The sequence below is a fragment of the Cornus florida genome, unplaced genomic scaffold (genome assembly GCF_030987335.1).
Source record: "Cornus florida cultivar Cherokee Brave unplaced genomic scaffold, ASM3098733v1 CherokeeBrave_3.0.0_Hap2_Chr08, whole genome shotgun sequence".
NCBI classification, from domain to species: domain Eukaryota; kingdom Viridiplantae; phylum Streptophyta; class Magnoliopsida; order Cornales; family Cornaceae; genus Cornus; species Cornus florida.
In genome coordinates this window covers 71538642-71682820 of record NW_026775578.1, presented here as the reverse complement: position 1 = coordinate 71682820, position 144179 = coordinate 71538642, and the positions used below count along the sequence as shown (strand labels likewise).

The window sequence follows — 144179 nt, the reverse complement described above, 5'->3', positions numbered from 1 at the left end:
GTACTGCATATCTACTCATTTATACCGAATCACTTTTCTATCTGAATCCAATGTAAGACAAATAAACACGTAGTGTAGTGCAGTACAATAGTATGAATCCAAAATCAAAAATAACAACAACAGTCTTGGTTACCACCACCACCGATAACAAGTCTCTTCTACAAGTACTCATTTAACACTTGAGTATGCAATAATGAAATAAATTTCTACTCATAGGTGATGTGACTATAATAAAGTGATCTTCAATCATATTAAACACGAAATTAAAACAAAGTTTCACTGAAAATTAATGTCTCATAAAAACATCATATAAGATGTACATTACATCAAAATTAAAAGCCAACTCAAACTAAGATTGGCATTTTAACTCTTTTAAACATTACAAAACCTTTAGACTAATCACAGAAAAACACAAGTGCCTTAGTACTTGGCAGCAAACTGGTTAATCAAAGCTAGTGCATTACTAGTGACCTGTGCAACATTAGTGACACGTGCCCTAATCGAGGTCTTAATCCTACCATCCATGGCCCGACCCGCGAACCCGTCCATGCAAGTGTTCCCATCAGTTATAGCAGCACTGACCCAAGTATCCACATTGCTCAAGTGCCACAAGAAGTCCGGACCCCGGGCTTTACCCACCCGTTTGAGCTCCAGAACCGATTTGCTAAGCCGGTCAACGGTGTCACCCATCTCCTCCAAACAGTCCTTGATTGCTTCATACTCTCTGGCCTTCAATCCCTTAAATTTTGTTAGCTTTGTCACAAATGACTTGGTGGACTGAGCCCGGGCTAGGCTCACGGACAATGCCGTCTGGGCCAATTGGCGCGGGCTTTTCTGGATGGTGGTGGCGAAGACCGAGAGAGACTGGACGCACACGGCCGGATAGGCGGTGGCACTGCAAGAGGCCTTGATGAAGTTCGCCGAGGCGGCGGTGCCGGAAATGTACAGGAGGCAGAGGATCAGTGGCAGCAATGACAGGGTGGTTTTTGCCATTGAATTTTGGATAAGAGTATAGAGTGGGGGGTGTGATTCTTTTATAGAGGGCGTGAGGGGCTTATCACGTGCTTTTTCGGGTCGCACTTGAAGTGGGTTTTAGTGCGAAGAGCGTGTCGATGGGTTTGGCGAATATGCAATTGTGAGAAATGCACCAATAGGCATAACTCTAAGGATAGGTTTGGCATGAATTTTTATGTATGTATATGTTACGATATTTGTGGGTTTCACACTATATTTGTGCGAATCTTTGAGGTTTTGCTACCGACATCTGTGAGTCAGATGGACCGTAATAACTTTTATAGGTGAACTTTGAGCACCTTTATTTCCAGATGACTCATTTCGTGGGACCCACTTGGACCAGAATAACTTTTATAGGTGAACTTTGAGCACCTTTATTTCCAGATGACTCATTTCGTGGGACCACTTAAAGTAAAACAATTAACAATTTAATATTGTAGAATTATTTTTACATAGATTATTTGGTCAATTTAATACTCCTTCGTCCACAAAAATGTTCCATTCATTTTGACGATATTATTAATGCATTACGTAGTATATTTTAAAACTTATCCTTTTCTTGAAGTAATAAAAATATGGGTAATTTATACTCACATCCCATATTTTTAATAAAGAAGGTAAATATAAATTAAAAAGAGTATGATTCAATTACTCTATCAAGTTTGTAAACTTGAACAACAATCATAATAAGATTACCTAATTACTCTTTAATTTTTGAATGGACCCATTTAAATTATTAAAGTACAATATTGACTTTTATAGATTTTTTAATTTGACCAAAATGACCCTTAACAAAAAAAAAAAAAAAAAAAGATCAGACTCCACCACTGTGGCTACCAATGCCATATGCATACAGACAGGGGTGGACCAGGAATTTTTAATTGGTCAGGCCAAACTAGAAATATAAAATTAAAATTTTAAAATAAAATAAAATCATTGTAAGAATTTTTCTTTTTTGCAAGTTTAATGTATATTGTTAAAATGTGTCTATAAATAATATGCAATAAAATTGAAGGGAAAAGTTGTCGATTGAATCATTATTGTTGTCAAGTGAATAAATTTTTTTTTTTCTTTTTTCTAATTCATAACAAATAATATGTATATATATGTGTGGAAATATAGTATGCTTTTATAAGGATTACCATAATAATTAATAATTTTTTTAACTAAATTTGATCTTTTATAACAAGAGGTTTGTTGGAATTTGAAGGGTTACAAGTAATTTCATTATTAAACTATATTTAATATCAGGGAACTATATAGTTTTTTTAAAATAGAAAGACCAACTTTAATTTTTATATAGAAAACAACTATTAGTATCTATGATTTAGTACCATAACTAAAGTATTACAAAAAATTTGAGGGGGCTAACTTTAATTTTTATGTAAAACATTACCATAAATAATTTTAATTTAATACTACAATAAGGTTTTGCTTTGGAAGTTAAAGCAATTAACACACACCCTACCTCCACTGAGGTTGGAACCCCGACCTCCACTTTTAGGGAAGAAAGGGTGATATCGCTGGGTCATTTGATCCTTTGGTGTTTTGCAAAAAATTTGCAAGGGCCATGGTGGAGTTTTTTTTATTTTTATTTTTTATTTTTAAGGGCCATTTTGGTCTAATCAAATAACTTATAAAAGGTTAATATTGTACTTTCATGATTTAAATGGGTCTATTCATAAGTGTAAATTGCTTGATGGCTTTATTGGAGATTTAGGCCTTTATTTATATGAAACAAGGTGGTAGAATTATGGTAGGACTCGCATTGCTTGTCCTCCAAATCATTCCTTATACATCATTCTTTACAGTTAGAGTTCTTTCCTTATTACAATTCTTTCTATGCAAAACTTTCCTTGCACAGAACTTGCCTTCTTTGTTGTAATACCCCCTAATTTCGGAACACGGGTTGATCAAGTCCGCGCACAAAATCAGGGGATATCAAACCAATTAAAGTATTTAAACAAGCACGGATTACAAAATGAAATAAAGAATAAAATAAAACGCTGAAGAAATCCAATTAATAGTAAATCCATTAATAACTTCCAAATGGTTACAACTCGGGAATCCCGTAACTCAAGGACCCCTTAACCAAAAGTTACTATTTAGAATTTCAACCAAATAAGTACTAATATCAACTGAAACAAAACTAATATCCTACTTTTAAGTAAATAGAAGGAATGGATAAGTCCTCCAGCTGCGGATCCTCAATCTTGAGACTTGACCTTCTACAACCTGAAAAATAAATCGCGGGTTAAACCCTACGAGCAAGTTCTCTCTACCAAGCCTTTGAAAACCAATAAACAGATCATCTTTACCAAAACCATCCCTAATTAAGCTTTAACTTTAATATACGATGCTACAAATATATATAAATTCTTATATATATAGTGCAAGAATCCTACCAGTTAATAGGGCATTAAATTGTCAAAACCACTCACCAATAATTAATTATTAGTCATACCTAGACCAAGCCCCCCCTTTTATAATTTTCTCATAAAGTAAACCACACTCACCTTAACTCCATCCTAAACAGTAATTTAGTCATCTACACATATAGCAATTTAAATATGCACCGGCAAATCAACCATACCATTTATAAATATATTTATTTATATACTAGCAATTCAACCATGCTTCCTTCAATATATTTACTTTTACAATTAATTAGCAATTCAACCATGCTTCCCATATATGAAATTTATTCATAACCAATAAGGCAGTATATCAAAGCCTTTGGCAACTCATCCATGCCTACAATTCAACCATGTATTAACTTTAAACTTAACTCTAGGTATAATTATACATAGACTTCACATGCATATAATAAGCATGTCCTTAATTTAATAACCGTGTATCTATTACGATTTTAAATCAACCATACCATACACGAATCAAGTCATACCAAACAAGATTTATAATATTTAATAATCTTAAATAATATATATATACACATATATTTTATAATATATATATATGTGTGTATCATACATTCCATACCAATCGTTGACTATTTAAAATCATATCTACATATATGTACACATATATACACCTCCTTTCATTGCAAAAATATTTAATTAATTATATTTATACCACTAAATGCTACTAGGTATCTTAGTAACACTCTGAGGCTCTCAAAATATCAAGAACACACCCTCTAATGATTAATTTTAACCCTAACAAGCTTAAGATAAATACTAGAACTTCACCGGAGTCTCAAGCAACTTTCCAGGACCTCACACGCATCCCCACGCGCCTTCACGCGCCGCCACATACCCCTAGACTACTCCCACGCGCCTCCACGCGCTTCCCCTTACCGGCAGGCGCGTCCACGCGCCTGCACGCGCCCTCACGCGCCTGAGCCACTCTCGGCGCGTGTTGGCAGCTCCTAATTGGTTGTTGTTTGGTGCTCTTGGTAAGCCGCGATGCACTGGATCCTCTCCCTTAATCAACTACATCTAACCATTGACGCCGCATGTGTATCAACTTACAATGGACCGCATCACACCAGATCAATCCAACTAAATTAAATTAATCCTATGGCCTAGATCAACGAGTGCACCCTTTTCCTACGTACGCGACCACACTGGATAAAAATCCTATTGATGCGCAAATACTAGCCGCCTTCAGTGTGTTTGTTAAACAATTTAATATATATATATATATATATATATATATATATATATATATATATAACAATTTCTAAATTAACATTAAAAATATAAATTAATTTCAGAAATTGTTCAGAAATCTCAGAAAAATCCCAAAAGCTCTATTTATTATTTTGGGCATAAATGAACATATACAATTAAATTAAAATCCATTTAATTTAATTAATCGTGCTACACAAGGTTAACGCAAAATATAAAAATTTTAGCAAAAATAAAATTTAATTAACCTAACCTCACATACAAGATCTAAATTATCAGAACAATGCATACATATATTCACATGTTTAATTCTATAATTTTGTAAAGAATAAATATGCTCCTCCAATCTGAATAATAATTTAATTTAATAAAATAAAATTATAATTTCGATAATCAAGGTGATAAGTTTATGAGTTCTAAGAGGAGAAGTAGAGAGGAACTCGCCTTTTCTTTTCCAAATCCGGTCTCCTCTTACGTTCTTTGATCCGGCCTCATCTTCGTTAGCCATTCTTCTTCTCTCTCTAATTCTCTTATTTTTCTAACGTGGAAAAACTCCTAACCCTAAAGTCTTATGTGTCTATTTATATACATACAAAAACTAAATCCTTTTCCCATTAGGATTATCATATAAAATAAATAATATTTATCTTTTAAATAATATATATACATACATATATTTTACTATAAACATATATATATTACCTTCCATATATAACCATTAGTTAAATAAATTATATATACCTATATATATCAATATATAATTATATTGACATATATACCCCTCCACATGATTTAATAATGAATTAATATACACATGTAATTATATAGGTATAATTATGCAAAGATAATTATTAAATATCCTCACAACCACGGGCTTTTACCAATTAACCCAACAAGGCTTCCTTCAAGCCCAATACCACATCCGTTGGTCCAACTTCCTTTAATCCCAACCCAAATAACTTAAATACCTAAAATAATGAAATTAAATAAAGTTACACCAACATAAAATCACGCAAATCAAATAAACAATTCACTGACTAGCATTCCACAAATCAAACACCGTATAAATTTAACAAATAAAATTACAAAATATATAATTTAATTAAAACAATACAATTTACCTACGCACTTAATTAAATAAAACAAATCACAACTATCAAGCACCTAATTAAATAAAACAAATCACTTAAAAATAATAATAATACTAATATAATATAAATTAATTTAATTAATAAATCCTTTTTACAATATCGGGGTATTACATTTGTTGAATCATTTGTCTAGCTGGATTGATCCATCTTTAATGAAACTGGGCTGAATGCAGCTTGGTCCAGACGACTCGACCAACGACCCGGAAGTTCAACAATAGTGACCATGGGCTCTCGACGTCTTTACTGGGCTTGAATAGGGCTGGATTCTTGCGGCCCATTAATGAAATAAAAACAAAGCTTCTATTGAGGCCACGTGGGTGACTTTCATTGGAGGGGGATTTTTCCTTCCACACTTTGCCCCCAATTCCCTCTTTAATTGGACTACGGCTCCTAATTAAAAGGGAATTGAATTTGCACGGCTGCCACTTTTGCAAGAGACGGTTTCCAGGAGTGTCTATTGTTATTCTGACTTACGAGCTTCCTCAAGACTTGTCTTTGCCTTTGCTGCGCTTATTTCGTTCACTGCATTCTTCATCTTGTCATATCACCAGGTTAGTTCCTCATCTTTTTTCTTATTTTGCATCATGAGCACTTCAATCACTCACGACATCGTAGAAGTTGTAGATTCTGAATCCACACCTTCATCCTCCCCTACTCTCATTAGGGTTCCTCCCCCTAGGGTTTCTAATCCTCTAGAGCCTGTAAATGATTCGTGGGTCGAATGACATCTTTTCTAAGGAAGAGAAAGAGACAATTTTGTCTGTTTGTCGTATTAAGTTCACCATTAATTCGGTAATGGAAGAATTTGAAATCCCTGAGGGAGCGGAGATTGTTAAATACCCGTGGACGGCTGACTTCAGTTCAGGTGAGGGTGCCGGAGGGAATGAGTTACTTCTTTCAGTTAGGCATCTTAACGCCCTTCGATTTTCTCTTCACCCCTTCTACCATTTGGTTTTCAATAAGTTAGGTCTAGCCTCCCTTCAAGTAAACCCTAACTTTTTCCGGATAATCTCGGCACTCTTGGTTCGCTGAAGGCTTGAGAGTCTTGATCTGACTCTTGCCGATCTATTAATTACTTACACCATATCTAGGCATAGGACCGAGCCTGATCATTTTTATTTTACTTCTAACGTTCAGTAAAGGATATGCACGAACCTCCCTTCCTCCAAGAAGAAATGGAAATAGAGGATGATTGTAGTTAAAGGGAAATGGTTTGTGCCTCAATCGAATGCACTCCCAATCCCTCACAAGTTCGGGAAATTAGGTATAGAATGCTTACCCTCCCTTCATACCAAGTGCTCTGGCTGCTTCCCTTGTCAAGTCTTAATGTTTCGTTATACTTATGAGTTTCTTGGTGTTTTTTCAGCAACATTTCCCTTTTCTGCAGCTAAGAATAGGCTCTCCTTTCTTAAGGAACAAGTGTGGAGCGAACCTCCATATGTTGAGGAATTGCTCACTTCGTCCAATCTCCAAGAAATTGCTTTCAGTGCTGTAGCTGCAGACCTGATGGATTTGGCGTTTCCATCCTTCGACAGCTTCCCATTGACTGAGGAAGAAAAACAGAGAGCTGAAGCTATAAAGAAAAGAGTTGTTGAAGCACAGCCTTTGGCAGTCATTAGATCCACTAAGCATGAGCAGGAGGTTGATGAACCTCCTCTAAAAAAGATAAGGTCGAATCCTTCTTTTACCAGTAAGGGCAAAAGTGTCCCCAAGGGCAGGGGGAAGAAGGTTGGGGAGAAAAGGTTCGAGCTTATGTCCAAGCTGAATCTGGAGAACCTTGAAGACCTATCTTCTCAAAGGTTGACAAGTCAATTCTCCATTCTGGGGATTCAATAGTCTCTGATCCCTCTACTGCTTTGGCGGTTGCCCGGGGGATGTGACTTCCTAAAGATGAAGAGATCATTGGGAACATGGGGTTGGATCAGTTACTACCGTCTACCCCAGTTGATGCTGTGAAGGTTTATTCTTTTTCCTTTTTCTGTTAATTCTTCTGATTTCTTTTCATTCAATATTCACTGATATTGTCATTGTTGACTATGCAGAGTTTGTACCAAACAATGGCGCTATGCGCCACTGCTGAGGCTCAGTCTCTATCTATTAAGAAACTAGAAAGAGACCTTAGCAATACTGAAAAGAAAGCCTCGGGTTTGCTTTAAATGCAAAGATTGCTTCTGAAGCGAGGGATATCTAGAAGAACTGTCTAGCCACTTTTGAAGCTAAAGTGAAGACGTTGGAAGCTGAGGTCCAGTGTTTGACAGATGTGATCGGCACCTATGTCATCGCTGGAAAATAGATGCAAGGACGTTACACCACTTTGGTGCACTTATCCAGTGCGAAGGCCTTCAAGTACGGCTTCAACCAAGGCTCTAGTGACAAAGCAAATGATCTTGATGCCTTTTGCTGATATGGAAGTGTCTTTTCCTATGCTGAGGGTCCACCATCCCAAGAAGCTGAGGTGCTATTTGCTGAGATAGTGAAATCTTATTAGAAGGACCTTCCAGCTCCAAGTTCTTCTCGTCTGCCAGCTCCAAAGCCTCTACTCCCTTCAAAAACTACTTCCAACCCGAATGTGTTTGATGCCTTCGACTCTACTCCTTTTAATCTGAAAAGGAAGTAGGGTCGCGTAATTTCTAATTTTGAACTGATGGCTGTTTAAAATAATATATTTTTGCTCCTGGTACTGTAATGATAAAATTTATTTTTGAAGTGATTTGTATGTCTGTGAATGCTTCTGAGTTTCACATTATCACTGAATAGTAATGTTTTCCTATCTTTGAGGAAGTTTTGTTGCCTGAGGGCTTCGTTCCCCTTGTGATCCGAAGCAAAAACAAGAAAGATGATAAGATGTCAACGAATACAGCAACATCTACTTAACTTGACTTAGTAATTGACTTAGTAATTGTCTTAGCTAGACTTGTTGATCCTGGGGATAAAATGTCAACGAATACAGCAACATCTACTTAGATTTTTGCTGATTCATTTGGGATTTTTCCCAATCCCTTGTACTCAGATTCTTTGTGTCTGAGACACGGAGTCTCTTGTCTTGGAAGAATATGCTCTGAGGGTTTCAACCTTTCAATTCAGTATTTGTATCATGTGATTTGAAGATTTTGAAAAGGATTGGCTCAAGAAAGAGGGTCCCTTGATATGTTGATTTTCTGATTTTCATTTGAAGATCTATTTATCAAGGGGCATCTTTCTTAGCGAACTATGAGTGCGGGATTGTACTATATATTGCACTCATGTTTTTTATTTACTTTCGATGTGGGATAAAAATTTTCAAGCGTAAGTTGTTATTGGGCCAAGTATAAGGGCCTAAAGGTGTGGCAGCCACATAGAATTTTTGCCTTCACCTAGGCTCAAAACCCTATCAATGTAGCCTCAGACTTGAGTCGTTCGAGGCGATACACTTTTTGGTTATGAATTTGAGAGAGTACTACGCCGGACTCTTGAGGTCCGAAGCAATGTGTTCCTCGACTATGAGCCCGAAAGGAACCGAATTATGTCAAACTCTTGAGGTCTGAAGCGATATGTTCCTCGGCTATGAGCTTGAGAGGAATTGGATTGTGTCGGAGTCTTAAGGTCCGAAGCGATACGTTCCTCGGCTATAAACCTGAGAGGAGCTGAATTATGTCGGACTTTTGGGGTCCGAAGCGATGTGTTCCTCAGATATGAACCCGAGAGGAACTGCATTGTGCCAGACTCTTGAGGTCTGAAGCGATATGTTCCTCAGCTATGAGCCCGAGAGGAACTGGATCGTGTCGGACTCTTAGGGTTTGAAGCGATGTGTTACTTGGCTATTAACCTAAGAGGAACTGGATTGTGTCGGACTTTTGAGGTCCCAAGTGATGTGTTCCTCGACTATTAACCCGAGAGGAACTGTATTGTGCCGGACTTTTGAGGTCCGAAGCGATATGTTCCTTAGCTATGAGCCCAAAAGGAACTATATTTTGCCGGACTCTTGAGGTTCGAGGCCGGATCTTGAAAACTTACCAAGTATACAAGACTGGCCAAAGATTCAAAAATAACATGAGGCCAAGAAAGAGAGTAACTATAACTGAGAAGTCTCTCGTACATTTGTTCAGGAAACTTTCTTCCACAGAGACTCTCTTTGTGGCAACCAAATGTGGTGTGCTAACTCTATATTATTTATACACCTCTTGTACTCCTATTCGATGTGGGACAAAGAATAGAACTTGATATGGGCCAAATACTTGGAGTGTTTGAAAAAAGAATTATTGTAAAGAATGCCCACCGGTACTAAGGCTTTGAACACAATTTGGGCTAGGCCGTTACTGTTACCAGTGGGCCCTCTTTGCAATGCACTCAAATACTTTAATATTTCCCTATATAAATGAATGTATAAAGGTATTTTCTTATCGATGTGGGACAACAGTAAAAGTAAGTTGTTATGTAAAAACTATGAACAGCTGTTGTGTCCTATTGAAGATGGTTTCTACAAACAAACACAAACAATCGTTGACTTTGTGCCCGTTTGTATCTTCTCATTTGCTGTGTGTTTTGCTTTTACTTTTCTTGTCGTAACATCAATTCATAGTAGGGTACTAGACTTGCCCCCTTTTACGAAAAGAAATAAAAACATGAACCGAATGACATCCCACACTGAATATTAATGATTTTGAAATTTACAGGATTGCTGATCACACGTGTATCCAACGTTATTAATTACGGAAAGTAACACACACTTAAAAGAGAGAAGACGTACTCAACAATATGAGAGTTTATTGTATGGGTCAAGAACAACCATATTTATAGAAAAACAAATATATTGTCTAACTGAAAAGAAACATAAGCAGACTATATCGCCTAATGATAGTACCTTTTTAAGTGTATTGCATTCCATGGATGTGCAATCGGACGCCCATCAGCTTTAGCCAACCAGTAAGCTCTTTTTCCTGCCACTTCTGTGACTCTGTAAGGTCCAGTCCAATTGGGTTGTAACTTTTTAACATGGGTTGTCTCTTGCTTCAGTACCCAATCACCTTCCACAAAACTTTTGAACATGACTCACTTATTGTAATTGTTAAGTAACTGTTGTTGGTATGAAGTGAGCCTAATTGCTGTAGCATCCCTTTTTTCTTCTAAGAGATCGAGGCTATGCTTGAGCTGCTGATCATTGTTCCTTTCGAGGACCAAATGGGTCCAAAGAGTAGGAACTGCTGACTCTGTAGGGATGATAGCTTCAGACCCGTAGGCCATAACAAAGGGGTTTTCGCCTGTCGGCCTTCGCAGGGTAGTTCAATATGCCCACAGTACCTGAGGCAGATTCTCATACCACTTTGACTTGAGCTTCTCCAACTTTTTCTTTAGGCAGCTGAAAATAGTTCGGTTAGTTATTTCAACCTGCCCGTTCCCCTACGGATGGCTAACTACGGCCAACTTCTGCCTGATTCCATGCTCGGGAAATAATTTTCTGGTGCTTCTGTTGTCCAAGTTCGGACCATTATCCATTATGATAACCTTTGGTACTCTAAATCGGCAGATTATGTTGTTCCATAGAAAACTCTTTACTTACTCGTGGGTCACACTTGAATAAGCCTCTACCTCCACCCATTTTGTGAAGTAATCCGTGGCTAGCAACACGTATTCTTTCTGCTCCACAGTTTTGGGTAATGGTCCAACCATGTCAATACCCCATTGTGCGAATGGCTATGGATTCTCCATTGCATACAAGTCTTGTGCAGGCTGGTGTTTCATTGGACTATGTCGCTGGCATTTGTCGCATCTCCGAGCGTATTCTTCGGCATTCCGAGCCAAGTACAGCCAGAAATAACCTTGAGTAAGGACCTTTTGTGCTAAGGATCTGCCCCCGGAATGGTTGCCACAATCCCCATCATAGATTTGCTTCAGAATCATGAGGGCCTAAGTGGGACTTAAACAATTGAGGTAAGGACCTGAGAATGACTTCCGATACAATTGATTATTGATGATAGAGTATTTGACTGCGATGAGCCTGAGTTTTCGCGCCTTAGCTTTCTGATTCGGGAGTGTTCTGTGCTTGAGGAAAGCTTCCAGCGGATCCATCCAGCATGATTCTCGTGGAATTTCTGGGATCACCATTATTTCCTACCGAGGGCTTATGCTAGGTTCCTCAAAGACGTCAATTAGTACTATCCGGACCAAATATTCATCTGAAGAAGATGCTACGGCAGCTAATTGATCTGCTTTAGAGTTCTCATCATGAGGCACTTGATGAAATTCAATTTGATCAAATCCTCGTGTAGCACCCTCCACAGCCTCCTTGTATCACCTGATTCACAACAAGTTGGGAATCACTAAAAACCTTAGACACCTTACCTAGAGCTGGTTTGCCAACCGAAGCCCAGCAAGCAAGGCCTTATATGCGACTTTGTTGTTAGTAGCTGGAAAAGTCAGACGGATTTACTGTTGCAGCTTGGTGCCTTCAGGAGTTATGATAACGACTTCGGTTGCGGCGCTAACTAGGTTTGAGGAACCATCTACCCGAAGCTCCTATTATGGTTCAGCGGGGTCTGGCTCTTCGGGCTTATCTTCATACTCAAGAAGGAAGTCGGCCAATACCTGTCCTTTGTGTGACACTTTCGGTTCATAAGATATATCGAATGAACTGAGTTTGATTGCCTATTTAGTTATTCTTCCAGACAAGTCTGGCTTGGGAAAAATAACTCGTATAGGGTAGTTGGTTAAGATTATGATGCTATGTGACTTAAAATAGTGTCAAAGCTTCCTTTTTGCATACACTAGTGCTAGTATAATCTTCTCAGCTCTGCTGTATCGTATTTCAGCATCTGACATTGTCTTACTTGTGTAGAAGACTGGATACTGATTCTTCCCCTCTTCTCTGATCAGTACTGCACTTGTGGCTTTGCAGGAGATTGCCAAATACATAATGAGAGTCTCGCCAGGCTTCGGAGCTGACAGAATTAGAGGTTCAGCCATGTAACATTTCAGTTGGTGAAGAGCAGCTTGTTGTTGAGGTCCCCATATATCTTTGTTCTTGAATCTTATTGCATCAAAGAACGGTTTGCATTTGTCTAATAACCGAGAAATGAAGCGACTAAGAGCTATGATTCGGCTAGTTAGAACCTGTACTTCCCTGCGAGTTTTTGGTTCCTGATTTTGTATTAGGGCCTGAGCCTGAGCCAGACTTACCTCGATTCCCCTTTTGTTGACAATATGGCCAAGGAACTGCCTTGAAGAAACTGCAAAAGAGCACTTCGAAGGGTTCAACTTCATGTTATACTTTCTCAAAGTGTCAAAGACTTCTTGAAGGTGCTTATGATGTTCCCCCTTCTTCAAACTTTTAACCACCATGTCATCAATGTAGGCCTCGACCGTCTTTTCCAACATCTCGTCGAAGATCTTGTTAACAATGCATTGGTAAGTTACACCAGCATTCTTGAGTCCGAAGGGCATGACTCTGTAGCAGTAGGTGCCTTTCTCTGTTATAAAGGCAGTTTTCTCTTCATCTTCTGGATTTATAGGGATTTGGTTATAGCCGGAATACGTTTTAAGGAATGTGAGTCGCTCAAAACCAGTGGTAGCATCAACCATCTGGTCTATTTTGGGTAGTGGAAAGCTATCTTTGGGGCAACCTTTGTTGAGATTGGTAAAATCTATACACACCCTCCATTTTCCATTCTTCTTCTGAACCACTACCACATTAGAGAGCCATAGTGGATAGTGCAACTGATTTACTTCTTTACGTTAGAGAGCCATTTCGGATGAAGCCTTCCTGAACCAACTTATTTACTTCTTCAGCAATAATTCGATTGCGCTCAAGCATGAACCTTCTGTGTCTTTGCTTAACTGTCTTAAACGCTGGATCTACCTTCAGGCTATGGCATGAGACTGAAGGATTGATACCTACCATATCCGAATGATCCCAAGCAAATGTATATGCGTTTCGTCGAATGACATCAATTAACACTTCATTTTATTCGGTTGTGGGGGAAGAGCCTATATAGGTAACTTTCTGGGGATCGCCAAGGATTACTTCAACAGCCTCGAGAGATTCCTCGGTAAGTTTTGTAACTTCAGCTTCATCCTACGCTTTCAAATATTTGGGCAGAGGACTCTGTAATTGCTATTTGGACATGCTTCCGAGAGTTGCAACTGGTTGGGACTACTTGACCATCTTCTTTGCCTCATTCTATGTCAACATATAACATTCTTTGGCAGCGAATTGATCTCCCCAAAGGTTAATAACTTCCTTACAGTCCGGAGACAAGCATCGCATCACTTGATAAAGGGTAGACGGGACGCAGTTCATTCGGTGGATCCAGCCTCTTCCCATAATGAGATTATAAGAAGGATGTATCTCTATTAGAACAAAATTCTTTTTCAACATTCTTTTCGCTGCAGTGACAGATAGATCAATAACCCCAAAGGGGTCTACCTTCGTTCCATCAAACCCCATCAAGGGACTGGAGGTGCACCAGATTGATAATGATGGGATCTCTAGCTGCTCAAAGACAACATTTGTAATAATATTGGCGCTACTACCTGGGTTTATTAGAACCCTTTTGATCATGCAGTTTGCCACTAGAAGGCTGATGACTAGTGGATCCTCATGAGGGAGTTTAACCCAGGATAAATCCGCATCGCCGAATCCAATACTGATGCTGCCCGAGGTGATAGTGTTCATCGAGGACAACTTTCTTAGTTTATGGGCTGTTCTCAGTCTGGATCTATATACTTCTTCTAATTCTTGGTCATCATTTGATCTCCCATGTATTGCATGTATGACTTTTACTTGATTACCTTCTATTCTCCGATGGTTGGCCTCCCGAGGCTTCATGTACTCCTTTGTTGTAAGGTAGTCTGTTAACTCACCTCTGATTATCATGTTCTCCACTTGCCGTCTAAGGGAGCTACAATCATTGGTTGTATGCCCGTAATCTCTATGGTAGGCGCAGTGCTTGTTTTTGTCCCTCTGCTCCAAAGGTTACTTCATAGGCTGAGGGGCTGTGAATTTCATCTTATTTTCTTGGAATAGTCGAGCCTAGGTGGTGCGGAAAGGTGTGAACCTTTCCTTTGTCTTTTGCCTCTTCTCTAGTACCTAAATGGCCGGTGCTGAAGTATGTTGGCTTCTTTGACTTTTTGAATTTGACGCCCTTTCCCGAGGCTTATTCTCCACTATGACGAGGGTGGCATGCTTCGCTCGGTGGGCTACATTCTCCTTAAGTCGGATGTAGATCTGTGCCCTAACATTGAGAGTTTGCATATCCGGAGGGGAATATTTGACTAAGGAGGTATGGAACTTGCTTCCCTGGATCATTGCAAGCTTGAATGTTTCTATTGCATTAGCAGGATGGCAATCCGCTATTTCCAAGGCCTTCATGTTAAATCTGGATAAGAAATCTTGCAGCGTTTCTCATTTCTTTTGCCTTATGGTAAAAAGGCTAGCAATACTTTTCTTTTACTTTTTTGTTTCCGCAGTACTGTGCTAGGAACATAGTGTAAAGAGTTTCGTAGTCTGGGATAGACTTGTGTGGCCTGTTTCTGAACCACTCCAATGCAGCTCCTGTCAGGCTGGTCGGAAAAACCTTACACATGAACGGATCGTTGTGATCGTCCAGAGCCATCTTTTGTGCGTAATGATCGAGATAACTAGAAGGATCCCCCGTGCCATCGAGCTGGGTGAAGGAAGGCATAGAGAACTTCTTCGGTCTTTCGACAATGTATATATCGTCGGTGAACGGAATCTTCATTAACTAGTTCTTATGTTCTCTGGCCATCTCGGCGAGCGTCTGAATCCTTAGGAGTCTTTTTTCGTCAAAGGCCTCCTGTATGCCTGCGCCATCTGGAATGCTATTGGACCATACCATAAGTTTACGGCTGGACTTGGCTTGTTCATCCTGCGTGGGACGAGGAAGATTGTTCGAAGCAACTGCCTCAGACCTTGTCCTCTGCTCTTGCGGAACTTCATTGGGCCAAGCCTCATTAGGCTGCGCCCCATTAACGTAAGGGTCGTTAACTAGAGGAGCCTTTTGGTTTGGGGGGGTTACGGTCACATCAACTAGTGGTGGCTGTGATTTCAACTGAGCCATCATTGTTTGAAGGGTGTCGTTTTGCTGTTGAAGCAATGCAATCTGAGCTACACTGGCTTCGTTCGCCTGACAAAGTGTTCCGAACTGATGCAAGAATTCATCTCGCATCTTTTGCATTAACTCCATCTGTTGATCAACCGCTATTGCAGATTCTCCGTTCGACATTCCAGATCGTAGTAATAAAAACAATTTGAAACAAAAGTGGGAGTATATTTTTATACGCTTCCGACAGACGGCGCCAAAGTGTAGGTGCAAAATTTCTCTCTATTTAAAAGAAATAAAAAGAAAAATATAACTCACTTAGAACAAGCAATTATAATACTCAAAGACAAGTGTAAATTGCTCGATGGCTTTATTGGAGGTCTAGGCCTCTATTTATATGAAACAAGGTGGTAGAATTATAGTAGGACTCGCCTTGCTTGTCCTCCAAATCATTCCTTATACAACATTCTTTACAATTAGACTTATTTCCTTATTATAATTCCTTTTATGCAAAACTTTCCTTGCACAAAACTTGCCTTCTTTGTTGAATCTTTTGCCTAACAAAATTGGTCCATCTTTAATGAAACTGGGTTGAATGCAGCTTGGTCCAAACGACTCGGCCAACGACCCGGAAGTTCAACAACAGTGACCATGGGCTCTTGACATCTGTACTAGGCTTGAACAGGGCTGGATTTTTGCGGCCCATTAATGAAATAAAAACAAAGCTTCTATTGTGGCTACGTGGGTGACTTTCATTAGAGGGGGATTTTTCCCTCCACACATATACCCTAAAGTTTTAATGGCCTTTATTTACATAATATAAAACGTACTCAAGTGGATTATGCTCCCTAACGTTTACTTTTCAAGGGGAAGCTAAGGCAACGTCCTAAACTATATTTGACACAATATTGAAAGCAGTCCACAATTGGTACATCAATCTAATACAATGGGATAATCCATGATATACAACAAGTTATAACCCTAAGTTATATCAACTTGTAAAATAAATGCGAAATCATACTGTACACACAAATTTTGATTCTGGAAAACCTAGGAAGGGAAATAAATGCCACAAATAATAATTTTATTAAATAATCAAGAAAAATGGAGTACAATCCTCTATGTTCAATTCTACTATAACTAGAATCTTCCTTTGATTAAATCTCCTTGAAAAAGTCGGTGCAAGGGATGTAATAGTTTGATCTTGAACTGATGGTTGAGTTTCTCTTGAATTCTTCAAGGTTGAAGAAGACAAACGGATTTCCGAATGAGGGCCAGCGAGGGCTTGATCTCGGACGGTGAGTTGAAGGCCTTTGATGAAGAACGGCGTAGATGTGACATGCTTGTTGTTGTTCTTCTTTAGAAACTTTGGAGTTTGTATTGAGTCAAAGCTTCGACAGAGCTTTGATGTTCTGTTCGTCTGTCTCTCAAGTATCTGTCTGTGTGTCTGTAGGTGTGTCCTCAAAATGTGAGGGGTGGTCTTGTATTTATAGGCTAAAGAGTGGGTTGTTCAATTTGGAAACTCCCCAATATTGTGCAATTTTTCCATAAATAAGGGATTTGTTTCCCTTTATATGAAAATCAAATAAATGATTTGTTTACTTTTATATTGAAATCAAATAAATGATTTGTTTCCTTTTATATTGAAATCAATTCAAATTCAAATTCAAATTAATTTGAATTTAACTGCACTTTTCTTCAAAAGTTTGAACCTTTAGGATTTTGACACGTATCCATTCATGGAACCCGTATTTGTGGGATTTAATTAATCAAGAAATATTTGACTTCTTAATCGATCCAACGGTGATTAGAGCATCACAAATTTTAAGCATCTACACATACTAAGTGAAAAACTTAAAGGCAGCGTCCGATGTGAGCTCACAACATATAACAAGGTTGTGAACTCACAACATAAGACATTACAAGTTGTTTTAGGGCATTACCACTCAAGGAACTACCTAAGTGCGCACTATATTGTAGGGAGAACTCGTACCTCCCGTACTAGAGCCAAACCCTAGCCATTTCATTTTTTTTTTCTTTGCCCCAAGTATTTCCAAAATCAACAAGTTGTCACAACAACTACAAGTGTTACAATGCAAGTTAAACACTTTCCATACCCAACCAACATTTGCTAATCACACACAACCATGCTCTAAGTCTCCAAGCTACAATGGCATGTGAAATATCAAGTTTACAATGCAATATCCACTATACTATCACAAGGTTGCTAAACAAGGAATTCCATTCACAACATAGTAAACTTAAAACCTTTATTTAGACAACAATATAGCATAGGTTTCTCAACAAAATTCAAGGCAGTAATTATACTAGAATTTCATAAGCATATCACAAGAAATCTCTAGATTCCATTCTTACACAAAATGAAACTACAACTATATAAAATTATAATCACGTACAAGTCTTATGCAAAAGTGAAACCCTAGGTTAGATAACATCAAGTTCCATCTATATACAACCTTAGAATATCACTAATCATGCATACAACTTATATTAACTACAAAGAGCACATAATACACATAGAATATAACTATAGTTCATCCCCTACCTTGCTAGAGTAAACAAGCTCTAGAATCCTCAAGAAAGTGAGCAATGGAAAATCCAAGAGTGAGGTCACCAAGATGAAGCTCCAAGGAAGATACAATCATTCTATGGTGAGGTGAGAAGATAAAGGGAAAGTGATCAAAATCAAGGTCTAAGGTTGGTTGATAATGGAGGTGGCTAGAGAGAAAAGTGAGGAAGAAGATGAGTTAGTAGAAAAGTTAGAGATTTTCCACTAACTCAAGGTTACACACACACTAACCCTAAGTTAACACTACCTATCTCTCTCACACACACACACACTTAATCTCACCCTTCCACTTATCACAATCTCACATACCCTCACAAAACTTCATCCAAAGTCTACACTTGTCACAATCTGAGGCTTCCTCACAAGACCAAATCCTAGCCCTACACTTGCCCTCATCCTAAGCCAACAAGTGCACTAATCCAATGCCACCAAATGGGTAAATCTTCACCCTACACATGTCACCATCCAATGCCCTCACACAAAGCTTAATCTCAAGCCCGCACTTGTCACCATTATAAACCTCCAAGTGGTTCTACAAAAAGGTGACAAGTGTCCCCAAGGAAAGTGTGACACTTGTCACATATTTCCAAAAATTGCAACTAAGTCCCTCTTCCAAAATATCTCAAATAATATCTGCAAAAAGGTCTTTAAGACAAAATATCTAAAAAAAGATAATTACGAAAAACACCCCGAGAAATGAAAATATTTCTGAAGAAACTATGCATCCATACCCCTACGTAAAAGTAAACAAGTAGCATGCTTTCTCACAAAAGTAAAGCTATGTTTTTCATGGAAATAAAGTGAAGTAAATGCATGTGATGTCGAAAAATGAAATCGGGCACAAAACCCTAACTCGGTTTCTTAAAACCCTAAGGTTCGAGAAAGGAAACGACAAACAAATGAAATGAACAAGCATACAATGTAATGCACAAGTATCAAACTAAAAAGGTAAAATGCATAATCATGAAAGCACGGAGTCTCAGGGGTTATTCCCGAGTACTCGACTGAACCTGACTGGACGAAAACTCGAACTCAGAAGAAAATAGTAACGAAAAAAGAAAACCAATAAAAACAGTAAAAAGAACCGGTCTCTAAATGGCCGAATAGTAAATTTCAAAATTCAAGTTATTTTTAGTTTTCAAAAAATAAAAAACTGCTATAAGCAGTGCAGAGCCAGCATATATGTGCCCAAGGGGCAACTAACCCCCCTGCCCCATGCTGGCTCACTAGATATATTTTTTTTTCTATACATAAATTTGTAGAAATTGATAAAATGTTCCCCCTAAAATTAATAAAATGGCCCCTCTGCTCCAAAATTCACTAAATTTTATTTTATTTTATGCGTATAATTTGTAAATATTTATAAAATACCACCATAAAATTATATATTGGTAAAAACGTCTTTAATTCTTTATTCTTTTTCCTTTGTATTCTTCAAATTTCTTTTTGTTATCTCCAAAATCTTTTGCATTATCTTTCTACAATTAAAACCTATTTTTTCTTTCAAAATTCTCCCATATTTTTTTCCTTTTTATTTCATTTTCTTCTTGAAAATTTACTTTTTTTTCTGAAAGATTTCCTTTTTCTTCTTAAATTTTATTTTATTTTATTTTTCTTTTCTTTTCTTTTCTTGAGCTTATGCATAATTTATATGCAATAACATTTTTTTTTTTTACTTTTTTTTTTTTTTTCTTCTTATTCATTTTTTATACACTTATTCTAATGTACTATTGTTACGCTGTTATATTTTTGGCCTGTTTTAAAATATATATATATATATATATATATATATATATATATATATATATATATATTGTCAGTGTTAACATGCCCCTGAACCAAATTCCCGCCCCTTATAAGAAATTTAAATCAACCATACACATTTTTTAAATTATTTCAGCACTTTCAATTTGCATTTTTATGTGAAAAATTAAAAAAATAATGTTAACCATTGACAAAAGAAATTCATCAGTTGGACTCATCAAGTAGCCAAGCGCAGTACAATAGTGTGAATCCAAAATCTTAAATAACAGCCATAGTCACTGTCGATAACAACTCTCTTCTACAACAACTACTCATTTGACAATCGAGTGCGCAATAATGAAATAAATTTGGATTCACCGGTGATGTGACAATAGTAAACTGAACTTCAATCATATTAAACACGAAATTAAAACAAAGATTCACTGAATATTAATGTCACATAAAAACATCATATAAGATGTACATTACATCAGAATTAAAAGCCAACTCAAACTAAGATTGGTATTTTAACTCTTCTAAACATTACAAATCTTTTATGTTATGTTTGGTTGGTGGGAAGGATTGACGGGGAATGGATGAGGAGAGGGATAGATAAATATTTTCGTGTTTGGTTGGGGGGAAGGGAAGAGAGGGAGGAAACAAGGAGGGATGCTTCATCCCTCCTTTCTTTATGTTTTTCTATCTGCCCACTTTTGGGGGGAAGGGAAGAGAGAAAGAAGGCATAACTACCTATGAATTGGTAATTTACAATTTTAACCTTTTCAAAAATTTTGAAATAAATATATACCTTTTATAATTTTATATAAAAGGGTATATTGGTAAAAATAATATATAAATTCTCCTTCCCTTCCTTCTAACCAAACAAGAAAAAAGTATCACTCCATTCATCCTTTCTACTATCTATTCCATTCAACCAAACATAAAATGGGAAAGACACCTTCCTTTCCCTAGGGATTTTTCATCCATCCCACCTCTTATCTTTTTCATCCTTCCAACCAAACGAAGCATAATGAGTAATCACATAAAAACAAAATACAAAAAACACAAGTGCCTTTGTACTTGGCAGCAAACTGGTTAATCAAAGCTAGTGCATTACTAGTGACCTGTGCAACATTAGTGACCCGTGCCCTAATCGAGGTCTTAATTCTACCATCCATGGCCCGACCCGCGAACCCGTCCATGCAAGTGTTCCCATTAGTTATAGCAGCACTGACCCAAGTATCCACATTGCTCAAGTGCCACAAAAAGTCCGGACCCCGGGCTTTGCCAACCCGCTTGAGCTCCAGAACCGATTTGCTAAGCCGGTCAACGGTGTCACCCATCTCCTCCAAACAGTCCTTGATTGCTTCATATTCTCTGGCCTTCAATCCCTTAAATTTTGTTAGCTTTGTCACAAATGACTTGGTGGACTAAGGCCGGGCTAGGCTCAAGGACAATGCAGTCTGGGCCAATTGGCGGGGGCTTTTCTGGATGGTGGTGGCGATGACCGAGAGAGACTGCATGAGGCCTTGATGAAGTTCGCCGAGGCGGCCGAGTCCACCGTGCCGGAAATGTACAGGAGGGAGAGGATCAGTGGCAGCAATGAGGGTGGTTTTTGCCATTGTTTGGATTGGTAGTTGAATAGAGATAGTTCAAGGTTGCATAAGAGTCTCGAGTGGGGTGTGTGATTCTTTTATAGAGGGCGTGAGGGGCTTATCTCGTGCTTTTTCGGGTCCCACTTGAAGTGGGTTTTAGTGTGAAGACTGGAGCCTGTCGATGGGTTTGGCGAATATGCAATAGTGAGAAATGCAATCAGGCGTAAATCAAAGGATAGGTTTGGCAAAAATGTATATGTTACAATATTTGTGGTTTTCACACACTATATTTGTGTGAATCTTTGACGTTTTGCTACCGACATCTGTGATTCGGATTGACCAGAATAACTTTTATATGTGAACTTTGAGTACCTTTATTTCCCGGTGACTCATTTCGTGGGACCCACTTAAAGTAAAACAATTAACAATTTAATATTGTAGAATTATTTTTACATGATTATTTGGTCAATTTAATACTACTTCGTCCACAAAAATGTTCTATTCATTTTGACTATCTTAATGTATTATTTTTAAAAACTTATCATTTCCTTGGAGTAATAAAAACAATTACATAAAAAAGATATATTTAAAATTCATTTCTTACCATTATAAAAAAAATGTGGGTAATGAGATTTACCATTATAATAAAAAGATAAGAAAGTAGAGGGTCCTATTTTTTATATTTGGCATGCATTGACTCATCAAATATAGTAAAATTAACAATTCTGCCTAAATGATCGATGTAAATATCATTGCTCAAAAAATAATAAAATTATCATATTAAAAAATTAGATTCCAAAAAAAAAACACCTTTTTGTAAAATAGATAGAGTAATTTAATATACGAATATCATTTCAGTGCATAATTTAATATACTAATATCATTTAACTGCTTTTTGTACCGACTGTTTTTAATGAATTATCAATTATCAAACTTATAAATCTAGTTTTAAACTTTTAATATTTTATGGCATATGAGACCTGTCTCAAAATGAATAAATTAGATACTTTCACAATTTTTGTGTTAGCTTAAAAATTTAATTTAGTCGAATGTTGAATAATGTCAAGATAATTGTTTCTTTTACTAAAAATAAAATATTAAATTAATTCTATTTTCATTCAACGACCTATTTTTACATTTTTGAAATTTTCTTAATAATTGTGTGTGTGTGTGTGTATATATATATATATATGAAATAATTTAAGTAAATTATAAAACTTTTCGTAATTTTAATTATTTGAAATACCAATTCACAAAAATATCAATCTATTCATGTTAAAATATTCTTGTTCTTTTATTTTATACTTAAAAAGAATTTTTTATTCACAAAGAGAGATTAAGTTAAAAAAAAGTACTATTACAGATTTTTCTGACTGGCTTAAGAAGTCTTCAATTATCTATCTCTCCTCGTTTCACATCTTAAAGATAGATTGAAAATATAAAATACATAAAGATAATTAACGTGGCCGGTACTTACTCAACTAAAAAAATAAATAACTAATGCGGAGGTGCCGACTTTATGAGAAAAAGATGAAAACTGTATGTACAAGAATTATCCCGTCTCTTATTAGAAAGTTTTTTTTTTTTTTCCGGTGCAACACACACCCTCCCTTTTGGAGCCTTTCCTCTTTCATATCTTCTTTCCTTTGCCCTAATTTTCTTTTCTCGTTCGTCAAGGTTGAAAGCTATGGGCCCTTGCTGTGGTGGGCCGATTCGGTCCTTGCTTGGTTTGGGCCCAATACCTCTCGATCAGTTCAATCCACGCTTCATCTGGGACGGTAATGTGGTATGCAGTGATTGTGGCCCAATGCATGTGGCCACAAGGGCGGAGACGGTGTATGCCCAATGAGGGTAGGTGCCCTTGGCCTGACCCCATCTACTATATATATACACTAAATTTAATTTTATTTTCATGTATATATATAAAAAATCATATAATGCCCCCTCCCCCCTAAAATTTTTATTTTTTAAAATTATCTCCTTAAGCTTTTATATCTTTTCTCTTTAGTCTTTAAATTCATTTAATTTTCTTAATTTTTTATTCTTTACCTCTTGATATGAGGAATTTATATTTGTTGTCATCTTTATTAAATTATTATTTTTTTATATTGCGCCCCCCCTGAATTTAATTTATGTGCCCCCCCACTTCGAGACTCTCGAAAATCGTGCCAACATATGACCCACCTCATCAATCGAGCCATGTAATCAACTCATCGAGAGTCAATCACCCGCAACACACTCCTATAGTTCCCCGAAATGGGAATCACACTCGACTAGCCAGTCTCTAAAACATACTCTTACAAGATCACAAAATGAACCACATCTAACAGTCGGTCACCCGGCACTATCATAACTCTAGTCAATGCTTACGCCATCCTAGACTTATAGAGTCCAACAAATCCCCTTAATAACCATAACCAACACGTTTCTTTAAACAGTACCAGAATACCCGAAATATACGTCTATAACCCATAGACTACACTCGTGACTCTAATAACCTCTATCACATCTATCACAAATCGGTTTAAAAAAATCTTATACTAAACCATAACCTAAGTCATAACCACTAACCTCCTAAAGTCATACCTTTTTTCCCATGAAACCCTCACTTCATACACCAGACCTTTCCGGTCACAAAACCCCTAGACTAACACATGAAACTCATATGTTTCACCCTAGACACCGCACTGTGCCACATGTAATTGTTCGAAAGTCGTGCCCCAAGTACTACACTATAAAAACAATGGAAGGACTAAAATAACCGCACACCGAATAGCTTAATCCATGAGCTAGAAATCCATGCCCTTCGTTCGATAAGAACTGACCCCAACAACCCTGGAGCAACTGAGCTCCTCGCCTACTCAAGTCATAACTCACACAATCATTTATACTATAACAAGTACTCTACCGTACTAGTAACTATCCCATACTCAACTGCATACTCCTATACACGTATACATATATAATAACCAGAACATAAACTTTGACACAACTGTGTCCTATCACATTAATTTAAATAACGTGTCCATCAAAGCATTATGTGAAAATAAACATCCTGTTCATCCTCATCATCTTTCCATACAATACACACTTACACAATCCGTATTAGATTGTCCATCACATTACCATACACAACATACTTGTCATAACTCATACTCACTACTTGTCATTTTATTCCATAAAACATACATTTCAAATTACATACATCTTTCATTTACATGGTTAGATCATATAATTATTTCGCATACATGGCTATGTAACACGTATTTTAGTATTTAAACACATAAGCATGCGAACACTTAGCAAGCAAGCATGTCTTTCAAAACCGTAAACATATAAGCAAGTAACTAAGTAAGCATGCTCTTAAAACGGTAAACACGTAAACACAAGGCATGCAATCAACGCAAGTGAACCCTTTATCCCATTTAGATAAGCCACTACCCATCATCCGAAAGGTATTCGAACCTTGGCACTGATATCAAATTTGTAACGACCCAAACCCGGGGGTCCGAATTGCTAACCAGGTCCTTACCAGAACTTGAGGTCATTTATGGGCACTACGGTCATCTCCAATATCAAGACACAAGTAATACATCATTCTAGGGTTTGTAGCATTACATGACATCATCAAATGGGTTGGAAATGTAGCCCAAAGGAAGAAGACAAGTAAACTGCACCACAACAGAAACCAGTCGTCTGAAGTGGCTATTTCGGTCATCCGAAATAGCCCAACCGGTTTGCCGATTGTGACTCACACACTAGGTTGGCTACTAGAATTTGGCTAAAAAGAAACCGATCAACCGAAATAGTCATTTCGGTCGTCCGAAATGACTCTGAGAATTCTTCAACATTTGCAGAACTGCTATAAATATATGGAAGAATGACGGCTTCAATTGGGGCCTTACAAATGGTTAAACCTGCCCCAAAACATACATGATTAATATATATACATCCATTAAACGATCATATTATACATCATTAATAATCAAATTATACAAATGGTATTTACATGATTTTCAATGAATTTAAATACATAAATGAGGCTGCCATGGCCGTAAATATAACGTTCAAACACTATAAAGAATCCTAGTGCTGTCTAAGTCCGTGAATGCGAGTAATACGCCCTTTTTTCCTCCGGTTTCATGAAAATGGTAAAATAAGGAAAAGGGGGGGGGGGGGGGGGGGGGAGGGGAGCTCAACAGCTCAGTAGGAAATGCCTAAAACATCGGTTTTGGACTCCCTTGAGCCAACAACCCAAAGAACGGGAAGAAGAAGTCGGGATCATACACAAGGAATTATCAAAATCACAATCCACGTCATTCAATTCAAAATGCTATCATCTAATAACCAATCATAATCATATGTGCCAATATGCCATGAAATTCAATGCCTTTCCGACTACAGTCCCAGCTCAACACAACGAATACCGAAAATCGCTAACTGACTTTACCGAGGCGAGATTGATAACTATATTGGGTTCCAAATCCAGCAACCATTTGGGGCCTAGTATCAACTTTTTCATACCCTACACCGAGCCGTGCTCCCTCTAAGTCGAATTAGCCCCGAGCTTGCGAAACCTGGTTTCATTTACAAAACCTTTTCTTACAACCCTTTCCAAACATATTTCTTAAAAATCATTTCAACCTCTTTTTCCCGAAACCATGCCACATGAATGGAATCATGCATGAATGAAATCGACATGTATATGCTTGTAACTTTATCAATTTAGCCATGCATACCCATCATCATCATGTATATATATATAACCTCAAGAAAATAATTTAACGCTAGGCATGCTCATTAAATAACTTTGCAACCAAGCATATATATTTATATATACATTCAACATCATCTTGAACATGCATCGTCACATAAACACATAAACAAATAACCAACATTTAAATTCCAATTTTTATTATTCTAAGCATGCTTGGCAAGAAATTAAGCAAAAGAACTCAACCAAAGTCAAAACATAATGGCTTAGACATCCTTACCTCAAGATGCAGCTAAAAGGCATCCCAGGCCGAAAAGTCAACGCCGGTCAATATTGGCCGAATGAAAAATTGTTTAGTGGAAATGTAGCTGACGAGAAGAGTAAACTGCCCCAAAGAAACGTCTCCCGAATTTGGCTCAAAAGTGACTCAAAACCCCCTCCGAAGTTTTAGATCTAAAATTTGCAAAAATTTGTAATATAATCATCGTTCCTCTAAAAATTAAACCCTTGAACAATGTGATAGATGATGGTGAGACGAACACTTTTTGTCAAGGAACCAAGGCTAGAAACCCATCCGATCAGTTGGAAAATGAAAGAGAAAGATTAAAGATTAAAAAGAAAATAATAAAAAAAAATAGGTAAGAGAGAGCTGCTTTTTGGAGAAGAAAAGAAATGGTAGCCAAAAATCTGATTTTTAGTGGCCTTAATCTTGTGGGGCCCATTCAAAACAAAATATTGGTGCATGTCTGTCGCGGTACACCCAAATTGCATACAAAGAGTGGCCAAGTTTAAATTTATAAAATGGCACTACTTCCTCTAACTACTAATATAGCTAGGGTGAGTAGGGATCGTCCCAAGGGAGTAGTTGCGTATTTGAAATGGAAACAAGGTTGGATTTGTAGGTTGAGTGATCAAAAGGTGGTTTGATTAGTTAATTAAACTATAATGTAAACAAATTTAATACAAAGCAACTAAAGTAAATAAAAGGTAGAGAACAGTAGAGAAGGGTCTTGGGATTTAGAGATCACCACTAAATATCACCATTCTAGATACTCAATGTGTAATGAATAAGGGAAAATATGTGTTGCAATACAAGGAGGTGTGATTGATTGAATTAACAAGTATGGATGACTAATTAAGTATACATTGTCTAAACAACCTAATGAATAGTATAATATATCAAACTTGGCCAATATTTCTTCCTTTAATCTCACAATCAACACACTAACAAGTTAGAGAATTATACTACTTGTATTCATAAGCATGGAACATCAAACAACAAGTATGAATTGTCCTCACATCTAAGAAAGTAAAGAAACTACACTACAACTAAGCTAAGGACATGAAAATTAAACTAATTAAACTAAGGTAGAGGCGTAATCCATCAAGAAATGAGTATGAACCATCAAACAAATCACAAGAGTATTCTATTAAAGCACTATGTCTTGATAATCTCTAGATTTATAGCATCAACATACATAGACATGCTTCAATAACACCAAACTTAGAGATAAACACATGAACATCTATTCTAGCATATATAGACATATGAGTAGAATAAAATAATCAATTAGAAGTATTAAACAATACAAATCGTTGTAGAAACAAAATTCATATATAAATCAAATGTCAAGATAAGATTACAACACAAATCCCCCAAAAATACAAAACATCAAGATCTAGAAGGCATGCTTAAGGCTAACCCTAGCCCCAAGAAGATGTTTAGCCACTCTTTGATGTAGTCATCCAACCCTCAAAGGCCATCTCCATGGTAGGAATGATCTTCTTCTTGATGGAAACCTTAGATGAATGGAAGAACTCCCAAATGGTGTATATCTCTTTAATCTCTTGCATCTTCTCCAAGATTGTGTGTCTCTATCTAAGATTGTATATAATTCCCCATGTATAAAATGGCTCAAAATCCTTATATAGGTAGCTCAAGTGTCACACCCAATGGTCAGGTCTTGTGCACTAGGGCCCTTTCAATGATTGCACTATGAACAATCTTTTAATGAGCTTGACTCTGTTTTTTTTCGAGCTTGAGGAGATGAGATCGATCGAATTCTGATGAGATCGATCGAACTATGGCCTGATCAATCAGTGTATGACCAGATCGATCAATTCTTGGTGGCGCCTTTTTGGAATAGGACAAATCTGAGATATTTTTGGGATATTTTAGGGAAAAAGACAAATATGGTAGGTGGGGATAAGATCAAAGAAGTTTGATCGATCTGAAGGAAAATTGGATCGATCAAAGATGGAAATATTTAAGGATAAGGACAAGGGGTTTGATCCATCCTGGTGAGGCTGGGTCGATCACTATGAGATCGATCTGGGCTTGGTTTGATCGATCGAAACTTGCAATTTTCTACCACTTTGCTCCTTTCTTCCATTTAGCTTGAGATTGCTTTTTTTATGCTTTAATTCAGCTGAATTGACTTATTTTGGGATAAACACCTGAAAAGTACAATAACATGAAATTAGTCTAAAACAGAAAATAAGATAGATAAAGGTTTTAGAATACTCGAGTTTAAGGGGTTTAAATACTCACTTTTTAGTGCTCATCACACTTCTAGACTTAAATATTGCTAGTCCCTAGGAATGAACTACAAAGTAAATGAATGAAATGAACAACTATATAACTATGAACTAGAAAGTAAGAAATGGATAACCCCACTTTCATAGGGAATACGATTGCATTTAACTTATGCAACAAACCTTTTAAACCTCTAGTAGACGAGTGAAGTCTCGTGAGGGCTTTCAGAAATGATACCCACAAACATTAAACTCATTCTCTCAAAAGAGGCACCAACATTGCAAACAAGCATTGGGAGAAAACTACCTCAAGTATGCAATTTTTCAACCATTTACAAGCAATCTCCCAAAATCTCAACATCAAACATACAAATATGGTCCTCCACACATCAAGAAAATGATCATGCAAATCAAAACAACTCTAGAATCCTTTTTGAGTGAACCAGCATCAAGTATGTTGCTATCTAAGTTAATTAAAGAATGATCACATCCTTATCCTCAAACTAGCACACAAATTTAGTACCGATTATCAAGACAAAGAGTAAACCTTTTATTAAAGGTTTATTGATTTGGGTGCGCTTATTCTTTTCACTCTTTATTTTTATTTTTATTTTTTTGTATCCCTAAGGATCAAAGATGGAAGCATAGTGCAATGTGTTGATCTATTAAGCTTTCTAGCGATCCATGAGGTCGAGCGTTAGGTCAATGACTCCAAAACCAGACGGCTTTTGGGCATTAGGTGTTCAAACACCCTTAAGGACTTACAAGCTCAAATCAACTAGGTTACAAATCAAAACAACCTGCATCTAATCATTTCCAACTTCTCACCTTTTGAGAGAAGTCATTACCTTTTCTTTTTCTTTTTTTTTTCTTTTTTTTTTTTTTTTTTTTTTAAAGTTATTATTAACCTAGAGTTTGGGCCCTCCACCTTTCGGCGCGAGAAATTAGTGCTTGATGAGGCTAGAATCCCGACTACTCAATCAAAATTGTTTGTTATCCACCTTTATCAAGAATGAAAGCTTTCAACGCACTACTAACTCAATTGGGATATAACCAAATCAATAATCAACAAAGCATGTACCCTACAAATGAATACTAGTGTGCGCCTGTGCTAATGTAGAATCCTAGAGTGAATCTTAAAACAATCACAAAATCAAGATGATGTGGACCATAAATGCAAGCATGAATTCAATTTTTCGAAAAATTTACCCATAAATGGCATCCACAAGGCATACAAGAAGTATTGGACTCTCAAGTCAAGCAAATTTTAAATTTTAAGCAATATAGTCTTCAAAAGATCAAAATCATAGCTAACATGGATCTCCATATCAATCATTCATTTAAAGCTCAAATCTAAGTAGAATGCAACAAAGACACCTTACCCCCAAACTTAAACCGCACATTGTTCTCAATGTGCAATGAGAATAATGGAAAAGATGGAAATAATATACCGTGGTGGCAAAGACATGAAACTCGGTAGTTATCTATTGGGAAAGAGTGCACCCCCAAACTTGGAATCAACAACCTACTTGAATAACCACACTAGCAAACTCACATCAAATATCAAATGGGATAAAGATAACCAAATCAAGCATTCTATGGCAATATAACACAAGATGCAAGAGAGATAAGAGAGCAAGCCCAATAGAAAATATGAAAGTAGCATGACTACACATAAGGGCACGATGGTGAAAAGTTTTTATAGTTTTCTTTTTATGAAAGTATGTATATACAAAATGTAAGGAAAATAAAGAAATAAAAATGAAAATGAACATGTATGATACAAGAGATAAAAGACACAATGTGTTATGTGGGTGTTAAGTTTAATGTCTCTAGCAAGATAGAATGCTACTTTGTTTTTTATTTTTGGTGTTTTTATTTATCTTTTTAATTTTTTTTTTTAGAAAAAACAAATATGTACACAAACAAAAATAAAAGGCAAGTAAATAAAAATGTAAGAAGTAAAAATATAAGGAAGTAAAGAATGCAAAGAAACAATAATAATTTTTTTTTTCTTTTTTTTTTGTGGAAAATGAAAAAGAAAAATAAAATAAAATAATGGCTTCCACACGGGCCGATGCTTGGACAAAAATTTAAGCAATATAATGAGCCTCAACAAGGGCTATCACAAGCATGTAAAGAAGTGAAATAATTAAAATACAAGAGTTCCAAAAATGCTCACAAAGGTCAATGCTAGCTTTAAGCTCCAATGATTGCTTCAAGTTCCAAAGTTTGCCTTTTTGTAGTCAAGCACCTAATTGAAAAGCTCAATAGGAAATGCCTAAAACATCGGTTTTGGACTCCCTTGAGCCAACAACCCAAAGAACGGGAAGAAGAAGTCGGGATCATACACAGGGAATTATCAAAATCACAATCCACGTCATTCAATTCAAAATACTATCATCTAATAACCAATCATAATCATATGTGCCACCTTTCGGCGCGAGAAATTAGTGCTTGATGAGGCTAGAATCCCGACTACTCAATCAAAATTGTTTGTTATCCACCTTTATCAAGAATGAAAGCTTTCAATGCACTACTAGCTCAATTGGGATATAACCAAATCAATAATCAACAAAGCATGTACCCTATAAATGAATACTAGTGTGCGCCTGTGCTAATGTAGAATCATAGAGTGAATCTTAAAGCAATCACAAAATCAAGATGATGTGGACCATAAATGCAAGCATGAATTTAATTTTTCGAAAAATTTACCCATAAATGGCATCCACAAGGCATACAAGAAGTATTGGACTCTCAAGTCAAGCAAATTTTAAATTTTAAGCAATATAGTCTTCAAAAGATCAAAATCATAGCTAACATGGATCTCCATATCAATCATTCATTTAAAGCTCAAATCTAAGTAGAATGCAACAAAGACACCTTACCCCCAAACTTAAACCGCACATTGTTCTCAATGTGCAATGAGAATAATGGAAAAGATGGAAATAATATACCGTGGTGGCAAAGACATGAAACTCGGTAGTGATCTATTGAGAAAGAGTGCACCCCCAAACTTGGAATCAACAACCTACTTGAATAACCACACTAGCAAACTCACATCAAATATCAAATGGGATAAAGATAACCAAATCAAGCATTCTATGGCAATATAACACAAGATGCAAGAGAGATGGTGAAAAGTTTTTATAGTTTTCTTTTTATGAAAGTATGTATATACAAAATGTAAGGAAAATAAAGAAATAAAAATGAAAATGAACATGTATGATACAAGAGATAAAAGACACAATGTGTTATGTGGGTGCTAAGTTTAATGTCTCTAACAAGATAGAATGCTACTTTGTTTTTTATTTTTGGTGTTTTTATTTATTTTTTTAATTTTTTTTTTTAGAAAAAACAAATATGTACACAAACAAAAATAAAAGGCAAGTAAATAAAAATGTAAGAAGTAAAAATATAAGGAAGTAAAGAATGCAAAGAAACAATAATAATTTTTTTTTTCTTTTTTTTTGTGGAAAATGAAAAAGAAAAATAAAATAAAATAATGGCTTCCACACGGGCCGATGCTTGGACAAAAATTTAAGCAATATAATGAGCCTCAACAAGGGCTATCACAAGCATGTAAAGAAGTGAAACAATTAAAATACAAGAGTTCCAAAAATGCTCACAAAGGTCAATGCTAGCTTTAAGCTCCAATGATTGCTTCAAGTTCCAAAGTTTGCCTTTTTGTAGTCAAGCACCTAATTGAACAAATAATGTCAAGAATGAGAAACGAATATACAATGGAAAAAAAAAAAAAATAGAAGCAATCTAATGAACACTATTGTCTAGTTTAATTCCAACAAAACCGTTAATCTCCGGCAATGGTGCCAAAACTTGGTGCGTGTCTGTCGCGGTACACCCAAATTGCATACAAAGTGTGGCCAAGTTTAAATTTATAAAATGCCACTACTACCTCTAACTACTAATATAGCTAGGGTGAGTAGGGATTGGCTCAAGGGATTAGTTGCGTATTTGAAATGGAAACAAGGTTGGATTAGTAGGTCGAGTGATCAAAAGGTGGTTTGATTAGTTAATTAAACTATAATGTAAAAAAAAAAAAAAAAAATACAAATCAACTAAAGTAAATAAAGGGTAGAGAACAATAGAGAAGGGTCTTGGGATTTAGAGATCGCCACTAAACATCACCATTCTAGATACTCAATGTGTAATGAATAAGGGGAAATATGTGTTACAATACAAGGAGGTGTGATTGATTGAATCAATAAGCATGGATGACTAATTAAGTATACATTATTTAGACAACCTAATGAATATCATAATATATCAAACTTGGCCAATATTTCTTCCTTTAAGCTCACAATCAACACACTAACAAGTTAGAGAATTATACTACTTGTATTCTTAAGCATAGAACATCAAACAACAAGCATGAATTGTCCACACATCTAAGAAAGTAAAGCAACTACACTACAACTAAGCTAATGACATGAAAATTAAACTAATTAAACTAAGGTAGAGGCACAATCCATCAAGAAATGAGTATGAACCATCAAACAAATCACAAGAGTATTCTATTAAAGCACTATGTCTTGACAATCTCTAGATTTATAGCATCAACACACATAGACATACTTTAATAACACAAAACCTAGAGATAAACACATGAACATCTATTCTAGCATATATAGACATATGAGTAGAATAAAATGATCAATTGGAAGTATTAAACAATATAAATCATTGTGAAAACAAAATTCATATATAAATCAAATGTCAAGACAAGATTATAACACAAATCCCCCCAAAATACAAAACATCAAGATCTAGATGGCATGCTTAGGGCTAACTTAAGCCCCAAGAAGATGTTTAGCTACTCATTGATGTAGTTATCCAACCCTCAAGGGCCATCTCCATGGTATGAATGATCTTCTTCTTGATGGAAACCCTAGATGAATGGAAGAACTCCCAAATGGTGTATATCTCTCTAATATCTAGCCTCCTTTCCATGATTGTGTGTCTCTATCTAAGATTGTATATAATTCCCCATGTGTAAAATGGCTCAAAATCCTTATATAGGTAGCTCAAGTGTTACATCCAATGGTCAGTTCTCGTGCACTAGGGCCCTTTCAATGATTGCACCATGAGCCATCTTTTAATGAGCTGGACTCTGTTTTTTTTTTTTTTTTGAGCTTGAGGAGATTTGATCGATCGAACTATGGCCAGATCAATCAGAGTATGACCAGATCGATCAATCCTTGGCAACACCTTTTTGGAATTGGAAAAATATGAGATATTTGGGGGAAAAAGACAAAAGTGGTAGGTGGGGATAAGATCAAAAAAGTTCGATCGATCTGAAGGAAAGTTGGATCGATCGAAGATGGAAATTTTTATGGATAAGGACAAGGGATTTGATCCATCCTGGTGAGGCTGGATCGATCACTATGAGATCGATCTGGGCTTGGTGAAATCGATCTGGGCTTGGTCTGATCGATCAAAACTTGCTATTTTCCACCACTTTGCTTCCACTTTGCTTATTTCTTCCATTTAGCTTGAGATTGCTTGTTTTATGCTCTAATTTGGCTGAATTGACTTATTTTGGGGATAAGCGCCTGAAAAGGGCAATAACATGAAGTTTGTTTAGAATAAAAAAATAAGATAGATAAAGGTTCTAGAATACTCGAGCTTAAGGGGTTTAAATACGCACTTTTTAGTGCTCATCAAATATCTCATTTTTAACCTTTATATAAAAATATACACATGTACGTACACTAAACATAACATAACATATGTCTAAACGCATAGTCACATAAATATGCAACAAATAATAATGTATGCTCGAAAAATAATTGCCGTGCACAACAATACCAGTTACAGGTCCTGCCCGGGACCTCCCAGCGAAAAACTAAAAAAATACCAAAATGGCCAACAATGCATTTCTAAGAGTCCTAAACTCAAAAAAATGTCCCAACCAACTCTCGAGATTTACCCGGCACACCCTACGGTGTCCAATACGCAAAACGAGGTATGAAAAAAAATCCCAAAAAATAAAAAAATCCTCAAAAATGGAAAATAGGAAAAATTAGAAACATTACAAACGTAGTGTGTGGCTCTCATATAAGAGTGCGTCACATCCAACTGTGACACTTTTACTTTACTTACGCAATCATCCCTGCTCTTGAGATTTTATTTTTACTTCTCCAGATTTGGTTAAATCTTCCTCTTCGGTGTTCTCTAGGCCGTTTCTTTGCAACTTTGAGGCCAGTTCTTCTCTACTTTGGCTTTCCTTTTCTTCTTATTTCCTTTCGGGTTGGGGTTTCTGGGTTTCTGTTTCCTTCTCCTTATTGTGGTGGTCAATCTAGAAGTTTTTCGTATTCGTTGGCAAATACCTTGTGACGTCTACCTTAGACATTATCCCATCAATGCAAACTTTGAAGTTGGGGAAGGTCTTGGCATCGACAAGATGGTTTTCTCCGTCGTGTACTTAGAGGCCTTTAGATTCCCTCTGTACCATCTGCACCACTCCGTACTAAACAAACTCAGGCTTGCCCCCTTGCAAGTCAACCCAAACGTTTTTAGAATCATATACGTGCTTCATGTCCTAAACCAGAAACAGGATCTAGATCTCACTTTACTTGACCTGTTATTTTATTATAAAGTTGCTAAGATTTGTCACACAGGTCGGTCGGGTCAAAAAAGCGTTTGGTACCATTTCTTTTCCATTCCCGATCGTACGATTTACACCGATAACCCTAACTAAGAAAATGGATGGGGGAATGATCGAGTTGTAGTTTAGGGAAATTGGAGAACTAGTGCTTCTAACCTATACCTAATCCTTATTCAATTTGGGGAATGCTCACTCCAAGCACATAAGCCTTACAAAAATCACAAGTATGAGTGTGTGTGTGACATTTATCTTCTTCGCTTTTACAGGTTTATTTGCCACTCTATTGGTATCTTTACAAATTCATTGAATTATCCTATCTGCAATAGGAGTTTATCTTATCTACAACACAGGGTGCGGTGGAGAGTCCATTTGTATCCTTTCATCCTCATTCTCGAGTTTCTTAGGAGCATTGCCTTTGAGGCCGTTTATATGGAGAACTACCAACTTCCTTCATTTGGTAGGAGAGCAACAACTTAGGGGGCTGTCAATCAGTGGCCCTAGACTAGCTTCTAACCACTCAAGTGCAATAAGCTGCTTAGGCTCAGTAGTCCATCCAGGGTAGGTCCCAGGAAAAGAGGCTTGTCGAGATGGGAGTTCTGATGATGAAGACCACATTCCCTTGGCTTAATAGTGGAGGGTTCGTTTTCCCAGCTCTGTTAATCATGTTTATAATTCCCAGGCGACTAGTTCTGGTTCTATAGCTAGAGGTCCACCATATCCAATCGCTCCCTGGCTCCCACAACCTTTGAAAGGTGATGGCTTATTTTTTACTCCCGAGGAGACCATGTTTAGGAATGGGGGAACAACCTTTGCCTATTACAAAAACATGTGGACTCCCATGAACTTTCAAGTTCAGAGAGGCTTGATAAACGAGATATATTCATTCACTTCCCAATCTACGCCATGGAAGTTTGTTCCTTAGTATATTTTTCTTTTATTGATTTTAGCTTGTTTATGTTGTTGCTTCTTATCTTAACACTTCAGATTCCTTTCTTATTTTATGCAGATGCTGTTTGGAATAGCCGCTATGTAGAGGGCCATTAAAAATGGCGATAGTAAGATCGCTAGTCTCACATCTCACAAGAATAAAATGGTGGATGAGCTCAAGAAAGTGAAGGCTCAGTGTAATGATGCTGAGCAAAGATGAGCTGAAGCTGAGCAAAAATGGGATGATTTGGAGTCATCCCCTTGAGGCAGAGAGAGCAGCTCGGGCTGTTATTGAGAACAAACTAGATTAAGCTATTGGTGAGCGGGCTTACCTACTTAGCTTGATTAGCAAAGTTAAAGGAGGAGCTGATGCCCTTCTTGTCTGTTTTACCCGTTCAATGGCCCTAAGGTACACGAGCGACTACAGGAATTGGTTTCCCCTTCTTGCAAGTCCTAAAAGGGTGTTCAATGGTCCGGACTCCTGTGGTACTGAGCTCGAGATTAGCCCTCCCAGCACTTACAAGGACCCTCTATTAGCTTCAACTGAGGAAGCAGTCATTAAGTAGTGTATGGATTCCCTTGCATCTGTTGGCATTCCTAATGATCGAACCAAGAGGGGAAGGGGGTGAATTGGTTCTTGTAACTTGTAGCAACACTTAGTTAAGTTATTGCCCTTTTATAAAATGTTATTATCACAATAACTATGAAGTTCTTTGAACCACAAGATTAATCACAAGGACACAAGATGTTACAAGGAAAACCCCTCTAAATAGGGATCAAAAACCTTGGTTCTTGGCCTCAGCCAATGTAAGTCCACTAGTTGTGTTACAAGCTGATACACACTCTGAACGTACCCTTGTACAAGTTAAAAAAGTAGCTCTTTCACTCACTACGCACACATCCTTGATCAATAATATGCTCAATAACACTCATCATCTCCTAAGTACCCCTATTTGGACCCTCAAAGCTCCCAATAGCTTCTCACAATACACTATGTGGTGTCAAATACACCAAACACATCTTATACTAGCTGTTATAACAAGAAAAGAGTTAATACAACTTTAAAGATGAAAACAGTTGAAACCTAGTTCAATGTAATACCCCTATATTTTGGAGGAATTATTTAATTAAATTAATTACCTTTAAATGGATTTATTTATTTTAAATTAATTAATTAATATATTTGATTTATTGGTATGATGATTATGTGTGCGTGCGCGCTTGATTGTTGATTGATTTGTTGGCGTGTTGACTTTGTTTGTATGGAATGACTTTGTTGCTATAATTCTTGTTATGTAGGTGCTATGTGTAATTAGTTGTTAAATTATTTTGTTTATTATTTATTTAAGTTTAATGGACGAGATTTGGAATGCTTGGACCAAAGGAATTGGTCGTGGACTAGAGAAGGAAGCCTTAAGGATTTGGGATGGTTAAAGGCCTGTGGATGTATGATTATATATATATATATATTATGTGAATTATATAGCTATAAATAGATATATAATTTATTTAAATATGTTAATTTGTATGACTAGTATAGTTAAACCCTACAAGGTTTAGGATTATGAGTTATGTATATATAGGTATATATATATATATATATATATAGGAATAACTTATGTATATATATATATATATATATATATATTATGGAATATATGTTTGTATATATATGTATATACTTATGTGGATTTGTTAAACTAGGGTTAGTATTCTTACATATATATATAGACTATATGAGGGCAAAAGAGGTTTTACGTGAGAATAGAAGAGAGGGTAAAGAGGCAGCAAAGAAACAGAGAATTACCGAGAGAAAGAGAGAGAAACCAAGAAGGAGAAAGAAGAAGGAGAGAAGAGAAAGGGAAGGCCGAACCAAAGGGGAAGCCAGACTAGAGAGGACGACGATGACGGCGAGGCGGTCGGAGTTACAGGACAAATCAGAATTGAGAAGTTTGGGGCGTCGGTTTTGTTTTGAAACTTCAAGCACGTTATTCTCTACCTCTCCTCTTAGAACCCATGAGTTCTGCACCTTGGTTATCATAATCTAGACTGTAATTGCATGCTAATCACCTAGACATATGGTTAAAAGGACAGAAGAAAATTGGTTATATGTATGTGTATATGTATATTTGTATATATTGTGTTTGAATGGATTGTTTTGAATGAAATCAAGCTACATCATGTTTATAATGGATATATAGATGTGTAAACATGTATTAAATCAGCCTAGAATTAATTAGAATTGTTCTTACACGAATTAGAGGCGAAACAGGCAAGTTATAGAGGCTAGAATCTGCAGTTATGAGGAAGAAGAAGATCCAGAGCAACTGAGCCGACTCAGTTTGTGACTGAGCCGGCTCAATTGGAGAAAGAGCCTGCTTAGTTGGCAACTAAACCGACTTTTTCTCTCTGCTACCTAGATTCGAGTTTTGTTGATTCTAGAACTGTTCCCAAGTGTTTTAATGGAGTTTTGGGGTTTTATTTTACCTATTTAAGTACTAGAATGCATATAAATAATAAGACCACTAAATAGATTGGCAAAGGAAATGATTAAATTAATTTAAAGGAAAATTTGGTATGTTTACATAGCTATTGGTTTGGAAGCATGTGTTAATCAACTAATAAGTTATTCTATGATATTTATCATTCGTTAACATGCTATATTTGGGATGGAAATCTTAATGGATTATTTTATAATTTTTGTGCATGTTTGTATTGTGCATATGTTGCTTATTGTATGCTTTATTGTGCTTTTAAATTATATTTATGGAATATGGTTGAATCAGAGGCATAGATGAATTGTCAAATGCATAAATAGATTGCCTAATTAGTGGTATGAATAAAATACATACAAATGATGCATGGATAAATTGTTAAGCTTTAGTATGGACAAAAACATACCTATGGAGGCATGGATTATTTGCTAAGATATAACTGGAAAGTCAATTGGTTAGTATAGATAAAATATACTCGTGGAGGCGTGGATGAGTTGCTAAAACATAAATTATTTGCTATGGGATTAGTATAAATAAAATATACTTGTGGAAGCATGGATGAATTGCCAAAGCAAGAATAAAATGCTTTGTGAATTAGATGGTTAGTTAAACATTTATAGTTATGGTCTTGTGTATGGGAGGAATTTTAATACTCCTAGGATTGAGAATAATATTATTAATGGTTAATTAACCATTTGGATTAGTTTTGGGTGAAGGGAGTTCTATGAGATGGGAACAGTTTATATTAGGGATGGTCATGTATATATATATATATATATATTTATTTATTTATTAATCCATGGTTTGGGATTATGGATGTATTAATTAATATTGGCGATGTCATGTATTATTATTTATCACTATATATTAAAGGCTAACATTGGTTAAGGATGGTTGTGGTTGGAGATGTACTATTTATTGGTTTTTAGGGGCTTGTTAGAGGGAATTTACACGTGGGTTTGACCCACTTTATTTATATCTTTCAGGTTATTAGAATTTCAAGTCTCGATGTTGAGGATCTGCTGCTTAGAGGTTTATCTATCATCTACTCTTGTTTATTTCAAAGTAGGATATTATTATGTCATTTGACTTTAGTATTTATGGATTTCTGCATAGTGGATTTTGGTTAAGGGGTCCTTGACTTACGAGATTCACGAATTGTAACTTTTGGAGAATTATTATTTATTAGTTTTCTATAGCAATTTATTTATTCTTTATTATTCATTTTTGTATTATGTGCTTACTAAATGTTAATTGTTTTGATATCCCCTAGTTTTATTAGCATTGACTTGATCATTCCATGTCTTTGAAATTAGGGGGTATCACTGTTGGTATCATAGCATTCCAGGTTCAAGTGTAATTATGAGTTTCTTTCGTTGTGTGATTTTCGCGTTACGTGTTTTTGTTTAGGGCCTCAGTAATATGATTCTTTGTATTCTATATTTGATCCATTAGTGCGTTCTAGTACTAAATCATTATTGTCTTATCTGAAAATGGTAGGACACCAATTTGGGAGGTATCAAAGGAGGCAAGAGCGTAGGCATCAGAATCGTCTGCGTGACCAAATGGTTGTTCAGGAGCATCAATATTGGGATGATGACCAAAGGAGAGATCAAGAGATTTCTCCTAATATAGTTCATGTCATCACTCAGCTTGTTATTGCAGCAATGGCAACTGCAATTCAGAATCACCAGTTTCTTCCACAAGCATATGTTTCTATACTAATGGGACATCTAAGTGCTTGGGAGAAAGCAAGGAGTTCTTTTACTAAAGTGAGTCTACCGGAGTTTTCAGGGTCCACAGATGTGAAGGCTGCACATCAGTGGAACAAGAATATCGAGAGCCATCTTCGTATGGTGGAGTGCACCGAAACTTAGAAACAGATGCTTGCCATATTCAAGCTTGTAGGAAATGCGCTACAATGGTGGGAATTTATCACCATTATAGAGGAGAGGACCGCACTGACATATGCTCAATTCTAGGCTCGTTTTGACGACAAATATTTTTCGTATGTGGTGAGAATAGCTAAGAAGAAGGAGTTCCTTAACCTATAGCAAGAGGAGAGAACAGCTGCAGAGTATGAGCAGGAATTCACAAACATGTCTTTATTTGCAATAGAGGAAGTGGATACCGAGAAGAAGAAGAGAGCTTGCTTTCTAAATGGGTTGATTTGGCCTATTAAATAGGTCATTTTGGGGAGTCTAACATACACCACATATTCATAGGTGGTAGATACAGCTTTGCAGCATTATGAAGTTAGGAAGGATTACAAGTGATCTAGGGATGAGAAGCAGAGTGATAAAGACTCTGCTAATCAATTTGTTAAGAAAAATGAGGGCAATGGAGCTAGAAATAAAGATAATGGTGGATTCCAGGGAAATTAGCCTTGGAAGAAGCACAAGGGGACTTCAAAGGTTCAGAGAGAAAGAGAGTTCTTACTCAAAGACAGCAGATTGGGGCACCTCAGACTGGACAGGGTCACGTACAGGGTAATCAACAACAGGGGCAGATCGACCTTTTTAGAGGTCATTGCTATAAGTGTGGAGAATATGGGCATTCGACCAAACGTTGTCCCATGATAGCCCAGATACAGCTTGGGTAACAGCCATTACCGGCTATATAGATTCCACGTGTGCAGGCTTAGGCTTATCCAGCTTTGCCAGCACCATCGCCACCACAGGGGCAACCTATACAGCAGGTGCATCAAGGCAGGGTGTACAATGTTGCACCATATGATGCATGGGCACCTCACACTAATTGAGGTAGGTGTTAGCGCAATCTATGCATTAATTGTAGGCACGTTACCATAGATATTTACAGACTGGATATCTAGCTTGGGTAAATGTTTTGATGAGGGATAAGGATTAGGACGTAATCATCAATTTAGTCTCAGGATTGGTGTATAGTTTATTATAGATAAGGAGTCCATAAAAAGGACAAATAATTAGGTACTAATGTTTCGTTAATTCTGAGAATTTTTTTTCTAAACTTTAGGGTTGCTATTGAGTCAAAGATGAATTTTGATACCGACCTTAAGGAAATTGTTGAAAGGGGTATTTTAATGGAAGGGAGCATGCAATTATCTCAAAGAGATTTGTATTTGCATGGGTCAGGTTATAATGTCACCATTAATGACATTAGTTATAACCTTAATAAAAGGGGAGTGTAGTTTCGAATTATCTAGCAAATAAGTTCCTAATAATGTGGGACTAGTCACTCTCATGATAAACAGGGTGTACGGTTGTATGAGAGGATTTTGTATAGATAATTTACAATGAATTAAAGGGTTGGTTAACACTTAGCATTGATGTAAATCGGTATTAACCGATAAATCTCTGTAAGGGTCAAGATATGAATGACAAAAGGAACGACTTTCCTTTTTGGTGGATCTTGGAAGTTTAATTACCATGACCATTTTGTACAAATCCGCGAAATGGAGTGGTAGTGGTGTATTTGCCTCATATAAATAGAGGTAATTACTGTGATATCATATTATAAGGGCCAAAATACAAAGTCCTACAGTATACGTCCACATATATGAAATAAATATGAGGAAGGATGGATAACAGAGATGTAAGAAGTTATAACTTCTGGTCTCATTATTATTTGTCGAGGAATTTTGGGGTCAACCTAGATTTAATGTTGACTCTCAGAGACATTTCATTTTATTTACTGAAATCTGATACGGAATGAGATACATGGGAGGACTAATGTGTCTTAGTAACAATTTTAAAGAAGGTGGCAATGACTGAAGTACTAACTGTCAGTTATTAACTATTGTGGAGGATGGAAGTTGTTCAAAGGGTAAAAGTATTACCACTTTATTAACATTAAAGTGGATAAAGGAAGGTACATCTGTAAATTACATTAGCAGATTACCGATATTTCATTAGGATTCTAATTCCATATTAGTCAAGGTCAAGAGTAGGACCAAGTCAGGGTATCCACGGCTACAAAAAGTGGATATGACAGGAATGAGTCATGAATGGCAGGGATAATGGAGAGCAATAAATAAGCTTCCATAGTTTGACTATAGCAATGGTCGTGAAAAGATTATTGTTATAGCAAAGTTTAAGGATTTGGATGATTAATCATTTACATGATTGGATAGTACTGAAGTTTTGGGTCCTATATATTTTAAGGACACATCGGTGAGAGATACTCTTATTAGAGGTCTTACATTCACTACTAGAATGAGCAGAATGGTTGTGTTTAGCGTAAACTCGTATATTAGAGTTCATGAATAGGAAGTGAGTTATTAGTTAAAATTGTCTCCCATAAATAGAGTATGGTGATTTGGTAAGGAGGGAGGATTGTTACCTCAGTCAGTGGGTATTTTGTGTTTTGATTTATTAGGCAATAACCTATTTTTGGCATTACTATATATTTCACGTTATATGTGTAAACGGGATTTTTATGTATTTTGCTGTAATAGAATACAACAATGGGGATATTTACCAATGCATATAAGATGGTAAGGTTAGGTTGCAAATAAATGCAACAAATATTATTTCCACACGGAAAAAGGGAAAAGGTGAAATGAAAATTTGGGATAAATAATCGAAGTTTTCATTTTAAGGATTCGTGAATTCCGAGGACGACATTCCTTTTATTAGGGGGAAAGAATGTAATAACCCTATATTTTGGAGGAATTATTTAATTAAATTAATGCCTTTAAATGAATTTATTTGTTTTAAATGAATTTATTTGTTTATTTGATTTATTGGTAAGATGATTGTGTGTGTGTATGTGCTTGATTATTGATTAATTTGTTGGCATGTTGACTTTGTTTGTATGGAATGACTTTGTTTTTGTGATTCTTGTTGTGTAGAAACTATGTGTAATTAGTTGTTGAATTATTTATTTAATTTTAATGGATTGGATTGGAATGCTTGGACTAAAGGATTTGGTCTTGGGTTAGAGAAGGAAGCCTTAAAGGATTTGAGATGGTTAACGGCTCATGGATGTATGATTATATATATATATATATATATATATATATATATATATATATATATATATATATATATATTATGTGATTTATATAGCTATAAATAGAGATATATAATTTACTTAAATATATTAATATGTATAACTAATATAGTCAAACCCTATAAGGTTTAGGATTGGCAGTTTTGTATATATAGGTAAACATATTGTTGTACTGTAATTGGTAGGAATAATTTATGTATATATATATTATGGAATATATGTTTATATATATATATATATATATATATATATATATAAATATATTACGTATATACTTATGTGGATTTGTCATATGTGGATTTGTCATACTAGGGTTAGTATTCCTGCTTATATATATATAAATATAGACTATATAAAGGCAAGAGAGGTTTTACGTGAGAATAAAAAAAGGGTAAAAAGGCAGCTGAGAAATAGAGAGTTGCAGAGAGAAATAGAGAGAAACCGAGAAGGAAAAAGAAGAAGGATAGAAGAGAAAGGGAAGGCCGAACCAGAGGGGAGGCCGAACTAGAGAGGACAATGACGGCGAGGCGGCCAGAGTTGCAGGACAGATCAAAATTGAGAAGTTTGCGGCGTTGGTTTCGTTTTGAAACTTCAGGCAAGTTATTCTCTACCTCTCCTCTTAGAACCCATGAGTTATACACCTTGGGTATCATAATCTAAACTGTAATTGCATGATAATCACCTAGACATAGGGTTAAAAGGATGGAAGAAAACTGGTTATATGTATGTGTATATAAATATTGGTATGTACTATGTTTCAATGGATTGTTTTGAATGAAATCATGCTACATCATGTTTATAATGGATATATAGATGTGTAATCATGTATTAGATCATCCTAGAATTAATTAGAATTGTTCTTACACGAATCGGAGGCGAAACGGGTGAGTTACTGTAATACCCCTAGTTTTCAAAATGATATAATTGGAATTTAATTTTTATTTCTTGTGCCTTTTACTGGATTATGTGGCTATGTTGTCATGTTGCTTGTTGGTATGTGTTTAATTGTTTAGTTGAATTTAATTTTTATTTCTTGTGCCTTTTACTGGATTATGTGGCTATGTTGTTATGTGGCTTGTTGGTATGTGTTTAATTATTTAATTGAATTAATTGTTTTAATTTTAGTTATATGCTTATGTGGAATTGTATTATATGTATAAAATGTTTTATTTGTTATTTGAACTTATATGCTTATGTGGATTTTTAATTATTTGTTTACATTAGACGTTTATTTTATATTAAGGAGTTGGGCTTGGATAGTGTGGATTAATTGGAAAGGATCAACGGACCATGGATGGATATACATATATATATGGGTATATATGTATCTTTGGTAAGGTTAATTATTAATAATTGTTAATAATTCAATTAGTCTCATTCTTTTTATATATGTAATATAAAGTTTTAGGGTTTTATTTATATTCATTAAAAATTGCCGACTTAGTTAGTTTTATTTTATTTTCTTTTTCCTTCTTTAAGTATAATTAAAATTAGGTTAATTAGCGTTGCCTGATAAGCGCTGAATATTGTATATTCAAGCGCCCTAAATTGCATTAGTAAAGTCCGTTGTATGTTAATTTATGTAGATTATCTTCATTTCTATGTTTTTATGCATTTTCAGGTTCATTGGCCAAAATGGAACAAGAATAAGGCCTTGTGGAATCTTGAGCAACAAAAGGTGCCAATGCTGAATTCTGGCAGCAGTAGAACCTGGACTTTACTCGCCATTTTGACCTTCCAAACTCGAGAACTGGACTTCCCTAATAACATGAAAGATTTATAGCTCTGAATTAGCTTTCCAAATCTTCAAACGGTTTGTCATTCGGAGCTCGGATCAGAGAGTTATGGCCTTGTTACCAGAGGCGCGCAGAACTGCCTGGCAGCAATGAAATTCTGCCTTGATCTTCATTTTCGACCAACCATCCTTGAGAATTGGATCACCACTAAAACATGAAATATTTAGAGCTCTGAATTAGCTTTCTAAATCTTCAAATGGTTCATCATTCGGAGTTCGGAGCGCAAAGTTATGGCTGTTTAACCAAAGTAGGTCTGGGCAGAGCAAGTGAAGCAAGGAGCTTTTTACACTAAATTCGAGTGCTCGAGGCCTTGCTTAGAGTGCTCGAATTTTGGGCAGAATGCCCTTCGAAAATGGCTCATTTCAGCCCACTTGCACCTTGGTTTCTTCATTTTGCTTTCCTCTTTAATGAAGTGGTTGGAGATGTTGGTTGGTGGCCTTTTGGTGGTAGATAAGAGGGATATGAGCCACACAATAGGAGAGGGCTTCATTCTACAAGATTAGAGGAGAGAGAAGAGAGCAAAGGGAGGAGAGTTCTTGGAGCAAGAAAGGGGAGCTCGAAAATGGAAGGAGGATCCATGGTTCTTCTTCATTCTAAGGCTCCCATGTGTAACTAACTCCTCCTCTAGGGAGGTAATGGAACCCCTCATTGTAAGCATGCTTAATTTTTTATTCTAGTTTGGGAAAAATAATGTATTTTTGTGGTGATTCCATAATCTAGATCTATTACTTGATGTAATGAATTGATTTTGATTTAATGATCATGTTGGACCTACTTTCTTGTCTTAGAATGTATGTTTTCATGGTTGTATGGTTTACATTTTCATGGTGACAATGAAGATGAGATTTTTGGAATGGTTTTAATGGCATGTTGTTGAGAGATTTGATAGGCCATAGCTTAGGTTCTTCCTTTGATGGCTTATTCTTAATTCTTAGCTTCATGTGCTCTTATCATGTGATTGATGGTTTGACAATTTCTAGCTTAGTGAACATGTCTTAAATTACACTTTAGTTTAGGTAATTGAGCATGTAAAATCTTTGATAAATTGTTCTTGCCTATTGATTCCATGAATCCTTTGCAGGTAATGTAGTAACCATGAGTAACTACTTATCATAGCCACATATTTATGTTGTTTTTCCCCGAATGAATCATATTCTAGCATGTTTATATTGTAGGTGGTGAAGTTACTTCCCTAGTCTCTTTTACCGACATTTTATCTCTTTTAAATTCTTGCAAGTTCTATTTTATGCATCTTAATTTCATAGCTTTAGTGACAAACCAAGCAAACACCCTATTCCCCCTTATCATTCTAAAACGATTCTAGACGCTTAGGTTGCCTTAAACTAGCGCAGTCCCAGTGGTTCGACTTACCCGACCAATAGCCCTATTTTACAATGATTCGTGCTATTGCGAAGGTTGATGTATAGTTGATCAACCGATCAATTTTTGGCGCCGTTGCCGGGGACTGCAAACGGTTTAGCGACCAAAGTTCTAGGGTTAATTTTAGTTTGATTGTGAATATTGTGTCTTGTGAATATTTCTTGTGTGTTTTGACCATCTCAATGTTTTAAGTGTTGTAAGTGAGATCCTAGGGACTTGAATCTCGCTGTGGGAATGCTAGCAAAGCGTAAGTCTAGAGGACCCCAGGTAAGTTTCTTGACCTTTTAGTTTCACATTGTAAGATATTGTGCATGTGTTAAGTTTAGAAGTAGTTAATTTATTTGCAAGCCCTTGTTGAGGCTATATTATTGTTTGAATTCTGTGTATAAGCATCGGTCCTTGTCGTGGCCATTTATTTTCTGTCTTGATAATTGAGGAGAAAGGGAACATCGTATGTGGAGTTATGGATAATGAATTGCTTTGTTGATTATATGCTGTGCTGTTGATGTTCGGTCGTAGGTCACTCTCTCTACCCACAATCGATTCGCCCATTGATATCAATTCTCTTGAAAGAACTCTTAGACGGAACCTTAGGGAACCCACTCTTACAAGGGACCTTGAAACTGAATTCAATATAATGGGGGATAACGTAGGAAATCCGGGGAATGAAAGGGCTGAAATTCCTAATGTAGAACCAATGACTCTTAGAGATCATTTCATTCCTACCACCTATGCTTCTCCTTCTTGTATAGTGATGCCAAACATCGATGCAGCTCAATATGAGATCAAGTCTAGTACCATTCAAATGCTTCCATCATTTCATGGCTTTGATAATGAAGATCCATATAAGCACCTTGATGAGTTCCTTGAAATCTGTTCGACCATCCGGTTGAGAGGTTTTCCGGACAATGCACTTCATCTCCATCTTTTCCCATTCTCCCTAAAGGATAGGGCAAAATATTGGTTGAACTCCCTCGCTCCCAACTCTATTACTTCTTGGGCTCAATTGCAACAAGAATTTCTTAAGAAGTACTATCCGGTGAGTAAAACCAACCAAATGAGGCGTTCCATTCTAAGCTTTTCTCAAGTTGATGGAGAACAACTCCACAAGACTTGGGAAAGGCTATAAGATCTTCTTCGAAAATGTCCTCATCATTTGATCCCAAAATGGCAATTAGTGCAAGCTTTCTATGCCGGTTTGACCGACTCCCATAGATTTATGGTTGACTCTTCTTGTGGTGGGATGTTCATGTCCAAGAATGCGGATGAGGCTTGGACCTTACTTGAGAATTTGAGTGAAAATTCACTTCAACACAATTCTCGTAAGGCTCTGACCTCAACCACTCCAAAGAACACCAATCCTTGTCAACAAAAATCAATAAGGGAGGAATCATCTCAAGTGGATGCTATAGCTCATAAATTCTACCAATTGATGGCACCACATCTTCCTCCTTCATTGTCTCAAAATCGGCAAGTTCGGTTTGTGCCTCATGTAATAGTCCATTTCATCTCTCGGAAGATTGCCCCACACCGGAGCAATTTCCCAATCCCAACCAAGAGCAAGCTAATGCCATGTTCTCACGGCCCGGGAACAATCCATATTCCAACACCTACAATCCGGGTTGGCGAGACCATCCGAATTTTTCGTGGAGGCAACAAGCCCCACAAAATTCCCAACTTCAAAATCAAGGGCCTCAAAATCAGCCCTCTTCTTAATATCAAGGTAGGCCTTTTTAAGCCTCTTCAAGCTACCAACCTCCATACAATCCAAATGTCTCCACTCAACCTTCTGTGAATCCAATTGATGAGATAGTGGCTGCAAACAAGCAAATGATGGAATCATTAAATGTGCAAATGATGGAATCATTAAACAAGCAAATCATAGATTCCAACAAGCATCTCTTGACATCCTTGCAACCTACTCTCCAAATGGTTCACTCCCATACTCAATCCATAGCTAGGCTCGAAAATCAAATGGGACAAATAGCTAACCAAGTGAACCAACTTCTTCAAAAAGACAAGGGTAAGCTTCCCGCTCAACCATTTGAAAATCCTAGAGGAATGCATGTGATTGATGAAACCCCTCCTCCGAGTGGGCCAACTCATGAACAAGTTCAAGCTATCACCACCCTTCGGAGTGGTAGAGTGGTTGACAACAAGGTTGATGGAGACACAAGTGAGAAAAACCCTCCGTTGAAAAATCCAAATTCAAGCTCTTCAAGTCCAAATCCAAGTTCTTCTTGTCCAAATACCATTCACGGAAGTCCCACGCATGTCACCCCAAATGTGGAAACTACTTATGAGCCAAAAGCTCCGTTCCCTCAACGTCTTCAAGAGTCGACACATTTTGGGAATAAGAATTGCAAAATTCAAGACATGTGGGAGGTCTTTAGGCAAGTAAAGATCAATCTTCCTCTCTTGGATGCTATCAAGCACATTCCTCCCTATGCAAAATTCCTTAAGGATTTGTGCACTCAAAAGCGCACTTCCAGAAGTCATTTACCAAAGAAAGTGAGGTTAACCGAAAATGTTAGTGCGATCATTCAGCACAGCACTCCTCCGAAGTATAAGGATCCGGGTGCCCCCACAATCTCTTGTGTCATTGGTGACAACAAAATCGAGAGGGCCCTCCTTGACTTAGGAGCTAGTGTGAATTTGATTCCATATTCGGTTTACCTACAACTTGGTTTGGGAGATCTAAAGCCAACTCCGATAGTGTTGCAATTTGCTGATCGATCTATTAAGCAACCACGGGGAATTATTGAAGATGTGATCATAAAAGTGGACAAATTCTACTTCCCGGTAGACTTCGTGGTTCTTGATACAGAACCAGTCCATGATCTAAGAAAACACATTCCCATAATTCTCGGACGTCCTTTTCTAGCTACAGCTAATGCTTCCATTAACTGTAGATCCGGATTGATGGATATCTCTTTTGGGAATATGAATGTTAAGCTCAATATCTTCAATGCTGTGCAACTTCCTTCAGATGACAATGAGTGTTTTGAAATCACTATTGCTGAGGAACACATTCAAAATCCAATCCCACCTCCTTCAACGGAGGATCCCCTACATGCTTGCTTGGTCCCTTTTGATTTTGAGGATTTTGGTGTGGACAAATCCATTCGGGAAGTCAACTCCTTGCTTGATATTCCATCACCATTTTCCTCTCCTTTATGGGAAGCACCAAATCCATCTCTATCGTGGGATTGTCCATCTCCTTCCATTTCTTCACCGGAGTTACCTCAACATTTTGAGGGTGAACCACCAGACAAAGGTAAGGAGAATGTTGACAAGTTGCTAAAAATTCTTCCAATCATTCCAGCCCAATCTAGAATCATTGTCCATGATACTCAACCTGTGAACAAACCATTTGCGTACAATGAGGTATATGACTTGGAGATTGCAAATATGAAAGGTCATGATCCTACCATTGTTAGTCAAAACAATGACATTCAACGAGCCTCCATAATCTCGAACAAGCAACACCTTTGCTTAAATCTGAAAAGAAAAGAAGTGAGATTAAAAGCGATGCTCAAATCCTCTAAGGCCAAACTTGTTTCTCTTCGGAAGGATCAATATCCCTCACCATTCATTGATCCAAGTTTGAGACCATATGAAGGAGGCAAGTTGCATACGGAGCGTTAAGGATCCATCTCTCCAATGGATCCTGATCCTGGTTCGTCTAGCTATCGACATTAAATTTAGCAAAGCAAGGGAAGAAATTCTTTCGATGTTCCAAGCTTCCCCCTACCTTCTCAAATTGCTCGTGCCTTGAAATTTTCTGGGAAATGGTTTAGAAAAGCCAAAAATTTGATTTTTCTGAAATGGTCTTCAGTTGCGTTCCGCAATTTTAGACCGGCCTCTTAGACCTTCTCAGCTCTAATTTTCATTCCCGGAAATTTCCATCGCTTTCGAGCAAGTTCATAGGATCTTTGGCATGCAACTCATGTGCACAACCTCTCATTTTCAACGCATTGTTGGATCATGGTTTCCCAAAATTTTCCATGCATTGGAGATGAAATGCAAAGTTTGACAATTTTTCATCTAGGCATTAGAAATGTTGAGCAATTTGACAATTTTTCCAAAAATTTTCCATCCATGCAGTGGAATGGACTGAATTTGCAAATTTTAAAATTTTTTCCATGCTTTAGAGATAAAGTGCTAAGTTTCAAAAATTTTCCATCCATGCATTGGATTGGAATTATCTTGCAAAGCTTCAAAAATTTTCCCTACATTAAAATTGGAATGATGTTGCGATGCAAAAGTTCAAAATTTTCTTCTATGCATGGGAATGCCATGCAAAGCTTCAAAATTTTTCTATGCATAGCTTGAATTTAGGTTGCCGCATGCAAAGTTTAAAACTTTCCCCATGCATTACATGGAATGACATGCAAAAATTTTCAAAATTTTTTCCATGCATGGGAAGGTTGCATTCATGGAAAAATGTTGCCACATTTTCAAAATGCATACCTTAATGGGAATGAAGTTGCCACTTTCTAATGCCATGCGAGGTTTACAATTTCCATCTCAATGTTGTAGTCCAGTTTAATGATTCCATAGCATGCATTCATGCAATGCATAAGAATATTGCTAGCACACCATGCATGAAAATGCATCCAATGCATGCAATAGTGCCCATTGTCAACCCACAATGAAGATGTCCAGTTGAGTGCTCGAAACCAAATATCCTGAGACTACTGCTATGATTTCGAGCAATCTACCTTCCCTGTCGAGTGCTCGCTGCTGCCTCCAATCTTGCTTGCACCACTGTCCTAATTTCGAGCACTCGAGGACCAAGCTTCGAGTGCTTGCAGTTGCCTACCTCAGTTCCGCGCCTACTGCTTCTAATTCGAGCAATCGAAGACCCCATGTCGAGTGCTCGAATTACACCCCACTCTCTCCTCACTCAACCCCAAGCCTACTGTCCCATCTTCGAGCACTTTACTTCAATGCTTAGAGTGCTCGAAAATCAACCCCAGCAGCAACCACCTTCCTCTATCCCTCATCCTCTCAAGCATGCAGCAGCAACCCACAACCCCATGCCTGCAACTCATCCACACTCCAAACCATCACCTACCCTCGGCATACCACCACATCAACACAAACCCACCAACCTTTCCCCATGCATGCAATCATGCCACCATCCCCACAACCCAACTCTCGGCATCTCTCTCTCCTTCCGCAGCCACTGCCAGTTTTTCGAGCACTCGAAGTCCAACTTCGAGTGCTCGAACCCCCTCTCAACCTCACCTAAGCTCTCTCACTCAACAGCCGAGCCCTCTGCCGATTTCTAGAGCACTCGAACCCAAGTTTCGAGTGCTCGCCATTGCCCGGGCTCTCTCATGCAAACCAACTGAGGCCACTGCCCCCATTTCGAGCACTCGAAAGCACCCTTCGAGTGCTCGAACCAAGCCTCTCTATCTCTCCCTTTTAAAACCACAGCCCACCACTCTCACTCAACCTCATCTCCTCTCCTCGGCTGCCAACCCCTCTCCTCTACCAACTCCACAACCCAAGCATGCAAACCATGCATGCTCCCCACCCTCAACCATGCATGTCTTCCACGGCCACCCTCCCAACATAATCCCAACCATTCACATCAACACCATGCATACACCAACCAAACCGACCACCACCCCAACCTTCACCCTTCTCTCATTCACCAACTAACCCTCACACCAGCCTTCTCCCTCTCGGCACATTAACCTCCCATCATGCACGCCAACCTTGCCAACCATGTAGCCACCCTACCCAAACCAACCAACCTTGGCTTCTATCCCCTTCACCCTCGGCATCCACTCTCACCCACCTCACCTTCTCACTCACCACAAACTCATGCATGCCATTCATTCCAAAAAAAAAAAAAAAAAAAAAAAAAAAAAACATAATACTATATATATATAATAATAATATTATAACAAAATATATATATATATCTATATAAAAGTAAATAAATAAGTCCTGTTTTTCTTATTATTTATGTTTTGAGTTTTACCTGTGTACATTAGTTGTGTTATGATAGGTCTTCATGTCCAAGTTTGGGGGACGCATTTGCACACTCACATGGCTGAACATCTACGCCGTCGTCACTCCACTTGGTATTATTGTTCTTTTCCCCCCTTTGCTCTTATTTTGTTTCACTTGTCTTCACACATTGAGGACAATGTGACATTCAAGTTTGGGGGTGCAATAGGACATTTTTGGTTTTGCATTTTTGCTAAGCAATGATAGTATAACTTGACACTAGTTGGAGATGAAACATATGTTTAATACTTTGTGCATAGAAGCAGCTGATATTTTTGAAAATAAAGAAAATTTGAGTTGAAATGATCATGTAGATTCAAATTAGTCTGTATAAATGTCTCAATTAAATTCTCGCTAGATTTGACACTCTTTTAAGCTTCACAATGCACAGATGCACATTGGAAACTTAACTGTGAGGCATGCAACTTGATTGACCTTGACTTTACCCTAGTTAATCTGATTTGATGAACCTAATGGATGAATACTTTTGGCATGGACCTAAAAAAAAAAAAAAAAAAAAAAAAAAAAAAAAAAAAAAAAAAAAAACTGAGAAAGAAAGAAAATAATGATCAGTTGACGTTCGTAGCCTTTCCAATTCGAGTTATTAAGTCCTAGGAGTGTCTCTACACTTAGCACCCTAAAACCGTCTGGTTTGGGAGTTGTTGGCCTAACGCTTGCTACAGGGGTTGGTTAGAAAGCTTAAGGGACTTAAACATTGCACGGTCATTCAAAAAAAAATAAACTGGTAATAAACATGGTTCGTTGGAGTTCGTAGCCTTTCCAACTTGAGCTATTAAGCCCTATGGAGTGTCTCTACACTTAACACCCTAAAGCCATCTGGTTTGGGAGTTGTTGGCCTAACGCTTGCTACATAGGTTGGTTAGAAAGCTTAAGGAACTTCAGCATTGCACAACCATTCTATGTTTCGCTTCTGAGTTACAATAAATTGTCAACAAGCAACAAAAGTTGTCTTGTAAATAAAATCATGCCTTAGGGACCTCATTTAAAGGGGAATTCAATGATTTGAAAACTTGTGCTTTGGAATTGGAAAAGAAAGTAAAAGCCGCATGTTGAGAATCTAATTCACTTTCACTGAAGCTAGAGTTGATTTCCATTCAAGAGATGATAATTGAGTTATTTATATAGACTTTGATGTTGATGCATGTATGTGGAAATGTATTTAGCCAATTTTTGTATCAATGCTTCATATATGCAAGGTAGTCTTCCCAATGACCCCATCTCCAGCTCTTTTTCTATTTCAAGTTATTTTTGAGCAATGTATATATCTTATTTTACCATGGATGATATTTTTGTAGTAGCAAGCCCATGGTTGTCTTTTCATAAAATTTTTCATTGTAATTTTGCTAAGGGACTAGCAAAATGTAAGTTTGGGGGTGTGATAAGCGCCGAATATTGTATATTCAAGCACCCTAAATTGCATTAGTAAAGTCCGTTGTATGTTAATTTATGTAGATTATCTTCATTTCTATGTTTTTATGCATTTTCAGGTTCATTGGCCAAAATGGAACAAGAATAAGGCCTTGTGGAATCTTGAGCAACAAAAGGTGCCAATGCTGAATTCTGGCAGCAGTAGAACCTGGACTTTGCTCGCCATTTTGACCTTCCAAACTCGAGAACTGGACTTCCCTCATAACGTAAAAGATTTAGAGCTCTGAATCAGCTTTCCAAATCTTCAAACGGTTTGTCATTCGGAGCTCGGAGCAGAGAGTTATGGCCTTGTTACCAGAGGCGCGCAGAACTGCCTGGCAGCAATGAAATTCTGCCTTGATCTTCATTTTCGACCAACTATCCTTGAGAATTGGATCTCCACTAAAACATGAAATATTTAGAGCTCGGAATTAGCTTTTTAAATCTTTAAACGGTTCATCATTCGGAGTTCAGAGCGCAAAGTTATGGCTGTTTAACCAAAGTAGGTCTGGGCGGAGCAAGTGAAGCATGGAGCTTTTTACACTAAATTCGAGTGCTCGAGGCCTTGCTTAGAGTGCTCGAATTTTAGGCAGAATGCCCTTCGGAAATGGCTCATTTCAGCCCACCTGCACCTTGGTTTCTTCATTTTGCTTTCCTCTTTAATGAAGTGGTTGGAGATGTTGGTTGGTGGCCTTTTGGTGGTAGATAAGAGGGATATGAGCCACACAATAGGAGAGGGCTTCATTCTACAAGATTAGAGGAGAGAGAAGAGAGCAAAGGGAGGAGAGTTCTTGGAGCAAGAAAGGGGAGCTCGAAAATGGAAGGAGGATCCATGGTTCTTCTTCATTCTAAGGCTCCCATGTGTAACTAACTCCTCCTCTAGGGAGGTAATGGAACCCCTCATTGTAAGCATGCTTTATTTTTTATTCTAGTTTGGGAAAAATAATGTATTTTTGTGGTGATTCCATAATCTAGAACTTTTACTTGATGTAATGAATTGATTTTGATTTAATGATCATGTTGGACCTACTTTCTTGTCTTAGAATGTATGTTTTCATGGTTGTATGGTTTACATTTTCATGGTGACAATGAAGATGAGATTTTTGGAATGGTTTTAATGGCATGTTGTTGAGAGATTTGATAGGCCATAGCTTAGGTTCTTCCTTTGATGGCTTATTCTTAATTCTTAGCTTCATGTGCTCTTATCATGTGATTGATGGTTTGACAATTTCTAGCTTAGTGAACATGTCTTAAATTACACTTTAGTTTAGGTAATTGAGCATGTAAAATCTTTGATAAATTGTTCTTGCCTATTGATTCCATGAATCCTTTGCAGGTAATGTAGTAACCATGAGTAACTACTTATCATAGCCACATATTTATGTTGTTTTTCCCCGAATGAATCATATTCTAGCATGTTTATATTGTAGGTGGTGAAGTTACTTCCCTAGTCTCTTTTACCGATATTTTATCTCTTTTAAATTCTTGCAAGTTCTATTTTATGCATCTTAATTTCATAGCTTTAGTGACAAACCAAGCAAACACCCTATTCCCCCTTATCATTCTAAAACGATTCTAGACGCTTAGGTTGCCTTAAACTAGCGCAGTCCCAGTGGTTCGACTTACCCGACCAATAGCCCTATTTTACAATGATTCGTGCTATTGCGAAGGTTGATGTATAGTTGATCAACCGATCATTGCCTATATATATCACTTTATACGTCTGCATAGGGTTTACAACCCTATTCACGTAGCAATAGAGGTAGAGAGAAAGAACAGATAGGTCTAAGAGAAAACAGAGAGAGGTAAACTTAGGGTTTGGCTAAGGCTAAGGCTAAGCCAAGGAGAGAACGAAGGGGTGTTGCTCGTGGGCTGAACCAAGGGGTAATAGGGGAGTTAGAGAAGTGAAGGATTGCTGGAAAAGTTAGGAAGACGACGTTAAGGTTTCAAAACTGAAATCAGAGGCAAGTTCTATTTCTTGCTCTTTTCCTTTGACCTATGTTCTATGTATGCCTAAATATTCTCCAGGATTAAATTGGACTTTAAAACTGTTGTTGTATGCATGTAATTTAGACTTTAAACTTTATATGATGTATTGAATAATTGAAATTTAAATGTTGATCAAAGTGTTTCGTATTCTGTTTACTTGTTGTCAAAGTTGCATACTATGTTTTAAAAAGTTTCTTGGATAGTTTTAGAACATGGACGGACCTCTGGGGATCTAAACAAAACCTTACAGAGGGTTTTAAACATTATTGGAGATGAAGACGATGACAGGAAACAGGACAGAGCTGGCTCCCTAAGTATTTTTGCCCACGGCTCCCTATAAGAGAGAGAGCCGGCTCTATGGGATTAGGGAGCCGGCTCTATGGGATTAGGGAGCCGGCTCCCTAGGTCACAGAGCCGGCTGCCTTGTGTGGGAGCTTGTTCTCTACTTTCTGAGAGCACGGTTTTGATTTTTTTTTTAGATTTCAGGACTGTCTTGGGTTGGTAAATGGGATTCTAAACTATTTTCATGACATATTAGGATCCTGTGATGCATAATCTTTATCTATATGTTATTGATTTGAACAGTATGAGAGTTTAAATAAGTTCGCATGCTGTTAACAGATATAAGGGATTTAAACTACTTCATTTATTTTATCAATTTAATGGACTGTAATATGATTTTTAAATCTGTATTAGATACATAATATGGTCATCTACTTATTAGATTTTATTATGCTTATTTTGGATTTTAATTGATGAACCATTAAATACTAATCTATCAGTTACATGGATGCTTATTCTGGATTTTTAATTGATGAACCATTAAATTCTATTCTGTCAATTATATGGATGTTATTCTGGATTTTAATTGATGAACCATTAAATTCTGTTCTGTCAATTACATGGATGTTGTTCTAGATTTTAATTCATGAACTACTTATTCTGTTTTGTCAATTACGTGGATGTTATGGATTGTACGCACCGGTATGGAACGGTGGCATTCTAGGGACGGATTAGTTTCAAATACTAAGTCCTACCTACTTTGGAATAAGGGAATGGATTATAAAAATTAAATCCTACTTATATTTAAGTCAGATTAGCTACACAAGCTGAATGACTAACTGGATTTCTTGTTATTTATGCAAAGTTAGATCAGCTGCACAAGCTGAATGACTAACTGGATTATTTGCTGTTTATGTTAAGTCAGATGAGCTGCGTAAGCTGAATGACTAACTGGATTACTTATTACTTAAGTCAAATCTGCTAAACAAGCTGAATGACTTATTGGATTTCTTATAGATTGGATTTCTTATGGATGGATAGGATAGGATTTTTAAATATATATTTATGGTACCGCGATATGAGCTTGAGTCTCATGATCGACGGTTAGGGAGCATATATGCATTGGGATGCATAACTGGCTATGATGGTAGAGGTATACCCTATTAGGTCTAGGTACTCATGCCCACCTGCATTTTGCATGATGCCTTCTATTCAGGTTGATACCCCCTTTGTAGTCCAGTGAGAGTCCCTTAGTGTGGATATATATATGTATGGACTAGATAAATATTGTTGAGATATCTAGGATGTATCTGCGTATCGGGTCTCTGTTTGGATTGTAGTTAGGATAGAACTTGTTCGTGGGCCTAACCCACTATTATTTTTTCAAGTAACAGATGGTTCCAGTCTTAGAGCTTGTTCGTGTTGAGTAGAGACGGTCACTCATTCTTCCGATGACGTAGGATTTCTCTTCATGGTTTAGCATTGGATTTTCTTCAGTTGTTCGTTTTTCAGTGTGGGATTTATTAGGGGTCCATCAGATGGATTCTCGAGTTGTATTAGTAATGGAGAAATTGGATGTATTAGAATGTTTTCTTATTTATGAAGTTTTATTTTGAGGATTTCATTAATGGACCATCGTTTTAGTTTTCATTCAACAATTTTATTTATTCTTTTTTATCATATTTGTATTCTGTGTTCGATTATTACCATTTATTTTTTATATCCTCGAGTATTCGGGCGTGGACCTGGCCAATCCGCATCCTGAGATCCGGGGGTATCACAGTTGGTATCAGAGTACTCCAGGTTCATGTGTCCTTAAGAGTGTCTTTCGTTATATGATTTCCGCGTTGCGTCTCTTAAAACTTAGAGCCCATATTAGGATTCGTAGTACTCTATCTACGGTTCATTAGGATGAGCTAATGTTAATTATATTCTGTAGTCACAGAATGGTTGACACTAGGAAGATGATGGGGTCCAAGGCAAAAGCGATAGAGACCCAAAGGAGTAAAGGAGTATGTTATCAATTTCTTTGCCAGAAGGCAGAATTAGGAATCGAAGGTTTAGTTTTCGGTTGGCTCTACTTTTAAATGTATAAGCCAAAGAAGGATTTAGATATGTGTTAGGTCACCGCATATCGGGGCTAACATGACTTCAGTTGATCTCAAAAAGGAAACAATTGAGGGGTAGGGTCTAAAGAGGGTCCTAATAGAGGAGATTTCAATGTATCCAAGAAAGAGGATACTAAATCTTGAAGAGGAAGGATCGCACAAGGGTGATCTTATTCGTTAGTAGTATAGTGAATAATACTAGTAGAGTTGGGGTGGATCAATCTACATATAGTTAAAACTTCGTATTATCTTTAAAAGAGGAAGATAAAAAGTACTCTTCAAGAGTTTGGGGATTCGATGGAGTTCTTATCAGAATGAAATTAATGATTTTATATCACGTTCCGAAGAGTATGGGGATTAGGTTGTGACGTTCTAAGTTGTTTTATAAAGCCACGTTAGAAGGGTTACATTCCGCATATAAGGAGATTTTAAGCCCTTTAGTATTTGCTTAGGCAAACAAATGTTACTTTTAAGCTATGTTTAAGGATATGTTTCAAGGTTGGATGATTACCTAAGAAACTATAAAAGGAGATTTTTGTGACACAATTTTGCAAATTGTTTTCAAAGGAGGATTTCTTTTCTAGAAAGGACGATGTCATAAGTCGAATTATATTTTGTGTTATTATGTTTTGTCATATGCGTTTTTTTTTTTCATTAATTATTCAGGATTTAGAATATGGTTTAGTTAGGGACACAAGTATGTGATCAACCAACTATTGTTTTTAATAACATGGAGTAATAGCGCTATTTGCGTTAGGATTGTGAGCATGTGGTCATAGGATTTGATAGATATACATAATTCTAGCCAATCTATTGGACCTAGACATGCATAATTATGGTACGTTAATTGAGATGGGATAGTTAAACCATTATTACAAGTAAAATAATCTAGTACGATTAGTTTGATATACTTTAACGCCACGATGATTTATCAGAGGTGTTGGAATTGCTGAACATCTTTTTGGACATTCCAGAAGTTGTCACCAAGACGGAAGGAGGATTTCGTGCTGGTTTAGGTACTTATTAGAATGACACCGAGAGAGGATAGTGGACTGACTAAATCTTCATTAGTCTATTCTTAACCAAGATACTATTCACGAGTGTGTCATTTGGAAGAGTTGCCGGTGTTGCAATTGGAGGAGGAACCAAAGTTTCTACACTGTATAAAATATGGAAAAAAAAAAAAAAAAAAAATTTTTTAGGGTCATAATTCGCAACAATGAGCTGTTGCTACGAAATTGATGACTTGTTTGGATGATGGAGAAGTTCCATATTCATTTGAAGTTAGATAAGAAGTCAGATTGACACTTACTGGTGTTAGAGAAGTAGGATGTGTCAAAGACATAAAGGTGAGACCGAACACCTAAATAAGGAAGAGGTGCACGGTGTGTGTGGAAAAGTCATAACTAGTTGACTTTTGATAAATGGATTTACCGATTGATTTTCCATATTGGTCGGTTTATCACGGATTAGTATGTAAGAATTTAGTTGCAGAGTTAGCTTTTGAAGATGCTCCAATTTAAACAATGAGTGCAGACGCAAGCTGGTGGTACCAGACTAACGGTACTTTCTGTAGACAAATTAGAAGGAGGATGTAAGGACTAAGTTTCACAACTCTTAGTTTTGAGCAACCTGGTGAAAACATGATGCTTCACAGTATGAAGCAGATGTTTGGAGGATAGGCAAGAGGAGGGACAAAGTGATTTTGTCTCCAATTCTAATGTTTATTAGATAATCGAGATGGACCATCAGAGATCACTAGATCCTTACAGTCATTTCCACGGATTTAGTTGAGAGATTGCTGATTTTCCACAAGGGTCAGGATTTTGGTTGGGACATTGGTTGACTGATAAATTAAATTAGTTTCATTTTGTCTATTTTGAACTAGTAAGTTATCAGTTCGTACAAATAGAATGGATCACGAGATGGCTTAGATGGATAGAAGTGGTGATTCACACTTTGCATTAAGTTATGTCTGGTGGATGGAAATATGGAAGTGGACGTTCTCAACAATTGGTATGATATTTAAATCTTTTGGTTAGTTGTTGAGTTACCAATTGAAGATTTTAGCTTGTATAATAATAACACTTGCTATTAGCAAGGAAATTGAGGAGGTCAACTTCAAATATCGGAGTTGACCTTAGTGGAGGTGTTACCTTACTCAGATAGAGATTAAAGTATTGGATGAGGATTAGTAGTTTCTATAAATGATGTCGGATGAATGAGATGTAACATTTGTAAATTTTTCTCGATGCACTCAGACGGTTATAAGGTATATCAAGACATCGAATGTCAATTCTAGTGAACAGGTTTGGGTAGGTACATGTACCTAACTGTCTATAAGAGTAACACCTATTAGAAAGGTGAAAAAATTGATAATCGGATATCATTGGGGATTTTTGCCACTTTTTATCTCAAATTGGGGGTAGGACTAATCAAGACTGGAAGGTCGGTAGGAATTATCGACATTGAACTGGAATTTTAATTCCATATAGGTTAAAGAATGGTGGATTGAACAGGTTCTCTTACGGACATTGTTCAAGTAGTGTTCACTTTAGGGCTTTATATTAGTTCTGCATCGCACTGATCGTAGTGTTATAGCATGTGGATGTCCATTATAATGGATAGAAATTTCTATTTAGAAGGAGCTTTATAAGGATTTTGGAGTAACAGTTTTGCTTAACATCTCTAAACGGAGGATTTAATCGAGAACATAAAGTTTAATCATGGAGGATATGCTTGGGATATACACCCTAGGTTTTTATGGATAATTGGAAGTGTTTAACTCGCTTTCTAGATTTTTTTTGTCTGTCATATTGTTGGCCCAAGGAGGTTAGCGTGACAATGTTTGTGGTTTGTATATTATTTAGTGCAGACCTCTTACCTGTTGGTTTGAAATGAAAACAAGGGTTGCACAATTTAACCTTGATTTTATTAACGGATACATTGGAGAGATACTGTGATACCCCCGGATCTCCGGATACGGGTTGGCTAGGTCCACGCCCGAATACTTGAGGATATAAAAAACAACTGGTAATAATCGAACACAGAATACAAATATGATAAAAAGAAATAAATAAAATTGCTGAATGAAAACTAAAACGATGATTCATTAATGAAATCATCAGAATAAAATTTTATAAATAAGAAAATATTCTAATACATCTAATTTCTCCATTACTAATACAACTCGGGAATCCATCTGGTGGACCCCTAAAAAATCCCACATTGAAAAACGAACAACTGAAGAAAATCTAATGCTAAACCATGAAGAGAAATCTTACGTCGTCGGAAGAATGAGTGACCGTCTCTGCTCAACATGAACAAGCTCTAAGACTGGAACTATCCGTTACCTGAAAAAATGATAGTGGGTCAGGCCCACGAACAAGTTTTATCCTAACTACAATCTAAACAGAGACCCGATACGCAGATACAACCTAGATATCTCAACAATATCTATCTAGCCCATACATATATATATCCACACTAAGGGACTCTCACTGGACTACAAAGGGGGTCTCAACCTGAATAAAAGGCATCATGCAAAACGCAGGTGGGCATGAGTACCTAGACCTAATAGGGTATATCTTTACCATCATAGCCAGTTATGCATCCCAATGCATATATGCTCCCTAACCATTGATCTTGAGACTCAAGCTCATATCACGGTACCATAAATATATATTTAAAAATCCTATCATATCCATCCATAAGAAATCCAGTAAGTCATTCAGCTTGTTCAGCTGATCTGACTTAAGTAATAAGTAATCCAGTTAGTCATTCAGCTTGAGCATCTGATCTGACTTAACATAAACATCAAATAATCTAGTTAGTCATTCAGCTTGTGCAGCTGATTTGACTTAGCATAAATATAAAGAAATCCAGTTAGTCATTCAGTTTATGTAACTGATCTGACTTAAATATAAGTAGGATTTAATTTTTATAATCCATTCCCTTATTTCAGAGTAGGTAGGACTTAGTATTTGAAACTAATCCGTCCCTAGAATGCCACCGTTCCATACCGGTGTATACAATCCATAACATCCACGTAATTAACAAAATAGAATAAGCAGTTCATCAATTAAAATCCAAAACAACATCCATGTAGTTGACAGAATAGAATTTAATAGTTCGTCAATTAAAATCCAGAATAACATGCATATAATTGACAGAACAGAATTTAATAGTTCATCAATTAAAAATTCAGAATAAACATCCATGTAATTGACACAACATCATTTAATGGTTCATCAATTAAAATCCAAAATAAGCATAATAAAATCTAATAAGTACATGACCCTATTATACATGCAATACAGATTTAAAAATCATATTACAGTTCATTAAATTGCTAAAATAAAGTGAAGCAGTTTAAATCCCTTATATCCGTTAACAACATGCGAACTTGTTTAAACTCTCATACTGTTCAAAACAATAGCATATAGATAAAGATTATGCATCATAGGATCCTAATATGTCATGAAAATAGTTTAGTATCCCATTTACCCACCCAAGACAGTCTTGAAATCTAAAAAAAAATCAAAACCGTGATTTAAAAAAAATTCCAGTAAGTAACTATGCAAGAGAGCTTGCTCTCAGAAATGAGAGAGCAAGCTCCCACACAAGGGATCTGGCTCCCCTACCTTGGGAGCCGGTTCTGTGACCTAGGGAGCTGGCTGCCTAATCCCATGGTGCCGGCTCTCTCTCTCACAGAGAACCGTGGCCAAAAATAATTAGGGAGCTGGCTCCAACCCCTTGGGAGCCGGCTCTGTCCCTATTTCCTATCGTCGTCTTCATCTCTGACAATGCTTAAAACTCTCTATAAGGTTTCGTTTAGGTCCCTAGAGGTCCGTCCATGCTCCAAAACTATCCCAGAAACTTTTTAAAACATAGTATGCAACTTTGACAATAATTAAACAGAATACGAAACACTTTGATCAACATTTAAATTTCAATTAATCAATACATCATATAAAGTTTAAAGTCTGAATTACATACATACAACAACAGTTTTAAAGTCCAATTTAATCCTAGAGAATATTTAGGTCTGCACAGAACACAGGTCAAAGGAAAAGAGTAAGAAATAAAATTTGCCTCTGATTTCAGTTTTGAAACCTTAACGTCGTCTTCCTAACTTTTTTGGCAATCCTTCACTACTCTAACTCCTCTACTACCCCTTGGTTCAACCCACGAGTAACAACCCTTCATTCTCTCCTTGGCTTAGCCTTAGCCTTAGCTAAACCCTAAGTTTCCCTCTCTCTGTTTTCTCTCAGACCTCTCTATTCTTTCTCTCTGCCTCCATTGTTACGTGAATAGTGTTCTAAACCCTTGGCAGACTTATAAAGTTATATATATAGGCAACGTTAATTAACCTATTTTTAATTATACTTAGAGAAGGAGAAAGAAAATAAAATAAAACTAACTAAGTCTGTAATTTTTAATGAATATAAATAAAACCCTAAAAATTTATATTACATATATAAAAACAATGAGACTAATTGAATTATTAACAATTATTAATAATTAACCTAACCCAAGATACATATATACCCATATATACATGTATATCCATCCACGGTCCATTGATCCTATCCAATTGATCCACACTATCCATGCCCGACTCCTTAATATAAAATAAACGTCTAATGTGAACAATTAATTTAAAAATCCACATAAGCATATAAGTTCAAATAACAAATAAAATATTTTAAACATATAATACAATTCCACATAAGCATATAACTAAAATTAAAACAATTAATTCAACTAGACAATTAAACACATACCAACAAGCCATATAACAACATAGCCACATAATCCAGTAAAAGGCACAAGAAATAAAATTTAAATTCAACTAAATAATTAAATACATACCAACAAGCCACATAACAATATAGCTACATAATCTAGTAAAAGGCACAAGAAATAAAAATTAAATTTCAATTATATCCTTTTGAAAATTAGGGGTATTACATTCTTCCCCTCTAACAAAAGGAATTCCATCCTCGGAATTCACGAAACTCTGAATTAGTTTCTTTAAAAATTCATTTCCGTTCTCGTGTGACATAACCTCTTTATATGGGCTCCACCAAATTCCAACGCATCCAACAATATACAAGGTTCCTATATTTAAGAAATACCATAAATGTACAACTCTTAGGTTGTATCTAACAACGACCCAATCTTATTCAATATTTAGTTAAGGGTAACGATCCCTATTCCTCCAAGGTCCATAGAATATACGCACAAAATTTCTATGCATCCGGCGCTAACTAGTTGGTAATGCTAAGCTGTAGGCTACTGCCTCAATTAGTAAACATAATCAGTGAAAAGTCAATTTAATACGTAAAAACTGAACCTTCCTCTTAAAAGCACATTGCTTCCTATATGGAAGACATCCCAAACAACCGTTTCCTGATAGGAAAACTCTAATGTACGAGTTCCACTATTTACAACGTCCTACTGCCGCCTCCAAATCTCGCGCAATCAGAGGCTGGAATTTGTAGTTGCGAGGAAGAAAACGATCTAGAGCAATTGAGCCGACTTAGTTAGAGAAAAAGCTTGCTTGGTAGTGAAGCCAACTTCTTCTCCCTGCTACTTGGATTCGAGTTTTGTTAATTCCATAATTGTTCCCAAGTGTTTTAATGGAGTTTTGGGGTTTTATTAGACCTATTTAAGTACTGGAATGCGTAGAAATAATAAGAACGCTAAATGGATTGGCAAAAGAAATAATTAAATTAATTTAAAGGAAATTTGGTATATTTACATAGCTATTGGTTTGGAAGCATGTGTTAATCAACTAATAAGTTATTCTATGATAGTTATCATATGTTGACATGCTGTATTTGGGATGGAAAGCTTAATGGATTATTTTATAATTTTTGTGCATGTTTGTATTGTGTGTATGTTGCTTATTGTATGCTTTTTTGTGCTTTTAAAATATGTTTATAGAATATAGTTGATTTGGAGGTATGAATGAATTGTCAAAGGCATAAATAGATTGCCTAATTAGTGGTATGAATAAAATACATACAAAGGATGGATGGATAAATTGCTAAGCTTTAGTATGGACAAAAACATACTTATGGAGGCATGGATTATTTGCTAGGATATAATTGGAAAGTCATTGGTTAGTATAAATAAAATGTACTCATGGAGGTATGGATGAGTTGCTAAAACATAAATTATTTGCTATGGGATAAGTATAAATAAAATATACTCGTGGAGGCATGGATGAGTTGCCAAACTATGAATAAAATGTTATGTAAATTAGATGGTTAGTTAAACATCTATGGCTATGGTCTTGTGTATGGGAGGAATTGTAACACTCCTAGAATTGAGAATGATATTATTAATAGTTAATTAACCATTTGGATTAGTTTTGGGTAAAGGGAGTTTTATGAGATGAGAACAATTTATATTAGGGATGGTCATGTATATATATATATATATATATATATATATATATATATATATAAACATATATTTATTTTTATTAATCCACTATTTAGGATTATGGAGGTATTAATTAATATTGGTGATGTCATGTATTATTATTTATCACTATATATTAAAGGCTAAAATTGGATTAGGATAGTTGTTGTTAGAGATGTATTATTCATTGGTTTTCAGGGGCTTGTTAGAAGGAACTTGCTCGTGGGTTTGACCCACCTTATTTTTATCTTTCAAGTTCTTAGAAGTTCAAGTCTCGAGGTTGAGGATTCGTAACTTGGAGGCTTATTTATCATGTACTCTTGTTTATTTCAAAGTAGGATATTATTATGTCATTTGACTTTAGTATTTATGGATTTATGGATAGTGGATTCTGGTTAAAGGGTTCTTGAGTTACGGGACGCCCGAGTTGTAACTTTTGGAGAATTATTATTTAATGGAATTATTATTTATTAGTTTTATACAGCGATTTATTTGTTATTTATTATTCATCTTTGTATTCTATGCTTGTTAAATATATATTGTTTTGATATCCTCTGGTTTTATGACCGTCGACTTGATCAACCCATGTCTCTGAAATTAGGGGGTTTCACATTCAACATCTGTATAATATGAGGATTGAGATGTCAATTCACAATGCAGCTTCACCACAGACCCAACTTTGAGTTTCATAGCCTTTACTCAACAAAATACAGTTGTTTCAATGACAATCATAATGACCAAAACAAGGTAAAGTAGCTTCAGTACACAGAGCAATCCATTTAGCAAAAAGCCTTCACTGACTAGGTCTCAAGGATGAATACAAGTAGTGACCACAACACAGTCCAACGAATGGCTAACAAAACTCCTTAATATCAATATACACTTGTCCATATGATAAGGATGATGAATATTGCAAGGTAACAAAATATAAAGCTCAAAACAGAAGTCTGTGCACCAGAAAACACAACTGTCTAGATTTGAGATGTCACTCTCTAATGCAGCTTCAATATAAGCAACAACATGGTTTCTACAGCCTTATATCCACTATATATTCTTGCTCAAATGAAAAACAAAATTAGTAGCAAGATATATCACAGTCAATACACAATAGGGTTTGTTTCTGCAATTCTAATGGTCTCAAGGGTAAAAGGGGAATTTCGTGTCAATTCAAACCAGAACCTTGTTCTCACAGCCTTATATTAACCATATGCACATGCTCAGATGATGATTACAATGGAAGAAGCATGGTATAGCAATGACAGTACTCAATAGGCCTTATTTTAGTTGAAAACCCTAGTTATGAAGGTTCACAAGACCAAACATTGCAATGGTCATTTTTCTGGACAAATCTCAACTTGAACAGCCTCAAATCAGATATGTAAACATACTTAGATGAAAGAGATGCAACTCACAGCAAGATATCAAATATATGAGCACATATCAGAGGGCTTAAACCAGAAAATAGCAACTAATCATAGGTATGAGACACAAAAATAAACTACACCAGTAATATATATAGAAACTTTGTTTCTGCAGTTGTAAACTAGCAAAACAAACCTGCCTCAACTTTTGTATACATTTCAATATATATACAATTGTAGACATTACCCCTGAATTTAACTTGTTTTAGTTGTTTTATAGTCTTGAAGAATTCTGAGTATAATTTATAACTTTTAATTGATAACTTATTTTATTATTTATTTATTTTTAATGATGATTTGAAAATTTTAACATCCCTTGTAATTTTAACATCCCTTGTATTTTAACAAATGCTTCTGGGTTTCACATTCTGCCACCAAATTGGGGAAACTTAATTGCATGGATGGCTCACCATTGGAGAGGGAACTCCTCCATTCACAGCAAATCGGTTTCTAAACTGGCTCTATCATCCCTCCTTTACAACATTTGGACAGAGAGGAATAGGAGGATTTTCCCAAAAAAAAACTGCTTTCAGCAAACGTAGTCCTCCACCAAACCTTGGATGCAGTGCGATCTAAGCTTATGTCAACCTCCATCAAAGACTCAACTAATGCAAGAAGGTTTGCTGGTGAATGGGAATTGCCTAGCTAGCTCTGTTATACGACCACTAGCGGAACCACCTGATCAATGATTAGCGATTTCATCAGCGGAGGAGTTTCACCCATGTTGTCACTAGATTTGTTGGATCCAACAACGGTTTCCTTTTCTGTTAGCCCATCTTGGGTTGGGGCCATTGGGCTGGGCTTATTTGTTCCCGCTCTGTTGCATTTATAATAGCTTGGCTTATTTCAAGCCTGGGCTTATTGTTCACGCGCTATTGCATTGAGGACTTGTACATTGTTTCTTATATATATAAAGTTTGAAATTCACCTCTCAAAAAAAAAAAAAAAAAAAAAAAAAAAACCTTTAAAGATCATGATCACGCATCATAAGACGTACAGCATACTCTCTTTGTCTCTGCATCGGGAAAAAATAAAATAAAATAAAAATAAACATAAATATTTCTCATCAAATTGTATTTGTATACATTTTTCAATATATATATACAATTGTAAAGAAAGTTTCAAGTCAAAAGGAAAAGACCTCATACGTACGTCGATGGTTACAAGTTGACAAACGGTTAGACAAATTAATTTGGTGCTTGCATTTCAAAGGGAACAAATAAAAAATGTTGTTGGGTTCTCCAAAATAAATATTTGAAAACCAAGAAAAACAACTACTGCAGAGACAGAGAAGATGGGGCTGCTGAAGTGACACTCACCTGCACGGCTCAAGGCAACTTCAAGTACTTCGACTTCGTCATAAGTGTCCTTTTCACTTACTCCTCACCATGCATATGTTCATATATATATATAGTACTTAAACTGAAAAACAATGGAATTTTGCCCCGCAAATCTCGTAAATATTGATTGTTGGAATATTTTTTGGCAAGTCCATTTTTTTCATTGTAATTTAAGTTTTTATATATTTGTGATGGTATTTTATAAAATAAAAAATAAATTATTTTTTTCAATATGCACGTCTGAAACAAATTTCTATTATGTACACACATGTAATTAAATTGAGTACTTGAATGAGTTGCTCGCGTGGCTTAAGTTAAGGCAATTCCTGTTACTGCGACATCATATGTGCATTTATATCTATCAGGCCTTAATCATCTAAGAGATGGCATTTCAAGACTTTTTGTATAAAAAGAAATTGCCTAATTCATATAATATATAAATAGGTGTATATATATATACAAACATATATATATATATATCACGCAAGCACATGTTTATTTCCGATGAATAAATATGCATCATGAATTTAATATCACAAGTGAAGTGACTGTGACCTAGCATTCATTCCTCTTTTCCATAGTTGCCAACAAATAAAGGATCCCAAAGAAAATAACCATTCAGTAGCATTCCACATCTCTGCAAGCTGTATTCAAATTTGTTTCCATGCAGGATAACGCATAATATATAAAGGGAGGATATTCGGACTCCATTTTCTTGCAATTTCATTCTAATCTTAAAAGAAGTGATATTTCTAATCTTAACTTTATAGGTAAATAAATTTTTTTATTTTTATTTTTTAAATACCACATTTACCCTTTGAAAGTTAAAATTATCTTTTTGTGTCTCAATTCCACTATTTCTTGTTTGTCAAACAAATCTAAATCTTTTACTCCGTACTTCTCAATTCCTCGGTTTCTTGTTCTTATTGATATTAATATCCTTTTTGAAGCACGATTGCCGCCTCTGAGAGAAAATTCTGAGCACTAATTACGAAGAAAAAATGAGCAGCTATAGTGGAGGTAAAATACAAATTAAAAAATAATAAAATACTTTAATGAAACTTTTGAAATAATAAAAAATAAATCACAATGCAAACTAAATTTACAAGATCAACCATTATTGTCATTTGTCACCAACCAAACATAAAACATGCACTAGATAAAAAATAAAACATGCGCTAGATAAAAAATAAAAATACTTTCATGATGCTTCTGAAAAAATAAAAATAAAAACTAATGAAAAAAAATCATAATCCTATCTAACTTACCCGATATAAACACCAATTACAAAGAGATAGTAGATGTAAAAGTAAAACATATAATAAAAAATCAATTTCTCTTTCCAATTGTATTTCCTTATTCAATACTGTATATTCTATCTCTAGACTTTTTAATTTTTTTATAATACATTATTTATTTCAATATGTAGAAACATCACTTTCCTCTATTCTTACCAAACATGTAATATTTTTTAATTCTATTTCTTCGTACTAAAATTAAATTCGTAGAAGAATTTTTACCAAACAAGTATTAATTTATAATCTATAATACATGTATTACAATTTCTATATATAATTAAAATTATTAAGTTTTAATCTATATTTATTAATCTAAAAGTTGGTAAAGATTGATTTTTAATTAATCAATTACTTATTTTATTTTAATTGGTAACTCTTTCTTCTTCTTCTTCTTTTTTTTTTTTAATATGATGGTTTAGTTTACACTAATGTAAAGATTAATTTTCAATTAAACATTTACGTTTTTTTTTTTTATTTTAATTGGTAACTTGTTTTATTATATGATAAATTATTTTATTCAACAATTACCTATTTTATTTTAATTGGTAACTTGTTTTAGTTGTTTTATAGTCTTGAAGAATTCTGAATATAATTGATAACTTTTAATTGATAACTTATTTTATTATTTAGTTATTTTTAATAATAATTTATATTTTTTCACTCCCCTTATACTTTAAATAATGGTATAGATAGGCAAAAACCCCCTTTGGACATCATGATCTACGCATCAAAAGACGTACAGCATGCTCTCTTTTCTACATTCGAAAAAATAAAATAAATAAACATAATATTTCTCCTCCAATTGTATTTGTATACATTTCAATATATCAACAATTGTAAAGAAAGGTTCAAGTGAAAAGGAAAATACCTCATCCGTACGTCAATGGTTACAAGTTGACTGAAGGTTAGACAAATTAATTTGGTGCTTGCATTTCAAAGGGAGCAAATAAAAAATATTGTTGGGTTCTCCGAAATAAATATTTGGAAACCAAGAAAAACAACAACTGTAGAGAGAGAGAAGATGGGGCTGCTGAAGTTGGAGTTTCTGGTTCTGATTACTCTCAGTTGGACACTCATCTGCACGTCTCAAGGCAACATCAAGTATTACGACTTCATCGTAAGAGTCCTTTTCACTTACTCCTCACCATGCATATGTTCATATATATATATATATATTATATAGAGAGAGAGATTACTTAAACTGAAAAACAATGGAGTTTTGCCCCCTGGCAAGCAAATCTGGTAAATATTAATTGTTGGAATTTTATTTGCAGGTCCATTTTTTACATTGTAATTTAAGTTTTTATATATTTGTGATGGTATTTTGAAAAATAAAAATTTATTTATTTTTTTCAATATGCACGTCTGAAACAAATTTATATTATGTACACATACAATTAAATTGAGTACATGAACGAGTTACTCCTGTGCATGGCTTAAGTTAAGGCGATGCCTGTTACTACGACATATGATATGTACAAATATATATATATCACGCAAGCACATATTTATTTGCGATGAATAAATATGCATCACGAACATATCACAAGTGATTACATAAGTGACCGTGACCTAAAAGATGGTATTCAATCCTTACTTTCCATAGTTGCCAACAAATAAAGGATCCCAAAGAAAATAGTTATTCAGTAGCATTTGGACTCCATTTTTTTACAATTTCACTTCATATCCCTTTTGAGCCCATAAGTTGGTAAAAACGTTCCTAATTAATTCTATCCAATTATATGAAAATAATTAACAAAAAAGAAAAAAAAAAACATACCCAATGTGAAGACAAAAGTCACACAGATCAGTATGTTCCACTCAAATGCACCATGACCCCCTTTGGACAATTAGAAGACACATCCATAAAACTTTTTTCTTCAATTTCTGCTCATGTCTCGTCTGTTGTGCCACATTATTGCTGGCCTTGAGCACGGTACTTCATATTCTTCTGATTCTCTAATACAATGCATGTTTATTTAGGGTGAATAAATTACAGTATTTTTTTTGTCACAAAAAAATAAAAAAAGAGGAGAAAATACTAGAAGTAATGAACGTAAAAAAAATTAATGTTTATAATGAAAGGGTAATTATGATATTATAAAATTAGAGATGATGTATTGATGAAATTAAGGATTTTTTTATCATTTTAAAAAAAAAAAAAAAAAAAAGTGAAGTGAAATTATAAAAAAGTGGATATATATATATATATATATATATTATGTGCGAATATATATATGTGCTGCTGCTGCTCATTTGCTTACTAACTACTTCACCTCAAGTATTTTTATTTTTTTATTTATTATTATTTTTTATTTGTTAAAAAAAAGTACTCCAATATTAAATTTTATGCACTTACTTCCAAATTTAGACTTCAAAAACAGTTCATTAGGCTCAGTTTGTTGCCTTTTTTCCTTCCCAATGTAAAATCTTGCAACAAAGGCACACAAGACTTGGCATCTAACTAAGGGAAGATTCAGAAATTGTCAATGGGGTAAGTTAAAATTAAACATAAATTAGTAAATTTTTTTTATTAGGGTTTGTTTGGCTGGGGCCTTTATTTTAGTATTGTGGCTTAACTGATTTGGACTTGTTTGAGTGGGCTAATACTAATACTAATTTATTTATTTTTTTGGGCTGGGTTAAATTTACCCATAGTAATTAAGGAAAAAGAAAAAAAAAAATTGGATGAGCCGGAGCCCAGCCCAGCCCTCCCCTAAATCCGCCATTGGATCTAACCGTAAGAATTAATCTTAGGCTTGCAAAATTTGAAATAATAATGAATTTTAAAAAAATTTGACTTATTTTGCATTATTTTTCCTAGATCTAACATAAACATATTATTTCTTTGTAGATCTATAAAAATAATTTGTAGATAGTGTTCCAAGCTTCCAAATTTAATAATTTTTCAAAATTTTGGCCCTTTTTTCTTAAAAAATAAGTAATTATCTTTGATAAATAAAAAATTTATAAATGATTATTTTGCTCTAAAGAGTGTGTCATACATATTAGTATCACATTATACTTATTTTTTTACATCACATGCAAATCGGCAAAACTTGTGACGCAAATTGTGTTACTTTGTTTAGGACTATTTATACCAACTCTAATAAAATTTTAGGGTAAAGTGTGAATGATTGAATTGATTTGTGCCTACACAACAGAGAGCAATTGAGAGAGATTGAGAAGAAATTCTCCATTATAATCCTTCATCTTTTTCATAGTGCAATTTGTTTGGTGCGCTCTGTGGACGTAGTCCTAAGTTTAGGGTGAACCAAGTATATCTTGTGTTCTTATGCGTGATTGTTTTTTGTTCTTTGTGATTGCTTGTTTTACTCCTCGGACATCATTGTTTTTGGGTTTCCGCGCGCAATAACTGGTATCAGAGCATTCGATTGTTTGATTTTTTTGCTAACAACTAGTATCAGAGCCTTTGGTTGAGAACCTTGGATATATAACGTGTTTGACAAAATTCTAGTGAAGTCTTTCGTATCTGACTTGTTTGTTCGAGTGGGAGTAATGGCATTAGAACATAAGACATCCATATCTATAATCGAGAAGTTTGATGGCACAAACTTCAGTTTCTAGAAGATGCAAATTGAGGATCTATTGTTTTAGAAGAATCTGCATCAACCTTTGGGAGAGAAGCCAAAAGATATGGATTGGGAACTACTTGAAAGGAAGGCTCTTGACATCATTAAATTGACATTATCAAAGTCAATCGCCTTCAACATTAAGAACGAGAAGTTGACAAGATCTCTCGTGACAGCTTTTTCTAGTATATATGAATAGTCGTTTAAAGTGAACAAGGTGCACTTGATCAATAAGTTGTTCAACCTGAAGATGGCTGAAGGGGGAAGTTCAACGAGCATCTAAATGCCTTCAACGAGATTGTTGACTAATTAGAGCCTGTTAAGATCGACTTTAAAGACGAGGTCTGAGCACTGCTAATTCTAGGGCAGTTACCCAAGAGTTGGAGTGGCATAGTTTCAGAGATCAGTAGCTCTACAGGGAACACCAAAATGAAGTTTGAAGAAGTTGTTAGCATAATTCTGAATGAAAAAATCAGAAGCAAACAACAGGAGTTTTCACCAGTGGTTTGACTTTGAATGTTGAAAGCAGGGCAGGAGTTCAAACAAGAAGAAAGATAGTGGTAATGGAAATAGAGGCAGATCCAAGTAAAGGAATAGAATGTCATAATCTCGAAATCCCAGGAATTGCACAGGCCTCAGTGATGTCGAGGGCTAGAATTGTCACAAGAAGGGTCATTATTGAATTGATTACAAAGCTCTAAGGAAGAAGAATACCGGAGATAAAATTGAAGCAAACGTTATCTCAGAATAATCAGATGATGCATTGAGATGCTTTTTGGAGAGAAAGGCGGTGTCAGGGGTTTTGGATTCTGGCGCATCATTTCATGCCACATTAAGCAGAGAACTATTAGATAGCTACATACCGAGAAACCTTGGCAAGGTGTATATTGGTGATGATTAGCCCTGTAACGTGGTTGGTGAGGGTGAAGTGTATATCAAGTTAAATGGGTCTATAGGGAGATTGAACGATATGAGGTACATCCTACCTTGAGGAAGATTCTGATTTTGGTGGTACAGTTATAAGATAAAGATTTTATTACAACCTTCAATGGAGATTCATGGAAGGTTTTTAGAGGTGGTATGCCAGTTGCAGGTGGTAAGAAGACTATAACTCTCTACATGACTACCAGTACGTGTGGGTCAATAACAGTTGTAGAAAACAAAGAGGATCACGATCTTTGGCACCAGAGATTAGGTCATATGAGTGAAAGGGGTTTCAAGATTTTGCATTCAAATGGGAAACTACTGGGCATACATGTAATTGACATTAACTAATATGAGAGTTATGTAATACACAAGCAGTAGAGGGCCAGTTTTAAAAAAAGTGGCAAAGATCTCAGAAAGTGCTTGAGCAAGTTCACACAGATATCTAGGGGCAGCCTCAGCCTCAGTCTCATCAATTAGCGAGAAATCCTACTTCATGAGTTTTATTGATGATCACACGAGGAAGGTATGAGTTTCTTTTTTGAAGCGCAAATTTGAGGTATTTGATGCGTTCAAGAGGTGCAAGGCCATGGTGGAGAATGACACAGGTTTGAAGATCAAGAGATTGAAGTCAGACAACGGTGGTAAGTATAGACACCGGATTTAAGAATTTTTGTTTTGAGAATAGGATCAGATTGGAGAGAACTATGCAAGGAACTCCACAACAGAATGAGGTGGTAAAAAGGATGAACCAAACATTAACAGAGAGAGCCAGAAGTATGCACATACATTGATGTAGTTGTGGACCCAGCAGAAATTTTCCTAAAACATAAGGAACATCAAGAAAAGGAAAGAAATGAAGGGAAGACAAGGAGAACCAAAAATTTATAAAAAGTTTTGATTTGTTCCTATTTGATTTTCAGCAACTTTAAATTTTCAGCAACTTTCCTATTTGATTTTGACTTATATGGTAATTAGCTAGTCTTAGGTTTATATAAAGCTTTGTAATTTCTAGGGTTGGATTAGTTTTAGAATTGCAGAGAATTATTTTACGGCAAATATAGTTTGCCTTTCAATTCTCTTTTCTTTTGTTTTTTGTTCTTATTTTGTTTCAATATTGTTGTGGAGACGATTTATGCTATCCTCTTGGTAATGCGGCATCAGTTTAGTATCAGAGCTTAGGTTCGGCTTTTCGGTTGCTCAGTCATGCCTCCACGACAACAACCGAGAGGAGAAAATCGTGGGTTCGACTAAATGATTGTCCCAATAATAGCAAAACGAGATAGAATTTTTGCGGAGAAAAGTTGAGATGTTGACTCAACACTTGAGTTAGTGTGTTATCAACCTTCCAATTAACAACGAACTGCCTGTTGATGACAATATTCCAGTAGATGACAGTATGTCAAGCACTGGGACTATCGCTGAAAATCCTTTTTATGTTCTACGTCGCCATAGATCTCCCAACGAGCATATTAATCGCCGTTGGTAGTCATATATCAAAATCGAGATTCCAAAGTTTTTGGGAAGCTTGAAGCATGAAGAGTTCATTGAGTGGCTAGATACAATTGAACATATCTCTGAATACCATAAGCTACCTGTGCACAAAAGGGTTAACCTCATTGCTATTCATTTGAAAGGAAGGGCATCGGCTTGGTTGGAACAACTACGGATTACTCGAAAGTGTAAGGACGTAAGCCAAAGATCATAGAATGGGAGAAGATGAAGAAAAAAATGAAAGAACAATTTTTGCCTTATAATTATGTCCAAATGATGTATCAGCGTTTGCATAATTTAAGGCAAGGGACTCACAATGTGGATGATTATACCGAAGAATTCTATTATCTAATTGCATGCAATGATTTATCACGGAGTGATGAATAGCTCGTAGCACATTACATAAGTGGAGCCTAGTATACAAGAGGTCCTACTTTTACATTCGCATTGGTGGTAGAAAAGCAAAAAAACAAGCCATTCTCGCTCTTTAATAGCAGTTCTGCCAGATTGTAGCCCACTTATAAGGGAGAATCAGCCCCTACAACAGTGAGAAACGGGGCCCAAAATGGGGATAGTAGCTGCCACATGTTGGTGGACTTAAAGAGTAGGCTGCCTATGTTGGAAACCACCAAAATTATGGAAGGACAGTAAGACAAAATCGAGGTGGAGACCTTGGTATGAGGTGTTATAAGTGTGGAGAGCCTAGACATAAATCGGTAGAGTGTAGAAAATAGGGAAAAGAACTTTTGATCGAAGAAGATGATGCAATTCTGGAGGACGAGCCAAAATATGATGACTATCTAGAGGAAGAAAATGATGACATCTTATATGGTGATGTGGGTGAATACTTGGTTATGCGAAAGTCATTTTTACTTCCAAAATATGAGGATGAAGAAGATTGGTTATGCACTAACATTTTCCATACCACTTGTATTATTGGTGGAAGGGTTTGCAACATGATTATAGATGGCGGTAGTTGTAAGAATGTGATATCCCAAGAAGCTGTAGAAAAATTAAAACTCAACGCTGAGAGGCATCTAAGGCCCTACTCTCTTGGTTTCGTAAAGGGAATAAGGTAGCAGTTTCACAATGCTGCTTGGTCTCTTTCTCTATTGGAAACAAGTACTTTAATAATACTTGGTGTGATGTAGTACCAATGGATGGATGCCATATATAGTTGGGGAGGCCTTGGCAATTTAACAGAGATACTTCGCATCATGGTAGAAAGAACATGTACACTTTTTGGAAGTATAACGTAAAAGTTACTTTAGGCCCTATGCGTGAGAAATTTGGTCCCAAACCTAAATTAGGGGAAGAAAAAAAATTTCTTACCATGAATGGCTTAATGAAAGAGGCCGAGGAAAGTGGACAACTTTACATTTTGATTGCAAAAGAAGAGGTTGCACCTCCATCTATTCCTACCATTATGGAGCCATTGGTGGGAGCATATATGGATGTGTTTCCTACTGATCTACCATCGGAGTTACCACCGATGAGAGATATTCAATATTGTATTGACCTAGTACCTGGCACAAGTCTTCCCAATAAAGCAGCATATTGAATAAGTCAAAAAGAGCATGAGAAGTTGAATCAACAGGTTATGGAGTTATTAAATAGGGGATTTATTCACGAGAGCATTACCCATGTGATGTCCCAGCCCTTCTCAGTCCAAAGAAAGATAGTTCTTAGCATATGTGCATGGATAGTCGAGCTATCAACAAAATAACCATCAAGTACCAGTTTCTGATTCCTCGTCTTGATGATATGCTAGATATGCTTACGGGTTCTTTAATCTTCTCAAAGACTGACTTAAAGAGTGGTTATCATCAAATCCATATTAGGCTAGGTGATGAATGGAAAACAGATTTTAAAATGAAGGATGGATTGTACGAGTGGTTAGTAATGCCATTCAGATTATCTAATGCCCCAACATTTTCATACGTGTGATGACTCAAGTGCTGAAACCACTTCTTGGCAGGTGCATAGTTGTTTATTTTGATGATATTTTGGTGTACAGTCATAGCATTGATGAACACCTATAACACCTTTGTTCAGTTTTTGATATATTGAGGAGAGAATACTTATATGCTAACCTGAAGAAGTGCAGTTTTGCAGTGAACAGATTGGTATTTTTGGGTTATATGGTCTCTTCTACATGTATTATGGTAGATGATGACAAGATAAAAGCCATTCTTGAGTGGCACACACTTGCCACAGTGCGTGATGTGAGGAGTTTCCATGGTTTGGCGACATTTTGTAGGAGTTTTATTCATAATTTCAGTAGTATTGCTGCCCTACTTACTGATTGCATTGGAAAAAAATCCTTACAATGGACCCAAGAGGCAGAGAAGAGTTTTCAAGCACTCAAACAGAAACTAACAGAAGCACCAGTTCTTCCTCTGCCGAATTTTGAAGAGGTATTTGAGGTAGATTTTGATACTTCAGGCATTGGCATTGGTGTTATCCTTAGCCAACGAGGAAAACCTAGTGCATATTTTAGAGATAAGCTTATTGGTGGAAAGCTCAGGTATATATTCAACTTATGACCTAGAGTTTTATGCCATTGTATAAGCTTTGCGACATTGGTGGCATTACCTTTCTTATAAGGAATTCATCTTGCGTTCGGATCATGAAGCTCTTAAATACATCAACAGTCAATGCAATTTGAGTTCAAGGCATGCTACATGGGTGAATTATTTGCAGCAATTTACTTTTACTTTAAAGCATAAGGCTGGTACAATCAATCGTGTAATGGATGCCTTAACTAGAAGATCTTCTCTGCTTATGGTTATGCGTACCCAAGTTGTGAGATTTGATTCTTTTTGAGATTTGTACGTAGATGACCCTTAATTTGCGCTTATTTTGAAAGAAGCCAAATCTGGGAAGCCATCGGATTATTTCTTGCAAGAGGGATGTCTCTTCAAAGGTTTAAAATTATGCATTCCAAAATGTTCCTTATGCGAAAAAATCATAATAGAGCAAAACAACTTGGGACGTTTTGGAAGAGATAAAGGCCCAGAGCAGATTGGAAATGAGTATTATTGGCCTAACTTGAGAAAGGATGTTGCAAGGCATGTGGAACGTTGACATGTGTGTCAAAGAGCCAAAGGGGTTGCAACTAATGCAAGCCTTTACATGCCTTTACCAGTACCTAATCATCCTTTGGGTGGCCATTAGCATGGATTTCGTGCTTGGGTTACCTCTCACTCAAAGGAAGTGTGACTCTATTGTGGTGGTGGTTGACAGATTCTCAAAGATGGCGCACTTTATCCCTTGCAAAAGGACTATGAACGCTTCTAATTTTGCTAATATTTTCTTTAAAGAGATTTACAGGTTACATGGTGTTCCACATTTTATTGTTTTAGATAGAGACACCAAGTTTGTTAGTCACTTTTAGCGGACTTTATGGAAGAATATTGGAATGGAGCTTGATTTTAGCACTTCTTTTCATCCATAAACCGATGGGCAGATAGAAGTTATCAATAGGAGTTCGGGTAATTTGTTAAGATACTTAATAGGTGACAATCATAAGAGTTGGGATAACCTTTGCTGAGTTTGCCTATAACTCATCAAATAATCGTACTATAACTCTTTCTCCTTTTGAGGTTGTATATAGTGCAAAACCAAATAGTGTACTTGATTTGGGTCTAATTCCTATTTCAAAGAAGGTCAATGTTACGGCAGAAGACATTGTTGCTCTTATGCAAGAAATTCATTTGAAATGAAACAACAGATTAAAGCACCCAATGCGAAATATAAGGCTAATGCAGATTGTCACAAGAGAAGGATGATTTTTGAAGTTGAAGATTATGGTTACGCAATCCTATTAAAAGATCGAGTTCCACCCAATTCTTACAACAAGTTGAGGGATAGAAAGATTGGTCAATTCGAGGTGATTAAGAAGATTAATGATAAAACCTACCAGCTTAAGTTACCAAGTCATATTCGCACATCAGATGTTTTAATGTCAAGCATTTAGTTCCTTACAAGAGCTATTATTCTGATGAGGATTCTGATAACTCGATGGCAAGTTCTCTCCAACACGGGGGGACTGATGTAGCTGTGGACCCAGCAGAAAGTTTCCTAAAACATAAGGAACATCCAGACTAGGAAAGAAGTGGAGGGAAGACAAGGATAACCATGAATTTTTAGAAAGTTTTGATTTGTTCATATTTGATTTTCGGCAGCTTTAAATTTTCAACAACTTTCCTATTCGATTTGGACTTATATGGTATTTAGCTAGTCTTATATGGTAATTAGCTAGTCTTAGGTTAATATAAAGCTTTGTAATTTCTGGGGTTGGATCAGTTTTAGAATTGCATAGAATTATTTTACAACAAATATAGTTTGCATTTTAATTCTCCATTCTCTTGTTTTTTGTTCTTATTTCGTTTCAATATTGTTGTGGATATAATTTATTCTATCTTCTTGGTAAGGCGGTATCATACATTCGGGTCTACCTAAATAGTTTTGGGTAGAAGCAGTCAATTGAACAACCTACCTAAATAATCGTGGACCATTGGTGCCTTTGCAGCATCGGATACTAGAAGAGGTATGGAGTGGCAAGGAGGTAAATCTTTCATAGTTAAAAGTTTTCTGTTGTATTGCATATGCGTATATTAGTAACCATGCTAGGGGAAAGCTCAATCCTAAGTCACTAAAATGCATCATCATTAGGCATGGTGGACATAAGTTTGGTTATCAACTTTAAGATAGCCAGAAAAAGAAGATTATTATAAGTAGAGGTGGTTTTCAATGAGAAGGTGATGTATAAGGCTATGTAGATAAGTTTGGTTATCGACTTTGGGATGACCAAAAAAAAAGATCATTAGAAGTATAGTTGGTTTTCAATGAGAATGTGATGTCCAAGGATAGGATGCAGCATAATCAACTAGTCCTCTATAGATTTTAGAGTATTATAATCCAACTTCTATGCCTACATCCAAAACGTACACGCGTCCTCATTTACCAAATCAGTGGTATATGGATTTTATGTTTCTCACAGATAGTGGTGAGACTGAATGCTATGATTAAGCATATTAGGTTAAGAATGCTAGCAAGTGGGAGGTTGCAAATGGAAGATGAGATGAAGTCCCTTATCTCTAACAAGACAATGGAACTAGCCAAGTTATCCATAAGAAAAAAACCTCTTCATAACAAATGGTGCATAGGCTCAAAGAGGAACATGATTGTTCCAAGAGATACAAGGTGGGATTGGTGGTCAAATGCTTTTCAGCAGAAGCAATGGATTGAGTACACATACATTTTTCCCCCATTTGTGATACTGAGTACCATTTGCTCAATTACTAGCATTGTTGTAGCAGAGGGGTTGCATCTTGAGTAATTAGATATCAAACTGGTTTCCTCCATGGCGATCACGAATAAGATATTACATGCAACCACCAAAGGATTCTCAGTCAAAGGGAATGAGAAACTTGTGTGCAAGTTTAAGAAAAACTTATATGGTTTGAAGCAAGCCCCAAGGTAGTGGTACAAGAAGATTGATGGGTTTATGCAGAGACATGGCTACAACAAGTGCAATACTGACCGTTGTTATTATTTAAAGAGGTTTATGTCGAGTTATATTATCCTTTTACTTTATGTTGATGACATATTAATGGCATGTTCTGATTTTGATCGAAATCAATAAATTGAAGAAGTAGTTGTCTAGTGAATTTGAAATGAAAGATCTTGGTGCAACGAAGCATATTGGTGTGCCTGTCGTGGTGTGCAACCAAATTTGTGCAAAATAGTGTGGTGAAGTTTTACATTTATAAATGCCATTACTACCACTAACTAAAAATATAGCAAGGGTGAGCAGGGATCGTCCCAAGGGATTGATGGTGCACTATTAGTGGAAACAAGACTTAGGATTAGTAGGTCGAGTGATTAAAGGTAGGTTATTTGGTTGATTAAACAACAATTAAAACTAAACAAGATCAATATCAAAGAAATAATTAAAGGATAGAGAGAACAAGAGAGAGAGGTCTTGGAACGTAGAGATCACCACTAAGCATCACTTTTCTCTACACTCAATTCACAATTAATGAGGGGAAGACATATGTTGCAACAAGAGTGAGTGTGTGTGGTTGTTTCAACAAGCATGGATGACCAATTAAGTGTATATTGTCTAAACAACACAATGAATAGTACAATATATCAAAGTAAGTCATTAATCCTTCTTTAATCTCACAATCTAAACACATCACAAAATTAGAGAAATATACTACTTGCATTAATAAGTGTGGTACATCAAATAACAAGTATGGATTGTCCTCCCATTTAACAACTAAGGTAACTACACTACATCTAAGCTAATGACATGAAAATTAAACTAATTAGACTAAGGGAGAGGCACAATCCATCAAGAAATGAGTATGAACCATCAAATAAACCACAAGAGCATTATATTAAGCACTATGTCTTGACAATCTCTAGATTTATAGCATTAATACACATAGACATGCATCAACAACACAAGAAATAGAGATAAACATATGAACATCTATTTTAGCATACATAGACATATAGATAGAATGAAATGGTTACTTGGAAGAATTAAACCACACAAATCATTGAAGAAACAAAATTTATGTATATAAATATATCAAAACATGTATTACAACACAAATCCCCTCAAAAATACATGAATCAAGATAAAGAAAGCATGCTTTGGGCTAACTCTAGCCCCAAGAGAATGTCTAGCCACTCATGGATGGTGTCCTCCAACCCTCAAGGGCTATCTCCATGGTAGAAATGTTCCTCTTCTTGAAGTAGATGGAAAACCTCTCAAGAATGTCGCTAGTCTCTTCTTCTCGTTTCTTCCTCTCTAAGAATTGTGTCTAAAAACTATTTACCAAAAGCATATCTCTAAAAACATATGTGTAAAAGTGACTCATATTCCTTATATAGGTAGCTCAAATGTCACACCCAATGGTCTAGGCTCGTACACAAGGGCTTCTCCAATGATTGCACAATGAGATAACTTTTAATGAGTTGGAAATATATTTTTTTTCAGATTTGAGAGGGTTCGATCGATCGAACTTGTGCTGTGATCGATCGAACATGGCTGAGATCTATCAAATTTTGGCTGGATCAATCCCCCCATGGCGGCGCCTTTTTGGATAAGGATAGATCTGAGATATTTTAGGGAAAGAGACAAAAGTGATAAATGGGGTGGTACAACAACATAAGATGGAATCTTTTTGATCGATTTGAGAATTGTTGGATCGATCGATCGAACTTAATCGGATCTTTGGATAAGGACAAAAGAGCTTGGATCCATCTTGAAATGTCTAGATCGATGAACATTCGATCGATCGAAATATACTTGTGATCGATCGAACCTGCTGAATTCTATACTTTGCTTCAATCTGCTTCCATTTTTCTCCTTTCTTCCATCTAGCTTGAGTTAGCTTCTTTTAAGCTCTTATTTGGCTGAATTAGCTTATTTTGGGGATAAGCACCTAAAATAGGCAATAACACAAAATTAGTCTAAAACGGGAAAGTAAGATAGATAAAAGTCCTAGAATACCTAAGCTTAAGGGGTTTAAATGCGCACTTTTCAGCGCTCATCACACCCCCAAACTTAAATATTGCTAGTCCCTAGCAATGAACTACAAAGTAAAGGAATGAAATGAACAACTGTACAACTATGAACTAGAAAGCACTAAATGGATAACGCCACTTTCGTAGGGAATATGATTGCATTTAGCGTATCCAACAAGCCTTTTAAACCCCTAGTTTACCCTTAGTGGACGAGTGAAGTCTCGTAAAGGTTTCCAGAAATGATAACCACAAACATTAAGCTCATTCTCACAAAAGAGGCACCAATATTGTAAACAAGCATTGGGAGAAAACTACCTCAAGTATGCAATTTTTCTACCTTTTCCAAGCAATCTCCCAAAATTTCAACATCAAACAAGCAAGTATGGTCCTCCACACATCAAGAAAATGATCATACAAATGAAAACAACTCTAGAATCCTTTTTGAGTGGACCGGCATCAAATATGTTACTATCTAAGCCAACTAGAGAAATGATCACATCTTTACCCTCAAACTAGCACACAAATCTAGTACCGATCATCAAAACAAAGAGTGGACCTTTTGTTAAAGCTTTATTATTCTAGGTGTGCTTATTCTTTTCACTCGAATTTATTTATTTTTTGTAAACTACCCTAAGGATCAAAGATGGAAGCATAGTGCAATGTGTTGATCTATTAAGCTTTCTAGCGATCCATGAGGTCGAGCGTTAGGTCAATGACTCCCAAACCAGACGTCTTTAGGGCATTAGGCGTTCAAACACCCCTAAGGACTTACAAGCTCAGATCGACTAGGCTACAAATCAAAACAACCGCAATCATTTCCCACTGCTCACCTTTTGGGAGAAGTCCTTACTTTTTTATTGCTTTTGCAATTTGTTTTTTTTTTTTTTTTTTTTTTTTTTTTTTTCAAGCAAGTTCAATTATTAACCTAGAGTTTGGGCCATCCACCTTTCGACGCAATAAATTCAATGCTTGATGAGGCTAGAATTCCGGCTACTCAATGAAAAGGGTTTGTTATCCACCTTTATCAAAATGAAAGCTTTCAATGCACTGCTAGCTCAATTAGGATATAACCAATTCAATAATCAATAAAGCATGTACCCCACAAATGAATGCTAGTGTGTGCCTGTGCTAGAGTAGAATCCTAGAGTGAATCTCAAAACAATCACAAAATCAAGATGATGTAGATCACAAGTGCAAACATAATATCAATTTTTTGAAAAATGTACTCCTAAATGGCATTCACAAGGCATACAAGGAGTATTAGAATCTTAAGTCAATTAATTTTTAAATTTTAAGCCATATAGTCCTCAAAAGATCAAAATCATAGCTAGTTATGGACCAATCATAGACAATCCCTCAAATACACAAGTCCTGCTTAAAATTTTGAATTGAAAGCAAATACTGCAATTAACACCATTACCCCCCCTCCCAAACTTAAATGGCACAACATCCTCAATGTGCAAAGAAAACAAAGGAAAGAGTATACCAGTGTAGGTATAGCAAAGAATGGCCGGGACACAAGTATCCAAAGTGGGTGGTATACCCCCCCCCCCAAAAAAAAAAAACTTGGGATTAACTGTGGTCCTGAAAAGATGGCACTGGATAAAAGCTCATTAGATAACAAAGGGGAATAATAACAGTGCACAGTGGACATGCAAGTGTAAATGGGATAAGAAATTGAAGTAAAGAGAGAGGAAAAAGGGTGGTCCTAAAAATTTGGGCAGCACTCTCTCTCACTGAAGTTACTAGAATGCACCTGATGGAGTCAATCACAAACAGAGACATCCAAAATATAACAAAATATAGCATGTACAACAAAAGATAAGAATAATGATAAAAATAATGTACATCAGAATGTTTGGGCCAACAGGCTGGCCGTAAAAATATCACAACAGTATTAAATATAGCAAACATGATAGATATGAAAAACAGGCAATAGAGAGATATGAAGATCATGCTGAGGAGGTAGGACGGGCAGGGCGCGCTCCACGGATATCTCGGGATATGTCTCACAGCGCAGTCATGACATCCGTATGCGGGGAAGAAATGTCAACTCGGATGGAGACAGTGTCTGCACTGATATAGACTACAGCATCCTCCAAAGCCTGGAGACGCTCTCCAAAGCTGGGTGTCTGAACTGGAGCCTCAGGTACTATTGGATCGGGAAACTGTGGTACATCCTGAGCCTACTCCAGGGAATGAACTGGTGACCCTGCTGCAGGATACTGCTCCAAATCTATGTCCATATGTATGGCAGCCAGATCGACTGCTGAATCGTTTGCTGCTGGTACGTCTGCCTCTGCTGTTGCTGCGGTTGCTATCTCCTCCTCCTTTGCTGCTGTCACGGTATCCTTTAAAAGACTCTTAATAAGAGCATTATATCTCTTATTCCAGTCCTTCTTGCCAAAATGGCAAGCTCCTATCTCTGAGCGCTTGTCAGGATAGAATGGATAGCGTTGATCCCGAAGGATCTGAGTGATTAGATGGCTAAATGGAAGATACTTAGCCCGCTTAAGCTTGGCCTTGCTGATGTAGTCAGCATAAAGCTTTATCATCACAGTCCAGTAGAGGGCTGGAATAGAAACCCAACACCTTATGTAGAGAGCATATAAAGCTGTCAAATAATCGCCGCGCCTCTGAATTTTATGGCCGGCCATGAACACATTTTGGTACAGGACCGAATCAAAGAACCACAGAACATCGGGCAGATAGGTGCGAGTAGCAAGAGTGTCATCCTCACTATAATGGCCTGTAAGTGCCTCGGCCATAAATGCATATGAAGGCCGCCTCTCCAAGATAGGATAATCTAGCTCAAGCTTAGGAGGGCAGGCATGCGGGCATCGGCAGGATCGGGCGAGAGACTCCATGGTAATGCAGATAAGATGGCCATCAACTGTAGTGCGTAGCTCCGCCAGGTTACTCGGGGTAGGTCGGAGGTTCTGGAAGAACATCCGAACAAGTCTCGGGTAAACTGGGTAAGTGACCGGGGCTAGAATGGCTGAAATCCCCTGGCGGTCAATATCCTCGTAAACAGCCCGAGTCAAGATGTACCGGGAGAAGAATGAAATATCAAAGACCGACTCATGCACCACTTTAAGGCGTGAGTATCTTGGTAGTGATCTGTCAAGTGCTTGGCCCAGTTGTGGATGGGGCGGAGATGGAGAAGGTGATGGAGTACACTCAGCCTCATCGTGGGATGATGAGGATGCAGATGCCAAAGACTGAAGTCTAGAATCAGCTGATGGGGACTGAGCGGGATTAGCCTCTGACTGGTCTTGTATCTGCTCTGGCTGCTCAGCCTCATCCTCTGGCTCTGGCTTTGGCTCTGGCTTAGGAATAGGGTCCTGAACGTGAGATAGACCTGCCTGACTCTGCGATAATAATAGTCTTGACCCTAGCCATGGCATGCAAAATAAAAGGAAAACTTACAGAACAAGTCAGTAGCTGAATAAAGGAATAAGGCATAGCATATAGAAACATGTATGTCAAATAAGATAGACAAAACAGAACAAAGGATATGAATCTATGCAAGTGATGACTGGGCTAAATAAACAGTGACCGTAAGTGAAGCATGCTAAACAATATAAGTATGGAATGCATCCAATGTGGAAAACATAGGCATTGGGCATGTATGAGATAGCATGGAATTACATAAGAGAGTGTGTGAAGTGTGGGATACAAATCTGTGAAGTTCGATCGATCACAAAAATGTGAGATCGATCTGAGAAAAGTTCGATCGATTGAATTGGGACGGGAAATTCGTAAAGTCACAGATCTGTGACGTGGAAGGCATGGGGGCACCCAAACAAACTTGTGGGGCCCTCTTACACATCAACAACAACAAATGGGTCACCTGTTTGGCCTGTGACACTCAAAAATCAATTAAAATGAAATATATATACAAAACTATATATATATATATATATATATATATATATATACACACACACACAATCATGGAAGCTTCAAAATATGGCAAGATTTAGACAAAGCAACCTAGATCTAACATGGTAAGCATCACAAATAGGTAGATTGAAAATCAAAATTCAAGGGGAGAACTCGGAACTTACCAAATCCGAGAAAGAGGAGTGGAAATCGTGAGATGGACGAGATCTAAGATGAAGGAGAGAGATTCGAGCCTCGGGAAGGTCGCCGGAGGGTTCGCCTGAGATGGGAGAGAGATGGGTTGCAGCGGCGAGGGTGAGAGGGTTGTTAGATCGATCTGTGAATCGATTTAATGACCCTAGGGTTTTGTTTTTAAAAACATTTCACGACAGGTTCGATCGATCAGGAAAATTTTTTGATCGATCGACCAAGATCGATCTTGAAAATGCTAAGATCGATCTTTGTGCACTAAACGAAAAATTTAATTATTTATTTATTTATTTATTTATTGAATAAACAAAGTAGAAATTAAAACTTTTTTAGTTTTGAGGATAAAATAAAATAAAATAAAAATAAAAATAAAAATAAAAATGAAAATGAAAATGAAATCAAAGTCAAAATCAAGGTCAACAAGAGGCACAGATCGATCAAACTAAGATCGATCGAAAAGGTACTTCGATCGATCGAACAGGTGAAAACCTGCAGAGAAGTTTGAACGATGCACAGAGAGGCCTATTTTCATGGATCTCAAAATTTTTTCTAAGTGTGGAGTGAAGATCGATCTAAGAACAATTTCGATCAATCTTGGAGTTTCAGATCGATCGAAATAAACTTTCGAACGATACACAGAGGGCTGATTTATGCAGGAAATTCTCGATCGATGGAACAGATAGATGATTGGATGTAGGAATGGATGTTCGATTGATCGAACCTCTTTTGAGATTGATTGAACTTGGACAAAATGCCTATTTTCAGAACAAAAGTGCATGCATACTCAATCAAAATCCTAGCCATGTGTATGAATTCCAGAACATATCTAGACGACGCAAGAAATGAAAGGGAATATAGAAATGAGGGAGGAATAGGGTTATAAACCCTACGAAGCATTTACTAGTCTTTAACGTCTCTAGCAAGACGTTGGGCTCTTTTAGCCCGGATCAAAGATCTTATAATGCATCCCCTCCTGGACGGGGTGAAAAGCACTTTGAATCCCACCTAATGAATGGTTCCCTAAAGAACTAATTGGATTTGATTCAAGTGACGTTGATAGTCCTTGGTTAAAACAACTCTTGGGCTTCCATGCCCTTGGAAAATTTATCTTTGAAGCAACTTTCTTTGAATTCTCTTTGGTAGACAAACCATGGAAATGCTCAACGTCAAGTAAAGACTTTATTCTTCCACATTCATTATCAAGACATTTCTCTACAACACAAATATCTTTATACTTATCCATTGAATTAGGGGTTGGATTGATAATATTCAACTTCACTTTCATGTGGCCAAAAGAGATTTTCATTATCCCTATCCTACAATTGATGTTGGCATTTGCGGTTGCCAAGAAAGGACGGCCAAGGATAACGGGAATTTGGCTCTTGGGATTTGGGACCGGTTCCGTGTCAATGACAATGAAATCGACCGGGAAGAGAATTTATCAATTTTAATTAAGACGTCCTCAATGATACCCCTAGGCTTTTTGATGGATTAGTCGGCAAGTTGAAAAACCACCGACGTCAGTTTCAAGTCTCCTAAGCCTAATTTGACATATACCGAGTATGGAAGAAGATTAACACTTGCTCCTAAGTCTAGAAGAGCCCGATTAATGACATGGTCACCAATGACACAAGATGTAGTAGGTGAACTGGGGTCTTTGAAGTTTGGAAGAGTGTTATGTTGCAAAATAGAGCTCACTTGTTTGGTCAAGACCACTTTCCTAGGTGCTTGGCTTTTATTCTTCCTCTTTTGGGTCCAAAGATCTTTTAAAAACTTGGCATAAGCCGAAATTTGCTTGGTTGCATCCAAAAGCGGAAGGTTAACCTTCACTTGCCTAAACACATCAATGAATTCATTTGTCTTTGTCTTTTGCTTGTCAAGATAAATAGATCCTTTTAAGGCATCCGAAAATGGAGCTTTTGGCTCAAATTTTTTTTCAAAATCCTTCTTTGAAACATCATCAACTCAAGAATTTTTCAAATCATGCTTTGATTCATTTTTCAAATCATTTTTGAACTCTTTTCAAATCACTTTTTGACACTTTCTCTTTTGAATGATCATGCACATGCAATGAAGGAAGAATATGATAAGAAACGGGACGGGTGTCAACTTTTGGTTGCACTGGTTCATTCTCTTCATTGGACACACCTACTTGGTTGTCAATGATTCTCACACTTCTCAAGGTTGTCACCGCATTGACATGCTCTATTATAGGACTTTTCGATGAGGAATGAGTCTCCACAACACATTGTTGCATTGGTGGGGCATTCAAAGGCATTTTCCCTTTCTCTCTAGCATTTAAAGTACTAGCTATTTGCCCTACTTGGGTTTTTAGCTTAGCAATGGGTTGAGAATAAGAATGAAGCAATTGAGTGTTCGCCTCTAGAGTGCCTAGAGTGGTTAAAACTTTTTCTTCAAAAATGGGACTCCTAAAATTTCCTTGAGAATAAGATGGTTGATTAAGAAAATGAGAATTAGAAAATTGGTTACCATGGGATTGAAATGATGATCTAAAACCTTGGGAACCTTGGCTTTGCTTCGGAGGTGGAACATACTTCCCTTGAAAACCACCTTGGGGAGGGTTTGAGCCTTCCCCTTGGCTTTTCTAAGAAAAGTTCCAATGGTTCTTCTAACTAGGATTGTAATGATTGCTATAGGGATTATTCCCTTAGTCAGCAAAAATAGCATTGGCTTGCTCATGGTTGTCATTTTGCACATGTCCATGGGGACAATTGGAAGTAGAATGCAAGATACTAGAACAAGTCATACATGATTCATTAGATGCACGATGATGAACATGATTAGGGGCAAAAGACATTTGATTCGCCGAGTTTTGGTTAATTAAGAATTGATCAAACCTTTGAGATAAGGATTTCATCTCGGCGGCTATATCATTAGAGTTGTCAACTTGATACAAGCCAACATTCTTCCTTCCTCCTAGATTTGTACCATTTTTAAAACATAAGGACCTATGCATGGAATTTTCACTCATACTTTCATACAATTGCCACACATCATTTTCATGCTTATCAAGATAAGAACCACTCATTGATGCATCAACCATACCCTTATGATTATCCGGTAAACTTTCAAAGAAATATTGAACTAGTTGCTACTTAGGTATGTCATGATGTGGGCATTTTCTTAACAAATTATTAAACCTTTCCCATGTCTTATGAAACATTTTCCCATCCCCTTGAGAAAATTCATGAATGGAAGTTCTCATGGCATTGGTCTTTAAAACCGAATAGTACTTTTTCAAGAACTCTTGTTGCATTTCTGCCCAAGAAGTTATCGAAAAAGGCCTAAGGTTGTTGAACCAATATTTTGCCTTGTCTTTAAGGGTAAAAGGAAAAATTTTAAGCCTTAACACTTCTTCCAGCATGTCCGTGTATATCACGGTGGAACACACTTTAAGAAACTCATCTAAATGGTTATAAGGTTCTTCACTAGGAAGTCCATGGTAGTTTAGAAGCATTTGAATAGTTTGTGGTTTAATTTCATAGTGATGTGCTCTAAATGGAGGCAATTGAATGCAAGTGGGTGTATTATATTCATTAGGCACATAATGGTCTCTCAATGCAATGGGAGAATTCACAATTGGTGGTGCTAGACGAACACCTTGATTAGCTTGAACTATGGGGGGTTGTGGAGCAAATATTGGCCTAGCCATTCCCAATGGAACTTGGCCTTGTTGTTGTGAGTGAATGAATGGTCTAGGCATGCCTAATGGTGCTTGAACATTTTCTTGATGCACATTAGGGTGGAGGTTGCCTTGTTAGTCTATGTGACCAAGGTCCTCCACATGGTCGTCATTCAAATCCTTCATTGGTGAAATGGAGTGATGAGAACTACCCCTTCTCCTAGGATTACGAACAATTGATTCAAGATGCAAATTAGGAGGGACAAGAGTAGGATTCAATGACCTACGACCATGCATACACTAGAAATTCAAATAACAAGCAAGTAACAATCACTTCGCCCCCACAACAAATAAATCAACAAATCTCCACATTCAATGATCCCATACTCGCATGCTTAAACAACATGCAAAGAAAAGTAAATTGCCTCCACGCGGGCTCACGATTTATCTAAGAAATGGAAAACAAGCCTCCACGCGGGCCGACGATTTAACTAGAGCTTGAGTTAGAAAGATCTCACAAAGGGTCCTTAAGCAACTTCAATTCATTCTCAACTTCCAAACTTTGCTATGCTTTGCATTTTTTTAGATTTTTAGTCCTTTTTATGCTTAGCTTAGCTCCTTACTTTGAAGTCTCCTTTACTTAACCTCCTTTCTCAATTTCACCCAGTCAAATAAGAACAAACACAATAAGTAACCAAAAATAAAAATAAAGTAAAGACATGATCAAAAGAGTACTAATTCTTAAATGTTTCCAAAACACGGTGTTGCCAATTAAATCCCTGACAACGGCGCCAAAAACTTGGTGTGCCCGTCACGGTGTGCAACCAAATTTGTGCAAAATAGTGTGGCTAAGTTTTATATTTATAAATGCCACTACTACCACTAACTAAAAATATAGCAAGGGTGAGTAGGGATCATCCCAAGGGATTGAGGGTGCACTAGTAGTGGAAACAAGGCTTAGGGTTAGTAAGTTGAGTGATCAAAGGTAAGTTGTTTGGTTGATTAAACTACAATTAAAACTAAACAAGATTAATATCAAGCAAGTAATTAAAGGATTGAGAGAACAAGAGAGAGAGGTCTTGGAACTTAGAGATCACCACTAAGCATCACTTTTCTCTACACTCAATTCACAATTAATGAGGGGAAGACATATATTGCAACAAGAGTGAGTGTGTGTGGTTGTTTCAACAAGCATGGATGACCAATTAAGTGTATATTGTCTAAACAACATAATGAATAGTACAATATATCAAAGTAAGCCATTAATCCTTCTTTAATCTCACAATCTAAACACATCACAAAATTAGAGAAATATACTACTTGCATTCATAAGTGTGGAACATCAAATAACAAGTATGGATTGTCCTCCCATTTAACAACTAAGGTAACTGCACTACATCTAAGCTAATGACATGAAAATTAAACTAATAAGACTAAGGGAGAGGCACAATCCATCATGAAATAAGTATGAACCATCAAATAAACCACAAGAGCATTATATTAAGCACTATATCTTGACAATCTCTGGATTTATAGCATTAATACACATAGACATGCATTAACAACACAAGAAATAGAGATAAACATATGAACATCTATTTTAGCATACATAGACATATGGATAGAATGAAATGGTCACTTGGAAGTATTAAACCACACAAATCATTGAATAAACAAGATTTATGTATATAAATATGTCAAAACATGTATTACAACACAAATCCCCTCAAAAATACATGAATCAAGATAAAGAAAGTATGCTTTGGGCCAACTCTAGCCCCAAGAGAATGTCTAGCCACTCATGGATGGTGTCCTCCAACCCTCAAGGGCTATCTCTATGGTAGAAATGTTCCTCTTCTTGAAGTAGATGGAAAACCTCTCAAGAATGTCTCTAGCCTCCTTTTTTTTTTTTCTTCCTCTCTAAGAATTGTCTCTAAAAACTATCTACCAAAAGCATATCTCTAAAAATATATGTGTAAAACTGACTCATATTCCTTATATAAGTAGCTCAAATGTCACACCCAATGGTCTAGGCTCGTACACAAGAGCTCCTCCAATGATTACACAATGAGACAACTTTTAATGAGCTGGAAATATATTTTTTTTGGATTTGAGAGGGTTCGATCGATTGAACTTGTGCTGTGATCAATCGAACATGACTGAGATCTATCAAACTTTGGCTGGATCGATCGAACTTAGTCGGATCTTTGGATAAGGACAAAAGAGCTTGGATCCATCTTGAAATGTCTAGATCGATGAACTTTCAATCGATCGAAATATACTTGTGATTGATCGAACCTTCTGAATTCCATACTTTGCTTCAATCTACTTCCACTTTGCTCCTTTTTTCCATCCAGCTTGAGTTAGCTTCTTTCAAGCTCTTATTCGGCTGAATTAGCTTATTTTGGGGATAAGCACCTAAAAAGGGCAATAACACAAAATTAGTCTAAAATGGGAAAGTAAGATAGATAAAGGTCCTAGAATACCTAAGCTTAAAGGGTTTAAATGCGTAGTTTTCAGTGCTCATCACATATTATTGGGATGAGGATTAGCAGGGATAAACAGAAATGTGACGGCCCATGTTTCGAAGAACCCGGTGCGTCTATGATTGACCCGAAATTGATCCAATAACGAATCCCAAATGCGAAAGCAAGAAAAGAGAAAGGGTGTCTAGAGATGAATTCCACCTCTAAGACACCGAAGTGACTTCCCAAGAAGTCATAGAACTCATAAGAATACAACGTGGACGCTAAGGTTTTAAAACAGACAAGTTATGCCTATAGTGGTAAAATGGTCTTTTGAAATAAAAAGTGTATACTGATATACATACCATTGGATAGATAATGAAAAATTAATAAAATTTGACTCAAAAATCGCTTGATTTGGAGTTAGAACGAAGAAGATATGAATTTCTGAAGTTTTTGAAAAATTTACCAAAAATGTTCCCAGTGAACAGTGGATTTGCTGCGACTGTGTTTTTGTCGAAACGTGCGATTTTCAGGGCTAAAATGAAACTTTTTGGAAAACTTTTGTGAAGAAACCCCCCTAAAAAATGAGCTTTATAATCAACCATGGTTTGAAACAAAAATAATTTTTAACCTAAAAGGACCAAAATGCCCCGAGATTAAATGGGTCGGGAAAGTAAAAACATGCTAAAAATTTGCATACATTCAAAACATCAAAAGTGTTTGGCCCTTGGCCTCATTACAAACCTGTTAAAGTAGAGTCAAAATAAGGTACTTATATTCATATTACATGCCCAAATGGAAGCGTGTCATGCTTCTAAACTACTTATACATTAACAACAAAAAAAAGGTAAACAAAACATGCTAACATTTGCATGTCAAAATTATACAAAAAATGTCCATGTGAGCCAAGTCAAGCTATTGTTGTTGAGTATCCAAAAACAATTTCTCCTTACCTGAAAAAGACCCAAATCAACTAGGTGAGTAAACGAGTTACTCAGTAGGATAATGCGTATGTGTATAACCTAAAGTTTCAACAGTTTTGCAAGTGTAATATAAACGGTTACACGTGGTATATGCCACCTAATATCTATGTTCAAGTGGAACTATGGGATCATCCTAAAGCTATCATAAGACATTTTAAACGCAAACCACAATAATTGGAGCAATTAAACAACATTGGAATAGCCAATACAAAACAGCAAGTTACAACGTCTTAATGTTATATATTAACTTGGAACGAAAATGTGAAATCAAACAAATGTGGATATACTTGGACATCTCATCGGAATAAAACCAACATGTTTGGTTCCTTTTAGGTTACTAGCCTATGGGCAACCTCCCTAATTGTGCACTAAGTTTGGGGGAAACTCGTATCTCCTGCACTAGAGCCGTGCCCTATGATATCAAATCAAGCTACAACTATGATATCATTATATGAAATCCATTCATTAAAGTATACAAAAAGTTCCAAATCCATGATTTAAACATCAATACAACATCAAATACACAATTAAATCAATGGAAATAATTACATAGAATTTCTAAAATTACACAATTAAAATCTTTAGATTTCAAAACATCACTAAATGAATTCAAGTTAAAGATTAAGTATAAGCCTTAAATAAAACAAAGCCCTAAGTTAATTTCATGTTATATATATCTATATACAACCCTAAAATTCAAAAATAACATGTAAACAATGTATATCAACTCTAAGAACACAATAAAACAATAAGGGTATAAATATAAGACATTCCCTACCTCACTAGAGGATTGAACCTCTAGAATCCAAGCAAACGAAATCAAATGGAAAAACTGAGCAAAGATATTCTAGAGAAGGAAGGAGGAAGATTTGGTTTTCAAGGTGGAAGACCAAAAACGCAAAGGAAGGGTGTCAAAAATCAGAAATATCGGCTAGGGTTTCAGGGTTTATCAAAGTACCTCACTAGAGGATTGTTCCTCTAGAATCCAAGGCAAAAAAAAGTAAATGGAGAAACTGTGAAAAAATGTTCTAGAGAAGGAATAGAGGAAGATTCTGTCTTCAAGGTGGAAGACCAAAATCTCAAGGGAAGGTGTTCGAAAATTAGAAAGGGAGGCTAGGGTTTCAAGGTTTATCAATGTACCTCACTAGAGGATTCCGTATTTGAGATTCATTATCGCATTGGTTTCAGGTTAATCACAGACGCATCTGGTTCTTCGAAACACGGGCCGTCACAAAAAATGTACTTTGCAGTTGTCTTAGGTTGAGTACGTTGAACGGGTTCTGAAAAGGTTCAATGTGATTAATAATGTTAAGGCATGCCTTTAGCTAGTCACTTGCGATTATCTCAAGATCAGTGTCCAAAGATAAAGGGTGAGAAAACTTTCATGGCTCAAATTCAGTATGCCTCAGCCATTAAAAGTTTGATGTAAGTCATAGTGTGCACAAGACCAGACATTGCATATTGTGTGGGAGTAGTAAGCAGGTTTATAAAGGATCCGGGCAAGCTACATTAGAAGAAATGAAGTGGATATTGAGATATCTGCAGGGTACCACATATAGATGCCTATGTTTTAGAAAGGGCAAGGTGAAGCTATAAGGGTATGTAGATGCAGACTTTACTGGTGAGGTGGATCACATAAAAAGTATTACTGGGTATGCTTTATAGTGAGTACAACTGCAGTTAGTTGGGTTTCACATATACAGAAGATTGTAGCATTATCTACTATAGAGGAAGAGTATGTGGCAGTTACAGAGGCCAATAAGGAGATGGTTTGGTTACAAGGTTTGTTGGCAAAGTTGGGATTCGAACAACTGAAGTGTGTTTTGCACAGTGATAGTTAGAGTGCGATACATCTGGCAAAAAATTCAGCATTTCATTCAAGGACCAAACATATAGGACTATTAGTATCACTTCATTAGATCATTGTTAGAAGATTGAGTGTTGACACTTGAGAAGATACTTGGAACTAAAAATCCAACTAACATGTTGACCAAGTCACTGACTATGGAAAAACTCAAACTGTGCGCAGCTTTAGTTGGTTTTCTAGCTTGAAGATAAAGATGAGTGCACCAACATGCATTAAACATGCAGGCGAAGATAATGGAATGAGTTTACAAGTGCTCCAGCTTCCAAGTAAGAGATTGTTGAGGTTTGTGGAGTATGATCATGTGTTGGGATCACGTTGTGAAGAACTTGGAGCTGTCAAATTTGTAGATTTTGATGTTCATTTTAGCTATAGACCAAAATGGACCTATCCTAATATTTTGAATTGGTTCCACTTATGGCATTGCGAAGTTATGTTGGCTACTAGCCAAAATAAACTGGTTCCGTTTTTCTGAACCGGTCCCGCTTGGGTTCTGGAACGATGTTTTGTCAAGATGTACTAGTTACCTTTTTTTGGAACTAGTGCGTGAATTGTTTCCAAGTTAATTTATGACTTTCCAAAAAGGCAAGATGTGTGAGCTAGGCAAGTTATGTTCCTTTGTCTAGGATAATTTCTATCAACCCTAATCAGATTTTAAGGCAGAGTTTGAATAATTGAATTAATTTGTGCCTACATAAGAGAGAACAATAGAGAGAGACTGAGAGGAAATTCTCCATTGTAATCCTATATCTTTTTCATAGTGAAATTTGTTCGGCGTGCTCCGTGGACATAACCCTATGTTTTAGGTGAACCACGTATATCTCGTGTTCTTGTGTGTGATTGTTTTTTATTTTTCATGCTTACTTGTTTTACTCCTCGGACATCATTGATTTTGGGTTTCCGCACACAACTAGTACTAGAGCATTCGACTGTTTGGTTTTTAATGAGTAATAACCCCAAGGGGTTGGCTCTAGTGGTGAAGCCTGGGACTTAGTGCCTCATAAAGCAGAAAGTCTCAGGTTCAAATCTTCTCGAGTGCAATCAATTCTTTAGGGGTTATGACCGCAGACTTAGTATGAGTTTTACCTAATTCATGTGGAGGAATCGCTTTTCTTTGGTACGTCCTGTGGATTAATCAGGGCGAAGCCCTGGACACCTTGATTATCGAAAAAATAATCTAAGTAAATGAAAAATGCTACCAGGAATACATTAACAAATCCATGCAACATTCACTCAAGTTAGAAAATTGGATGATCTTTTTTCAAATTTTTTGTCTAGACCTCTATTGGAACTTTGAATTACTGTTACCAGAGATATGGTAGCCATAAATGATAGGGGAGATATGGTACATTATATCCCATGATTTATGGCTACCATATCTCCGCTAATAATTACTTTACTTATATATATATTATAGAGAGAGAGTAGTGATCTCTTACTGCCGTAGAGTACGAAAATTCTTCTGCAGTTTCTATAACAACCATTTGATTAAATCTAATGGTCAAATTCCAAATCTACATATATGGTTTCCTTTTAATACAAAACCACTATCAGTATTTTTAGTTTCCAAATGTAATATTTACCAATACCACTAATTACAACAATAAAAGGTAAGTATCAAAAAAAATAAAAATAGAAATCTCGAAATCACGTCTCCCACTAATCGGATTTTTGTTTTCTTTGAGGAAAAAAAATAATAATGTGTTAGAAAATTACATCCATTACTTGATACTAACATTGACATTTCCTATTTGTTTAAGTGTGAAAAATAAATTAAAATTTACACTATCGACAAACGAAACATAGGCTCAAAGATAATAAAAAATTAAAATAAAATCTCTCTCTCTCTCTCTCTCTATATATATATATATATTTATCCACTTGAGTTGATCAAGGTAACCTGTGATTTGCACAACACTTCACCCATAAAAATTTAATAGATTATAATTTAAATTATTGTATACCTTCCTAAATACATGATATTTAAAAATTAAAAATTAATTTTATTTTTCTATGGCCCCTTTGTTACAAATTGTCTTCTCTTCCTTATTAATTTTGTTTTATTTTTTTCCAGATTCTAACTAGTTGTAAACACATTCAAGTATATTAGTGTCATAGTAAGTCTGCACAATATCTTGTTTCTAGTTCTACTATAATAACAAATATTTATTGACGTAATGAGGTAATTCACTACAAAATATGCTAATATTCTATGAAATTTCATATTTTCTTTGTAAATTAGTTATTTTTCTTAGTGTTTTCGTTAATATTGCTATTATTAAACTATCATCAAATTTTTTTTTTTTTTTTTTGGTAAGTTAAAAAGGCATGAAAGGCAGCTAATTAAGATGTAAAGTTATAACAAAGACATCAATCCACCACTATTATTACATGACAGCCCCATTTCGATTTGATCACATACCAATTACAGGATACAACAAATTGAAAGATTTTATCATGGCTATTAGGTTTTGGGATACTAGTCATCAACTCTAGCATATGAACAAAAATGTTTTGAATCATTGAATGAATGTAGAGTTTGAAAGAACCAAAAAAAAATGCTTGCTTTTAAAGACTCATTTAAAATTCAATGATTATTTATTGTCTATCTCTAGAGGAGAATCTAAATGAGGACATCTTCACGTCTTGGACTTCTGTAATTTCTTTTTCTCACTCAAAAGATTAGGCAAAGTCAACTTTAGTATTAAGTGATGGATACAATTTTGTAAAACTTTTTTTTTTTTTTATTTTTTTCAAAGAAAACAAAAATTCTAAGATGTGATTTTCTAGAAAACTATTTTTATTTTTTTTGGTACTTATCTTTTATTGTTATAATTAGTGGTATTAGTAAATATTAAATTTGAAAACTAGAAATAATGATACTGGTTTTGTAATAAAAAGAAAGCATGTAGGTGGGTTTGGAATGTAACCATTAAATTTAATCTAATGGTTGATATAGAAAGTGCGGAAGAATTTTCTTACTCCATGGAGAGCAAGAAATTAGGTGACAATATTAATTTACAAAAAATATGAGTATATCTATGGGTCTCTTTCCTATAATTTATGGATTTTGGAGTTCAGGTGAAGGAGGATAATTTTACGAGGTTGTGCGTCACCAAAAGCATGTTGACAGTAAATGGAAGTTTTCCAGGCCCAGTGCTTCGCGTCCACAAGGGTGATACAGTGTTTGTTAATGTTCACAATAAAGGAGACGAAGGAGTCACTATTCACTGGTAATAATAATAAAAAAAATCTTTCATAAGAAATAAAAATAAAATAAAGGACTAAAATTGATGCATGTCTACATTTACAGGCATGGAGTTAAGAATCCTGGAAATCCATGGTCTGATGGTACAGAGCACATCACGCAATGCGCAATCCAACCGGGTTCAAACATGACTTACGAGGTTAAATTTACAGCAGAAGAAGGGACCTTGTGGTGGCATGCCCATAACGATTGGACACGAGCCACGGTCCACGGTGTCATCGTTGTTTTACCTGCTGTTGGAACCACTTATCCATTTCCCAAGCCTGATGAGGAAGAAATAATTGTTCTTGGTATGCATACAAATATATATGCATTCATAAAGCAATCCTAATTACATTTGCATAGCAAAGCCCCGCACATCTTATTCCTCCTTGCCTTTTCTACTTGCAGCAGCATGGTTCGTCGAAGATGTGAATAGAATGGTTTCTCATAGCCTAAAAAAGGGACAGGATTTCAACCGTTCAAATGCTTTCACAATCAACGGCCAACCAGGAGATCTCAATCCATGCTCCAATGGTACATATATATATATATATATATCAGCTAATGTATGTATGCATCAGTACTTGCTGCTTCTGTAGTAGTGGCAGCATTGAGCCATATACCTAGTTAATCATGTTTCACATGTTGCAGAAACAATGTACAGATTGGTAGTTGACCATGGCAAGACTTACCTACTTCGAATACTAAACGCAGCAACAAACCAGGAACTCTTCTTCTCAATTGCGCAACACAATCTCACAGTTGTAGGATTAGACGGGGCTTACATCAAACCTATAGTCACCAATTATATCATGATAGCCCCTGGACAAACAATGGATATTTTGGTCACTGCAAATCAGTCTCTCAGTCACTATTACATGGTTGCCCGGGCTTATTACAGTCCAGATGGTGATAAGTTTGATCACGCAGCCGCCACAGCAATTCTCCAGTACAGAGGAAACTACACTCCGCCAGCCTCTCTAGTCTTTCCAACTCTACCTGCTTACCATGACAATGAAGCTGCTGATAACTTCACAATCCGCTTCAGGAGCTTAGCTAGCGAAGACCACCCAGTAAATGTTCCGAAGGATTTCACTACGCGTCTGTATATAGCAGTTTCTATAAACACATTTTACGTTCCGGAGGGCTCACCATTGCAGGAAGAGTATAACGAGCATTGGCTTGATGCAAGCTTGAACAACATAAGTTTTAACTTCCCACGTACCAATATTCTGGAAGCCTACTACAGGTATTAATTACTATTGCCCATGAAACTTAGAATACATAGTTGTGAGTAAATTTATGTATATAAATGTGTGCATATACATGTATGTAACTAATGCATAAGACTGCAACTTCTTCTTGGCCGTAAGTAATTGAGTATAAACTAAAAAGGGTAAACTAATGTACAAAGTTCAAGGGGGCATACCCCAAGTTAACCACATCTATAAATCGAGAAAGTCTCTGATATTCTAAGTGTATTTACACGTGGTGCCCCTAGTCCAGGGACAATCATGAAAACTCTCATTTTGTGTTGATACACTAGAAATGGAGAATTTTCAATAAAAAGTATATGACTTTCCATCAGCTAGGGACACAACATGAACAATACCCCTGGCGTATTGTAGACTTTCTCCTATAAAACTCCCACTCCACCAAACTAAAAGAAACCAAAATAATACTTTGCATCTCACAGTGTAGAAGTGGATATACTAAGTAGATAAACAAAGAAAGAAAACATGCGTAGAAGGGATCAAAATAAAGCCAACATGATGCCTAACAAAATCTTTGTAACGGCATCGCAGAGAATACATATTTGTTTCAATCCGAATTTGAAAATGATTTGATATTACTGTAAAATGTTTTTCTTTTTTACAGGAACTTGAGTGGGATTTACGACACACATTTCCCAGATGAACCACCCAAATATTATGATTTCACGGGACCAGATTTGGGCTCAGACAACTACACAATACCAAGCGTGGGGACGGAGGTGAAGGTGCTGAACTATAATGAAGCTGTGGAGATAGTGTTCCAGGACACCAATGTGTTGAATACATCACAGAATCATCCAATGCACCTGCATGGATTTAGCTTTTATCTGGTAGGAGCTGGTTATGGGAATTTCAACAACGAGACTCATCCAAATTCTTATAACTTGGTTGATCCACCTTTACTTAACACGGTAGGAATTCCAAAGAATGGTTGGGCTGCCATCAGATTCATAGCAGATAATCCTGGTAAGTAACTTAATTCAGAAAATTAGATGTAGGATGTCAGCTTGGACCTAAAACCTAGCAACTAGGTTTAATTCTATTGTCTATGAATGACGGGTGGGATGAAGAAGTCTCTAGGAAATGATAAAGATCGAGAGTCTTACTTCTTTCTGTCTGCTTGAAAAAAAGGAAGAAAAGAAATGCCGTAGATTTTATCATCAATCAAAATCTTCTTACAATAAAGGAAGAATCTAAAATAAAATTGCAAGTGTCTTTCTCTTCCTCTCTTTAATTTGGTTTGGTGGGCGAGGAAAACAATCCGACCTCCTCTATCCCTCCCTTTCTTCCCAACAAACTTGGATAGGAGGAGTTGAGGGGAAAAAAGAAAAGGAGAAGAAGAAGAAAGGAGTAGGGAGAGTTAATTTACATCATGTTTGGTTTAAATATGAGGGAGAAAAAAGAGAGAAAATGAGGTAGGAGGGATTTGTTAACCCTTTATATAGTAATTTTCCATTTCTTTCAAAGGTAGGAGATGAGAATTACCTTTAGTTAATTTGTGAATTTCTGCTTTTACATATTAAAACATTTCTTTCGTTTCCTTTGCTTTTCCTTTCTCTCTCAAAAATGATGATGGATTTACTACTATTATTTCCTCTTTTTTGCTTCATTATCTAAAAATGTGCAGGGTTTAATACTAATCATCTACTTTTCTTTCTTTTTCCCCCTCAAGTCTTAGTTAGTACTATAATATCCTTTCCTTTTCTTTCCCCTACTTATCACTTATCCTAATTTACTGTAACAACTTTATCAATTATTTTTCTTTTCCTTCCTCCCCTCCCTGTTAGTCCTTCAAATATTCCCTTCTAAGAGACCAACTGACTAAGAGCTTAATCAAAAAAATTGGCCTCACTCAAGAAGTATTTGCACACCCCCCCTCCCTATCTTTTAAGGCAAGCCTTAATTAGATAAAATATTACTCGAGATTTACACATACATCATCATTAATTATGACTAGATCTATTTGATTGATCCTATGATGCTCCTATATAACAAAAAAAAGGCTTCGCCTATTGGTTAAAATTAGTACTATCTCATTAATTTTAAAAGTGACAGATTCTTAAAATGATAAATGATGACTTCTGTAGGTGTATGGTTCATGCACTGTCACATGGAACGACATACTACCTTGGGTATGACCACTGCTCTCATTGTGAAGAATGGCGACACCTCTGAGACGAGTATGAGTGAGCCCTATCCTTACATGCCAGAGTGTACAGTTCCACTGGACTCCAAACTCCAGGCATCAAAGTTTTCGGGAGAAATATGAGCTAAAGATTGTCATTTACCCTAATTTTTCAATATTATATTTCCCATATGTTGGTTCTGTTATTCACCAAGGTGTGTTTCCCTATTTAATGTCAAAAACCTGTATTTCTATGCCTTATGTCTGTGGAATAGTGCACTTTGTCTTAAATCATCTTTGAGTGGCTGTATGGTCTTTTACCAGCCTATGATAATATCTCACAAGGATTTGAGGTAGTACAGTGCAGTCAATATATATGATCAGATCATTATCCTGTGTAAATTGAGGTTCACAACCTCATATTTGGCTACAGGTCTCTTCAGGGGAATTAATGTATTTTTACAGCTGTTAAGCATATTTATACACTTGCTCGAATAGATACATTGCATAAAATGGCATTGTTTGACCCTACATTGTGGAATATACAGTCTCAAGATAGGTATTGAGCTGCAGCTGACATGTGTTGTTTGAAGGGCAATTTAGTCTTTCTACAATGTGTATAGATATGTGACACATGGCTGTGGTCCTTGATTATATATTCATACACTGATATTATATTGCTTAGAGGCTAAGTTTTGAGAAAGGATCCATTGCAACCTCATTTACATGAGCTGTATACGCTGGTGCATAAGGTGACAAAACATGCTGAGGTGGCAGGGGTACAATTGTCCTTTTACAGTGAGAATGTCAGAATTGTCCTTGTGCAATCATTGGCTAATGGTGATAGCTAACACTCTGTGTGAAGGAGCCAAGTATTTGTGCTGCTCTATACATATGCTGCTATAAAGTTTTTAAGTTTAAGGCTGATACCGAAAATCCAAAAGGCAACCTGCATTGCAATTCTCTCGAGACCTTCCTATGAGCCAAGTTTTCTGAGCTCATTGATTATGATTCACACCAGAAAAACCTACTAGATCAAGCCTTATTTGTGTACTTACTATGGAGATTATGCTGCTATTAAGGCTGCTGGTGCAAGGGCTGGACTAAGGTGTGAAGCTGAGCTCAAGGCTGCTGTGGTGCCAACTGAAGACTGTTTCAGGTATATTTGAGCTTATTACACTTGTTTGGCACATGTTCTTGAAAATCTATATGCTGCAAATGAATTTGAACTACAAGGGCTGCTGTTTATCTTGTTTTATGGTTTAGTGCTGTGATTCAAGTATAGATTGGTCATGTCTTGCTATTCCATGTTTGATTTATATACCAGCAAGTCTATATTGATGGATTAAGATTGTAGAAGTTGGCTGTTGGACTGAACTATAGTTTGCCTCGGTTTTGACTGACCAAAACCCCAAGGCTTTTCTATGAACTACTGTTGTGAGGCTTTTTTTGTGAACATTGTGATATACTCATGCTGTAATCCATCTGTTTAGCATCTAAGCATGTGTGATATACTGATACAAGGCTGTGGATGGGATTTCTGAATTATTGAGACTCGAATTTCCATATTTACCCCTCAAACCTTAGCTTTCGCAGAAAGGGTATCTGAGGTAGTGAAGTGGATTGTTGAGGTGTCTAACCTATCCTACTATAGGTAAAGACTTGTGTTTCATTGATTTACATTTGTTACAATGTATTTGGTGAGTTGTTAAAGCTTGCAGGGTCCAAGCAAGGTAGGACAGGGGGAGTGCAGTTTGCACATTGTGAGCTACTGTGTAGAGGCTGTGAAAACTAGTGTCTAATCTTATAAAAGGGTGTGTGCAGAGAGAGACAGCTAAGTGTGTAACTACTTGTATACAGCTAGTGGATAACTTATTGGCTGAGGCCAAGAACCAAGGTTTTCCCTATTTGAGAGGATTTCTTTGTACTTCCTGTGTTATAAGCCTTGTGAGTTGTTGTTGAGCTATCTGTCATATGGAAAGGATTTTAAGCTGACCAATTCACCCCCCTTCTCAATCTAACAATTGGTATCAGAGCTTTGATCTGCATTGTAAGATTCTAACAAGCCTGTAGCTGCTCTTAGCAATGGATGAAGATCAAGTCACAAACAAAGCCCCAGGGTTTGATGGCTCAAATTATGATTCTTGGAAAACCAGAATGGAAGCCTTCCTGATGTCTCAATCCTATGATGTGTGGCATGCCACTATATATGGCATTATAGTTCTCAATCCAGCCAATCCCTCTGCTAATGACAAACTTATTGTGGCTAATGATAGTAGAGCCAAACATGTTCTATTATGTGCTTTGAAGCAACAAGAGTTTACTAGGATAAAAAATTGTAAAACAACAAAAGAAATGTGGGAGTCCCTTAAGGTTGTTCATGAAAGAAATAATATCATTAAAGAAAATAAGATACAGATTCTAAAAGTCTAATATGAGAGCTATAGAATAAAGGAAAGAGAGGTTGTAGCTGAATATCTATTCAGAATCAATGACATAGTCAATAACATAAAGGCACTTGGTGAAGATATCAAAGACTAATGTACGTAAGAAGATACTGAGGTCTCTCACACCTAGGTTTAATGCCAAGGTCACCATTCTTGAAGACAAAGACCTGTCACAAATGAAGATAGATGATTTACAAGCCTCCCTCACAGCATATGATATGAGGATAGGTGCTCTAACTCATCAGAGAAGATAAGCTGCACTTAAAGCCAAAGAAGTAGCTGAAGAAGTTGAACCAAAGTCTGAAGATGGTGATCTAGAAGAAGATGAAGTAGCCTACTTGGCTAAAAAGTTTAGAAATTTCATATTCAAGAAGTAAACTCAACCATAAAACCTAACCTGCTATGGTTGTGGTAAGACAGGTCACTATGTGTTTAACTGTCCTACCTCAAAAGGGCAAAAACAAAGAAGAAATGAAGGTTTTAACACCAAAGGTAGATTAAGAAAAAAAAAAAAAAAACACTTGTCTCAAACTGGGATGTTACTCCTAAAGAAGAGAAACCTGGAGAAGTTCAAGAAGATGAATACCTCTTCATGGCCATCCTTGAAACACCGCAAGCTTTTGTTGAAAGTAAAGAAGAAAGTGATTTTGAAGTTAAAGAAATTCTGAAAGAATGCGAAAGACTTGTAGTGAAGTGTGTTCAACAGAAGTCTCAAATCAAGAAACTAAATTCAAAACTGTTGAGGTCCAAATAGCTACTTATTAAACACTTTATACTTAAGCTATCAACTATGTGTTCTATATCTTTAACCTTCTTTGGCCTTCTAAAGTCTAAGTTCAACTCTGTGTGGACTACCAAAAGGTGCAAAGATGAACTCTCTCAGGCTCTTGAAAAGAGATCTTTGAAGATGATTGAAATTTAGAAGCATTCTACTAAACAATTGGGTAAGAAAGGTATTGGTTACATCTGCGATACAGCAGCAAAATGTAAATAGACTCACTCTGTGTTTGTCAAAGCCACAACAGGTGAAGTGTATGCAAGATTTCCTATTATAAAACCCTCAAGAAACAAGTTTAACATCTGTGATAACACTTACAACACCCTGAAGCTCAATGGGAGTGACTTTGTTATATCAAACCTAAGGAAATTCAAAGTTACTAAGATGTATGTGAAGAAGTTAGATCAAACTTATGCTCAGAAACTTAAAACCAAAAGGTCCCTTGTGAAATCTCAATGGTGTGGATGTCTAAGAAGTTGAATGTTGTAAGTCGGCTGGTCTACACAGCTTTTAAGGCTTGTAATACTAATGACAAGTGGTATGTTGACAGTGGTTGCTTAAGACGTGATAATTCTAAATATGTTTCCCTAAAGAAATTTGATGGTGGAAATGTGGTCTTTGGAGACAACCAAAAGGTTAAAATTGTAGGAATTGACATTATTAATAGGTCTGAAGAATTACCCGAGATCACTGAAGTTTTACTTGTTAAAGGACTCAAACACAGCCTTCTCAGTGGGAGTCAACTGTGTGACAGTGGTAAGAAAGTGTGCTTTAATAAAGAGAGGTGCAATGTGGTTGGTCTCAAGTCTGAACAAGTTCTATTCTCAGCTCACAGATCCTCTAGAAATGTGTATACCATCACTAAAGAAGTTCAGACAAATCAATGTAATTTGATAACCTTTGATGAAGTTGTTGATAAGCATCAAATATTGCATATTTAAGCGCCCTTAATTGCATTAGTTAAGCCCATTATTTGAATTATGTATATAGATTTACTTTTGTGTTTTTGAAGGTCCAATTGCAAAAAAAGAATAAAAATAAGGTTTTAAAGGGTTTTGAAGCACAAGTCATTTCAGGCTTACATTTCAAGTGATCATAAAAAAGAAATAACATGAAGAGACAATGGATGCAATCGGAGCTAAAGAAAGAATTATGTGCCAGAATAGCATGCCTAGCGTCCGGACACAAGAACTAGCGTCTAGACGCTACCTTCCATAAGCTCGCATCTGGACACATGCTATGGCGTCCAGACGCCACATCATCAGGGCCTTGTGTCCGGACGTCGGTCCTCGAGTCCGGACGCAAGACCACGGGCCCCCATGTTATTTTAGTCTAATTTTGTCTATCTTGAGTGGGGGATTCAAATTTTAAACGAGGATTTGGAATTTTAAACTCACGTAAGGATAAAAGAGGGGGAAAGGCTGAAAGGCAGGAGTCTTGGGTTTTGATTTTGAAAAGATACAGAGAGGGAGGAGGATTTTTAGGGTTCTTGGAGGAAGCTTGCAACAATGGTGAGAGAGGGGATTCTATTCTCTTCTTCAATCCTGGAGGTTGTTACCATATTCATGAGAGGCTAAATCCATTTTCTAGGGAGTTGATGTAACCTAGCCAAGTAAACATGGTTTGATTTGTATTTCAATTTGGGGATTTTTATTATGTATATTCACTTTCATAAATTAGAAGTATTTACATTGACTTAATGTACTTTACATTGAATTGATGCATGTGTTTATCATATGAATATATATTTGTGTTGATTTGTTATCTTGTCTTAGAAATCATATTGATACAAGTATTACACTTGATTTCCTATAATGACAATGGGAAAGAATTTATGGAATGGTTATATTGGCATGAAGTTGAGCATTTATATAAGTTATACCTAAGGAAGATGGATCATGCTACACCCTTAGATTAATGTAGTTAGGTAGATGGTCTATACCAACTGAAGATAATCTATGATTTTTAATTAATTTCATATGCTGCAACATACTATTGAAGGACCTTGATAGGCCATGCCTAGGGAAGATAGTTTATACCATAATCTAGTTTAGGTGGATGAACCATGCTAACCAAAGATGGGTTATGCTTAGTCTTGACTGTATGATTTCTTGACAATGTTGTGGTAGTTTTATGCTTCTACACATCATTTTATATATATAATTGTCAATCACCAAGTTGAGTGCAAGTTTAACATGTTTATGAGGTTGAGGTGAAGTCAATTCTCTAGCCTTCTCTTTATAAGTTCAATCCATTTTATTCACTGTTTTATGAAAGTTAAATTAATAGGTTAAATGACAAACCAATTGATTTATCATCTCTATTATCAAATGGAGGAAGTAGTTGTATAATTCTGTTTGCCATAAACTACCAATCCTTGTGGTTTGACAACCCCCTACTCTAACATTAATCTGCAATAATGAATGTGTTATTGTTATAAGTGGTATTTTTAAGTGGTACACATTTATGCGCATCAACTTTTTGGCGTTGTTGCAGGGGATTGCAGACGGTTTTGTAATCAGAATTTAAAAATTGCTTCATTGTTTGATTGTATATATATATTTTCATATTTTTGTGTTGCTAGGGACTAAAGACTTTTCAGAAGATTTAATTACGAAATTTGAAGTCTTAAGGACTTTGGGTAAGTTTTTGAAGTTCCTAGTTATACTTTGTTGGGCCTTTGTCGAGGTTATTGCAAATTTCTTGTTTTATTCAGAGCAAAGGTCCTTGTCGTGGCCAATTTAATTTATTTTCATTATTTTTGAATTGAGGAGAAAGGGATCAATATATGTGGATGTATTGGTGAAGGGTTGTTGTGATTGTTGTGTTTGATAGTTGATGGTAGGTCGTAGATCATCGTCTTTACCACATCTTGAGGAACCAATTGATATCGCTTTACTTGAAAGAACTCTTAGGCAGTAAAGAAGGAACCTTAGGGATCCTGAAATTTTAAGAGAACTTGAAATTGAGGTAGATAAAATGACTAATGAACATGAGAATCTCGAAAATCCTAATGCTGAAAATGAAAATTTAGCACTAATGACTCTTAGGGACCATTTTGTACCCTCTATATACATATCTCCTTCATGCATTGTCATGCCCAATGTTGAGGCTCATCATTATGAGATCAAATCTACCACAATTTAAATGATTCCAACATATCATGGGTTTGATAATGAGAATCCTTATAAACATCTTGATGAGTTTTTGGAAATCTGCTCCACCATCTAGATGAAGGATTTCCCCCAAGATGCAATTCATATGATTCTCTTCCCATTCTCTTTGAAAGATAAAGCAAAATATTCGTTGAACTCTCTTGTTGCTAATTCCATCACTTCATGGGTCCAATTGCAACAAGAATTTCTTAAAAAGTACTATCATGTGAATAAGACCAATCAAATGCGTCGTTTCATTCTTAGTTTTTCCCAAATTGATGAGGAAATATTCTATAAGACATGGGAGAGACTTCAAGATTTTATGAGGAAGTGTCCGCACCACCAAATTCCAAAATGGCAATTGGTGCAAGCTTTCTATGATGGTTTAACAAAACCGCATATGGAATTAATCGATTCTTCATGTGGGGGCATGTTTATGTCCAAAAATCTAGATGATGCATGGACTCTACTTGAGAACATAAGTGAAAATTCTATGCAACATAGTTCTGATAGAGCTTCTACATCTAATGTGGTTAAAACCTCAAATTCATGTCAACCACGAACTCTTAGGCAAGAATTTTCTCAAGTGGATGCCATAGCCCACAAAGTTTTTCAGCTTGTGGCACCACATCTCTTATCTTCTCAGAATTCTTCATCAAGTGCTATGTGTGCACATTGCAGAAGTACTTTTCATAATGTAGAAGATTGCCCCACACCGAAGCAATTTTCTGAAGGTATGCCAGAACAGGTAAATGCCATGTTCTCTCGCCCTGGAAATAATATTTATTCCAATACATAAAATCCAGGTTAGAGAGATCATCCAAATTTCTCGTGGAGGCAACAAGCCCTACAAAATTCAGCATTCCAAGGTCATGGGCAATCAAATCAATCTAATTCTCAGTCTGTGAACCGGCCATTTCAAGCTTCTTCAAGCTACCGTCCTCCTTCATATAATGTGAATTTTTCCAATCAAAATCCTGTTCTTTCTCAACAATCTCAATTGGATGAGCTAGTAATTTCCAATAAGTAGATAACGGCTACTCTTAGTGGTTTGCAATCAACTGTGCAATTGGTTAATACTCATTCCCAATCAGTAGCTAATATTGAATCCCAATTGGGACAAATGGCTAATTCAATAAATCAACTTCACAAGAAGGACATAGGAAAACTTCAAGCTCAACCTGTGGTGAACCCGAAAGGGCAGTATATGATTGATGAGATCACTCCTTCGAATGGATCAAATCTTGAGCAAGTTCAAGCAATCACCATACTTCGGAGTGGAAGAGTTGTGGATAATAAGGTTGATGAAAAAGCTGAAATTCTTGCTCCCAAGGATTCAACTTCTTCATCCAAAAAATTGAAAGATAGTCTGGAAATTCTAAATCCGCCAATCCACAATGTTGAGACATCTTATAGGCCTAAGGCTCCTTTTCCTCAACGCCTCATAGAGTCCACACATTTTGGTAAAAAGGACAATAAAATTTAGGATATGTTTGAGGTCTTTAAACAAGTAAAGATCAACATTCCTCTCCTTGATGCCATTAAGTAAATTCCACCTTATGTAAAAATTTTTAAAGATTTGTGTACTCAAAAACGCATTTCTAAGAGCAATATTCCAAAGAAGGTGAGGTTAACTAAGCAAGCAAGTGCTATCATTCAGCATAATACACCTCCAAAGTTTAAGGATTTGGGTGCTCCGACAATCTCGTATGTCATTGGAGACAATGAGATAGAAAAGGCCTTCCTTAACTTAGGATCAAGTGTAAATCTGATTCCTTACTCAGTATACTTGCAACTTGGCTTAGGAGAACTTAAATCCACTTCAGTTGTCTTGCAACTTGCAGATAGATCTATAAAGAAACCTTGTGGTATCATTGAAGATGTACTCATTAAGGTGGAAAATTTTTACTTCCCGGTAGACTTTGTGGTTCTAAATACTGAACCAGTCCATAATCCAATCAAACATATTCCTATAATCCTTGGTCGGCCTTTCTTAGCTACAGCTAATGCTTCAATTAATTACCGAACTAGGGTGATAGATATTTCTTATAGAAATATGAAGGTAAAGCTTAATATCTTTAGTGCTTCTCAACGTCTTCAAGGGGAATATGAGTGTTTCTCTCTTGACATCATTGATGAAATGGTTGGAGAATCTTTCCCATTTATTTTAAGTTAATATCCTCTTAAAACTTGCTTGGCTCATTTTGACTTTAAAAATTATGACATTGATCAATTCATTCGTGAAGTCAACTCTTGCTTGAAGCCAACGTAATCTTAGACTTTCCTCCTTGGAAAGTGCCAAAGGAACTTTTTACATTAATTTCTAGCACGCACTCCTCCTGTCCTTTCACTGAAAGCTCTACCTCAACTTGAGTTAAAGACACTCCCGGTTAATCTCAAGTATGTATTTTTTAGTGTAAACAAAACTCTTCCGGTCATCATTGCATCGAATCTTTGTAAAGACCAAGAAAACAGCCTTTTAGTGGTGCTACAAGAGCACAAAGAAGTTATTAGTTGGTCGGTGGCTGATTTAAAAGGAATTGACCCTTCCATTTGTATGCACTGCATTCTTTTGGAGAAAGAAGCTAAACCTTCCCGAGAGCTGCAACGTCGGTTGAATCCTAACATGAAGGAGGTTGTCATGAAAGAGGTAATCAAGCTATTAGATGCGGGAATCATTTACCTTATCTCGGATAGCAAGTGAGTGAGTCCCACTCAAGTTGTTCCAAAGATGTTTGGCCTCACCGCTATTGAAAATTCAACGGGAGAACTTGTGCCATAACGTACGACTACTGGTTGGCGTGTGTGTATTAATTACAGAAAACTAAACTCTATAACTAGGAAAGATCATTTTCCACTCCCATTCATTGATCAAATCTTAGAAAAGTTAGATAGTCAGAGTTACTATTGTTTTCTTGATGGCTATTCTGGTTATAACCAAGTGGCTGTAGATCCTTAAGATCAAGAGAAGACCACCTTCACTTGTCCTTTTGGAACTTTCGCTTATCGTCGCATGCCCTTTGGGTTATAATATTTTCTTGAAGTATTCATGGATGATTTTTCTGTGTTTGGATCTTCTTTTGACTCTTGTCTCTATTATCTATCACTCGTCCTTCAAAGATGCAAAGATACCAATCTGATTTTAAGTTGGGAAAAGAGTCACTTCATGGTGCAAGAAGGGATTGTCCTGGGACATATTATCTCTAAAAGAGGGATTGAGGTCGATAAGGCAAAAGTTGAATTAATTCATAGCCTTCCTCCTCCCTCTTCGGTGAGACAAATTCGATCCTTTCTTAGTCATGCAGGCTTTTACCGCCGTTTCATCAAGGATTTTAGTAAGATATCTCGGCCTTTATGCCATCTTCTGGAAAAGGACACTAATGTCAACTTTGATGAAGCATGTTTGGAAGCTTTTAAGAAGCTCCGTTCATTACTCTTGTCTGCCCCAATCATGAAACCACCTAATTGGTCTCTACCCTTTGAGATTATGTGTGATGCATCTAACTATGCATTAGGTGTTGTTTTGAGCCAGCATGTGGATATAACTCCTCATGCTATTTACTCCGCTAGCAAGACTCTCTCAGATGCTTAAATGAATTATACAATAACTGAGAAAGAATTACTAGCGGTTGTCTATGCCTTGGATAAATTCCGTTCATATCTTCTTGGACCTAAGGTCATTGTTTTCACAGATCATACCGTATTGAGACAGCTACTTGCAAAGAAAGAGACCAAACCTCATCTTATTCGTTGGATAATCTTACTCCAAGAATTCAACATTGAGATTAGGGACAAGAAAGGAACTGATAATGTAGTTGTAGACCATCTTTCTAGGCTTCTAATTGAGAACACTTCTAATTTTTCTCGAGTTTGTGACTCCTTCCCGGATGAACAACTGTTCCAGATTTCTCATGAGTCACCTCCTTGATTCGCTGACATTGTCAACTATCTTGCGGTTAGGAAAATCCCATCAAAATGGTTTAAGTAAGAGAAAGACAAATTCTTCGCTCAAATCAAAAATTTCTTTTGGGAAGACCCAAAATTGTTCAAGTACTGCCCGGATCAAATAATCCGGAGATGTATTCTTGAATCCGAAGTCAAAATATCTTGAAATTTCTGCCAAACTCTTGAATGTGGTGGACATTTCAGTGCCAAAAAAACTTTATCTAAAGTTCTTCAGAGTGGATTTTATTAGCCTTCATTATTCAGGGATGCCAATAACTTTTGCAAGTCTTGTACGCAATGTCAAAAGCTTGGGGCCATGTCAAAAAGGGATATGATGCCATTGAACTCCATTTTAATTATCAAAATCTTTGATGTCTAGGGAATAGATTTTATGGGCCCATTTCCATCTTCTTATGTTTATTTTTACATTCTCCTAGCAGTGGATTATGTATATCAATGGATAGAAGCTAAGGTGACCATAACCAATGACCACACTGCAATGGTCCTGTTCATTCAAAAGAACATATTCAGTCAGTTTGGCACACCTCGAGCACTCTTGAGTGATGGAGGATCTCATTTCTCTAATCGTTATCTTCGATCTGTTCTCCTTAAATACTCTGTCAGTCATAAGGTTGCCACACCTTACCATCATCAATAGAGTGTTTAAGTGGAAGTTTTTAATCGGGAAATTAAGCATATTCTTGAAAAGACGGTTCGACCGGATCATAAAAATTGGTCATTACGACTAAACGATGCGCTTTGGGCCTACCGAACTACGTTTAAAATGCCAATTGGCATGTCACCATACCGGATTGTTTATGGTAAGGCATGTCATCTTCTGGTTGAATTAAAGCATCGTGCATTTTGGGCCATAAAATGATTTAATTTTAATCTTGATCAGGCCAGCTCTAACAGAAAATTACAGCTAGAAGAAATCTAGAATGAGGCTTATGAAAAAGCAAAAATTTATAAAGGAAAGACTAAAGCATTCCATGATAAACAAATCATCAATAAGTCTTTTGCTTCAGGTCAAAAGGTTTGGCTTTTCAATTCCAGATTATAACTCTTCCCAGGGAAGCTTTGATCATACTGGGAAGGTCTTTTTCTAATCACTTCGGTATTCTCTTATGGTGCAATTGAGCTGCAAGACCCGAAGAATGGGAATTTTTTAAGGTCAATGGACAGTGGCTTAAGCCTTAAATTGATAACCTAGTCTCGGTCGGATATGTGGATTCCATGATCTTGACGGATCTAATTTATGAAGACTAGAAGGATTCCCATAATGTATAGCTATCAATGTTAAATTTAGCACTTCAGGGAAGCAAATTCTTTCCATTCCAAGCTTCCTTATTGACTTGTTACTGTAAACCAAAAATATCTAAAATTGCTTAAGTAGAAACTCTACTTTGCATTCTTCAAGAGTCATTTAGATTTCCATTCAAGTAGTCATTGTGGGTTTTTTTAATTATAAAAAGGTTTGAGTAACATTTTTGGAAGTCTTCAAGCAATAATCAATCTAAGGAACTGGGCACATTCGCGTCCGGACGCCATCACCTGCTTCATACCACGTCCGGACGCCATCACCTGCTTTAGCCTACGTCTGAACGCCATTTCTGGCATCCGAATGCCATCATACTCATGCCAAATCCCAAGCCTAAGAGTTGGTAGAATCACGCCCCGCTACAGTTCACGTCTGGACACTATCCCTCGCATCCAGAAGCGAAGGCCCATTTGGAGAACCCGAGCCCAGCCTTATGTTTATATATTGCTACCCTCCTTATACAATTGCATCTCCTTCTTTCCATTTGATGTGTGGTCCTTGTGAGGGTTGCCGCACCACCATCAAGCTTGAGAGAGTGTGTGCATTTTAAGGCGAGGGCCAAGAGTTTTACATTTATAGAAGCCACTACTACCTTCACTAAAAATATAGCTAGGGCGAGTAGGGATCGTCCCAAGGGATTGTGAGGATCGAGCAATGTCGTGGAATCGCTATTAAGGCTAGTAGGTCGAGTGATCAAACAATTGATTGGTTGGTTGATTAGAGAACAACTAAATTAAACTAAGTGACAACAAAAGAATGCAATTAAGAGTAAGTGAGAGAGAGAGAGAGATCTTGGGGTTTAGAGATCACCACCAAGCAATGCACTTCTATACCATTAACAAGTGACTAATGAGGGCAAATGGTGTGTTGCAATATTAGTGTGTGTGTGTGTGTTTGGTTGATTCAACAAGTAAGGATGACTAGTTAAGTATGTATTGTCTAAACATCATGTGAAAGGCACAATATATCTAAGCGATGAAGCATATATTGTCTAAACAACATGTGAAAGGCACAATAGATCAAAACAAGTCATTAATCCTTTCATTAAGCTCACAATCCAAATACAACACAAGGATAGAGACATATGCTACTTGCATTCAAAATCTTGGATCATCAAACAACAAGCATGGATTGTCCTCCCATTTAACACTACACTACATCCACACTACTAGCATGAAAATAAACTAGGGGAGAGGCACAATCCATCAAAGAAAAAGTATGAACCATCAAGATAATCACAAGAGCATTCCTTTAAGCACTATGTTTTGACAATCTCCAAATCTATAGCATCAATACACATAGACATGCATCAATAACACAAAATCTAGAGACAAGCACATAAACATCTATTCTAGCATACATAGACATATGGATAGAATGAAATGATCAATTGGAAGCATTAAACCACATAAATCATTGATTAAACAAGATCTATATATACCAAAGTATCAAAACATTAATTACAACACTAACTCTAGCCCCAAGAGGATGTCTAGCCACTCATGGTGATGTTGCTCCAACCCTCAAGGGCTAACTCCATGGTTGAAATCTGCTTCTTGTTGATGAAGAACTCCAATGGTGTCTCTAGCCTCCTCCTTCTCTAAGCTTGCTCTCCAAGAGATGATATGAAAATTGATATTGGCTCTCCCTTTGTAAAAAGTAATCCTTATCCTTATATAGGTAGGCTAAAATGACACCCAAAATGAGCTGGGGTCGTGCACACAATATTCCCTAATGATTGGATAAAGGACAACTTTCAATGAGATGGAAATTTAACTTTTTCGCATTGGAGGAAGTTCGATCGATCGAACCTTGGACTTGGATCGATCGAACTGGCTGAGATCCATTGAACTTAGGCTGGATCGATCCAACTGGTTGAGCTTTTTGGGAAAAGACAAATCTGAGATATTTTGGGAGATATTTTTGGGAAAAGGACAAAAGTGGTTAGTGAGTGGTACAGCTGTGGATATGATCAATCATTTGAATAAGGACAAAAGTGTTCGATCGATCGAAGGGTGGTGTTGGATCGATCGAACTTTTAGACTTTATGCTTTTGGGCCAAGGCTTAGATCTATCTTGAAGTGCTGAGATCGATCATTGTTTGATCGATCGAACCTTGAAGTTGGATCGATCGAACTTTGCTGCTTCCCACCTTTGGCTTCATTTGCTTCTTTCTTTCTCCACTTTGCTCATTTCTTTGTTTAATCCCAAAATTGCTTCAATTAAGCTTTTATTTGGCTGAGTTAGCTTTTTTCGGGATAAGTGCCTGAAAATGAAAATAATACAAAATCAATCTAAAACAGTAAAGTAAGATAGATAAAGGTACTAGAATGCCTAAGCTTAAGGGGTTCAAATACGCACTTTTCAGCGCTCATCACACCCCCAAACTTAAATATTACTAGTCCCTAGCAATGAACTAGAAAGTAAAGGAATGAAATGAACAACTATACAAGTATGAATCTAGAAAATAATAAATGGATAACGCCACTTTCGTAGGGAACACGATTGCACTTAGCACATGCAATAAGCCTTTTAAACCCCTAGGTTACCCCTAGTGGACGAGTGAAGTCTCGTGAGGGTTTCCAGAAATGATACCCACAAACATTAAGCTCATTCTTTCAAAAGAGACACCAATATTGTAAACAAGCATTGGGAGAAAACTACCTCAAGTATGCAATTTTTCAACCTTTTTTAAGCAATCTCCCAAAATCTCAACATCAAGCAAGCAAATATGGTCCTCCACACATCAAGAAAATGATCATGCAAATCAAAACAATTCTAGAATCCTTTTGAGTGGACCGGCATCAAATATGTTGCTATCTTAGCCAACTAAAAAATTAATCACATCCTTACCCTCAAACTAGCACATAAATCTAGTACTGATCATCAAGACAAAAAGTGGACCTTTTATTAAAGCTTTATTATTCTAGGTGCGCTTATTCTTTTCACTCAATTTTTTTTCTTTTTTCTTTTTTTTTTTCTTTTTTTTTTATTTTTTTATTGAAGATCAAAGATGGAAGTATAGTGCAATGTGTTGATCTATTAAGCTTTCTAGCGATTCATGAGGTCGAGCGTTAGGTCAATGACTCCCAAACCAGACGGCTTTAAGGCATTAGGCGTTCAAACACCCCTACGGACTTACAAGTTCAAATCAACTAGGCTACAAATCAAGACAACAACCATCTAATCATTTTCCACTTCTCACCTTTTAGGAGAAGTCCTCACTTTTTATTACTTTTGCAACTTCTTCTTTTTTTTTTTTTTTTTTTTTTTTTTTTTGAATAAATAAGTTCAATTATTAACCTAGAGTTTGGGCCTTTCACCTTTCGGCGCGAGAAGTTCAGTGCTTGATGAGGCTAGAATCCCGACTACTTAGTAAAAGGGGGTTGTTATCCACCTTTATCAAGAATGAAAGCTTTCAATGCACTACTAGTCTAATTGAGATATAACCAATTCAATAATCAACAAAGCATGTACCCCACAAATGAATGCTAGTGTGTGCTGGTGCTAGTGTAGAATCCTAGAATGAATCTCAAAACAATCACAAAATCAAGATGATGTGGACCACAAGTCCAAGCAAGATATCATTCTTTCAAAAAATTTACTCCTAAATGGCATTCATAAGGTATACAAGGAGTATTGGACTCTCAAGTCAAGTAATTTTTAATTTTAAGCAATATAGTCCTCAAAAGATCAAAATCATAGCTAGATATGGACCAATCATAGAAATATCCCTCAAATACACAAGTCATGCTCAAATTTTGAATTTAAAACTAACACTGTAAAACACCATTCCCCCCAAACTTAAATGGCACAATGTCCTCAATGTGCAAAGAGAATAAAGGAAAGAGTATACATGTGCAACTAAGACATAGAATGATCGGGACTGAAGTATCCGAAGTGGGTGGCATAGCCCCCCCAAACTTGGGATGAACCGTGGTCCTGAAAATTGGCACTTGGATAAACTCATCAGATAACAAAATGGGATAATTAGTGCACAATGGACATGCAAGTGTAAATGGGATATACAGATAAAGAAATGAGAGAGGTATAAGGGTGGTCCTGAAAATTGGGTAGCACTCTCTCACTAAAGTCACTATGATGCACCTGATGGATTCAAACATACAGATATGAGAATATAATCATATGACATCCATAGCAAAAACAGATATAACAAAAACAGATATCCAACTTTCTTCACTCAAATGGTTTCTTCTTCTGTTTCTAAGCACCTTCGCACTTCAGAGGGGTTTTCTGAGGACAATCCTACCTCGGATTGTACTGACTGGCCATTGAATTTGAAACCGAATTCACAATTGAGCATGAATTTCAAGACCATCCGAAAACGGTTTGGTCTGTTTTAGAGCAAAAAAATCATGTCCTTAAAGTTTTATTTAAGCCATGCGTTCGTGTTTTCCTTCCACGGATCATCCGACAATTCTATGCCAACATGTCATACTCCTGCGCTGAGCCAAATATGATACGGACAATAATTGATGTACGCCATTCGCATTCACCATCATTGAGATTGCCACAGCTTAGGACGTTCCTATGACTTCTCCCTTGAATTATGACAATGAGCCCATTTATGGTGTTTGTCCAGATATAATTACTTTAGCAGACATTATGCGTGAAATTTGTCACAATAGCTACACACATCGTCGCACAACAAGCACCAACAAATCCTACATTCTATGCCGGATTTGGTTCTTAGACTCTTTCCTTACTCAGAATGTCTTTCCGGTTGCTAGGCATTCAAAAAGAAAAAGGTGCTTTTCTAACTACCCTTTATGCTGCAGAAAGAGGTTTTTGGTTTTACGTTCCATAGCTCATTTGGGATCAAATCTTGAAACTATATCGTGATCTCACTATCAAGCAACTGGATAATGCTTTGACATGGGAATTTCCATTCCCTTATTTGATCACGAAATTGCTAAAGAAAAAGGGACTCAAAGTGCACCGAAATGAGGAGAAATTGGAGGATGTGTATCTCTATAATCTCACTGAATAGAAGAATAGTCGTTCTCAACTGAAAAAGGTTAGACAGCTACAAATTGGTGATGAGTTTAATTGGGGTGATATGAGTATTCCTTTGGAGGCTGAGCATGATGACCCTACACCTGCTGGTCTAATGCCACCTGCAATGACTAGGGCAGAGTATGACTCCCTTAACACCCGGCTTGATGCTCTTCAGCTACAGGTTGGTACCATGGAAGAAAATCTTACATATTTTCGTAAGGAAACAAGAGAAGGATAGCAAATTCTGCAGGCCATGACGCAGTCACTTATTGACCGTGGTAGTGCCGCTCCGGGTCCATCTTCTTCCACCTTTATGGAGGATTGAGCATTGTGTTGCTCTTTAGTTTTATTTAGTTCATGCTATTTACTTCTGTTTTGTGTGTTTTGAAAAATTTTAGGATTTGGGCCATGTTTGGCATGACAATTGTGGGTGCACTTTTTGACGTACACATATTTTGGTTTTCTTTCCCCGTTTTGAATAAAGCAAGACATATTACTTCATAATTGTATCTTTATATATATGTCTATGCTTTTATGCTTGGTATATAGTTTTTGTGAACAGCTTATCAGGTCTAAGTTTGGGGGAAGAAATTTCACTTTTTCACTACGACTGGGTGCACTGAAGTTACTGTCTCGCACTCGGTAGCTTCTTTCCTTTTACATCTCTTGGCATGCTTAATTTCTATACATGTTTTCATACATTGAGGATAATGCATCATTTAAGTTTGGGAGTGTTGAGAGTTTGCTATTCACAGACAAATTATCATTATTGAATATAGTTGAATTGTTTATAGTTGAATTGGTTACAAAAAAAAAAAAAAAAAGAATTTAAAATTTATGTTTAGGCAAATGATTTTTTTTGGCGTTGTTGGAACTAAGTTTGGGGGGGGGGGGGGGGGCGGATTTATGTGATTAATACAGCTTGTATGCTTATATAGGATATCAAGGAATGATTGAAAGTTGTCAGCATGATTATTCAAATGAAAAAGGTCCATTGCATGATTTAAATGTTTTATTTGGAGTCTTTCAACTCTAAGTGACTTCACAATGCACATTGAGCACACCAAAAATTGCATTCCCTTATGGTTTTACTTAATTGACTCCTTGAATTGGTAGGTCGGATGAATGAAATAATCCTTGGCATATTTAAATAAATAAATAAAACTACATTCTTTCAACATGTTAACTGATTAAAAAGGAAGACAAGGAAAGAATGTAAGATATATGATTAGTTTGAATTCGTAGCCCAACCATTCCAAGTCATTACGCCCTTAGGAGTGTCTTTACACTTAGCGCCCTAAGACCATCTGGTTTGGGAGTTGTTGGCTCAATGCTTGTTACATGGGGTGGTTAGAAAGCTTAAAGATCTTGGACATTGCATATAATCATACATAAAAAAAATAAAAATAAAATAAATATAAAAAAAAAACACAAAATGTGTTCAAATAAATGTATACATTGGATTATGATTTTAAAAGATTGATTAAGGATAGGAAAATGTTGAATGAGACATAAAAGGGTTAAATGTGACGGCCCTGGTTTTTAGGCCAGTGTGTCCTGTGATGAACCAAACGTAGATCCGATAATGAATCCAGAATGCCAAAGCAAAAAATAGAACCCAAGTCTTTAGAGATACAATACGTCTCTAAGAAACCAAAGTGACCTTCCAAGTGGCCACGAAACTCAACAAGAACTAACACAGAAGAAAAAGATCAAAAGTAGACCAAGTATACCTCCAAGGGCAAAATAGTCTTTTTACATGAAATGAAAGTCTAGAGAGATGTACGTCATCCCTAAGACACGAAAGTGGCTTCCTGAGGAGTCCCGAGACTCAAAGGAAGCAAGAAGGGAACAAGGTTTTGGAAAACCTACAAGAAATGGACCAAGGTTAAAATAGTCATTTTACTTAGGAATGAGTGCTACTGTGCATACCATTAGAAAGACGACGAAAAATTAGTTAAGTTTAAAAAAAAGTTCATTCAATTTGGAGTCCGGATGACAAAGTTATGATCAAATGAAGAAAAAGGGTCAAATGATGCAACTCAGGACCATCTAATCGATTAGATGCCAAAACAGAATGCTGAAAATCCCACAGAAGACCATCTAATCGATTAGATGAGGTTGACAACAAGCAAAAAAAAAATTTCTACCAGAAAATTGAATTTGAAATGGGGTTTTCGTGTCCGAAACGACGTTTTTTTGGAAAAACACAAAGAAGAAACTCCCCCTAAAATCACGTTTTCTGCATGACCATATCTAGAGAATTTTTTTTTTAAAGTGGAATACCCAAAATGCCCTTAAACCAGATTATGCAACAAAAATGCAATACGAGTCCATAAGAAGCTCAAATCACTAAGGATGAGGTTTTTTTTAAAAACAATCATGCACGCAAACATAACCTGCCTATTAGGACGCGCTATAATGATCCATGGCTTAAAAATATCGCCGATGGAAAATACGACCCCCCCCCCCCCCCCCCCCCCCGGCCGATGGCCAAAATGAAAAAAATGAAGTTTGGAATGAAAACTTGGAACTCAAAATTATGAAATGGTTTCAAAATACCATTTGGCCCTTGGCCACACCTCATGCATGATTAATGAATGCTAATAGATGAATTTCATACACAATGCACGCTCTGGTGCAAAATAGCTTACTAAAACGTATGGTTTTTCATATATTCTCATTAAAGGCAAGATTTAACATCCATGACATATATGTAATTCCAAAAGTTTGGCCCTTAGCCTCATGTCATATACATAAAATGAGAATCAAAAAGTGTGCTTAGGCACACATTACAAGTTTAGAATCAAATATACACATTTGATAAATAAGGCTACAAATGGCATTTCTAGCCACCCTTCACAAGAATGGAAACCTTCAAGTCCACAAATCATCCAAGCATAATGAGAATCTCTAACCTTGATCCCTATACCTGAAAAATATCCCCAGTAACTTCGGGGTGAGTAACATAAAGCTACTCTTAGCAAATGAGTATGCATCGACCTAGCATTTTACAATTTTATCACCTTAAGATGAAATATGTTAAAGGGCTCATGCCACCTAACATCTATTTCAAGGGTGATACTTAGGGAGCATCATAAGCTACCCTAGATCATTTCTAGCATAAATCACACCATCCATGCAATTCAAACAACATAGAAGCATGCTATACAAAATAATAAGATGTAAATTCTCAAAGTCATCAACTTGAAATCTAAAATGCGAAAACAATCAAAGTGGGTCATGCCACCTAACGTCTATGTTCCAAATAAATCTATAGGATCATTCTTAAGTCACATTTGAACAATATAGCATAGATGTACTTAACAACATCAAAACCTGTAATGATTCATTAGAAACCATGAAACATGAATGTACTTAACAACATTAAAGGCATGCTATGATTCATTCAAAATCATAATGCATAAATGTACTTAATAACATTAAATCGCCAATAACCAAAACCACAAGTCACAATTAAACATTGGTTGTCAACTTGGAATTGAATGCGAAATTAAATATTGGAAGACTTGGACATCAAATCTTAGAGTACCAAGACCTAAATGGTTATTCCGGATACTAACCCGCTGGGAAAACCACCCTAGTGCGCACTATCTTAAACGGGAAGAACTCATACTTCCCGTACTAGAGCCAAACTCTAGCCATGTCACAGTAACAATGTCCTAAGTGACTCCAAAATAAATAAATTAACAACTTATATACGTATTAAATAGTACACGAAACTACCTTCATGCACAAGTAGATTGAAACCACACAATACATGCTCTAAATCCACAACTACTATAGGATGACAATGTCGAATCTTCAGAGTGCGATTCGTTACACGCTATAATAACATCACATGTCGAATCTTCAGTGTGCGATTCAGTACACGTTATAACAATATAATTTAATATTAGAAACATAATCTCATAAATCCATTACAAGTCTAAAATCATGCTTCAAACATAATACCAACATCAAACACATGATTAAATCATTAACGTAATAGAAACAGAAATTAATTACATAACCTAATTAATTTCTCTAAGTTTCAAATCTCAATTAATGATCTCTAATTAACACATGTTAAACAACATAGCATGGTCATTGTATATACCAATTCAAAAACTTAATTAAGCTGTTGGAACAATAAAATGGAATTTAATTAAATCATGATAGTCAAATCCCTAAATTCTAAAACAATATCAAATGGTCCTAAATTAACATATGCTAGTATACAAGTCCTAGTCATCACAAATATCAAGTTAAAAACTTAATTAGGCCAATGGAACTTTTAAATAGATTTTAATTAATCCTTTTAATTAAAATCTCTAGATTTTCATACTCATCCAAATGCTCTCAAATTAAAGTATGTTAAAGTACATGCCAAGACTTAATTTAAAAGCATATCACAAGTTAATTTCATGCAATGTACATCCATGAGAATTAAACTTTCACAAAAGATAATTATTAAATAAAAAGTGCAATTCTTATTCAAATAATTTCAATTTAACATATGTTAACAAATATATCAAAGCATAATTTATCATCATGCCACAATTCAATTCTAAGCTATATACATCCTTCTAAATTAAATCTTATACAAAGAAATAAATATTATTAATTTTCTAGATTTGATACAAGGCATGCAAATAAGTTGTATAATCATGAAAACACTCAGTACAACACATACGTAATCCTAAAACACTCCCTACCTCAATTTGAGATAAAAATCTTAAAAGCCACCAAAATGAAACCGCCCCGAATTCAACAATACTTCGAGGTTTCATCGGGGACAACACGGTGAACTAGAACCCCAAGGAAGCCCCATCAAAATCACAACTTGACTTCAAACCAGAACTCAAAAAATGGCCAAAATGAGATTCCAATCGGTGGAATTGAAGGACTTACCAAGGCGAACCTAAAACACTAAGACACTACGGCGTTTCACTAAGGGGAAGAGGTTCAAAAAAGAATAGATAAGGTGGCAGCCCTTGGCTGCCATGGAATCCGGCCAAGAGAGGGGAGAGAGAGAGAGAAAATTTTGATTTTTCATTCTAAGACCCCCTATTTATATAAAAACTCAAAAAGTGTCCGTAACGTGCCCCGCCGGGTCCGGAAAAGTGGAATTCGCTCAAATGTGCTCAAACGGCAAAACTCCAAGAACAAAAAAGAACCGTAATGAGAAAACATGAACAAAGGAAGAAATGGCATCAAAAACTGAGTCCCGAGCAGAGAGATATGCCCCGAACAAGTTCAGCAACAACCGGAGCCAAAAACCTTGAAAGTGGAGAAAAATGACCAGAAGAAAATTCTAAGAGTACATGACTCGATGAAAACTGAAAATGAATCACGTACAAGGATCCAGGCTCAAAACAAGGCATTTAGCAGTAACTTTCATTAATTACACAATGGCCCCTCTAAAAAGTGAAAATTGCACTAATGACCCAGAATGAAAATATCTTCCAAAAATATTTTATTAGAGACCCCTAAAATAAAATATCTTCAAAAGATATTTATGAAAAACATTCCAAGAAAAGAAAAAGTTTCTGAAGAACTATGCATTCATGCCCCTATGGACACCGGGAGCAACCAGAGTACTTTTCTGCAAAAGTAAAGATATGTATTTCGTGGAAATCACTTAGAATGAAGACACATGAACTCAAAAACCAACTCCGAACACAAAAAGTGTGGTTATGCCAACAAAGTAACAAATGGGGAAAAGACAAAATAGGAAAAAGGACGAAAAGTGAATAGTGTCAAAAAAATGAAAATGTGGAAATGACGCGGTCCTTAAAGGAAGTTGTCAATCCAAGGAAAAGAAACGTAGAAATCATTCCAGAGCACTCAAGACAACACCATGTGACGAGAAACCGAACTCAGAAAGGAAAAGATCAATAAAAAAAAAAAATATCCGTGAAAATCTGAGAAAAAGGAAAGGAAGGAAAATGACTGGGTCATTACATTAAAAGTGCATTGTTAAAGAAAATGAAATTTTGGTTCACTTCTAAGGATCTTGAGATGGAATTCTATTATAAATGAGATGTTGAAGATCATGTATATGGTCTAGTCTGTTGATATATGAGGGCTGGGAAGTGAATATTGTTTTAAGATGTCATTGTATACATACTTGTTGTAGTCTTCTTGATAGAGTTTTTCCTCAAAGTCATATGTTTCAATATACACTAGAATGAGCCTTGTTGCTTAGTATTTGTGGGTATCATTTTTGGTAAACCCTCACGAGACTTCACTTGTCCTCTAGGGATACCTAGGGGTTTAAAAGACTTGTTGCATACGCTAAATGCAATCGTCACTTCCACGAAATAGGAGAAGTCTGTGTTTCAATTTTGTTTTGCTAAGGGACTAAAAAAATGTAAGTTTGGGGGTCTGATAAACGTCAAATATTACATATTTAAACGCCCTTAATTGCATTAGTTAAGCCCATTATTTGATCTATGTATATAGATTTACTCCATTTTTATGTTTTTGTGTTTTTACAGGTCTAATTGAAAAAAAGCAATAAAATAAGGTTTTAAAGGGTTTTGAAGCACAAGTCATTTCTGGCCTACATTTCAAGTGATCATAAAAAAGAAATGACATGAAGAAGCGATGGATGCAACCGGAGCTAAAGAAAGAATTTTGTGCTAGAGTAGCATGCCTGGCGTCCAAATGCAAGAACTGGAGTCTGGACTCCACCTTCTATAAGCTCGCGTCCGGACGCATGTTGTGGCGTCCGGATGCCACATCATCAGTGCCTCGCATTCGGACGCCTGTCCTCGCATCCGGACGCGAGACCACGGGCCCCCTTGTTATTTTAGTCCGATTTTGTCTATCTTAAGTGGGGGATTCGAATTTTAAACGAGGATTTGGTATTGTAAACTCATGTAAGGATAAAAGAGGGGGAAAGGCTGAAAGCCAGGAGTCTTGGGTTTTGATTTTGAAAAGATACAGAGAGGGAGGAGGATTTTTAGGGTTCTTGGAGGAAGCTTGCAACAATGGTGAGAGAGGGGATTTTATTCTCTTCTTCAATCCTGGAGGTTGTTGCCATATTCATGAGAGGCTAAATCCCTTTTCTAGGGAGTTGATGTAACCTAGACCAAGTAAACATAGTTTGATTTGTATTTCAATTTGGGGATTTTTATTATATATATTCAGTTTCATAAATTAGAAGTATTTACATTGACTTGATATACTTTACATTGAATTGATGCATGTGTTTATCATATGAATATATATTTGTGTTGATTTGTTATATTGTCTTCGAAATCATATTGATACAAGTATTACACTTGATTTCCTCTAGTGGCAATAGGAAAGAATTTATGGAATGGTTATATTGGCATGAAGTTGAGCATTTATATAGATTATACCTCAGGAAGATGGACCATGCTACATCCTTAGATTAATGTAGTTAGGTAGATGGTCCATACTAACTAAAGATAATCTAAGATATTTAATTGATTTCATATGCTGCAACATACTATTGAAGGACCTTGATAGGCCATGCTTAGGGAAGATGGTTTATACCACAAACTAGTTTAGGTGGATGAACCATGCTAACCAAAGATGGGTTATGCTTAGTCTTGAATATATGATCTTCTTGACAATGTTGTGGTAGTTTTATGCTTCTACATGTCATTTTATATATATAATTGTCAATGCCCAAGTTGAGTGCAAGTTTAACATGTTTATGAGGTTGAGGTGAAGGCAATTTCCTAGCCTTCTCTTTATAAGTTCAATCCATTCTATTCACATTATTTACTATTTTATGAAAGTTAAATTCGTATGTTAAGTGACAAACCAATCGATTTATCATCTCTATTATCAAATAGAGGAAGTAGTTGTATAATTCTGTTTACCATAAACTAGTAATCCTTGTGGTTTGATAACCCCCTACTCTAGCATTGATCTGCAATGATGAATGTGCTATTGTTATAAGTGGTATTTTTAAATGGTACACATTTATGCGCATCAGTTGTACTATGGCACAAGAGATTTGGGCATGTGCGTTCAACGAACTTGTCCAAGATTCTAAAGTTAAAAGCTGTAAGAGGTTTGCCTGAACTCAAATTTAAAGAAAATAATACCTGCAGGCCTGTCAACAAGGAAAGCAAACCAATGGTTCATTTCCTTCCATATAAATCAACACTTCAAAGGCACTTGAGCTGATACACATGAATCTGTGTGGCCTAATACCCCTAATTTTAAAAGGATAGTCTCAGTATTTATTTATTTGTTTTAATTGTTTAATTGCATTTTTTATTGTTTAATTGATTATTTGGCTAATTGCTTATGTGTTTAATTGATTTAAGTGTTACGTAATTTATTGGCTATTTGTTTATGTATTATTTGTTTAATTAAATTGAGTGCGTAAATGATGGGAATTAATTGTAATTTTATTTGGTAGATTAAATGGTTATTTTATTTTATTTTTAGTTTAAAAGGACGGATATGGATAGTGGTAATGGACCAACCAATTGGGTTGCTTGGACTACTTGGATTGGAGATAAATGGGTATGAATATTTACCCATAGATAGTTGTGTATATATATATATATAAGGATAGTATTTTAATACTATTATTTTTAATATTAGTATTAATAATATTATACAATAATCTGATATATATATTTATTTAATAAAAATTATATATATATATGATTATATATGCGTATATCATTACTTCCCGTTTTATATTATTTTTCCTTATAGTTAGATTTAGGGTTAAACTAGGATTAGGGTTTTATATTAACCTATATATATGTATGTATAAGTCTAAAGGCTAAAATATGTATATTACGTGGTATATTGTATACATATAGAGAAAGAGAGTTGTATAGACAGAGGAAAAGAGAGAAACCGAGAGAGAGGAAAAGGGAGTTCGGCCAAGGGTTAGGGCCGAATCAAGGAGGAAGAAGAAAAGAGGATATGCTTGAGTTAGGACCAGACTTACAGAGAACGACGACGACATCCAGAGGCTGCCGGTGTTGAGGTTTTAGCCGGAGAAGAAGGAGACGGGTTTATATTCAGAAACCCTTAAGGCAAGTTCATCTTTTACTCTCTCCCTTTGATTTGTGTTTCTATACATTCCTAGGAGATTCCAGGATACTTAAATAATATAATTAAACAATTATGCATGTTTGAATCGGATTAGAACAGAGGATTTCATAGTTTAATTCACCTATTCTTGTTTTGTTTATTTTTGGATTTATGTTGCATGATTTGTTATTTAAGTTGATCTTTATATGGTAGGATGGTCTGCGTTGTGGGCAACCAGCTAAAACATGCTAAAGAATGGCCAAGTTTGAATTTATAAAGTGCCACTACTACCTCTAACTACTAATATAGCTGGGGTGAGTAGGGATCGTCCCAAGGGAAAGGAAGCAATATTGATATGGAAACAACGTTGGACTAGTAGGTCGAGTGATCAAAGATGTTTTGATTGGTTAATTAAACTACAATGTTAAACAAATCCAATAAAAAACAATTAAAGTAAATAAAGGGTAGAGAAGAAGAGAGATGGATCTTGGAACTTAGAGGTCACCACTAAACATCACGTTTCTAGGCACTCAATGTGTAATGAATGAGGGGAAATATATGTTGCAATACTAATATGTATGATTGATTGAATCAATAAGCATGGATGACTAATATACATCGTCTAGACAATCTAATGAATAACACAATATATCAAACTAAGTCATTATTCCCTCCTTTAAGTTCACAATCAAAACACATTAACAAGCTAGAGAATTATACTACTTGCATTCATAAGCATGAAACATCAATAATAAGTATGGATTGTCCTCCCATCTAAGAAAGTAAGGCAACTACACTACAACTAAACTAGGGACATGAAAATTAAACTAATTAAACTAAGGTAGAGGCACAATCCATCAAGGAATGAGTATGAGCTATCAAACAAACCACAAGAGTATTCCATTAAAGCACCATGCCTTGACAATCCCTAGATTCATAGCATCAATACACATAGATATGCATCAATAATACAAAACCTAGAGATAAACACATGAACATCTATTCTAGCATACATAGACGTATGAGTAAAATGAAATGATCAATTGGAAGTATTAAACAACACAAATCATTGTAAAAACAAGATTCATATATAAATCAAATGTTAAGACAAAAATTATAACACATATCCCCTCAAAATACAAAACATCAAGATCTAGAAGGCATGCTTAGGGCTAACTCTAGCCCCAAGAAGATGTTTAGCCACTCATTGATGTAGTCATCCAACCCTCAAGGGCCATCTCCATGGTAGGAATGATCTTCTTCTTGATGGAAACCCTAGATGAGTGGAAGAACGCCTAAATGGTGTGTATTTCTCTAATCTCTAGACTCCTCCAACCTCTCTCTCTAAGATTGTGTATCTCTAAGATTGTATATATGCTATGTAAAAATGGCTTAAAATCTTTATATAGGTAGCTTAAGTGTCACACCCAATGGTCAGGCCTTGTGCACTAGGGCCCCTTCAATGATTGCACCACGAGCCATCTTTTAATCAGCTGGACTCTGTTTTTTTCGAACTTGAGGGGGTTCGATCGATCGAAGTTTGGTGAGATCGATCGAACCATGGCGGCACCTTTTAGAATACCGATAGATCTGAGATATTTTTGGGATATTTTGGAAAAAAGACAAAAGTGGTAGGTGGGGATAAGATCAAAGAAGTTCAATCGATCGAAAGGATACTGGATCGATCGAAGATGAAAATTCTTGGGGATAAGGATAAGAGGCTCGATCCATCATGATAAGGCTGGATCGATCACTGTGAGATCGATCAAAGATTTGTCTGATCGATTGAAACTTGTTGTTTTCTACCACTTTGCTTCCACTTTGCTCCTTTCTTCCATTTAGCTTGAGATTGCTTCTTTTATGCTCTAATTTGGCTGAATTGACTTATTTTGAGGATAAGTGCTTGAAAAGGGCAATAACACGAAATTAGTCTAAAATGGAAAAATAAGATAAATAAAGGTCCTAGAATACTCGAGCTTAAGGGGTTTAAATACGCACTCTTCAGCGCTCATCATAGGATATCTAAAAAAAATTATTATGAGAGTATGGGACTTAGATCAAAGGTTAAAATCCAATCAATGGAGGTTGGATGGAAAAACAGAGGAGTTATAGGAAGAAGTAGTCGACTATATTAAAGGGCATAGTAGACTACATATAGTCAACTATATTGAAGGGCACATTGAAGTAGTAGTCGACTATGTACAGTAGACTATCTTGAAGGCATAGAAGACTACGTATAGTCGACTATGTTGAGGGTGGTTTTAGCTGTGATTTGGGTTCTTGATTATTTTGCCTATAATATTTATTGTTCCATTTTAATTACTTTAAATGATTTAAATGGACATATTAAATACCAGAATGCATAATTCATATTAATTTGGTAAGGATTGGAACAATATGATATTTTAATTAAATTTGCATGTTGTTAATGGTTAAGGAGGATTTAATTACTGATTATTTTAACAATTTGTATAGTGGTATATGATTTTAATCATGTATTGGCAGTACAATATAATCGTGTACTATTTTTGATTTTATTATGCTAGGAATTAATCAATATGAAATTCTAATTGAATTTGCATGTTGATAATGGAGGATTTAATTGCTTAAAATTATTCAAGCAATTTAGGTGGAGGTTAATGATTTTAATCATTATTGGCTGCAGAATGTGATAATGGATATAGCTGATTTTTATTATGTTTGTTTTTAGAATTAATTGATGTTTTATTTTAATTATTTTATCAATTATTGGACTGTATGGATGTGATACACCAGTATGGGATGGTGGTATCTTAGGAACGGATTAATTAATAAAATTTAAGCCCTACCTACTTGGATATATTAGGGAATGGATTAACCATAGAGTTAAGTCCTTATTAGGATGACATTTTTATCTTATGCTTATACGGACTTTATATATATGATTATGTTGTCATGATATGAGCTTGAGTCTCAGGATCATGGTTAGGGTGCGTATATTGCCTAGGATGGATAACTGGTTGTAGTAGACATCTGGGTGCCCTGGTAAGTCTAGGTACACATGTCCACTTTATGTGTGATTTGCATGTTTCTTTCTATTCAAGTTGAGACAGACTTATAGTCCAGTAAGCATCCTATAGTGTGTGTATATATATATATGGACTACTTAGTTATTGTTGAGTTGACTAAGATGTATACGTGTATCGGATATCTACTTAGACTGTAGTAGAGTAGAATTTGTTTGTAGGCCTAACTCATCATTATTTTTTAGGTGTTCGTCAGGAGTAGAGGTTGTTCGTGCTGAGCAGGGATCAGTTTACTTCATTCTTTCGATTCTACTTAGGGGACTTATTTATGTTTCAGTTTTCTGTTATAGACAATTATCGCTGTCACTTATTCAGTTGGGATTTTCTAGGGGTCCACATAGTATGGATTCCCGAGTTGTAATTATTTTAGAGGATTGGATGTATTAGAATATTTTATTATTTAATGAAAATATATTCTGAGGATTTTATTAATGGATCATCATTTTAGTTTCTTTCAGCAATTTATCTATTCTTAGTTATAATATTTGTATTCTGTGTTGGATTATTACCAATTTGTTTTTTATATGTTCGGGTATTCGAGCGTGGGCCTGGCCAACCCGCATTCGGAAATTCGAGGGTCTCACACTACCAGAACTACAAGCATTAGTGGAAGCACATACTTTATGCTTTTCATTGACGATTTCAGTAGAATAGTGTGGATTTATTTCTTGAAAGAAAAGTCTGAAACAATTACACACTTCATCAAGTTTGTAAACCTTGTTGAAAATGAAAGAGGGTACATTGTGAAAATACTCAGGTCTGATTTTGGTACTGAATTTACTATGAGAGAGTTTGAAAGCTATTGTGATGTCAAGGGTATCAAGAAAGAATTCTCAGTTGTTACCACTCCTTATCAAAATGGAGTTGTGGAAAGAAATAACAGGACTGTTAAAGAAATGGGAAGAATAATGTTGCTTGAAAATGGCCTTGTAAAGGATTTTTGGGCTGAAGCTATAAGCACTGTTGTGTACATTATCAATAGGGTCCTTCTAAGACCTAATTCAACTAAAACCCCTTTTGAACTATGGTATGGAAGGCCTGCTACAGTCCACTACTTCAAAGTTTTTGGCAGCAAGTGCTACATCTTGAACTATATTGACAGTCTTTGTAAGTTTGATTAAAAAGCAAATAAAGGAATCTTCTTAGGATACTCAATCAAAAGCAAGGTTTACAAATGTGATACCCCTCGATTCTAGAGCCACGGGTGATCAAGTCTGAGCACAGATCCGAAGGATATCAAACAATTAATATTTAATCGAACACATATGACAAAATGAATTTAATAAATAAAGTTTAAGCTGGAAGAAACTAAAAGAAAAATCCTTTATAATTAAATACTTAGAATCCGATAATCCAAAATTCCATCAATTTAACAACTCGGGAATCCATCTCTAGTGGACCCCTAATAAAAATCCCAAACTGAATGAAAGTAAAAACTGAAAATAAAATCCAAATCTAATATTTGGAAAGAAGTCCTACGTCGTCGGTAGAATGGAAGATCATCTCTGCTCAGCACGAACAAGCTCTAGACTGGAAATGCCCGATACCAGAAAAATGATGAGTGGGTCAGGCCCACATGCAAGTTCTATACTACTACTACCCAAGCAGAGACCCGATACGCATGTACATCCTAACCAATCCAATAATAGCTAATAGTCCGTAGATAAATATATATATATAATCACACTACAGGACTCTCACTGGACTACAGGCCCGTCTCAACTTGACTAGTAGGCACCATGCGAAAACGCACCCAAAGGTGGGCATGAATACCTAGTCCTAGCAGGGTACACATCCAACCATCATAGCTAGCTATGCATCCCAATGCATATATGCTCCCTAACCAATGACTCTGAGACTCAGGCTCATATCGTGGCATCATAAAAATATATTTAAATTCCATTCCAAACCAAAGTGTCACTCAATTATTTATTGATCTGACACAAAATATAGGTTGGACTTAACTTTTGTAGTTAATCCGTCCCTTAATCCAGAGTAGGTAGGACTTAGCATTTTTGAGCTAATCCCCCTAGTATGACACCGTCCCATACCGGTGCATACAAACCATCCATCCAGTATTGATAAAATATATATATGTAAAATACAACTATTCCAGAAAGTCCACAATTGATAATAATACATCAAGTATATGCATCAATGATTCCATAATAAGCATGTTAAAATTCTATAACTTAACAGGCTTATAACTACTACTTTCCAAGATCCAATAATTGATAATTTATCACATACATGCAAGCATCAATTATCCCCCACAAAACATGCTAGAGCAGAGTATATATATAGAACCATACTGATTTAAGTCTACTCTAACAACCTCTTATAATTGACAACACATCTAATGTATGCAACTGTCAATCTATCCACAGCAAGCAAAATTAAATATTTGTAACCTTGCATGCTTATATAGAATTTCTGAACCATAATATATGTATTCAATTCTCAAGAATTGCCATATAACGACTTAGCAATTTAACATCTTTTACATCCGAAAACTGTAATCTAGTTTAGTTAAACTTTACTCATTATTCAAGAATGAACCTCAACTTATTTAATTTGTTTTAGTTTGTTCCCTGAAATTTTTATAAGCTTTTAGAACATCACTAAACACTCCATTACAGCCTCCAACAGAATTTGAAATTACCAAAATCCAAGTCTCGTAGCCCAAACGGTTGCCCAAAACTCAGAAAAATGGAAGAACTGGAAACCCACAAAGGAGCCGCCTCCACTACCAAGTAGAGCCGCCTCCACTACCAAGTAGATCCGCCTCCACTACAAAGTCGAGCCTGCTCCACTTTTTAATTGAGCCTGCTCTACTTGAAATAGAGCAGGCTCCTTCCCTTGTGCGTCGTTTTTCCAATTCCGGTGGTGTCCGGCTATGTTGATCCTCCAACCCAAATTTCTTACTGATTAAAATTAAGTCCTTGAGTGTTCAAAAGTTAATTAACTTCCTTGATTAATAATCACATTCAGTGGGAACAAGAATTAAACAAACTAGTTTAAAAATGATTAACCCGCACATAAAAGAAAACCTGCTGTTTTGCCTTCTTCTCCAACTCTGGCGGTGTCCGGCTAACTTGTACCTCCAACTAGCTTTCCTATGGATTAAAACTAAGTCCCAAAGTGCTCTAAAGTTATTTAAGTTCATTACTTGTTAATCAAATTCAATTAGAACAAGAACAAGCACAAACGGTTTCAACACAAACGGAAAATACTTACAAGAACCCATACTGTTTGAAACAAATAATTACAACCAAACTAATTTAGCTTTATTTCTTCCTGGAACTGAAATGCAAAGAACACAGGCTAAAGGGATAGAGTTAGTAATAAAACTTGCCTTACACCGACGTCGTTCAACAAAGTCCGGCCAATTCTCTGTTTCTTCCCTTTGTTGCTTCCCAAATTTCTTCCAGACTCCTCTCAACTTCTCTCTATTTTCTTTATGTCGTGACTAGGGTTTTTGATCTCTAAACCCTAAGTAGTCGTCTAATAATATATTTATAGGCTTAAGTAAAAACCTAAACCCTAATTCTATTTGAAAGAGAATTATACAACCGACAATATAACAATCCTATACTACGTCGGCTACAACAATGACGCTAAAACAAAACCCTAATTAATCCTACTAACGTAAAAACTCATTTACTTAATTAAATCATTTAATAATTAATTCTATTTAAAGAAAACAATTTCATCAAATAATTAAAACCCAATAAATAAACAATTAAAGAATTAAATAGAATAAATAATTTACAACACTTAAACACGTCACAAAATTCAAATAATTAATTAAATCCAATGAAAGAATTAAACCAAAAAATTCACAACTAAACACATAAAACAATTAATACAATAAAATGAGCAATTAAATAGATAAAAACAAATAAACAGGCAATTAAAACAATTAACTTAATAAAAACGTAATTAAATACAATAATTAAATTCCAGAACCGTCCTTTTAAAATTAGGGGTATTATAACAAATGCTATAACCTTAGATCTTCAAAGGTTGTTGAGTCAATTCATGTGAAGTTTAATGAAAATCCTTAGTCAAATATCAATAAAGAATGTTGTACTACACCATGATCAAATGAAACCAGCTCCTCTACTTTAGTGCCTGAAATTCAAAGGGAAATTACTTATCCAGGATTGCAGAAGCATGTTCAGGCTGAAAATATCATTGGTTCATCTCAAGCTAGAGTTTAAACAAGCGCCAAGAAGAAACTGAGTGATTTGGAAGCTAAAGATGATGAATAGTACAGTCACTTTGCAATGTTATCTTTTATTGAACCCAAATCATACTTTAAAGCAAAGAATAATAAAGATTGGGTGGTGGCTATGCATAATGAACTGGATCAAATTCAAAAAAATGATACTTGGACATTTGTTCCAAGACCTGTAGACAAAAATGTTATAGGGTCCAAGTGGATTTTTAGGAATAAACTACATGAAAAGGGATTTGTTATCAGAAACAAAGTAAGGTTGGTGTGCAAAGGTATATAACGTGTCTCTCACAATCAAACGATATCATATAGGATAGTTCTACGTAGAGAGGATGTCGAACCCACAGAGAGATAAGATTTGTATTAGCCTTTAAATTAATTTCATGGTTTACAGATAACTTGGTTGGAAAGTTTTTTGATTGTCACAGTTTAACAAACTAGAATCAAAAGTAAAATATCAAATAAAAGCAAAGTAAATAAATTGAGTGATCAGAGAGAGAGGAATCTTAGGGCTTTGACTTCACCACAACCATATACTACAGTTAATTATACTAACTCTGGGAATTTAATAATGAGATTTTTCCAAATGAATTGAACTCAATAACATTCGTTCAATTCGGGTTTTAAAGAAAGATGTTCTACAAATTTAGCTAACTATAACATATCTGCAGTTAGCGTGGACTATTCGCCTACCTACTCTACCTACTTTAACTACGTTGTGAATGAACCACATTTCCTAAGCATAGATTATGAAAACGTTCTTATGCAAAAAATATTAAAGTACTATTATATGACCTCTATTCTTGTGTCCGGTAGGGCTCAGCCAGATACCGTACAACAAGATTGGTTGAGAATAGAGAACAGACTATTACATCTAAGACAAGGTAGTAACAGTTTATAATCTATTAAATCATAAAAACCACTTGAGTTGTCTCAAGTGCTCATAATCATATAATCAAGAAAATACATATATTAAAATTATTCCCAGAGTTAAAACAATCAAACCATAGTATTTAGGTTTGGTTACATCAGTGCCCTAAGAAAGGATTTAATTACTCATGACGAGACTGGATAGCATCTGTGTTGAGTTCATCTCCATCGTCACGGACTGCACTTTTCTTCTCAGGATCTTCACTTCTAAGTTTATAGGAACCCTAAAAGCCACCACACCTTTAGCCTTCTGAATAACACCGTAAAAAGTGATTGAAATTTCAGACCCCTTCTATCAAGGCTTACGCCTTCTTTTATAGAAGAAAATAATATTTGGTGGGCTTTTAGGTCTTCTCGCCCAACTGGGATAAGATACGGCTGATAAAGAGAAGAATTCCGCAGCTTTTAATTTGACCTATCAAGGAAGGCTCGAGCTTCAGGAACAGATGCTCAAGCTTTAGGGTTCATGCTCGAGCATCAGGATCATTGCTCGAGCTTCTTTGGATAGATGCTCGAGCTTCAGTAGATAATGCTCGATCATCACATTGACACTTAACCAATTTTCTTCAACTATTTTCCGAAGCGTCTTTTTCTTCAACACTTAGAATATTTTTGGGGTTGAACTCCTTTAACATTGCTCGATCCAAGCTTCATGGGCTCGAGCACTAGGTACCATGCTCGAGCATCTGGGGCTCAATGCTCGAGCATCAGTGGATGATGCTCGATCCTTTATGGATGGTGCTCAATCCTGGAGGTAAGGCACAAGACCTGGGAGCCTAGCCTTCAATTAAAATCAACTTATTAATTTTCGACGCCTCTTGCTCGAGCTTCAGGGTCAAGACTCGAGCACCCTTGGTTAAGGCTCAAGCATCCTGAAGTAAGGCTCGAGTATCAAGGTACTGATGCTCGAGCATTTGGGCCTTATTGACTTTTCTTCTCTTCTTTGTTGTGATGCTCGAGCCTCAACATTTGGGCTCGAGATCTAAAGCTTGAATTGCCTCAAACTTCACCAATTCAGCTTTCGGCTTGCTCTGAATGACCGACAACGACTCTATAAGCTTCGATATCATCATAAAGTCCTGGTTTTAACCATTTATTTGGGAAAGTACCTACAAACACACAGTAAACATAAATTAGTCTAATTATGGATAGAAGTATCACTTTAGGTCCTAACATATACGTACTTAGGGGCTTGAATATGCATATATTTAGCGCTCATCATACCCCCAAACTTACATATTGCTAGTCCCTTAGCAATACAGAACTAAAAAGTCGCTTTCATGGGAGTCACGGTTGCATTTAGCCTATACAATAGCCTTTAAACCCCTAGGTTAACCCTAGTGGACGAGTTATAGTCTTGTGAGGTTTCCAGTGAAGATACCCACAAACTTCTCAAATTAGTGCCTTAAATGCACAGCATGCTTATTCAAGCCTGTTTTCAAATTGTATCATCCCTGTAATTTATTAATCAGTTAAATATAACAAATATACCAATCATATAATTAGAACCACTTTCAAGTTTCAATTTCAATTAAGCAACCATAGTCCCCACATATCAGTTTAATCATTTATTCAACAATCTTAATTCCTAAAGATGCTTTTTGAAAGTGATCCTATAATTCATCGTGTGGCTTACTATGCATACTTGCTTTCATTCCTTACCATTCCTCAATTCACAAGCAGACTTTTTAAATTCCAACTCCCAAGGCATTTTATTATTTTTCTTCGAGTATGCATTTTTTAACAAGGATACTGTGCAATGTTCAGGTTTATTAAGCTTTCTAAATTACCCTTAACTTTTAGCCAATGACTCCCAGACCAGATGGTCTTAGGGCATTAAGTGTTTAAGCACCCCTAAGGACTTAATTGTTCAAGTAATCTAGGCAACCTAAACCCCTTATGTAACAAGCTTTTAGCTAATGACTCCCAAACCAGATGATCTTAGGGCATTAGGTGTCAGAACACACCCCTAAAGACTTAATCACTTAAGTAATCTAAGTACAAACCTGAACTTGATCCTTGTCTATTTTTCTTTCTTTCTTTCTTTCTTTTTTTTTTTTTTTTTTTCATGTTTTGTTTCATTTTTCATTCACATTGGTGAATTTTTTTTTTCTTTGTTGCATACATACCAATATTTCTCTATTTTTTTCTTTTATGCCTCGGTCATCAAAACTATCAAATTTACCTGATCATCTCAGTCTAACTCAAAACTCAACAAGACTTCCAATTTCTACCCCACAGGCTTCGTGCAAGTGGGAATATTATGCAAACTGTAGCATCTCAGAGATCAAAATCATTAAACAATAATAATTCTAACAATGTGGACCACAAGCCATCAACCGATTTCAAAAAATTTCAAGGAATCCTGTTCACCTTATTTTAGCATACACACCATCTCTAACCAACATTAGACTGCAAACAGAGTATATAACTATCAACAGACTCAAGCACAAGCTTATATCATCAAATAGCAAATCACATCCTTGTGTAAGCATATTAAAAATTAAAAATTTTCCAATTAAAAATTTAATTTTCCTTCAAGCCAATCTTACCCCCAAACTTATTGTGCACATTGTCCTCAATGTGGGAGAACAAAAAAGAATTAGAGAGATATTACCATACAAGCAGACCAACAAAGATAGAACATAATAACGCAAAGACAGGTAAAAAGAATATCCAGCATCTCCTCCTTCAACATAGTGGTTCCTCAAAACCACCCAAGGTTGCTATCAGTTAAATCACCCCCAAACTTAATCTGTTGTATCCAACAAAATCAATAAACTCCAACACACATCAGAGTAACAAGTATATATGGAGTAAGCAGAGATAGAAATATCAACACAATGATAATATAACCAAAAAGTATGTATAAATATCAGAAATCAGTACAATGCTTTTGAAAGAAAGACTTAGGCCAGAAATACATCATATGGAAATAAATACAGCAAAAAGACTACCCTAGTCAACAAAAATATAAAAATGTCCTAAAACTAATCTATAGGTGGTGGTGGTGGAACGAAAGAAGTAGATGGATCAGACGGAGTACGGCGAAGTAACTCCTTCAATATGCTCTGCTGTGCAGTTAACATCTAACGTAACATGGTCTGACCATCCTGTAGCTCAGCCACCCTGGCCTGTAAAGCTCTAATCTCAGCTTGAGAAGAACTCTCAGGCTGGGCTGCAAGAGCGGGTATCCTCCTAACCTGAGGCCTAGAATTGGAGAGATAAACCTCCTTATCCATAGCCTCCTCATCATCATCGTCCGTCGCTGCCATCACCACATCAGTAGGGTCGGTAGAAAGAATATTAGGCGGAGGTGGATAAGGTAAAACGTGCAACTTGTAAGGCACACCCCTCACCTCGGCGTCCCTATACCGTCGATCCTCTTGGATCTCATCGTCAACACCCCACTCCAGCTTCATTTCCTTGGGCATATGCCTAAAGACATTGTTCCACTACGTGAAATGGTACTGGGTGAAGACAATAACATCAGCCTTAGTCGGGGCTATCGGAACCCCCGCTATCTCCATCAGGTGTGTAACAAACCTAAGAAAATAAATATGATGAATAGGAGGGCGTTGGTGTAATGACCCAGTCATTTTCCTCCCTTTCCTTTTTCCTGAAATTTTACGGATAAATTTTGTCCGTTTAGTTTTCTTTTCCGAGTTCTGTTTCTTGTCACACAGTGTTGTCTCAAGTGCTCGGAAATGGTTTCTGAGACTCTTTCATGTGGATTGACAACTTTCTTTGAGGACCGAGTCATTTTCGCATTTTCACTTTTCGGACACTATGCACTATTTCGTCCTTTTCCCTATTCTGTTTTTTCCCCGCTTGTCAGTTTTTGGCACAACCTCACTTTTTATGCTCGGAGTTGGTTTTTGACTTCATGTGTCTTCATCTTCAGTGGTTTTCTCGAAATACGTATCTTTACTTTTGTAAGAAAGTACTCTGGTTGCTCCCGGTGTCCATAGGGGCATGGATGCACAATTCTTTAGAATCTTTTTCTTTTCTTTGGGTGTTTTTCGTAAATATCTTTTGAAGATATTTTATTTCAGGGGCATCTAAGAAAATATCTTTTGGAAGATATTTTCATTCTGGGGCAGTTTTGCAGTTAACCCATTTTATAAGGGCCATTGTGCAATTAACGAAAGTTATTGCAAAAATACCTCGTCTGGAGCCTGGATCCTCGTACGGGATTCATTTTCACATTTTATCGAGTCGTGTACTCTTAGAATTCCGTTCTGGTCATTTTTCTCCAGTTTCAGAGTTTCTGACCCCGGTTGCCGCCGAACTTGTTCGGGGCATATCTCTCTGCTCGGGACTCAGTTTTCAATGTCATTTCTTTCTTTGTTCATATTTTCTCATTTTGAATCTTTTTCATTCATGGATTTTTTCCGTTTGAGCACGTCTGCGCAAATTCCACTTTTCCGGACCCGGTAGGATCCTTTCAGGGCACTTTTGAAATTCTATAAATAGGGGGTGCTAGAAATAAAAATTCAAACTTTCTTCTCTCTCTCCCATGGCTGGCCAAGCTCCCTCCCATGGCTACCACCTTCTCTCTCCTCTTTTGAACCACTTTTCCTTGGCGTAAAGTCTTCTGCCTTAACGTTTATCGTAAGTCTCGTCGTATTCTACCTTTCACCCTTATTAGAACCCGTTTCTGGCTATCATTCAAGTTCGGGTTTGAGGTCAAGTTGTGAATTTCATGGGGCTTCTTGGGGATTCTTGTTCATCATGTTGTCCCCGACAAAACCCCGCGGTATCGTCGGATTTGAAACACTTTTTTTCGGTAGGCTTTTGAGATTTTCATCTAAAATCGAGGTAGGGGGTGTTATAGTTTATATTCTTGTTATATTACATGCTATTATAACTCATTTACATGTTATTGTATCAAATCTAGAAACTTTGATTAATTATTTCTTTGTGTAAGATTTAATTTTCCCGGTTGCTCAAAACTTTGTTTAAACATGTAGTATGATATTAAATTACCCCTTGACATGATCATTGACATACATTAAATCTCGATCATTTGGACAAGTAACGAAGATTTTATTTAAAATTTATTTTGAATAATATATTAATTCATGTAGCCTTAACTAGCTTGAAATTGATATGTGTTAGCATATTATATTAGGCCCTAACATGCTCTTCAACATAGGTAAATTTGAGAGTAATCGGAGATGATTTAAATTCTAGAGACAAATAATTAAATTGATTAATTAATTTGCTCCAAGTTCACTATTTATCTCATTGGATTTCCGATTTGATATTCTTGATGTGCATGCCATGTACTTTCATATATATTTAATCTAGAATATTTGATTAGGTTTTGAAACCTTTCATTTATTATTTTTCTAGTATTAAGGTTTAATACTCATGGCCGTACCTTACATGAAATGTGCTTGTATCGTGTTCTTAAATGAAGTTATGACATGTTTAACAGCATACATTAAATTGAGATCATTAGGACAAATTTCAAAATCTAGAGATTTTAATTAAATAAAATAATTAAAATCCATCCAATGGTTTTATGCACTTGATTAAGTTTCTAACCTTGTATTCGTGATTTCCTTGACATGTTCCTTTACGTGTATCACCTCGAGCATAATCGGATAAGTTTTGAGACTTACATTTACTTGTTTCCCTTGTATGGAATTTAGTTCACATGGTTCTAACTTATATTTCATTGAGCTTTTAGCTTGTCATCATGTATCTAGACCCTTTGTATCTTGATCTCATTAAGGTAGTTAATAAAATTGTATGATTGTCATGGAATGATTTAAATTACTCATATGTTGTTTAATAAGTAATTGAATCATGTATCTTATACTTGTGGTATATTTACTTTAATAGATTTTATGTGCTTTATATCTTGGTTCTAGTCTATAGAGATGCACATTATGATCTCTTGACATTTCACATGCCATTATAGTTGATAACTTAGGGCAAAACTTGTGTGTTTCCAAAATCTTGGTTGTGCATGGAACGTGGTTTAATGCATTTCTTGTATCTTGATACTATCTTGGTTTGCACAACTTGTTGATTTTGGAACTTGGGATATCAATCAAGAATTGACATGGCTAGGACTTGGTTCTAGTACGGGGGATTGTCCCTCTACAACTATAGTGCGCACTAGGGGAAAGGTACCCATAGGTTAGTAGCCCTAAGTGATCTCAAGAGTACGGTTTTAATCCGGGCAATATCCGAGTTTTCCACATTGGTTGATTTCACTCTTTAAATTTCAAGTTGCTATTCCTTGAAGATTTAAACTTGTCGTGTATGTGAAATGCTCCAATCCTGTTTCATTGCATAGATATTATGCATTATCCTTGATTTCATGTATCCTCATTTTTGTGTTTTATGGAATATCCCATCCTTGTTCATTGCATAGATTTTATGCGTCAC

The 144179-nt window shown here is 36.2% G+C and overlaps 2 protein-coding genes and 1 pseudogene across 4 annotated transcripts; 1 reads left to right on the top strand and 2 right to left on the bottom strand.

Annotated features, from left to right (window-relative positions):
- Positions 1-263: 263 nt before the first annotated feature.
- LOC132268113 (21 kDa protein-like) lies at positions 264-1027 on the bottom strand. The gene has a single exon (XM_059768849.1). It carries the CDS (start codon positions 991-993, stop codon positions 421-423), a length of 573 nt encoding a protein of 190 aa, XP_059624832.1. The 5' UTR covers positions 994-1027; the 3' UTR covers positions 264-420.
- A 19997-nt stretch (positions 1028-21024) lies between these two features.
- On the bottom strand, positions 21025-21824 carry LOC132268684 (21 kDa protein-like; annotated as a pseudogene).
- A 49730-nt stretch (positions 21825-71554) lies between these two features.
- On the top strand, positions 71555-121288 carry LOC132268111 (laccase-14-like). Of its 3 annotated transcripts, none has more exons than XM_059768848.1 (9): positions 71555-71688; positions 100265-100416; positions 100497-100741; positions 100845-100967; positions 101085-101682; positions 102312-102673; positions 103795-104991; positions 109642-109698; positions 120278-121288. In XM_059768848.1, the coding sequence occupies exons 1-7, from the start codon at positions 71593-71595 to the stop codon at positions 103974-103976; spliced, it is 1758 nt and encodes a 585-aa protein (XP_059624831.1). In that variant the 5' UTR covers positions 71555-71592; the 3' UTR covers positions 103977-104991; positions 109642-109698; positions 120278-121288. The 3 variants fall into 3 exon arrangements, with proteins under 3 accessions (XP_059624831.1, XP_059624830.1, XP_059624829.1); XM_059768847.1 differs by having other exon boundaries at positions 71556-71688; positions 100842-100967; positions 121047-121288; XM_059768846.1 differs by having other exon boundaries at positions 71556-71688; positions 100842-100967.
- The last annotated feature ends 22891 nt before the right edge of the window (positions 121289-144179 follow it).

Bases quoted from the DNA above. Each gene is read 5' to 3' on its own strand.
- LOC132268113 (XM_059768849.1), bottom strand. From the start codon at position 993: ATGGCAAAAACCACCCTGTCATTGCTGCCACTGATCCTCTGCCTCCTG.
- LOC132268111 (XM_059768847.1), top strand. From the start codon at position 71,593: ATGGGGCTGCTGAAGTTGGAGTTTCTGGTTCTGATTACTCTCAGTTGG. The intron at 100,417-100,496 runs GTAATAATAATA...CTACATTTACAG, and splicing joins GAAGGAGTCACTATTCACTG to GCATGGAGTTAAGAATCCTG. The intron at 100,742-100,841 runs GTATGCATACAA...TTCTACTTGCAG, and splicing joins GGAAGAAATAATTGTTCTTG to CAGCATGGTTCGTCGAAGAT.